This window comes from Chelonus insularis, unplaced genomic scaffold (assembly GCF_013357705.1).
Source record: "Chelonus insularis isolate UGA/USDA-ARS -01 unplaced genomic scaffold, ASM1335770v1 contig_6_pilon, whole genome shotgun sequence".
NCBI lineage: Eukaryota > Metazoa > Arthropoda > Insecta > Hymenoptera > Braconidae > Chelonus > Chelonus insularis.
The window spans coordinates 178858-323036 of record NW_023276709.1 but is presented as its reverse complement, the minus strand read 5'-3'; the positions used below and the strand labels follow the sequence as shown (position 1 = coordinate 323036).

The window sequence follows — 144179 nt, the reverse complement described above, 5'->3', positions numbered from 1 at the left end:
CTAAAGACTAAATTAGTAAAAATTGTCTTACGCAAATTATTAATACTTAATATATTGATTACATATTACGTACAAGTAATGAGTGTTTCTATCAACTATAATTCCTAAAAATGCCATATACCTCATTATGTTTAGTATATTATGAATACTATTAATTAAATTTTTTTTATTTATAAATAATTTTAATTCAATCAAATGTATATTAATAATTATTGATAAAAATCTTTATATTGATTAGACATTCATTCTTTTTGGAATATATACATATACTACATTGACCAGATTAAATGATACAGTTAAAAAGTCTGTAGCTTAAAATTAATAATAAATTTTGAGAAAATACCAACAATTTAACTTGCATATTATATAATTGATAATGAAGATATAGTATATTAAGACTATTTGTTATTAAACTTCATATGGATTATAATATCAAGGAACATGATCAATATAATGGACTTGTTATGAATAAACATTTATGACTATTAAAAATAGTTTTACTACTCTTTTTTGCAACAAAAAACATACTTTATTGCGTTATCTGGTAACGGTTACATAAATCAAATATGAACAATGGATTATTATACATAGTTGATATTAATGAAGGGGATGATTTACAGGATGATTAAGATAAAAGTATTGTTAATTAAATAAGTCGATAGATGCAAGAAAAATATCCGAGAGAAAAATTAATATGAAATTATAACCTCAAGTGCTTTAAAAAGATTCATATAGATGAGTAAAAGAATGACATAAATCCCTTTGAGATTTTTGGGAAGCTCTGACTTCTCACGCAAGCTTTACTGCTTTTATTTAAACATATGTTTTTATGTTAACAACTTAGAAAATGAGAAATTCAAGAGACTACACGAAGACAATTTTTTTTTTTACATTTTACTGAGCGGCCTAGTAAATTTTACTATGTGCACGAATATGGTCCCGCATTACTGGAGTGTCCTAGTGTAGTAAAATTTACTGGGCCGCTCAGTAAAAGGTAAAAAAAATTGTTCACAGTGTATTCAGTTAAAAATATGATATTTAAAAGATGTTAAAAAGAAAAAAGTAGTCAAGGACTAAATGATCATTAATCATCATTTGAAGCTTTAAAAATTAAATAGATATGTGATATGTGATTGCTATTTTGATGAAGAAAGTTTTGTCCTTAGTTTTCCCATTTAATTGGAGAAAGATAGAAAATGTTAATGTGTTTCATATGATTTAAAACATTATGATAATTTCATTACACAAATTTTGCTGCTTAATTTTTCAAATAAAGGGATATCTGCACGAATTCACTTTTTCATTTACAATAATTTGTCTCAAATACTTCATGGAGGTAGAAGATGTGTGTCATTGCGATTATATAGAGAAATATGCAAAGAGATAAAAAATGATGTCTGAAGGATATTAAGGACAGTCTTTGAAAATTCTCCAGAGGTTGAAAGAGTAAATTTTTATACATGACATAATGTATTATTGCCTGTTACTCTACGACGCGCTTGACACCTAAAAAAGAATAGATATTTAAATGTATCAAGCAAAAAAACTTTAGAAATAAGAATATTTATTACTTATATCTACAAAACGTATTTTTTTAATTTTTTTTTATGACTGTTGTTTTCATACGTAAAAGTACTTGTGATATTTAAACATAGTAAATGATGTAAGTACTTTGGATTAGTTTTGTCATTTCTAGAAAAACATGATTAAAAATTTATTCTATTTTTTTACAAAAACTGTACTATATCTGAAAAACCTTTTAAACTGATTTAAAAAAATTTACAATTATTACGCAACGTAGTACGTTCCAAAGATATTATAAGGATTATTTTTTTAGTAAGTTTTATTTTTTTAAATTTTAAATAAAAAAATAATTTATGCTACCATTATTATATAAAATATGTTGTGATTAACGCTCATTTAATTTCGAAACATTTAATAACTTGTATGATATATTGAGTTTCAAGCATTTTCGTACTCAGTGTATTGCATTTAATTGTGAGGATGCTCAACTAAATTTGTTTTAGTATAGATAAATTGCAATTAGTAGCAACAAGTACTTTTACCAAAAGAAACTATTGTGCTTTAATTAATTATTCAATACAAATATTTGTTTTTTTTCATAATAAAAAAATGCCAAAGTAGTAAACGCTTTATAAATCAATGATTAATTGATTGTTATCTTATAATTGCAAAATTTTATTAAATATCAGTGCTCTTAAATTGAACACAAGTTAATTAATCGCTATAATTGATGATAATATATACTTGGTTTCGAGAACATTTGATAAAAATTTTAAAAAATAAAAACACTAATTTTTATTGTATTAATAATAAGATAAAGTGTCATATATATATTCGCAAAAATTAAAAAATCATTTTCGAGCCAATTTCGTTATTTGTATAAATCTTTGTAACTATTATGGGTAGTATAGATGAATGTATTCATAAGTATAGTCATTGTAGTTAAGAGCAAAGTTGTTTACAACTACTATTGAAACAGTTATTAAGTCATTTAATCAATTATATCAAATTAATTTAAGGATTATAATTATACAAAAATAATTTGAATGCATAAGTAGACAGCAGGTATTGTTAAAAGTTTTAAACAAGGATTATCATATACTTATTATACTGGTGTGAATTTAATAGAAGACTTATTAAAGAGCACAAAAAATCATCTATTTGATTTTAATCGAATATTTTAATTATAAATGAATACTAATAATGTGAAGTAAAAAATAGTATTTAGAATATTGAGATTCTCTTTGAAGTTGCTTTTGAATAGACTATTTAAATAGAATAAGTTAACGTGGTATTTCTGAATAGAATAACAGCAACGTATTTAATATAAATCGTATGTGAATCTCTTTGAATAAATATTATCTTATTACATGAGTATACACCTATTTTAATAATAGTATAATAATAATGTCTATTTTCAACATTATGTAAATTGTTGATACTCTTTATGAAACTATGAACAAAAACAATATAGAATTAGTGTTAAATATTAAATTATAAATATTCAAGAAGAACAAATTTTTTTAGTCGAATTACAAATAAAACCTTACTTTCAGGGTCAAGAATAATCAATAAGATTATTTGTATAAGTTATTTTATAAATGATTATTCATTTCATTAAAAATTTAATTTACGTTCAATACACATAGGAAACATTATCAAATAATATTGATAATAAGTATAAATATACATAAATAAAAATTACAAATACATATGAAATTAAAGAAATAAGTAATTTGTATTGGTGACCATTCAACCATTAGTGTGCCTGGCGCCACAAGAATTGGAATTTACCAGTACAGGATAAACATGAGCTCGACACTTTATTTGGTCCCAAGCATCCTAACATTTTTATTCAAGTTAATTTGATATATCGTGAAAGTAAATGAGAAGAAAAAAAATAGGGTGGACAATATTGTTTTCTATTTTATAAAAAACTTTCATCTCATCATTAACGAAAATTTCTGTCAACGTTTTTTTTACTCTTTTTACATAAAGAGATTTCTGCTCATCTCAATATAGCATAAATCTCATTAAATTAAAAATTTTATTCAATATTATTTATTTTTATCTCAAAAAATGCAATAAAAATAAATAATAATAATGTAAAGGTAGTGGAGATGGTTATCTTAACGTAGTACTGTGGACTTGATTGCACTCGACAGTATTGTTCCATCTATGGGCATCATTATAAGCAATGTATCCTCCAATTGCCTTGTCCCACATATGTATGTAAGTATCAAATGTTGATACATACATTGGTATATCTACTTGAATCACTTTGATATACTGACTCAAGCTCGCATTACGAAACAATCTCTAATATTGAATATATTTAATGAAATTCGATGACTAATATAATATAATTGTAAAATATATGAGCATATTGCTAATTGTGTAACAATGAAAGTAGAAGATAAAACAAAAAAGACACAAAAATCTATACATAATAATACTGATTGAAAGCGGAGAATGCTATTTATTGCATCGAATTTCATTGTTTACTATTCAGTAATATTTTCGTTGAGGTTTTTAATAATCAGATAATATTTTTTTGTAAACAACTTTGATAAATGAAAATAATAAAAAATTACTACCATGTATCAACTTTATTCGTAACACAATAAATGAAGTATCATTAATCAAGATTTATTTGTCTCATTTATTTTAAAATCTTTTAAAATGTTCAAACGATTTATTCATAATATTTTAAATTAAATTCAAGTAGTATTTTATATTGAAATATTATTTTTACACATTTTCAAATATACTGATTAGTAGCTACATACAATTTTTTATTTATTTTTTCACTAATTTACTCCCGATTTTTATTGATAATATACTGTTTTTAAATAGTAGAAGATACATCATACATTAAAATCCAGCTATACTGCAAATAAAGTGAAAATCATTGTAAATCTAAATTTTAAATTAAACATACTTGATTACTAAAATCAATATACCTCACAGGGAATTAAGAATGTGAAATAATAACATGAGCGCTGAATCTGAACAATTTATTCATATCAAAGGTATTCCAAAGTAAATAATTGTCACAATGTGATTCAGTGATTTGCTGTGATGTCAAACAGTTGAGCATAAAAGTACTCAACTGAAAGATATTCTACTTATTGATTTAGAATGTAAATAAACTTTTCACAAAAATCTTGAGTAAAAAAAACAGAGTTGGATTGTCTAAATGACACTAGTTTTCTTGTTATCAGTCCATTAATTAATTTATCAATGATAAAATGTATGATTTACATACTCTTGTTTCGTTTCAGATTTTTATTAAGGTAGCATGATTCAATAATTCAAGATATTAACTTTGTCATTAATTGATCGATTTATTTTTTATTGATAAATCACTTTAAATGAGAATGAAATTCCAAATCAAGAGTTTTGCTAATAAACTCTTCTCTCCAATGTTAAATGTTATACCTAATTTTTGTAATTTAATTTTATCATATTGACATTGATTGAAATATACGTTATTTAGTTTAATGGATGTTTTCATTGTTTCAATAAACAGATTAATTATTAGAATAGTTTTATCTGACAATGAAATAAAATCCACAATAAAAATGTCAACAGCATTCGATGGATTGGCAAATATCTTTTAGGTAGTTTGATACCACATATTAGTAGTCGAAATAGTAATGATTTTTTTAAAATTCACACAGAGAGAATTTTTTCACTAAATGTAAGTGCAAAAATGACAAGTGCACGTTTCGAAATTTAGAAATAAAAATATTTCTGTTCAATAGTGAATTTTGGGTTGTCGTAAGTAAATTTGAAACTTAAAAGGTGTCTTAGTAAAAGAATTACTTAAGATGACTCAAAAATTACTTACTGTTGAACAACTTTTTACATAATATGTGTATACGATTTAGAATGCTAATTTATGAGAGTTGAATGCAACAGCTATTGATGAGAAATGAAAGAAAAATTATAATTAGTATAAATTGTTTTATTTAGAAAACAGTGTTGAAGAAACAAAGATAGATACCGAGTTATAATGTCAAAATATAAATTTCAAAAAAAAATTGTGGAGTAAATCATGTTGAAATTTGACTCAAATACATTTTATACACTATTTCTTATATTAAGATGCTTTTTACTGTGGGTAAACTATGTCGATTGTTAATACATCATTAATTTTCGGTAAAATTGAATAAAGATAACTTAGAAAAATACGATCTTTAAGATTAATTTAAAAAAAAAGGGTCGTCAACTGTGAGTCTATCAATGCCAAACTACTTTAATGGAATTTTTTCCAAAAGTTCTATTATAGGCTGACACTGATAAATAACTTGGCTGTAGTTAATTGATATTAAACGCTACCTAATGTTTCTTATAAATGGTAAAATTGAAAAACTTAATCCATTATGTTAAGATATTGTTTATAAAATAGTGATTACAATATATAAAGTAAACAATTAAGGGTTAAAAATAATAAAAATATGTAGTAGAAGGATGGTTGATAGTTTGAAAAAATTTTGATAATATTAGATACTATTTGTCATCAATTAGTTGTTTGACAAATTCAGTAGAAGTTAATCGTATAATCAGTGTAAATGCTATTAAATTGCATTAGTAAATTACTTTATAAGTTTAGCTTAATCCATATAGTATAGGTAAGTTACATAATTTACCTGAATAAATAGAATTATTATTATGACTAAAATAAAATTAGATAGAGAAAACGTAGAAGAATAATAAATTAAAGGAATGGAAATTATATTTATTTTTGGAAAAATTTATTATAATTTACTGAATTAATATAAGTCAAAAAGAATAGTAAATATGTACGCGTTTTTATTTGAACGAGGTCAGAAAAAATTAAGAAACAAATTTTAAGTTTACTTTAAAAAAATTTTATCTTAATTAAATGAATTAATTAGAAGTGAATGATTATAATATCTAAATATAAAAGATACATTTTACTATACATTATATTTAAGAAAAAACCACTTATTGGAATATATTTTAAGTGCTAATTAATGCTTATTATTATATGTTATCTTTTTATTTGTTTAATAAAAAGATAACATATATGAATATTTTATTGATATTAAATACTTGCAATTGTTATATTAACTTCATGAGTATTAGCAATAAGTAAAATAAATTTGAATAAATTAAACATGAATTTATAGCTGCAAATAATTTATGCATGCCGATAAATCGAAATCTCATACGATCATCAATAAATGTAAATTAAAAGTAATATAATTCTCTGTTTACTATGGTTAAATTTATTTGCCAATGATCAACAAATTTCTTTTAAGTAATTTTAAATGAATTTTATTCAAAATTATCGCAGATTGTTTTATCTATATTGTATCAATGTAGTAATGATTGTTAAGACACATCTATTTCTGTCTTCGAAAAAATAAAAACAAACTGATTATTCATTTCTTGACGATGAATAAAAATTATTGAAAACAGCAGATGTAGTATGAAATTTTCAAATTTATATTTTTACTTATTTTTCAAATGTTAATTTTATTTAAAAATTTCTAAAGATAACTCAAATTAATGAAATTCAAGAGCTGTCAAATTTATATATAACATTGCTCATAGAATTTGGATATGGGTACGAGCAAGACAACTTAATCCTGAGTAAATGTGTTGTAGACTTGGACAAAAATGAAACAGATTTTGTTTTAAAAATAATTCACTCAAATGCCAAATAGACAATCTAGTTGATTTAATTAAGTAAATTTTTTTTTCATTAGATTATTTAGAGATTAAAAGAATAAAATAAATTAGTCATAATAAAACTATAGATCGTGATGGTTAGATTAAGTATAAGAAAGGATGAAAAGAACAATTTAAAAGCAAAGGTTTGTTTGATATGACATGTTTTTATTGTAGCAAAAAAAAAGAATCTAAGAGGACTTTTGTCGTGGGTTTTGCGAGCTTGTCAAGATAATAGATGGGAATTAAAGAACCTTAAAAAAAACAAAAAGAGTCTAAATAAAAGGTAACCATACAAATTTTCTCTAAAATGTAAACCTTTTTTCTGGCATTTTTTAATGAACTAAAGTGGAAATTATTTATGGTAATTTATAGATTGATGAATTTGAAAAGGGAAAAATCAATTTAAATTTAAATTTCCAGATTTTATAAAATGAAAAAAACTAATAGTTATGTTAGCATAAGTAGTAAAGAAGTCATAAGATAGAAATGAAATATTCTCGAGGATTTTCAACTAAGTAATCAAATAAATCTTGCAATCCCTGGTTGTTTGGAATCCCTCAACATATACTACTATCTTGAGCTTATTCCACATCCCTTTTTAGTTCATAAAAATGATTAACTTTGAACTTCGCTCCCTATGTCGATTATACATTCAACACTTCAATTATCTCTAAAGCCCTTTACTGGTGGAATGAGCTTAAGATTGAGCTATTCTACATTAATCCGTACTGTTATTTATGACTGTTAAATAATTTATTCTATTTTATTTTTAACTGTATATAAAATTTTTAAGTTTCATAGAAAAAGATAATTGAATATATATTGAGTGTTTTAAATTTTAGTAATAAAATTATTTGATGATTTATGTCGTATAGCATTATTTGATTTAGACATACAATATTTTAACAAAAAAATTAACGTAAAATATTTAAATAATGTGGAAATATAGAATATAGTCATTCTCGTATCATGTTAATAAAAATAAGCCATATGAATTATTATGTAGAGATATATACAATACATAAAATTAACAATCGTATACCATATGCTAGAAAAAAATTACAGTAAAAGTGTATAAATCAATATATAAAGGAACTTTTCTTAAAAACGATATTTGACGATAAAATTGGTAATCATTTTTAAATAATTACAGAATGAAAAGTACTTTAAATGACTTATTTTTATTCCCTGAATTATTTGATGTTTTGACAATACTATTACTTTAAAGAAAAAAGTTAATGCATTACTTTTTCAAAATTATTTAAATTTGCCGAAAATTTTTAGTCATTAAAATGTTACAGATCATTTAAGTATGGTATTTTATATATCTCGAGTATTCATTTTTTTGTTCTCCTCCATTCATATGCATTGTAATTATTTTTAACCTATTTCTTAGTCAGTTTCACTCTGACACTTTATACTCGTGTAAATAGACCAGCATTACAAGTAAGATTCCTTTTATTAAAAAAAATAACTGTCAATAGAGTACAGATGTTCGATTTGTGGAAGTAAATGGTATTTAAAAATATACCTGTATACAGGAGCATTATATACCGGATGTAATTCCATACAAAATTCAATTAAATCACCAATTTCACTGAATAAATTCATAATTTTTATTAAAAAGTTTCATATTCGTTATTCTTCTGACATAAGATATAATAAATATGTATTCATAGTATCACAACTATAAAATTTTGTTACTATTGATTAGTTCACATAACAAAATTAGATATTAATTAATCGATATAATTGTTATATTTTATAGCTGATGAAGTAAAGAGAATTTTTTAATTTTTTCAAGGGAGTATTATAACTAAATTGATCTTTTAAAACTTATTCAATTTATTTCTCTAATACCTTTTGGCTTATTTTTCATTATTTAATTATATATTTTTCACGTCTGCAGCAGACTTAAAGTCTCATTGTTATAATGGAAATTCTGAGCATTAATTTAATTTCTGTTGAACAAATACTAGATGTCTAAAGGCACTACACAGTTAACAAAAGGAAAGTTTGGAAATTTTTCTTCTAAAAAAAATAAATAAACTTACATGAAAGATAAATTCCAATGATTAAGAAAAATTTCAACACGACCTTTCACTTAAATGTTTGAACAAATTTTCAATCTTCAATTATCCTCGCTAAAATTCACCAGACACTTAAAAAGTGGAAATTGATGTCACTGTCTCTGTAAAGCTGCTGAAGAAGCAATGTATAAATAACATCCACGGGTTGCCGTTAAATTAGACGTCGAGGTTTGCATCTACTGAAGTAAATTCCCTTGCTGTTGGTATTATGTTCGTTTCCGGAAAACTACAAAACTCCCAAACTCTCGTATAATATGTCTCGACTCTCTTAAGGTTCGATCTGAGCTTACAATATTTCTCCTTTAATCCAATGATTCTTCACGTAAATTAAATTGTAGGATTTCAAATGACGCCTTTTTAATTGTGAACATTTTGATCTACAAAAACCAAAGAACCGGTACTTTGGTTTAAATTAAAAGGGTTCTTTTAATTTAAAAACTTTAAAGATTTTCTTCCTCATAATTGCCACAATTTATTCATTTTCACTACACATTGTACATTTTTTTACACAAACATCACTTTTTATTTTATTTTTTTCACAAAATAATTAGTTTATATAATTTTGTTATTTTTATTAAAAGGATAAAAAATTTTTAAAATAACCACGACAACTAAAGAACAGTGAATTGAGTAGTAAAGAAATAGTTATGGTGTCATTACTCGATAAATTACAAAGAACAAAATGATGACACTTGACAGTGGAGATCAGTGTAACTTCAGGGACGATAGCTTGGCGCTCTTGAAGCGCACTGATGAGCTGCTATCCGAGTCATCACGAATAAACCCGACGGTCAGCGTGTCAGGAATGCTTCTGGCAATAATCGTCGCCTGCGCGCTCAGTTTGCTCTACTCCAAGGGAAGACTCTTTTTTTCCTTTTTCTTCATTTTCCTTCAATAAAAAAATACACTATTCTTATACTTGTTAAATTTTCGAGTCTGATGAAAAACTCTACGAAAATTTTATTGAAATCTTCCAGTTTTTAACGTTTTTTTTTGTTTTTTCAATACTTTTTTTGCTTATCGTTGTTTAGAAATAATGTTCCGAATCAAATAGTTTTCTCTCCGAATGTTGTCATTTGAATATAAAAGGTTTATTTTATTGAATTTTAAAAAATAATCACTAATTATTTATTTGAAATTCATTACATTTTTAATTGAATCACTTCAACTTAAATGCTTTGAATGAAAAAAACTTTAATAAAATAGAATCAAAAGCTTCACTATTTACAGAAAATATCAGTAATATATAGTGAAAAATACAGAGTAAATATTTCAATTAGTTTCATCACCATGGCAGTATAATTTTCGACTTTCTGGTATAGTTTAGAAAATGTGGTGTGTACATAATTTTATATTCACAAAAAAAAAAGATAAAATATCGTTAAGAATTTAATGGTCTCTATCACCACGTGAAAATCCCACGTCTTGGCATTGAAATGTTTTGTAGCACAATGGGTGTTTTTATTTTCAAATGATTACTTATACACATGGGTATTTTAGTGACGAAATAACTTGTTTTTCATGTTGACATTTATACACCAAAAGAAGATATTCAATTCTATCGAAAAAGAGTAGTGTAAGTGAATTATTTGTTTAACGCAAAGACTCACGATTTTATAATCGATGACAACTATGTATATTTATGTAAATTTAAATAATAAAATATATTACGAAAAAAATGAAAGATAAAAAACGATGAAACTTAATATTGATTCTTAAGAATATTCTCCTTTGTTTTTTTAATTGATTATTCAATAGTATTAAAAAAAAATGATATCCGCAAGAGTTTTAGTTAACAATTACATTATTATTATTATCTACTGATAAAATAGAATATTCGAATATTCATAATTGCTTCTCTTCTATTGTATAGTAGTACAAAGGGTGAATTGTATAAATATAAATAAGTAAATAGTTTTTGCACGGTATTTATCATTAAAGTTATTAAAAGCAATAATATAATGTTGAATTTTCAAAATAACTGCAAAAAATTTTTTACTGAAATTATGTATAAACAATAAATTTTCTTCAATATAGAACGTATACTTTTTATAAAGCAACCCAATTCCCGAAACCTATTGCCGTAGGATAGAATTTATCAAAAAGTGATATATACGTAAGTATTAATGATAAAAGGAAATAATTTGAATTCTATCGTAAGATTCACTTTCTGCTTCTTTATAGCAAATTCAATTGTTATAAATAAAAAGAGTAGGTTTCTATACATTTTACATGGTCTATAACTTTATTCTAGTAAAAGAAAAAATTACGCATTGGAAGCATTGAAATATGTTACGTAGATCCCTTTTTCAATTGTTTATAACAAATTCAATTGTTATAAAAAATTTATATCAACAAAAAGTATCCTACAACCTTCCCTACAATTTCCTTTACAATGTGCAAAATTTCGTTGCAATCCGATGAACTATTTCGGAGATTACCCCGAATAAACAGACAGACAGACACCAGAAATTTATATAGTGGTATAGATTAAAACAACACATACACTACGGTAATATTATTCTATTCTTCAAAAGTAATTTAAAATCTGTAAAAATTATTAATCTACTTTTGAATTTAACAAAATTGCCAATAATTTTTGAAAACAATATCGTTCACTGATAAAAGATTTTTCTTCGAACAAGTGATTAAATTAAGTTAAAATATAAATGTTTTAATAATTAAAACTCAGAGTTCAAGATAGTAAAATGTAAATCAATACATGCTCTATTGAATTTCCTACGACTGTAAAAAAAAATTCAAATATCGAGTTAGCATTCCTTGTTTTATCTTAAAAAGGAAACTTCTCTCGGTTGTTGAAGAATGTTAAAAAAAGGTAAGAATAATGTTCAACTTTAATACGTGAGTAAAAGAGTTTGAAAATTATCAAAGATTATGGTGTTTATCTTGATCAATAAATCGTGAAGTTATTCGATTTCCTAAATTTACGTAAACTACCAAAACCCTTCTAACTCACTAAGCAGGAAGTGTGGAAGAATGAAAATTTATGATGTACCAATGTGAACTTATCTAAAAAAACAAAAAAACCCATCTAGCATAAAATTTTTTCGATTTCAGTAGCATACCCAATTTGTTAACGGATATTCAAATGAACTCTTTCGCAAAAATAAGAGCATAAAATTGCATGAAAAAGTACAATAAACAGTGTTGTTACAAAAATGAATTCATTCTTATTAGTTATTATAGTTTGATAAGTAAACATTATCGATTTAAATAAAATAATTTCCAATTCCCAATAGTTTACAATTTTCGTAATCCATATTACACAGCAGGATATATGTCATTACATTTTGTTCGATTTTTTTATATTTATTAATTCACCTTGAATTTTTTTTGCCAACTTAAGTCTGAAAATTTTATATATTTTAGTTTTAGCAAGTTTTCTAGTAAGAGAGTTTCGGAATTTATATTTATGTTTTTTGGTAGCATTTGGTGATAATTGAACTATCCATTTTTTATTTACGAGCTGAATTCAATTCAGAATTTTAGCGAATAAAATTTTTTATCACTACTCTAGAACATATATGTCATTAGTAGTATATTACTGATAACTTTGTTGTTACACTACTATATTAATAATTGACACCTATATTACAATTTCTATTCATTCGTTCATCAATTTGACCATTAGCCAATTGGATTTTTTAAAAGTATATGATATTAGAGCAATACCGATTTAATTGGGTTCTTTTAACTTTCCAGAGCTCTCCAGGTAGATGTTTTTGCTCACTCACACTTACTATATCTATGGAACGACTCACAATTTATCAGATACTCTTGCGTACAAAGGACAATTAAGCATTGTCCATTTGTATCATTTGGAACGCAAATAAAAAGATTAACATAAATAAAAATTGCCCTACAATTAGAGGAATCCGGCCACACTGTACAGAAAGGGTCAAATTTAAAAATTTCCTATGCTCACTCTGTTAAAATCTTGCAATTAAATAGAGGTTAATTTCTTGGCTCTAACAGGATTCTTGAAATAACAAAGACCTTCCATTAGAGAGGTTATATTATAAAAATTTTGAAATGTGAATATGAAAAAAGGCAAAGTCAAATGGTTTATTTTAAATATTACGTGAATTACTATAAATTAAAATTTCTTAGTTATAAATAATACAATTTACACCTTGATGTTTTTTGAGATAAATACAATTTTTAAAAGGATCCTCTCACTTCAATTGTCCCTACACTTTACTATCAAGTTTTTGTCCAATAAATGTAAGTTACTGTAACATGTTAATGTATAAATGAGTGATATTTTAACTACCATTATATAGAAAAAATCATTAATATTTTTCTATTTCGATTGTCTCTCGAACTTATTATTAAAAATATTCTAACATACACATTTTTGAATTTTATTTTAATTATTGCAATATTGTTTTCCTATATAAATTTATTTTAACCATTTAAAGTTAATCGGACAGTAAGTAGTGAATATGTTGAACAGTTGATTTTGTGTCATTACATGGACAAAGATAGAAATAGCTACTGTAACTATTACAATTATCTGAACTGAAAAAAGAACTCTCATAACTAAATGTGTGACTTAAAAAAGTTTTAATCAATGTAGATTTGAAGATTTTAGTTGGATTTGATGAATTCATTTAATAACTACTAATTTGTTTCAGAAATGACAGAAATTATTTATTGAGTCAAATTTAATCTCGAGGTTCAGGTTAACTAGACAATAAGTGATGTAAATTGGTGCCTACTCCAAGTGTTATCAGTGACTTCCAACGAGTCTACACGCACGCTAGTCATTGAATTGGACATTTCAATTAGGACTTCTATCACTTGATATAATTAAATCATTCGATGGTCTTGAGCAGCCAATCTCTCGCATCTGCTACTCCCGATGAGTATTAAGTCAGAATTATGATTTATTTGATAATTTTATGTATCTTCTGAGATCGTTTATCAAACAAACCTTCCGAAAGTCCCTAGTTGACTTTTTATTTTTGGAAATACGGAGCGAATCGACCATCATCAGATTGAATTTCGTAAAGAAACGAGTCTATCGACTTCTAATCTACATATTTATGTTAGGGCAGTTTACCATTATTTTATATCGCTGTATTTTTTACTCCAAGCCTAAAGCAAACGTGTAGGGCGTCAGATTAATGTTGATATCAAGCTCAAAACATGATTCATGTCATGTGAAATTTATAAAAATGATAGCAAGTAAATTATATTTGAATTAAATGACGTAATAATATAAAACGAGTCATCTTGAACTCTTTTATATTCGCTCGCAAATCTCAATTGTCTGTGCAGACATTTGCTGTTATAATCTATTGTTTGGAATGTCCATAGCAAACATTTATTTGTACTCTGGAAATTCATGTTATCAGTAATTAAACAATAATTTTACCATATTCAAAATTTCATCTTTTATCTTTCTCATATAATTATATATCCTTTTTGATGTACTTATGCTTAATTCAAATGTAAAAACTAGAATTTACAATATTAAATTTACAGTATTAATTTCAATGAATATACCTTAATTCTTTATTTGACATTATAGTTTGAATAATTATAGTACTATAACAAATAAATTTTATATTCATTATTGCTCAAGTATTACAGTCATAAAATACATCACTAAATGTAAGTGCAAAAATGACAAGTGCACATTTCGAAATTTAGAAGTAAACATATCCTTGTTCAACAATAAATTTTGAGTTGTCGTAAGTAATTTTTTTATTAAGACACCTTTGAAGTCTCAAGTTTACTTACAAGAACTCAAAATTTACTGTCGAATAGAAATCGAATATATCGCATAAGAAGATAAAAAATCATCTGTGCGCATGCCCAGACGGGTGTTGTCTTTCTCTGCGAGAGAGAAAGCGTCATTTTTCCTACCCTAAAACAGACAACAAACTTTAATTTTGGACGATGGTATGATAAAAAATAGTATGTTGGCCACGGGAACAAAGTAAGATATCCTTACCTGGGTGTTTGCCACCCTCGCCTTAGGCTCAGGATGCAATTTTATACTCAGGTCAGAGTATCATACTTTGCCCCCTTGGTTAACAATGTACTATTTAACTGGAGATACAATATTTAAAATATATCAATTTTTTAATTATAAATCATTTTGATTACAGACAAAATATATCTAATTAATATTTACTCAATGTTAATATTATTAGTTCAATTTTTGGTTTTTATTCAATTATATTAGTTGCTATTGACGTAATAGTAAACACTTGTTTTATATAGAACCAGATATTTAACACATTGCTTGAACATTTGGTATTGAATTATTAACGATATCAAATGATATGTAGCATATTTATTCAATGGAAATTTTATATTTACTTGGTTTAGATATTAATACGGTCTCAAGAACAATCAGCGAAAGATATCACGATGATATTAGGCAACATGTTAAATTGATGATCCATTTTTCAAAATTTATTCGAAAATAACATCATTCAATTATTGTGATTCTTTGTAAGTTATAAGCTGTTTAAGTAAATGTGATTTTATTTCAGCTGTTTTTTCAATATTACTTAATTAATTATTTTTATCGGCAATTATTTTACACCACATTGGTTTTATGACTATGACCACCTATAATCCAATCTCTGTAGTGTGAATTAACTAAAAAAGAATACCTCGAAAATTGTTTCGAGAAATTTGGATAGAATGTACTAATTAATTATTAGAAAATTCGAGAATTAATATTGATTAAATTTTTTAAGTCAAAACAACAAATACTCCGATTGTTTATAGAAATGATTTTATCAAAATATCTTATAGAAATATATTTAATCTTTGTATTGAAAGTGACTTTCGTGTTTGATTAAAAATAATGACCATGATGAGTTTTAATAAACGCTCTCATCATAAATCTATAAATTGTGATCAGACAATTACTGTTAAGAAAGCATTATTCAATTATGTTATTATTTCACATATATCATTAAATGTTTTGTTTCTTCATTATCGATTATTAGAATATACCTTGAATCTATAATGACATGTAATTCTTGTTATAAACTTGCATGTAATAGAGTGCATTAAATTAATTACAAGTTGTGTTGTTTGATATTTATCTATATCACATTTTTATTTTGTTACTAACTAAAGCAAAAAAATAATTTTTATGGGCTAAAAGAAAAGTTATTATGTATGATTATTATCTTATAAATTTTTTACTGATTAAATATGTATATTGTTTAATGATAAAACTAATTAGAAATGAGTAAACATCCTGAAATTATTACAATTATAATTATACTTGAAAATAATTTATCGAAAATTAGATTTGTAATTAAGATGAGAAAAAAATGTCTACTACGATTTTCGTTAATAATTAAATAATATAAAATCGATTTATATATATAAAGAAAATTTATTGATTATAATCACTCAGTATAGTCGAAATCAACCAAACTGTTTTGATGGTATTATTTAACAAGGCTTTGTTATGTCTATAAAACTTTTTTATAAATCCTTTTTCATGGTAGATTTCATTAGAGTATTAGGGTAATTTGAAACTAATCAGATTGTTTCTATTTAAAAATATGTTTTCTTCAAGTCACTCAGAAACTGCTTAACAAATTTCATCTTCTAAAAATAATCAAAAAATTATTGAGGTCAGTCAAATTTTTGTGTTTGTACTTGATATAAGTTCGATAATTTTATCCTCAAAATTTGTAATGTGATGTAATATTCAGTAAACAAGAACCAATATAATTTGTAGATTTCTTATCTTCAAAATCACATTTAGTATAGTCTCAGGTTAAAAAAATTAAAACTTTTGATTGAGTAGTATTTATAAGTTTGTTTTTTTTAAAATTATAATTATATATATTTGGTTAAATTTTTGTTCTTTGCTCTAAACCTCTTCACTGTTATTGCCTTAAACAAACTATAGATTTTTTACATATTATGAAACGTGTAAAAAGTGTCTACAAATCATGGATAGTTTGTTTATATGTATACATTTTACATTGAACACACTTTATGCATGTTATTTTAACACGCTTGTGAAATGTTGAGATTTGCAGTATAGAATCCTTTTGAAGCTGCTTTGTTGATTACGTATTTATCTTTTATAAGTAGTTAAATTAAAATTATCATAGCATTAAAATCATTTTATCAATAATGATAATCACGTCATCAATTGACTTCTGTTACCATTTTGTTTTCAATAGTCCTGATTTTTTCTGGCCATTTATCTATAAAATTTTCTCTTGATTATTTTTAGAGGATCGGTGATTAAGTAGAGTAGATGAAAAAATTATTTATAAGAGTAGATAAGTGAATATATTTTTTTATGATTTTGAGAAGGGCGTTGAAATAATTTATCATGAAGGATACAACCACTTGAAATATCATTAACCACTTTCAATCATTCTATTCAAAACTTATTCCTGTAGAAAAAAATTGCTCATATAATGACGAGGTATATTAATCCTTCAATAAATGATTGAAAAATGATCATCAAAAAAGCAAGAATAAGCTCTTAAATCTATAATATAACTTTATTGAATTCGAATACAAAAATAGTATATTATTAACCATGGGAACAAAATAGAGCATTTTTAACCTAGGTGTATTATTGCTGCCCGAGCCGCAGACAAGCAAACACTCGGTAAAAATATTCTATTTTGTTAGCATGGCGAACATACTTATTAGCTTTCCAGTGGGATAATGTTGTAATGGATCCGGATTCCAAACTTTTATATATCTCCACGTTTTAACGTCTGTAGAGTCAAATACGATAGTTTTCCAGTGGACGTTTGTGGGTGTGTGTTCGAAATTATATTTTGTCTCGATTATTTCAAGTACCAAAAACGATATTAACGTGGGACCAATTGCATTTGATGCATAATTACGCACTTTAAAACTATAATTACAGTAATAATAAATATAATTATGATAATAAAATTCATTAATTTTGCAAACAAAAAAATCTTTTAATTTTTCACATATTGTCTTTCTCTACAAGGCAGAACGTCTCACTTTACTAACCTCTAAACTGAGAATAAAATCAACATTTTCGTGACAATATGACAAAAAGATGTATTTACACCATGGAAATAAACATATAGTCCTTATTTCCACGAAATTTCATCCCTCGCCTTTAGCTCGGGGCAAAATTTTTCTCGCGAAAGAAATACTATATTTTACTCCCTTGATACGAAATATGCTATTTTATCATATTGATGCCGAAAGTGAACTTTTTTTGTAATTTTCAGGTTAAAAAGCTGACAGCCTTTTTCTCTCAAACAAAGACAAAAAATATTGAATATTCTTTCATGAATGGAATCGATGGTCAAAGTGAAAGCCTTGTAAACTTTTTTAGAATAATTACTATTATATAATATTTTATTCGGAAAGACATTTAAAGTAAGAGATTGAAAAAGAAGTCTCTGATAATTCTCAACAAAAGTGTTAATAGACACATCCATGATTGAAGATTTGAACATTGTCGTTTTTATTGATTGTATTATTTTTTGTAGTGAATTTTTTGACGTATGCTATACGTTTGAGCCATAAGTTTTTTTAAGTTTTTTTCGATATTGAAAACGTAGTTGTACATCGAGTAAAGAATAAGTCACTTTTGTTTCCTACTAAAGAAACTATAGATAAGAACAATAAAAAATTGTTGATAAATACAGTAATGAAAAAGAACTGTCGAATAGGTAATCAGTCACATAAGTTGATACCTGAATAGAGTTATGCCTACAAGGGGACCTTGATTATATATTAGTAAATGTCTTGGCCATCATATATACAGTACATATGTATAGTACATGGAAACAAATGTTAGTTCAGCTGTAGTAAATGACTGAATAATAAAATCAATCCAACTTGCCCTACATAAATTTAAAATAATTTTATATTTGAAAAACTTATATGTAAAATTAGTGAAGAATTTGAGCACAAGCTATGATTTTAACTATATTATAGATAACTTCAATCATGTAAGCATTTACCACTATTTGTTCATCTTCTAAGTTTAGTGCATGTCATGAAATATTTTCCACCAGAAGTTTTAAAGGTTCATGTTGGAAGCATCTAATAAATGATCAAATTAATCGACTACTTAAAAGTTTTAATGAAAAAAAAAAATAAATAATTGAATTTGTCAATTAAGAGTAATATAAATGAACTTTAGGTAGAAATAGTTTTCCATTGATTATAATACATTTACTTTCTTTAGGCTCTTTTTTTATTTCATTTCAATAAAAAGTTGGCTAAAATAAGTCGAGTGGTTAGATTATATTATTTACAGTCGCATAGCATCAAAAGTTCAAGTCCTGATTCGCATAATTATGTGAAAATGAAAATTACATTAAATGTAGAAATTCAAATAACAGTAATCTATCAAATAAAAATACTTAGTTAATACATTATGATTACTAAATGCATCAGTTTTTCTTTTATTTGAAACTACTAAATATCAAAGCACGTAGTTTATATTATAAAGTGAATCATTCAAGTAACATGATAACAAAGGTGTCTTTTTAGAAAATTCATTTTTCATTTAATACTGCTTGTTAGTTAAAATTTCAACTGAATGTTTTTGTTCATTAACACCCAAAGAGATAAAATAAATTGAAAAAAAATAATGTTGGAGTAGTTGTTAAATTTATACTAAATAAAGTAATTAAAAACTAGAGAGATTATTGTTTAATAAAGATAACAGTTAGTTTTTATCGATTTCATCAGCATGATACATGTGGTAGTTTATTATTAAATATAACAGCATCTCAGCAACGTTTAAACCTTTATTAGCAACTACTCCTACTATAAGAAATTATTGGATGCTCATAAATGTGTGTCCTAGAAGAGACCTCACAAAACGATTCATTTATTTATGAAATGTGAAAATGATGATGATCATAAATTTTTAAATATAATATTATTGCCGACAGCTATTGGGGGATGAGGGAGGGGATAAACATTATAATCATTGCTCATATTTGTATTTATTCAATTCTATAATCAAATGTAATGTTCATTTTTTGAGCTTTCTGCCATAATTTTGATAAAAACTAAGTAGATTCTTTTATATAGATGGATAGCATAGGTTCGTATATAAATTTTAATCTCACTAGGGAATTTCCACATTTGGGAAAAGAATATCAAAGCAGGATAAGAAGAGGTGGCAAAGTTAGCAGGATAAAGAACTTACGATCAAATGTAGCAAAAAAAATTGCTGATAGATGGAAAAGTTTTTTTTATATTTTCCAGTATCTTTGAAATATTTTTCGAGCACTAAAATACATTGTCATCTTTTTTTATCTCCTAATCTTTTTTGTTTTTCTCACTAAAATATTTGATTAAAAACTTTTGATTTATTTGATTATTAATTTAGGGAGAAAATGTATCCTGAAAACTGTAATGAACTTAGATTATTTTATTTGTAGTCTACTTGTAAATTTTCAAAATTTATTAATACAGCTAAATCACAGATATTTAGGGATACTTTATAGACGAAAAATCTTCATTGATTAGTCTTTATAACTTATTTACTGTTCATGGTATAAGTAAATGAAGTTCTTAATTAATGTCATTGATAAAATTACGATATTAATGATGCACTTAACTACTCAATAATGTAAATATTCTCTCCAACGTTCGACTATTCTCATTTTAATTTGAGAATTACCATCAACTTGAAACGCTCCACGCCCCAGCAAAGCTGTTGTCGGTGATCTTCGACTGACGGGTAAGAAGTCAACTTAGTAACCTATGTGAGAGTCCCAAAACTCTGCATCAGCTACGTAATGGGTGCCAGGTAGTCCTCAATCTGCCGTTCACAAAAACAATGAGGAATCTTTGAAGTCAATAATAAACGATACTTGAATGTCCATCTCAAGGAATGGATTTGGTTCATCGATTAAGTTTTTCTTAGTTACTTAAGTCAACTCAATTTATTCATAATATTTAATTATTCCAAATATAATATTCATACGATTACCAACTAGTATTTCTTACACAATTTCTCTACTACATACATTCAATTACAATAAAATTCTTCAATACCGTACAATATAAAGGTCTACGCTTACTGCTTGATAATTACGATCTGTCTTTACGGTACTCCTGATTCTCCAAATTAAATTCTGGTACATCAATTCTTTTTCTTTTTCAATGCCGTATGGGCCTTCTTTACTCAAGATAACTCGTTATCTTGTTAGACGTCTTATTTTTTCTTCGAAGGTCCGGGCGGTACCACTGCCAGACTAATACTGATTTGACCGTTGTTCTGCTGGTCAATTAAAGGTGTTTGGGTATTCTAATTACGGAGTTAAATGTTTGGCATCGTTTAATTACTCATTATATTGTTACACGGAGAGAAATTTTTCACTGAGAGTTATTGTATAAAAAGAGTGAAATTGATTTCACAGTGGAGGTAAAATTTACTTTATAGTTTTAGAGTCAAATGAGCCGAGAAAAAATATTAGTGTGCTTGAAAAGTAAAATTCAAACTGGAATGATCAAATCATTCGGTGATCACCACTGAAGATGTGTATAAAAATTATTCATAAAAGGAATATTCTTTCTTTCGAAATGGCAGCTTTATTACAATACTAGCTAATTCCTGTGACGTTGTTCGCGTAATGTGCATAATAACGTTACATAACGAATAGATTAATCGAAAATTTCTGAATAGTAAGATCATAGTTTGAATGAGCCAATTATACATACGTATTGTTTTGTGATGATATTAAAAGATAAGTAATAAATTCGTAAGAATCGATAATCGACAGAAATAATTCAAATTTTATTGTGAACTTTGATTCATTGCGTAGTTCCGGTTCTCAAGTGTATATTAAACAAATTTAATTTTTTTAAACAAAAAAAAAATTCCCCATCGGAAGAACTTGAATAAATAGCATAAATCTCATTCTTAATTGTTTTTAACACATTCGATTGTTATTAACAAAAAAATTTGGTTACTACTCATTTTCAGTGGTTAATAACTCTTTTTCAGTAGGCGAAACAAATTCCCATTGGTAGAACTACAATTGATAAAATAGACCTCGCTTAGAATTTTTTACAACAAATTTAATTGTTAAAAATCAAAAAATTTCGGTTCTACTCTTGCAACATCGTTAGTAACTCTTTTTCAGTGAAAAACAAATTTTTTTTGTTGACAGAAATTGAATTGATAGCAGAAATTTCGTTTTTAATTGTTATAAACAGAAAGAGTGTATTTTTATTCATGTTACGTAGTTGGTAACACTTTTTTAATAAAAAAGAAAATTGTTTCATCAAAATCGGTTCACTCGCTTTCGAGATTACTCTGGACAGACAGACAAAAATTCTAAAAAGGGTTTATTTTATATTACATAAGCACGCGAATAACTCTCTGAGCTGCCTCCAAATCACAGGCAGGCGCTTTAATTTTATTTATATAGATAACATAATTTTTAGTTAAAAGTAATATTTGTGTATATCTATAACCTAGTGAATCAATTTTGAATCATAGAGATTTTTTATCTAAATACATTAAAAGTTAGCGAAACATTAAGTTGAAGCGGAAACTTGAAAATGAAATTTTTTAACAAGTTTTAGCATTAATATTATTCACAAGCTTCAGACTTTTTTTTTATAATTGAATAAAAGTAAAACTTTTTTAATAAAAAACCAAATTCTTCTTCTTAATAATTTTGCTTTTTCTATAGTCGTTTTATTATAATAATTTTTCTAAGAATTGTGGAGAGGAATATCAAAATAACTGATTGTGAGTACAAAAAATTATCCAAAGATTGGAGTATCAGAAAAAATGCGTTCAATTCTACTTTCAGTTAAAATTGATATTATTTATAGAAAAAATTTTAATTTTCAGTCTATTGTCTTACTTATTTTTTCAAGAATACTTTAATAAAATCATAATTTCTCAGAAAAACATTTCGGAGAAAGAACTCCAATTAATTGAAACATATTAATGCTTCAATAGTTTTTTTCTATTAAAAGTTTCTTCAAGTGGAGTTATTTAGCTTTGTTCTGACACTTCCCATTCAATGAAAGAATTGCTTTCTTGTCATGATGAAAATGTTTGAAAATGTAAGAATGATTGGATATTGATTAGAGATTTATCATAATCCCTATCTAAATACAAAAAGAAATCATCGTCGAAAAAGAAACGAATCAGATTTAATTAATTTCTGTTTCTTATTAACCAAAATTATCATTTTCACTTGACTACTAAACACTTTTCATTTAAAGTTGATTGAAACAATGAAAAATAGTATTGAAAGTAAATCTAACATTACGGAAATTCAAAAGTTTTTTTTGTCGGAAAATTCAATTCAATTACTAAACATTTATATCCAAACTATTTAAAGTTAAATTGTAAAATCGATTTAATTTTCATGATGCATACAAATGTACGGATTTTTTAACTTACCAGTGGGAAGTTATAGTAATGGGTCCGATTTTGTGAATCCTGAATTTTGACATATCTTCACGTTTCAAGACCCCCAGAGTTGAATAAAATAGTTTTTGAGTATATGTCTGTGTGAGTATGTACGTATGTGTGTGTGTGCATAATTATTTTTTGTCTTGATTATCTCGAGAACAAAAAATGATATCGACGTGCGACCAATTGCATTCGACACATAATTACGCAACTTAGAACCGATTAGGTTTTTAGCCAAATCAGTCAAGCCATTTTTTTTTTGAGAATCCAAAAACTGAAAAAAGATAAATCTTATCATTCTATTCACTGGGAAATTAGTCGTGTAGACCTCTCGGGTCGCACCCAGACCACTGGAGAGTACTGATATTTAGGATATATGTATAATCTTCTCAAACTATTTTTGAACATCTCTGATACCAGTATGAATGTTCGCAATTTAAAAATTTTTTGAGCACATGTCAACATTTAGTTTAAAAAATAATTAATGAATGATCATGTTGGAATTAGTAATAAACCATTGAACGATATTACAACGATAAAAAATAGTCTGTTGAGAGTTGTTATTGCTGTAAAAAATATCATCTTAATGTTTCAGAGGAAGAAAATGATGGAAGTTCGCATCAAAAGGAAGGGAAGAGGGCTAATGTATGATCTCACCATTAGTGATCCTTTGCCTTAAGCGTTATCGATTAGTGTATTATATCAACCTTTCTGCTTTAAGAGTTCTAGAAGATCTTCTAGAAGAAAAATGTCTGAAATAAAAATTTATTTCTCTAATTGAAACAGTAAGAGTTTGTATTTTATAAAAAAAATTTACCGCTTTTAAATACTTACTACAATCACTTTAGCATTAATATATATACTGGGCTCTGATACGTCATCTTCACATAGTTTTTCAACTTCGAAACTCTGTAGAAATATGTGTATTGCACGAAATATAATTGGATTTATTTACATTTCCCCGTCATTTAATATTTTTGTAGTTTCTTTTGTCGAAAATTCTAATCGATTCATTAATTAGAAAAGTGAAGTCAACATGTTAACATTATTCGAATTTCTAGAACTTGCAGGTAATTGTGATCAATGCAGAAGAGAGTTGCGAGTAGGGGCAGGGGAGGGGGGGGGGTTAGAAAGCTCGTCAAATAATCATTTGTCAGAGAACTCTTAAACACTCCCCCCCCCTCCCGCTACCCGCAACGTCCTTTTGTATCAGACATTCATACAGTATACAAATTTTTATAGGCATATTTTCAAATTAAAAAAACTATGTGAAGATGATGCTCCGCGCCCAACATATATATATATATATATTTTCTTGTTTAGCATAACAAACTGTACAACATACTAAAATTTTTAAAAAATCGGAGGTGAGAGCGTTAAACTGCATAATTACCAAATAAAATTTTATTCATGTTTCGTTAAATTATTATGTAATTTTTTACTTAAATTAAGGATAAACTCTTTCTAATAGGATGAAAAAGAGATCAAATTTGTCTTTAATTTTTAATAAAAATTTATTTAAACACAATAAACTTGGCGTGGCTGTCAATTATATGAAACATTAAATTAATTATCGTTTCATCTAAAGCTGTAATAGTCATGACAGCGTCATTCATACTTGGTGCGTATTTTTGTGAAGTCCGTTAGGGTTGTTTTTGGTATGATTTCACGATTTTTTGTACACTTCGCTTTATTAATGCCTTCCCTATACTATAAGAGCAATTACCATTTGTTGTATAGAACCATCTCCAAAATTTTATCACTTTTGCTCTATCTCTTTCTGTTCTCAAGATATGAGCAATTTTTTATACAAAAAAAATATTTACATTAATAATTTGGCGCCACAATAATTCTTTCGTTTTTCAAAGATTTTTTGAAAAATTTCAAAAATTTTTTAATAAAGTTTATATCATTATTGCAGAGAAATTAGAAATTTAAAGAAGCATAACCTAAAAAATACTAATTTGAACAGAATAGAGACACGGTAGTGCCTTCGTCACCGCTATTGGCGCTCAAGACACTACTAAAACAAACGTGTCTTGATAGGCCCAAAACATCGTCAATGCGGTACACATTTTTTACAATTTTTCTGGGGTCTAACAATTCTTTACAAAATTCCATGATTCTTTACAATCATTTTTTAAAACGGTACAGTTGAATTGGTTTTCCCGTAAAAATGCGACTTGTCATTTGATCTAATATTTTTTAGGGCTACTAACAAAGTTTTTTAAAGATCCTATTTTACTTTCAAACGGATATGCAGAATTTGCCCATAATGGTCCATTTTTCTCAACAATGTCTACAAGGTGTTACAATGAATACACATTGAAAGTCTTAAATTCTTTACCATAATACAATTGACAGTCACCGACAAATGTAATTACATTTATTTCATATTACATTATATCTTTATTATTAATATTTGTTGTTAGTAATTTATGAACGCTCTTAGATAATAAAGCAAATGACTTAAATGCTTCTGTTCCTAATATTCCTGTCAAGCATGGAATACCATAAACCAGTAGCCACGATCGTCATTCAGTTGCTTTCCATTTTCCGTTATCACTCGATAATCTTGGCACTCAATTAATTTCTTTTAGTGGCATAATAGATATCAATCTATTACTGTAATTTTACTATCCTTGTCTGTCCATTGGTTTCCATAGTTACCGTTTAACACCCAAAAAAAAACAGTATGCATGCAATCATGAGGGAATCCCTATACACAATCAAAATCGAGTAAACTTGTTAATACAGAACTTCCTTTGACACCACAAATAGTACATATATGTTACGTTTGGTCTTACTACTTCTTGTTGATTCCCTCGAAGTTCACATGCACATACATCATTCAAGTATGGGTTATGACTTCTATTATTTATTTGTTCATTCAAAGAACAAATAAAAAATAGAAGTCTGTGTGTGCGTGTGTATGTACGTATGTGCGTTCGGAACTATTTTTCACCTCAATTATCTCGAGAACGAAAAATGATATCGACGTGCAACCAATTGCATTCGACACATAATTATGTAACTTAGAACTGATTAGATTTTCAGCAAAATCGGTCCAGCTATTTTTTCTGCAGAATCAAAAAACTGAAAGAAATGGTAAACTAGCGAAATTTTATCATTCTTTCCACTGGGAAGTTAGTAGTGTGGACCTTTTGGGTCGCACCCAGACCGCTGGAGAGTACTGATATTTTGTCCATTTAATCTACAATTGTCTTTTAATTGGGCTGTTTCTTCCTCTCACAGTCGTCAGGAAAACCATACTCATGAACTTATGGAGAAGAATATTGAGTAAAGTGACACAAAGATTTTTTTGATCTGGATTTGAACTTGCGATACTTAAAATCCTATCCCAATACGTTGCCACTACGCCATGTAGACTTTGAGAATATTGGTGTCATATTTAAATCTTAAGTTACGCATTCGATATATATATATATATATATATATGATAAAAAAGAGAAAATGAGACCAAATTAATAAGCGGAGAAAAACAGACTAAGATGAGAACAAAATCAGATGAGCTAAAGTTTGCAGGAGAAAAACAGAAGTAGATCCACAACCAAGGAAAAAATCCGACTAATTTCGTAATAAAACAGACAAAATCCTCGATTTTAACTCTAAAAGAGATGAAATTTTTCGACTCGGGTATACATATCTGTAGAAAACATCTACACTGCATAGGAAATTTCCCATAAATTCAGATTCAAAATTTTTTAATCAGATTCAGTAGGAAATTTCCGATGCAAAAAACTAATTCACTCCTATTGAATTTTTTTCAATCAAATTATTTAATGTGGGGCTGAAACAACCTAGGAGTTAGTTAATAACGTTAACCCTCAACCTAAACATTGACTTTAACGGGCTCTAATGAATCCGTGAGAAATAATTGTCCTTCAACTTTCTGCACAAAACTATATTGTATATAACGATAATTATTCTAAATTTTACATTTTTTTATTATTCATTATGTTTTGATAACAAATGCGAGTTTGCAGTCCATGTGACGTCATATATTTTGGACAAGATTAGGCGCGTACGACGCTTAATATTTGGCTAATTATTGTTTACTTTAATCAAAAATATATTTTTTATGAAGCTTGGAAACTTCCATTATCGATAAATTTTAAATCATTCCATCTCAATATCAATTAAATGTATCCGAATTATATTGCAGTATATAAAACAATTATTATTATTCTTGAATATAAAACATTTATTAGCCCCCACTGAAATCTGAGCTAATTGTTGTTTGTAACGAGTACCCAATTGATCTTCCTTTTTTATTGAAAATAATAACAACTTCCTCAGCCCGGCATATTTTTCCGATTCCATCTAAAAATGAGGTTGTTCTTTTTGGTAGTTTGAATATTTCGTTACATTTTTTTTCCTTTAATGTTAATTCTGGACCGCAAACGTTTGGTGGATTCACCAACTTTCTTTTCATCAATCAGGCCCGGTATGGTTACAATTTATTACTTTAGGGGAAGTAAAATTTTTTGATGAGAAAAATATTATCGTTCACAAATTATCTGTTTCCCATTGAAATTAAAGAAAAATCATCTCCATCATATTTTTTCAATATCGTAATAATATTCATTATTTATAAATGCGTCACTTCAATCGAAAACAAAATTTTTTTTACAATTTTACTATTAGTGATTTTTTTTTAATTTTAGATTTTATGATGTAAACAATTTTTGTTTTATTCTGTCAAGCTGCACTTCTAAGCATTCTTCTCCTTCCCGTGAAAATCGGTTGTTTTCATAATTTTCTCATGTACATAAGAAACGATTTTGCTCAAAATCCAATCAAGTATTGGTTGGAAATCGATAAAAATACATTGTCATGAATTTTTATCTGTTCTCATTGATATTTAATATTAAATTGAATAATCTTTAAGTGTTCTAATTGTACATACAAATATTATGATTGATTGATTATGTTCACCCATGTTATTGCATTTGAAGGACTTAGATCTATATTCTTAAACAAACATGAGAATCCTCGGATTTGTGTAATTTAATTTAAAGCTCTATACCATATTTGCACGAGCTTTTGTGTGGTATTGATGCTTTCAAATGTCTTTCTTTACAGAATAATATAATAATCTTAAAAAATTAATTTTCTTTAAGCTTTAGCTTGTTTAAAATGATGATAAAGTTTTAATTTTTTCCTATTGAATATTCTATCACAAAAAAAGTGGTTCTCAGAAATGTTCACTTGTTGTTAATAATACAAATATGTTACTCACCATACAACTCTTCACCATATGCGTTAATTAAAAATTCTATATATTCAAATATTTTACAATATTTATGTACATATGAGGTAGCATCTAGAGATTCTGATCAGAAACATTAATTGAATCTATCGATAATTACTCGATCACATGCCGCATCATATTTGGGATTTTTCGGCAAAATTTTTTACAAAAAATAGAAATTTTAGGAATATTCTGATTGTTTGCAGGTTGGGAAATTTCGTAATTGGAATTCTTTGGCAGAAAATTATTTTAATCATTCTTTCTTAGTTTCATTAACCCTTAAATATAAAACGATTGTTTTATGACAGTAACATTTTCTTGAAGATTTGGCAGAAAATTTGGAACTTCCCAATAGGAAGTTATAGTGATGGGTCGGATTTTACGAATTAGTCCAGCAGTAGTGGTGCAATTAAAAATAAGGGTAGTAGCGAATCTAACCTCCCACTTTGAAATTTGTTGTAAATAATGAAAAAAAGGATCTATGAGGTATATTTAAATTCTTCTAACGCGTAATTTTTTCTATTACTGAAAAGAAGTAATTAACCATATCAAATGAATAAAAACAGACTCATTTCGTTTATAACAATTCCATTTGTTATAAAGAGTAGAAACGGGTTCTATTCGAATTGTTTTTTCATTTTTTCCATTGGGAAGTTGGTCGTGTGGACCTTTCGTGTCGCACCCACTGGAGAGCACTGATATTTTCTCAATTTTAATTCTTAAAATCTATATGAAAAATTTATCTATAAAATACAATAAATAAATGATGATGTTCAATTTTCATTACCTCAGAATTATAAATTAATGGCAGTTTAAAAGGCTGAATGTTATTCAGCAGGTGTATTCTAATTTATTTGATGAACCTAATAGTTTGTGAACGTACATTATGAAAATTCAATTTGGTCCTTTCTTTGACTTTGAGAATGAAAAATAAATGATTTCAGTTCATTCATTCGTAGCTTTTAATCGCGACGGAGGCTACTAGGTTTTCCCCATGCTCAACCCCACTTAACAAAATTTTTGTAACTTGATACGCTGTACTTGTAGGGTGATTTTTTCCTTAAACGATGCGGCCGCAGGCCACATCGGACAGCACACAATTTAAAGTTTATGTTGAAAAAGTAGATTCATTTCTTTTTAAAAATTGAAAAAATTTCACCCCAAGACTTGGAGGCCAATATGATAGGTATTATGGGCAAAACTATATATCATGTGACCAGTATAATATCAGAATGACGATAAATTAGACAAAATAGAAGAAAAGATAATTAAGTGAGATTTCAACCTCTATGGAATTTATTTTTTTTAATTATTAAGTATCTTAAATCTCTATTGACATTTATTCTAACTGAATACATAATTATTTTTTTCAAATATAATATTTAATTTAATAATAGTGATTCAAAGGCAGCTATGTAAGGCTTTGATGACTACAAAATTCTGCAAGATTGTAGTGATCAGATCTACACCGGTTGATAGTAGTGACGAGCTTCCTGCGTACAAACTAAGGTTTTGACTGCTCGTTGTGGTATTGCTTGGAGTAAACCTTTCCTTTGATCCTCTCTATGATCTTATTTCATCTGCATACATAACTATGGCCTGTTCCTTGTCGAGAACACTAACCAGAATGGTGTCAGGATTATAGGAGTTTATGATGTTTTTCTTGACACGGCTAATATTAAAGTCGTGAGTGAACTATTTCTTTAACTATGCGTTAAGTCATTTACATATTACATAACATGATACATATGTTTATTAGAAGTATGATATTTATGTGTATACATGGATTTTATTATGTATAAGGTTAATGTTTTAATTTTCAACATTTATTATTCCGGTAAAAAATATAAAAACGAATTATGATACATCATTGATCATTTAAAATATATATAATATCTGTATCGTTTCTCTTTTTGAAATTACTTACATATATACTTATCAATAACATGATTACTCGTCCTGTTATCAATATTATTAAATTCAATAAAAATATTTACATATGTAAACCTATATTCTTGTTTCGATACCAAGTACTAGGGTAGCGTAGGTTTAAATCGTACGTATGTGAGCGGTCGTAGGTTCGAATGTTCTTGTAGGAAAAAAATTTGTTTATAAAAAAAATTTGATAAAATTATACCTATCAGACAATATCGAATCCTTTTGTGGCATATTAAGACAAGAAAATAATTTCGAAGTCGTATTTTCCTTTTGAATCCGTTGATTTCCTGTTGGAATTGTTCTTATATTCTCTGTTTAATTAATATAAAATCCTATCGCAGGACATTCTCTCTTAAAATGAAACAGTGAATTGTCCACTGTTTTTTGCACTGATTTTGAAAATCACTGCTAAAATAGTGTAATGGGTTGAGTTCGCTGTTAGTAACCAGTGAAAGAGTTTGATCCTAGCGCTCTCCAATTAGTTTACGAGTTTTCATTGCAAATTAATAGTGTATGTTTTAAATGATGATTTCTCTAATTGTATGTTGTGATTTTCAAGGTAAGTAAAAAATTTTTAAGGTTATATTGTAGACATGAATACTTCTTTGAATAATAATTCATTACACCATGTAAAGGTATAGTTTTTGATAAAGGAAAGAGTCTCAGCAAAAAAATGGGAAGAAACGTGTGTTCCATTAAAATTTTCAAAGAATAAAGAAAGGTAGAAAAATTAATTATTTGTGAGAAAGAAAATTTATATCTCTCACAGAATTACCTCAATATATCTAAAAATGTACAAACATGTTCTTTACATATCTAAAAACATGAATGAAAATTTTTGAACCTTTGTGATGACCGGAAGTCATTCACTTAAAAACAAACAAACTTTAATAAAAACAAGAAAAAAAAATTGATGACTTCCGGTCATCACGAAGGTGCGAAAATTTGCATACATGTTCTCGAAGATGTCTAGAACATGTGTATATAATTTTTTTTTTGCTAAAAAATCGAAAAAAGGTACACAAAAAAGTATAGCTAGATCGATAGAGAATTAAATTTCCTATCGATCTATATAGATGATTATAGGACCTAAAATTGTGAAATTTTTTCTAACATTTGAAGCGCATAGAACTTGGAAAAATTTTTGCGATGACAAATTTCGAGCTCGGCAGTCGGAAATCCTTTTTCACTACCCAGCATGGGCCTAAAACATCCTCTCTTCACTCACCGTACAGTGTCATTGTCACTCTTACGGTTGGACTGTGCATTTCACTCGCACTCATGCTTTTCAATACTCGGCGCGTGCGCAGAAGTTTTGTGTGAGTGCGAGTGAAACAGAAAGATATATATTGCTCTCTGTCGCTCCCAACGGTGCCAAAAGAGAAAAAGCGCGCTCGGGTCCCCAAATATACAAAACCTGCCTAACTTTTGACAGGTGAAAGATAGAGCAGAATGTTGTAGAGGTAAATTGTTCAATTTTCGATTTTGCACATTTTGGACCAAAAACTGGGCTGATCGGTGCAATTTTATGGAAATTACAGCGATTTAAATAATTAATTATTAATAAAAATAATGAAAAAATTAATAAATTAAGAAAATTTAATTAATTAGAAAATTTTTTTTATAAGATTTTGTCTTAATTTTGGAGCTTTTATTGCCACCATATGATTAAAACCTTTATTAGGTTGCGAAAAACTACCATGAGCTATTTTTGTTACTTGTGTTGTAAACTCCCTTAAAAAAATTTTGTAATGCTATCTTTAAAGCAGAATCTGTCAGTGGTTTACCATTCGGTAAGCTTTTACAATGATAAGTTTCCGGGTTTTCTTTTGCTTGACATCATGTTCCACATTTTTCATGGTCTCCAAACACATGATCGACAATATTAAGAAGAGCGAGTGAAGTTGCCTCTTCTGATCAAGTGCATAATTAAAACACTTCTTTAGATATGGAATGAGATTTAGTTTTTTTTAAATTTTATGCACTTCAGCCATGTCATAAAATCGTCCAGTAAATTTGTTTTGAGTATGGTTAGAATCAGATAATTTAATAGTGACGTGAGAGGATTTTTGCTGCACAACAGCATATGTAGATGAATCATTATCATCGCCTACAAGTCTGCCACCGAGTACATGAGCTTCATGAAAATCAGGATTTCCTACCATTATCTAAACCGCCATGGTCGCTTCCATTGCTTTTGAGCTTCTACTCCAATTTTTGGTGCAGTTATGGTCTGAACAATCATGCCCACGTGCACACATAGCACATGCTATGCTAAAGATACCTGCAGCTAATAATTTTTTTGACAACACTCCACATAAGTCACTATGATGTAAGTAACTCCTGGTGTCGCATGAATTGGAATGTACGAATGTCCAGATGATCTCTAGAAATAAAAAATAAAATATATAAACATCTTGCTTTATAAGAACTAAAAAAGGTATATATGTATATAAAAAGTATTTAGAGCAAGATTTAATAAAAAAAATTGCTGTATTATTTATTCTATAATCGTGAAATTATTAAAAAAAACAAAAAAGTAGTTTATTGAAATGACTATAAATAGAACAAACACCAGATAAATGAAGTAGCTAAAAATAAAGCATACTTTTTAAATAAAATTAGAGCTATAACGGTAAGATCATGCTTATAATACATATAAATACATATGAGCAGAAAATAATTTTACATACGTATTTGTGAAAGTAAAGTTTAAATATGTATTAATAATTACATGTAAGCTGATAGAAAAATAATAACAGTTGTAGGATAAGAGAAATTATGAGTTAAAACAGTATAAAAATAAGTAATTAAGAGGCGGAGCTTCATTCAAAAGGATCATTCAACTCTTGCATATATACTTTAGGATTTTTTTTACCCTTAATGATAACCGCATCTCACAAATTACTATAGAAGAGATCTCTATAGATATACAGTAATTTTTGCAGATACACAATGCTCTCACTAGATATACATAAATTTACTTAGATCAAATTTTCTTTAGTTTTTTAGATATGAGTAGATCAAATTAGATCTAAAAAATGGCATAAATGTGGATCTGTGTAGATCAATTTTATTTTTTCCCGGATTGTTTATTAACCTCTCTTATGTCTAAGATGTTCACTCTTAGTCAGAAATATTTAAATAATATTATTGTATCATTTTTTATGAAAGAAAATTTAATTAAATATTAACTTTAGATGTATCAACAGATAAAAGCAATATTTCTTTGAGATAAAGACTAAAGTTTGACAGTTTATGAGCAAAGATTGTGATACTCTATACTGTATATCTAGTCGTAGATAAATTGCTATGTAAGAGGTCGTCGGAATAATTTATGGAATGTGTCACAACAGTGAATGGCGAATATCAAGATTGATCGATGAAAAAGACAACGATTACTTACTCTCACTTTTTATTTGGTACTTTTATTTTATAAAAAATTACCATCTGTTGTAATGAATAATATTCTACGCTCATGTTTTTTGGTGTATTATAAGAATTATGAGAATATACACGGAGAGAAAAAAATGGTAATAGTTTTGATGACGATATAGGAATGGTTACGGTATACCATAGTAACACAGTTCTCTTTGTCGGTTCTAAACTTCATTCTAGTCATGGTTACTATTTAATAAATAAAAAATTAATAATTGAAAAATGAGATTGAATGTCATAATTTTACTAAATCTTTGACAGCTTTATGAGATTAAGTACTAAAGCTATTTTTTTATCTATAACATATTTTATCGTAATCACTCTTATACGTGTTTTAATATGTTTATTACTATATTACTATAATACTGGTTACCATTTTTTTCTCTTCGTATAATATTTCATCGTTATGTACTTGTCAACTTTTAAATGTTCTTATAAAATTATTATTATAGTAATAGTAATGAAAATGAGTGTAATTTTTTCACATTTTTTATAAAAAAAAACATTGTTCCCAAAAAAGTTCACGTGAAAAATCAGTTTTAATATAAGTATTATTATCTCGAGAGATAACTTCTAAAACAATTTGAAAGCATCACACAGATTTCATTTACCATTGTCTGAAAAGTTTATTGAATTCTTTTTGTTTTGAGTGTGAGACATTAATTCTAGAAATCTGAATAGTTTTATTTGATTCAAATTTATTTCTATAATCTACAATTTTTTTAAAAGAATTAATTATTTCATTTTCAACCATATCCCAGTGAACACCGAAGCCTAATCGAAAGCCAACTATTGCTTTCCGTGCAAATTCTTAGTTTCAGCCCATGTTTATGTTATAATAAAAAAAAATTTTAATTTAAACATTATAACCTGCAAAAATCATCTTATAACTTGTATTTAGACACGATAGTGCCTCGTCGTGACATAAGGGCAAAATGGCGGCGATTTACGCTCGGCGCACGAGACACTATCGTGTCTCTCGATTTCTCATGTAATAATCATAAAAAAAAGAATTGTTGAAGTATTTTTTATTTTCAATAAGTAAATTTACTATAAGTATTTTACAGATGAATAAAAAAGGAGCAATGAAGTGGGGAGGAGGGTGTTTATAATTCGGAGCAGTATAAACGAAAAGAACAAAATACTCAACAAAATTTCTGTTTTATTTTCGATTGATTTTCGCACTTACGATCTAAATTATAAACACCTCTCTCCCCCGACTCCATCCATTTTATTGCTCCTTTTTTATTCATCTGTATAATATTTTTTCCATTGTACAGGTGTATTTCATAATAGTCTTGAAAGGGTGCAATTTAATTAGCAAATCTAACCTCCCTTTTTGAACCTGGGTTTTTTTTACGTAAAATTGCACGCAGATTCCGAAAATACCATTTGCAGGCGAAAAAATGTATGCGTCATTGTGTTTTTTTGTTATAAACAATTTTTGCCTGCTCGAGCCCACATATTTTAATCAAGAACTTTTTAAACATTCAAAAATCGACAACATTTTATAGGACATTTTTAATTCTTTACAGTGCAACGAAAAATTCTGTCACCTCACTTTTCTTAATTTTGACCTATTTTTTAAGATATTTTATCTCAAAAAAGAAAAAAGATCGTGCTAACTATTTTACAGTTACCATGCCAATTTGTTGGTATTACAGAATTCTTTCCTATCGATCTTAAAACGATTTCTTAATGTAAGATTGACAAAATCTGAAAAAAATTTCGAATAAAAGTCTTTAATTGACAACAAACCATGTAGTAAAGAGGAGAAAAAGAACAGCGATCGAATTTTTCGGAACTGCGGAAAAAGTTAACTAATGGCTACGATATGATAAAAATTAATATGTTGACTATGTGAACGAAACAGGGTATCTAGGTGAAAAATATTCTATCTTGTTCCCTTATCTAGCAATGTACTATTTTTTATTTCTAGAATATATTCTGGATATATAAAAATCAGCCAAAAGTACCGTATCCCGGATGTATTTCTTGCGGCTAAATATGCGTTGGATTCATTTTAGATACATTTTTCAATTACATTATGGATATAATGGATTTTCGTGAAAAAACAACAGATTTAAATACTAAGATAATTACAAAATTATTCTATAAGATTTAAACTAGATTTTTAAGAACCTCGAAAGAAGTTTAATGTTCATCTTTATTTAACGATTAATTCTACTGGAAATCAATCAAGTTTTTAAAATTATTTATTAATAAGTAGATACTTTTTTATCTACTTTCATTTTCCTCATATATTATTAACACTGATGATTCTTTCAATTTTTTTTCCCTTCTAATCAAATCTTCAAGACCCAGATTTGTGGGTGATATTAATCGCACTAGCACGTAGGTTCTTCTACGTCCAGAGAGCACATAATATTACCTAGAAATGGAATATAGGGAGGAAAGATAAGAGCAAAACGACCTCGACTTCAATAGACCAGCCGACTATCCTCAATCCATAATTTGTAAAAAAAACGGAATGTTTAGATTGTTAAAACAGTCATACTTTCAGAGAATTCAAAATCTTTATAAGTTTGAAAGTGAATTACATCCCGAGACTAAATTGGAAGTTCAATTTTATCTTTAAAATCTTCTATTTCTTTGTTGTTCCGATTGCCGCCTATAATTTAATTTCATTTTCGTAATCATCAACGTCATTGAGGAAAAATAAAATGTGCAACTAGAGTGAAAACTAGTCTCATGCCCATGATGACACTTGCTACGGAAGAAATGTCGGGCTTTCGAAGTTTACGTAGGGGTATGACAAAATAGCATCCTAAATTCTGTATCGAAATATAAATAAGATATCTAATCGAGAATCTATTTTTTTCATTTTGACAGTATTCGTTTTCATACATTTTGTAATTAAACTATTTTATTACCGATAATGATATTGGTATGATATATTGGTGATGATATTATATAGTTTTCTCGGAGGCATCTATAAGGAAATAAAAACCAATTGGTAAATATTTATCGAAAATTTCATGTTGTTACCTACTACATAAAATATATACATATATTAATAAAATGACTGGATTCATAAAAAAAAATTAATTCACTATCAATGAATTTCATTAACGAATACTTGAAGATTGCTAAATCCAGTCAGACTCCTCTAATTTCCTAACTTTTAATTTTCAATGGGGAAGCCTTACTCCCCACGTTTTTCCCCCCTTCTCGCACTACTTAGCATAGAGCGGTACTATGACCCTCAATTTCCAATTTCGAGAATCATGTCTCCCGAGTTGCGGAAATTAGAGGAGTCTGATTGTACATGTGTATTCATTAGAAATAATTATTAGATTTTTGCCTATAATGAAAATTATACAATAATATTCATAGACATATTCATAGTCAACATACGGCAGCCATGGGTCACAGGTTCAATTCCCAGACGCGGAAAAAATCATGAGTAGTATTTTTTAATCACTGATGTGCGGAAGATCTCGGCGTAAAGCCGGTTGTAACGACACAGATTTTTTGTGTCTTTTGTATGTGCAAATGCGATACAGGTCGTGAGAAAATGTAAGTCGGCTGCAACAACAACGCGACGGACTGTGTACGTAGTACTCTATCGGTAAAGTAGGAAATTAAAATGAATACATACCTGTTATAAACTTTCTGTTTATTACACTAAGTCTATTCGAGAAATTTGAAATAAATCATCCATTTTTCCTAATTGTGTGAAAACTGAATTATTAAGCATGTTAATCTAAAAAAATTTGCAAGTGAATTCAAGATCTGAGTTGCATACGTACACTCGGCGTCATTAATGCCAGGTCCATCAAAAACTTTGATACCATCCGAGCAATTATCGATGGAGTAGTTTTTTTTCAAATAGAGATTCCACATCTAAATTAATTTAGAAAGTTCATGATTAAATACTCTTTTAGATAGTCCCTACAACAATAGAATATCCCGACTGAAAAATTTTTAAACCTTAATTTAAATAATAACAAGAAAATTTAAGTAATGATAATTATAATTTAATTATAAACTTAAGTTTATAATTACTATAATTAAACTAACATTAATAGTCACAATTATTTCGTGATGATTGAAGAGGTAAGTTTAAATTATAATAATTATTATTATTACTTTACAATAATTTAGATGCAGAATCTCTGTTTGAAAAAAAACTACTCCATCGATAATTGCTCGGATGGTATCAAAGTTTTTGATAGACCAGGCATTAATGACGCCGAGTGTACGTCAGTATATAAAACTACCGATTTCTTTCTGCGAACTGTCCGAGTAAAAATAAATAGGCCCAAAAGAAACCTAAAACACGCCCAAAATGAAAAATAAGCCCAATACAGGCCCGATTGTAGCCGAATCTTGACTTAGAGAAATTTTCAGTGCCCAAAACAAGCCCATTGCAGGCCAAAATTTTGAAGGAGCCCAATTGAAGCCCAAAAATATTGTCCAGGCCCATAACGCGCCCAAATCAGGCCTAAAACACGCCTAATTAAAGCCCAAAAATATTTTCTAGGCCTAAAACGCGCCTAATTCAAGCCCATTTGCCAAGATCATATTCGACAATGATGACAATAAATCATTACAAATGTAAATTTGTAGCACGAAAGTTAATTTGATGATAAGTTTTTATGACAATTTTTCTTTCTAGATTTTTAAAATATTTTTGGGCTTCAATTGGGCGTGTTTTAGGCCTACAATATAGTTTTAGGCTTGATTTGGGTGCGTTGTGGGCCTGGAAAAGAATTGTGGACTTGAATTGGGCGCGTTGAGAGCCTGAAAAATCATTTGGGCTCGAATTGGGTGTCCTTTGGGCGCGCCCAAAAACTGATCATTTTTACTCGGGTGTACATCATATCTATCTAAGGTATTAGAGCAAAGCAATATTTTTATATTTCTTTATTTTTATAGCAGCATAATAAAATAATTGGAAAAAAAAATGGGATAAATAGGTCAAGCCGTATTACCTCTCTTAGGAATTCGTTGTAGTCAAAACTATTGTTTCTCTATGCAACGAATTGATTCGTTCCATTGTATTCACGATGTAGATGAAACATTAAAATGGTATGATTGTCGCTTTAGGAGATTATCAACACGCTCAACTACATAGAGTAGAACAAAGAGAATGCAACAATAGATTAACTCATTATGTGATGTTTTCTTTGTAAAAATAATGCTATTTTCTGCACGTATATGCTGATAGAAATATATACTTACAGTTAATTTCATAATCAAAATTGTAAACTCTACAAAAATAAATATAAAATATGATGAATAGAGTGTGAAATAAAATTTTTACAAGAAAAAATTTGTAATATATATAATGGCTTATTGCCATTTTTGTACCTGAAACGACAGACAACTATGTGAAGAAGTAAAATGTGCAATTCCTTTCTCTCTCTTTACTTATAACGGTACTAGACTAGGTAATCAAAATTATTAAAATTGCGAAGGGGTTGATAAAAATTAGTCAAAGATAAAAGAAACACATATGCTGTCAGTTTTTTAATACAAATAGTTGTCTACCTATCGAAAGTCATTTAATTATAAATTTTTAAACTTAAAAATTAACTAGTTTCAATATTATATACTAGAGAAACAACTTTTTGTCGGATTTTTCTCGTTTAAATAACTAGGTTTATCTTAGAGCAAATAAAGCAATAAAAAATATCGAAATAAATTGTTAGCTGTTGATTATGGATGTCAGTCATATTCTTTCATTGTTATTTTCTCAACACACGAGCCGCGGGGGAAAACATTTAATGAAATTTTAAATTTTTTGTAGATCTTGCCATTCTCTTAGCAGCATCACAATGATGACCTAATAAAAACCAAAAAATTTAACGATGTCAAGTATTTTATCACATATGTGATGACAAATGTTTCAATTTAATCTAATAGGGATATTGCTGATTGAAATATAAAAAAAATTTGTAAAAAATTTAATTTATCAACATCTGTCTGGCTAATATCATGATAAATAAAATATACTCTCTGAAGATAAAACAGTGAAAATAACGAAAAACACTGCAAAATTTTTGAATATTTCATTTTTATCACTGTTTTATTTTAGAGAGTAATAATTTTTCAAATAATTATTTTATTAAAAAAAAAGAATATCTTTGTTATTAGTTTTCTTCTATAGAAGATCGAATTTGTAAAAAATTCTTAAATTTTTAACTTTCAACTTAAAAATAGTAGAGTTTAGAAGTGAGCGTGAATAAAATTCTTATAGCGGTTAATTTTTAAATAAAAATGTTTGATGATAATTTACTCTTAATCACTAATTCATAAAAAATACCACAGAGCTAAAATATTGAAATTTGGATGATGTAATAAGAATAAGAACAATGAATTTGTATATGCATTAAATCAAAAAATTTATGATACTGGAAACACTGTAAAAAGTAAATTGAAAATTTAACGATTTTAACTTAAAACTGTGCATGGAATTTCCTGAACACTGTCAATAACTTTTTATTTCTGAACAATTGTAGGATAATTCTATGTTTTGTAGGGATATTCAATAATGTAAAGTAAAATTCGATATTTTAGTTGAATTTTAATAAATTGTATTGAAATTTACTCATAAAATTTTAAATTCATCTATATTGACTAAACATTACAACACATGTGTTAATAAGTATTTTTCAAAATGCACATTGAAACACGTTTAATGCCGGTGAGTTGATAACCTTAAAAGTTTTTCGTCGATATTTCTGCACAATCCTGAATAGAAATAAAAAGTTTATATTTTAACAACTAACACAATAATAGATGTGATTACATTCTTTGAATCCCAACAATGAATTCTGTTAATCACCAAAACATTTTCTAATATGTTCATTTGACATATGTATATGGTCATATATATTTAGTTAAAATAATTTTCTTACTGAGTCGATATCCGAGTGAATTAAGGCAACTTTCATTCCTTGCTTAGTGTAATTTTTGATAGATGTTGAGTGAATCTCAATGTGTGTATAGGTACAGAAGTAAGTTTCAATAATAAGTATATGAAATTTACTTCACAAATGTTTAGTAAAAATACTATAGAACTATATATGTAAAAAACTCAAAAATAAATACAAACTTAAAAGAATAAAGAATATCTGATCAAAATAAAAAAATAACTGAATATCTTTATTTTTTTAAGTTTGTATTTATTTTTGAGTTTTTTTACATATATTCAGTATTATACTATTGAAATTTAAAAATTTTCAAGACGTTCAGTACAAAATTATTATGAAAATTTTGCTACAGGTTAATTGCAAGTTCATAGATTTTAATACTTTACTGTCATTTTTCTCATCTAAAAGTTTTTCTCTTCGTTTCCTTCCAATATCATACCTTGAGATTGCTGTTTATTTGAATTTCAAATATAGTCCAGTCAAATGAGGGAAATGAGATAATTTTGGTTTGCTGCGGCCAAAGTGATGATTTATAGATGACTAATGTACATTTTTGACCTACACCATCGTGTTCCTCGCGAAATTTTCGATCTAGTCATCTATAAATCATCACTTTGGCCGCAGCAAACCAAAATTATCCCATTTCCCTCATTTGACTGGACTAATACGTAAAGTCAATTTGATCAGAAAAACTTACTGTCATAACATTGACAAAACATTTTAATTGGATACAGATAATAGGTTTGTATCATTTCAATCATATGAATTTATTATTAATTAAATTAATAACCGATATTAAATACTCGATAATTTTCATAGTTAATGATTAAAAATAGTTATTTTTTATCCGTTTGTTAATTAATTAAAATTTCATCAAGGCTACATAAAAATAAATATCTGTTCATAAATATATATTATACATGTTTTCCTTAAGGGTTAACTGTCAATTGAATCCACAAGTTGAATAACAAAGAATAAATGAGTTGTAACGTGTATTGTTTCAAATAACATAGATTAATCTGTAAAGAATTTCTGTAATAATTTTAATTGATATTGGAAGGAAACGAAGAGAAAAACTTTTAGATGAGAAAAATGACAGTAAAGTATTAAAATCTATTGACTTGAAATTAACCTGAAGGAAAATTTTCATAATAATGTTGTATTGAACGTCTGGAAAATTTTAAAATTTCAATTATTTAATTCTGAATATCTTTATTGTTTTGATTTTGTATTTATTTCACACTCAGTGTCTTCCAAATTTATGTTTGAAAATACTTTTTTTTGTATATTTTTGAATTAAATTTCTTTAATAGTAGGAACAACACAAAAGATTAGTAAATATTCTCTAATTTGTTGCAGAGACTGCTGGAAAGTTTGTAAAAAAATGTTAAAATCATAATATTGTATAAAAATCATAGATATTAAAAATTATATTATAACGAAATTGTTCCAACTTTATTCTCAAAGTGTTCTTAACATTTCTATTTCAAACATTTTCATTAAATTAATGTAACAAGTGTCTAATTTAAGTGTAATTTTGAAAAACTTTCTATTTAAGTTTGAAATTCCCAATTTATGCTATGCCGTACAATTCCTAATAGGGGTTCAATATTTTTCGACTCGATAAAAAATTCATTTTAATCAATCAATATATTCTAAAGTTGATGATAAATATTTAAAACAAAAATAAAAGAGTTATTACTATATTGTAATTTTACGTACACACCTATGGTGTTAATCAGTATGTTACAGTTTACTTTTTCTTTATAATGGCAATAACGGTGTGATTAATTCTCTCTACGTTTCTGTTGATAAATAGATATTTAAGGTACGTGCTTGGGGTAAATAGAATACGTCAACACATTGATTTGTTTACACTAATACAAGCATCTGACTCTCTGGTTAGATATTATATCAATTTAATAATCTATAATCGAGCTTTCATAACGGAACTAATCGCCGACAGTACATGAGTTAATTGAAATTAAGAAGACAAAAAGTGATTTATAATCTAAATATGATAATTATTTAATAATATCTGATGTTGATGTTGGTATTTTTCTTACATTGTGACACTTATAAGAGGAGAGTTAATAAAAGTTTTTTTATTAGTTTGATAATGAAAAATTTGATAGTTAAGTGTATCAAAACATATAAAAGACTAAGAGAGTTTTGATGAAAATTTTGTGTCTCAAGTTTTTTTATTGTTTTTTCTCTTTATCAAACTTGTATTATTATTTATATTTGCGCTCATTTATGAGAAAAGCTAATTGTTGACATTCCAAAGTCTTTCATGGACTTGAGAATATGATAGAAAAATAGATAAAAATGATATTGCCAATTGGTTCAAGAGATGCAACTGAGATCAAATAATGAGAAAAGTCGTTGATGATGGCTCTAGAAGTGACTCTACGTAAAAAAGTTCACTTATCCTCTTTTCATAATTTATTTTTTGACACTGCCAATGTGGTATCATTACCACTGATGTTCTTATTATTGCACTCTGTGCATCAATTTCCTTGTTATAATTTAAAAAAGTTTGTTATATTTATTCAAAATATATTCCTTAGATGTTTAAGAACGATTTAAGTAGATAAAAGTTCTTTTGATAAAGTTTTCTCAAATGAAAAATGATGAGGATTTAGGTGGAATAAGGAAGAGAACGTTGAGGACAGAATCGTTGTCGTGGTCCATTTGTGAAAGTCATTATCCTTGGTAATTTTTCAGCAACCACGTGGTAAAGATACTCTCAACAGTCAAGAAGTTAAGATACATTGCTCGTACAGAGTTGAAAAAAGTCTTGAGAAAAATGAGAGAAAAATAAACGAAAAAAAATCTCATGAATCAATCTACACGACGACTCTTGTCTTGTGACTTACATTGACAAATAGACTATTTTAATGTTCATTTAAAAAATATCTGCTAAATTATTTTGTATGTTAAAATTATACAGATTAATTACGCCATTGAATTTTATATTATTTTAATCAATTTATTCGGCATCATTACATAACACATTACAATGTTTCTTCATTACAAATTAAAAGTAGATAATTGTTACATAATTTTAAGATTATAAAAGTTCATGAAATACAGTATCACTACAGTTTACATTCTACAGATACATAAAAAAATTTTTTTTTTCATCGTTTAAAGTAAACATTTTTTAATTTTTTTTTATTTCTTTATCTCGACCATTTAATTATTCATTTTAAAAATATTATTAATCATATTCGAAATAGTTTAGTCAAAGTTAGCAGATTAATAAAAATTTTTTTAACAATTGAACAGTGTGCGATTACTAATTTTACGATGCTAAACAAGTAATAAGTTAAAAAAAATGCCAATTTTTTCAATCAAATATTCTAAATCGCACAACTGATAATTAATTATTCAATAAATTACATATTTTTATGAAATTTAATGCATTTAAAAGTCAAAAACTTAAAATAACTTATATCCATTACAATTTGTTTAAAAGTTTTTCACATAAAAATTAATGATAATAATTGTTGTGAATAAACATTACATGAGAAAATAATCTGAATACATATTTGATTCCATATTCATTAGCGATCATTCATAAGGATTTTTTTTATTTTCGTTGAAGTTAACATTTTTAAGAATTCATCAATTATAGTTTTGATAACTCATGTTATGCCGGATTCAATTGAACGGTTCAAAAAATGTAAACAACAAAAAAAAATTGGTTAAGTCTTACCGTACATAAATGCAAACAATCAAATTGTGAATAATAAAATTAATTATTCTAAACTTTGAATCAAAAAAATTCCATTTTTCCATTGCATAGTGATGTATATAATTCAAAGTTGTTTCAGTTAAAAAAAAGATAATATTAACAACAAATGTTTTTTTTCAAATTTTGAGGATAATAAATGAATTGATAATTTATAAAAAGTTATTTTTTTGCAAATAACTAACTCACTATCATAACTCGTTTATTCTTTTGCCAAAAATAATAATAGAAATAAACGGATTCACTTTGAATTTTTTCGAACAATATCAACGAAATTATTTATTTTTTGTTTTTTTTTCTAAATCAGTTAAAATCAACTTCAAATCCATGTACTTATTACCAAAGAATTATTTGAGTTATAAATATAACTATTTTCGAAACAAGCGCGACGAGGTGGAGTAGGAACAGAATTATCACAATCCAAACTTACATCATTTTTTATAATTTCTTTCTCAGTTTCTTCATTAAGCTGGTCTTCCTTTTCTTCAGTGATATGCATTGTATGGATGTCAGAACTTCTTAAAGGAATCCAATTGGATATATCATTCGATCGTCTCAATTTCCAATAGTTACCATTATTCTTCTTTGTTGGGCTTTTCATTGGACAGAAGACCTTTTCTTTATTCATTAAAGATTTTCTTCGATCTGAAATTTCGAGCAGTGTTTCTCTCATCGTTTTTTTCGGAACAAATGAGTCGTCAGGTGAAATGGATTCATCAAAACTGTCAAAACATCTCTGAATTTCAGAGTCAAGAGTATCATCTTCCGTTATTGTTGAATTATTATATTGATCTTCGATCATGTTAGCAGCCATATTTTCCAACATACATCTTAGCATCCTTTGACATGATTCTCTTCTTGCTGAATTACAGGGACCAGGATAGCTATGCCGTGAGGTATCATTCCGAGTAAATTCACCAGATTGTTCATCACTATTCCTGCTACCAACCGAATGATGGATTTCAGAGTCAGAACTGGAACGAACTAAGTCAGTTAAAGTGGTTGGTGATTCTTCGGCGCTACTACTATCATCATCTTGGGCTTGAGCTCCAGCGTCTGAATAATTGTGAGTTTTAATATTTTGATTTTCTGAATAAATAAGTAGTTTGTTGTCAAACTCTTTTAAATCTTGAGACTGCTTATAAAAAGTTTTCCTGCTATAAGCTGGCGATGAAGTGCTAAAGTTTCCAACACCAATTAATGAAGACATGGAAATATTGATAATTTGTTTAAACTCAGAAGCCTGAGAAGATTTTGAATCTTTATTAGACTGTCTAATACTCTTATATTTTCTCTCAGAGGAATTATTTTTACTAGGAGACAAAAATTCTTTCAAGAATTGCTTGATAGTTTTTTTCTCTTGAATTCTTATATTGTGTAATTCACTGTCAAAGTCATAAAGTGAATTTCTTGATTGACGACCGCTAAACACTTTAGATCGAGATTTTATTCCATATTTTGATGAAGATGTTGAAGATGATGGAAAAGTTTTATTACTATCTTGACTTACACGTCCTCTGCTTGGTGTCTTGATTTTTTTAATCCATTTGGTCATTTGATCCATGTTGATAGTTGATAATAATATTTATAAAAAAGCACTGTTATAATCTCAAAACAAAAATATGATAATTTGAATAACTTAGTTAGTGAAGAGAGGGCACAGTAGTAATTGACAAGTGTTGGCAAGCTTCTGTCTCCATGCAGAAATGTTGGTCAAATTTAGGGCTTGAAATTGTCTTGTAAAGAGAGGGGATCAACCAGTAGAAATTTTCGATGTGTCACTTGCCCTATAAGGAAATTCTAATTGGCTTTGATTTTTCTGCAGGTACTCTAAAGGTAGTTGAGGGTGGGAGAAGTGTCAGCTCAGAAAGAATAATTATCTTTCTTTAAACATAGACCACTAGCACTGTAAATCCCAGTTTTCCATTGTGACTACAATGTTAATCAAATGAGTGACGTCATATTTAACACACTTATCCGCATTAAAATAATGTATTTTTCATTAAAATAATTTCCATTACCATTAAAGCCATTAATACTATGTCAAAAAGATTCAATATGTTTATTTGATGTTATTGAATAACTTGTATTATAAATGAAAAATTTTAATGATGAAGTTTTATGATAACGTCAAAAATCATTTGTTTTTAATTATTTCAAATGCAAATCATCAAAATTATATATATATATATATATATATATAATTTATTTATATTAATTGTGTACTGAGGCAAGGATAATATATATTTAAAATTTACATCAGAACACAACTCAACTAACTAACTAATCCTTTTAATAACTCATTTATACAGTTACATTCCAGTAAGTAACAGTTTTATATATAAATATGATTACTTTATTTATTAAATTTTTTATTTTTTTCTGTAATCATTAGTCGTTGTACTCTACATGGCTCAATCATATAAATATCCTACATTTGCATTACTTATATTTAAGTTTTTTTTAAAATCATTTATTAACTAACTTATGTGTCACTCAAATATTTTTTTCATCTTATATTAAAACTAAAAATTTGAAAATTACATAAGACAAAAATTAAATTCTTAATAATATTAACTCATAATGCTATAAATGCTGTCTTCAGATGAAAATTTCTCTAAAATTAAGGAAGGCTTAAAAGGAAATCTTTAATTTTATTTGTTATAGAGAATACTAATGATGAATTTTCAATTTTAGTTGAGAATATCCACGTACTATGCCAGCTAAATTTTAAGGAGAAATTAAAAAAAATTAAAAGCAAATTTGTAAATGACTTTTTGCTATGAATATTCCTGAAAGTGTTTTTAACTAAGTGAAAAATGACTGGAAGATTAGAAAATTTAAATATTAGCCAATGGTCTAGCTAATAGTTTTAAATTTTCCCAAAGATCGAAACCAGGTAGTAAAAGTCAAAGGAACAATGACACTTTTAAAGGGTCAAGAAGCCTATATTGTTCAAATAAAAGGTTAAATCCTTGAAGACTACCACAAGTATTAATGTCATAAGAAAGTTGTCTGTTAGAATATACTTTGTCAGAAAATTTTACTTTATATTGAAAAAATTTTTTCTTATAACATAAATTTAAATTTAAAAATTACTAACAAATTTTAACGAATTAAATTATGTATATTGTAGATTTCGAAAAAAAACTATACATTTTAAAACTCAAAAATAATAAAAATAGAGATAACAAAAAATATGTGCAAAAACTGACATTGTAGCCTTAAAAAACTATTATAAAAATTCATAGAATATTTATGATTTCTGAAATGTTAATAACCGTTTTTGATTAAGATACGAATAAAAAGTAATTAATGTACTTATTTTATAAATACACGATGAAAACAAAATTTATTAATTTTATTCTAATATACAATAGTCGGTCTTTCAGTGTCACAAAATAATAATGAATGATGTTCAATTAAGACTTATCAAAAATTTTATAATGTACAAAAATTGCAATATTTATCATTTTTGTTGTAGAATTTACAATTTTGACTTATAATAAAATTTTCATAAGAAATGATTTTTTTCTCTTCATGTTTTAAAGAAATTAAATGAATAATAATAGGATATAAAAAAATATTTTGTGATCAATAAAATAAAAGTATGTAGATAAAAAAACGTTAATTGAATATAAAATTTTTGATTGAAACTAGTAATTTAATTGTAACAAACATTTTACATGAAAATGAACTGAATAAGTTTAAATTGCATTGAAAATTGTTACGTCATTTCAAGTCCTTGAGGGTGGAGTAAATCGATGGTGTGGCGTCGGAATGACTAGTTTCGTTCTTTAACGGCAGCGTCACTTGCTTCCAGTGACGTCATTTCTGATGTTCCGGTCATATTATTGGCTTCTATATTGCAGCTATAAATTGGCTTGTGCATCTAATATTCTACTTATGACTGAAACGTTGTCAATTAATCATGATGCTAATATCTTTAATTGGATTTGTTTAATTTAAGGTAATTAAATGGTCAAATTATTTTTTAAATTCATTCAATAATTAGTTATGGATATTTGATCAAATATTTCACTATTTTCGGTGATTTTTTTTTATTCAGTGGAGGCCAAAGCAAATGTACGTTTACTGTAACACGAACATTTATGAATTTTCATTTTATTTTTGCTACTACCTGTTACATTAGCATAACTAATGTAAGATGGTAATACTGTTTGGGAAAATACGTTGAAAACAATAAAATAATAGATGTTTGCTTCAAGGATTTAAGGTAATTTGCAATCGCTTCTATAAAGAGGACAATTATTACAATAGGGATAGAATACTAGGTAATTGAACTAAAACTCTAGGAATTTGTTACCTGTGTTAACAAGAATCGACTCCACAAACCTACGACTTATTTGGCTGAGAATTAACGTGACACACTTCAAAATTGGATACAAATTGCTATTTAGTTTCAACCGTAGTTAGAAAATTTTACTGTGCGATAAATGTGCAAAAGAACTTGAATATTTAAATTTATGATGACTGTCAACCATTCAGTTTCCATTTTCTCTATTCTATGTAACTATTATCCAGTACTATCCATACACTCGTGCTAGTTTACCATGATATTTACTAACAATTTTCCCACGCCGTTGAATTATAATAGTAATAACAAATCTAAATTAAATGTAATGAATTTGTGATATTATATAATAGTATATTTTATTTTCTGTGAAAAGTAGATGGGTATAATAAATTGAATGCTGAGTATTGACTCAACAGTTATTTACTCAAATCAATAACCCCATATTTTGTAGAAGTAATTACAACAAATAACTTATCTAGTGTTCAATAATAAAATAGATGAAAGTTTTTTATAAAAGATGAAAATTGTATGAGTTTTAATTTTAATTCCAATTATTCATGTATATGAAAATATTAGCGCGTATATTTTTAGTATTATATTTACCATAATTTTCAATCAATTCTTGATTTTTTCATAAGCTATATTCATAATAGAGAAGTAAAATATATTTATTTTAGGATAAATATTGATTAATATTCGTTACAATTTGTGTAGTATTAAAAATTTATATTCATATACACTATCTACTTGACAAATAAATCTCGCTGAGATATCAAAAAATTTTTTTTATGAAAATCTGAAAAACATGTGATTCAAGGTCTAAGCTTCAATTGAGGCTTTTGAACCTATTTTTGTTCAGTAAATTTTATTTGGTTTTAGAAAAGTACTTTTTCACAAAAATATTCATTACATATAATACTCTTTCTAGTTTTCATTTAATACACTTTGATATAATTTATTGTAATCACGTATTAACAGTAAAAAAAAAAAGAATATAATATGTTTTGTATGTAAGAGAAAAGTATCTGCATAAAGCAAAGACAGATAACCTCTGTCTTTTCGGAAGCTGAAAAAGAAAAACTTGTATGGGATTACAATAAGAACTTAAAGCCTTTCTCATTCATTCTTACAGAAACTATGAAAGGTCTTCTATTCCTATTGTACAAGCTAAGTTTGCTGCCTTTTGTAAAGTTTGCCAAATGAAAGTATATTCATTGTCGCCTGTAGGTTTATGAGCAGCAATTGAAACAGTGACCTTCCTTCGTGTTTAAGTGAACAGGCAGAAAATATGCCTTTATTGTACCTATTTATTTTCTCACAAATTATACAAGCCCAATAATTTAAACTAGAAACAACCACAAAAAAAAATATTTTAAAATTTATTTTAGGCATGGTAATGTATAAGTATCTTACAATAAACGAACGAACTACTTATTAAAAATATTCGTTTTAGAGAATAAAGAAATGATCAGACCGTTGAAAATAATTAAATTTACGTAAACATCAGTTTTATAATATACTGAAGTTGGAGAATAATTGTTAGATTGATTAAATTGATTGGAGAACACTAGCTAGATAAAAGACACATTTTTATTGCTGCAAAACACAAAAAATTATATTACATTTAAATGTAATTAATACTTTAAAACGCAATCTGATTAATTTGAAATAAAACATAACATTAAATTCTTTCAGTAAACTATTATTTTCTATTTAAAATGATTTTTTATTTATTCACATTTCATCTATAAATGTGTTTTTATGCTAATATATTATTCAAAAAGAAAATTATCAATACAGTAATATTTATTTTTAAGTAAAATATTTAATAATTTCATACATGTACACTCATATTGCACATGTATTATAATAAATTTTTAGGAACTAAAATTAACTGATACCATATGATATTTTGAAACATTTGCCAAGTATTATTGCTAATATTAATTGTTCATTACAAATTAAAATCTCATAAATAATTCAAAAATTTGTCATTCTTATAATTGAAGAGATTCTATGAAATAATTCTAACAAACTGAAACCTTGAACGTAGGAGAAAAGATAATGAGTTAATGTTGAATAAAAGTAATTTTTCTAGGTGTAAAAGTACCCTCAAAAGTAAAGCACTCGACAATAACATTAATTCAATATAGGGACTATAAATGGTAAACAAACATATATGATAATACATTATGCATTAATGATAAATAATTAACAACGCAAACTTGAAAGTTTTCACAACTCATACTCTAGTAATTTTTACAAAGTAGTTTTAGCTTAACAAATGCACCAAGCAAATAATGTCATCAGATATTTTGAAAGTTCTAAAGAGTTAAACTTGTTTAAAATTTAAACTCTCATTTTTTCATCTAAACTACAGATAAATATGTCTGGCTATTTTTATGCAAGCCATCAGATTACTATAATCATCATAATTTTCTATCTGAAAATTTTGCAATAGAGAGTATTTTCAACATATCATGTCTTTAGAAAGGCGGAGGTACTCAGCAATAATAATATTAAAACGAGCATATACTGCCGTCAGATGCAGGCGTTGACATGAATCACTTATAAATGCTAGAGTACGCTGAAGGGGAATTAGTTAATAGAAAAATGATGTAATTTATTATTGTATCAAATTATTATTTATTTAATATTAATTAACAATATTTCGACTATTCTACCATCATGATAGTATTCCTTCAAGTTTGACATAAATTGTAGTTTAAGTTTATATTCTTTGCTTTTCCATTCTTAAACGCAACTGTCTTTACCGAAATGAGGTGAGAACAATCGGGTTATAATTTTGGTGCCGTTCGAATTCTTTGAAATGACTTTATTAGGGTCAATTTAGGTCTACCTGTGTCCTCGCCAAACTGACGCGTCAACACCTTATTACTCATCCTAGGTACCTTCTTTTGTTACACGTGCTCTCCCCTCCCCATTTTATACCTGAGTACCACTTTTAAATTTTTGCCAATGCACAAGACAATTAGATGTAGGAGGATAACAATTGACCAATCTTTCTACAACTTGGGTGTTAACGAAGGATACAATTGGTCAAAAACAACCCCTCCAACATAAACTTACTCAAAAATTAACAGAGTTTTCAAGACGAAGAATTTGGGATCCCACTTGGAAAATCTATCTGGTCAGATCAAAGTGTACTACGTTACTACAAAGTTCGCTTAGAGAACCAGAGGTTGTGTGGAAATTAATTTTCTGGAAACTTAGTACTTTGTGGATTTCTCATGGTTTAATTAATAAAATTACGTCATCTAAAATGAGTAATATATTGAATATACTTTTGAGAAAACGTAAAGAAGTGAGTGTTCTAATTTTTACTGTTATCAATATTATTATTTGTTAAACTTCTGTTTTGTATATATATTTTAATTTGTTTTAAAACGATAATGAACGTATTTTGTGTCTCAAAGTATGCTTAAATAATTATTTTTATTATTTCATTTTTTAAGTGTTTTGTAATTTACTTACAAAAAATATATATTACTTTATTGATTATTTTAGTTATGCTCTAAGATAAGTGATAATTAATTATTATGAAGATGGAGGCGTTATAAAGTCATTATGTATTGGGAAAAAGGCTTGAAAATTTTCATAATAACAAAGTAATTAATTTAATAAACTTATTTAATTTTGTGATTTTTTTAGTACCGAATTGGTTCAAGACCAATAGATTCAGTTGTTGCATCAACTTCAAAGGCTCAAAATTTCGAGATAGAGAATGCACGGTATCCTCCAATGACGTCAATTACTGAAATGATGTATGGGTTACCAAAAGCAATTAATAAAATCGAACAAACACCTTCATCGTCTTCTAAAACAAATGAATCTCCAGCTAGAAATGGCAATTTCGTTAAAAGAATGGTTGCTGCTTTCGAGCGCAAATGTAAAAATAATGGACGCAGAAATAGTAGGGTAAATATTCAATAATTTTATCATATATCTTTAGAATAATATATTTATCATTAAATAATAAGTTAAATAATTAATAGAAGTTTTAAAACAAAAAGATTGATCGAATCATTTTCTGAGTACTAAATGAATTATATTAATTAAAATAATAATGTTTTCAATTTTTTTTTCTTGCAATTTTCTCTAGTAATCAAAATAATGATTATCTTTGATGTATTTATAGTAAATTATAATTAATAATAAATAAGAATTGAATTATTATTAATCTATAAAAATTTTATACATAATCATTAAGTTTATTTTAAAAAGTAATTATAGTAATTAAATTTATAATACATATTTTAATAAAATAAATGTGTATTCTAAAATAAAGCTTAAAATTTTCAGCGAACAACACCAAAATCAAAGAAAAGCTGTGTAGTTGCTAATGAAGAATTTTTCATAAAACAAACACCTATGAATAAAACATTTATAATTAAACCGCGATGCAGAAGTGTTGATAGACTACCACACGCATCAGAACAATCTCCATTTTTCCAAGATGAAGATCCTAGTGAAATCGTCGATTTAACGTTTGAGATAGATGAAGAGCAGCCTAGTGAAAGAAAGATCACATTTTCACGGAAAAATGATCAAGTTGATAAAGCAAGTGAAAAAAATTCCATCACATCATGTGGAAAATCAGATTTGAGGAAGAAAAGAGAAAAATCTCCAAAGATTGTTGGTGCCTTTTTGAAGAAACCAATCGAAGTTGAAGAAACCAAAATAGACTGGATTCCAATAACAAACCAACGGTTACCAAGAAACCATTCTTTTCAGAAAATTATGTCATTATTATTGGGAAAAAAGTATGCAAATAAAAGTAGCCAATTTTACTGTTCGGTAAATCCAACAAATGAAAAAGTCCGAAGACACCGAGATTCTGGTGATGATGAAAAGACCTCCTCTGGATCATCACCTGGATCTTCTAAAACTTGTCAAAATGGCACATCTGTTTGCCAAAATACGAAACCTACGAATCAACAGAAAAATATTCAAGTATCAACTTTCCAATCACAATCATCAACAAGTAAAAAGCCTGACAAATTTGAAGAAGATGATTATCCTACTCTACAAGATTTAGCAAAAAAACTTATGTTAAAAGAAGTTCCAAGATCAGAAGTTCGCCTTTCATTGGGTCCTCTTTTCCCTACTCAAGCAAGAGCTGATAAATTTGTATGCCAAGAAGCTACAGTGAATGAAAACGAAGAAGAAAATGTTTCATATGAAAGTGAGGAGATAAATCAAAGTCTCTTATTACTTCCTTTACCAAAACATCCGTTTATCACTCCATTACCGAAACACCCATTTGTATCTGAATCTTCAATAAATAGGGAGCCCTCCGATTCAATAATGTCCAGCGAACAGTTTCGTCAAATTGACATGAGACAAATGCTTTCTTTGAAATACCCATCGTCAGAAATTATTCATGATGTTCCAAGGAACCCTTGGTCTATATCGAGTCCTGATATTGGCCCTAAAGATAAACATAGCAACAATGATGATAGTTATGTTTTACCGCCACTTCGAATTCCAGTACGACGAAAATCATGTATTTTGGAAGATGCTATATCTCTAAAAAGAAGAAGTGTTGACTTGGAATCAGCTTTAGTTGTTAAATCAAACTTTTACGCATGCCCTGATGAAAACCAATTTGCTACAGTCAAACCAAGGAATAATAAGGTTTCACCCAGTCAAGAGTTGCTGCGATCAATGACAGATGATGATAATTATCAACTTCAATCTCCTTATTTCGTGAACCGCCGATCTGATTTTAATCGTGTTTTTTAAATTTAATTATATATTAATATATATAATAATTAGTTGAGTGTTTATGTCTTTAATTTAATATTTATTATCGACTTTTTGTTGTAGATAATTGATTTTTAATACTTATTCAAATGATTATTAACTTCCTTTTTTATATTTTAAATATTTTGTAAACGTCTAGAGAATCGGTAAAAACGTAGAGTATACTATAAGTTGTTATTGATAACTGTAAAGATAATTAATTAAGAATATCCCTATTATTACTCAAGTTTTTTTTATTTTTTCTATGATGTAGTAACGTTTTAAATGAATAATAAATAGAAATTATTAAATACATGGTCTCTTAATTTTCAGGGTTAAAAGATTGTATAAATATTGAAGTTTATTTATAAATTTAAACCCGTTAAAGTGTTTTAACAAATCTTTTTTATCAATTTACTTATTTCATTTTGAAAATATTTTTCTTTAAATATTATTTTATATTCATACTTGAAAATTTGTCTACTGATTCATTTTACTACTTAAAAAATTTTCCTCAACAATTATAAATGATAACAAAATTCAATTTTCTTCTCCAAAAATCATGAGCTATTAATTTATATTAATTTTTAATGATTTTTATCACATACTACCTAATTAATTGGTACCAGCAGCTTTAGTCAATGAAACTTCATTAATATAATTGTATTTCATTACTTATACAAGCACTTTATCATCTATCTTTCGTATACTGGATAGATTTCCTAAATCGTTTTGATATTTTTTTTTCTTTCAAATGTTAAGTTATTTCTTACTAAGACTTTAAAAATTTTTTATTAGCTATAGTCTGAGTATTATAATAGTCGTTATAAATCAGTGAAATAAAAAGCAGAAAAAATGGTAATATTATTTAGATATCAAAGCCTCAAGAAAAAAGTTAAAATTAAGTTAAAGTTAAAAAAAAGTTTTGTATGATTAATTAGTCGATATTATTTTTAGTTTAGTGGGTGATTATTTTTTTCATAAAAATTTATCAGCGAAATTGATAATTAATTTCAGAAAATCAATTGAAAGAATATTTTCGATATTATAATGAAATTAAGAAATTACAATCTTCTTGACTCTGTTTTTACTCATTTTGGGAGGCCTTTTCAAAGAGTCCATCAAATCCATACCTACGAGATAAAACTACTTCAAGTATCTAAATTTGTGAGTTGTCTATTACATATATGGCGTTTGATTCATTACCAATAAAGTCTTTCACTGTGAAACCATTACTTCTAATTAATCTTCATGCTAAAGCTCTCTGTGTTTTATAATTTTTTTTTTTCTATGGAGAAAACAGAAAATTTTCTCGCTGATGCTTTTTATGTAATTTATTGAAAGAGATAAAAACTTAATATTAATATTTAAAGTTTTTGTTCTTTAATTTAATGTAAATTATTTTCAACAATACAATATAATAGTCAGCAGTAAAAAGAAAAAACAATCTTACTAACATCAGAAGACGAATAAACACATAAACGTGACAAAAAATTACTATTCTGAGCACACTGATTTTAAAAGCAAGTAGGAATGATTCGTATGGATTTAAAGAGTAAGTATTAACACATTGTGACTAAGTCTATAAGTACAAGAGAGAAGTGAGGCAATTTTCCAGGGTGATGGTGTAGAAAATTGACGCACCATTGAACGTTGCCAATGTCCTGTTACATCCTTTCAACCTTGTACCGTATACAGTTCTTTTTTTTTCATTTAACGGGGCAATAATTTCATCTCATTTTCCTCTACAGGTGCCAGTTCTCACAACTGTCATGGCTAAGGAAACTCTAATACTTTGTTTAATATTCTGGTTACTATTTATGTCAGTATATTCTGCTTTACAAAACATACCACTATTATATTTATAAATCTACTTTAATAGCCAAATAAAAATCTTAAAACCCATAAAAAAATTATTAATTTTATGCTTATTAATATACGATCATATATTGAAATTTTATTAGAATTTTTTATAATTAATTTGAAAAAGTAGAAGACTGCATAGAAGATATAAAACTTTGTCATAAATCATATTTAAATGTTTTTTCTGCTCACACGAGCTATACCTGTCTCATTTCATTTTCTACAGGTTCTCTTCGAGGATAGTTGTTTTCTGCTATCTACATAAAATTCCATACTTTAATCAATTTGAAGAAGAATACACAAATATGTTGTCATCACAGACATAATCTAGAAGAGTAATAAAAAAAAAATATCATTTATAGTAGATGATTGTTTACAAACGAAAAATTTAAAAACAAGATATTGCAATTTTTGTTCAAATGTAAGCTAAACGTTTACCATTTCTCTTTCAGTGCTTAAATTCTCCATTTTTTTTTTCTTTTGCTATTCTAATAATATTTTCTATTTATTGTATAATTCAAAGCTCTATAAATTTGTAATTATATTAATTGAATATTTATTTATTTATTTATTTATAAAAAAATATTTGACTAAATTTAATTTTAATTATAGGAAAAAAGCCATTTACTGTGGTAAATAATTGGAGATCAACATAAAAAAATCCAGCAGCTGAAAACTGAAGCGGACGATTCGCTAGATGGAACAATGTCTCTACGTCCTTAAAAAATCGTAAATAAGTTATCATTAAATATTATATGCTGAAATTTATCAATAAGTTAATTAAAAAAGTTACTTGCATTACACTGTCAATACTGACCATTTTCCTATTATACGTATAAAACCACTTCCTTTTCTCTAACATCATTGCGCTCATTGAGTTTGCCTGGAACAAAATTACATAATGAAATATTTTTGAAAAAACCATTTTGAGCTCGATCAATCAGTATTATATACAATTTTCCAAGTAAAAAAAAAAATATTAAAAAAATTTTAAACGACCATTGCACAATTCTTTTATGCTATTCATGTTTTCAATCATTTAATGTCATATCTATCAATTCATATGCATTAAAAAATAAATCAGATAAGCAAATGGTAAAATCTGTCATTAAAAAAGAAGACATAGAAACTCGTGAATACTGAACCGTCTAAAAATGTGAATGACGTCAATGACTTCGATTTCTCTGATGTTGATTAATAAAGCATTAAACTAAAAAGTATGCTTAAGTATAATTCTATGTAAATCCAGTAAATAATATTTCATATTGTGAACTGGCATTTTTGATGACTAAAAAAATTCATATAATAGCTTTAGTTATTAAAGAAAAATATTTTGAATTATGTTATACAGAGCAAAGATTGTACATGACCTTCTGATATTTTATTAAATGGCGTTTCTTTAGGCTATTTTTTCCTCGTTTAATCTCCAAAAATAGCTAAGCCTCACATGAACATACATTTATATTTATATTATATTTAATCATAAGCCATATAAAAATTTGACTTGATAAATTTATCATAAGAGATAAACGTACTGATATATTCATAGTTGAACACATGTGAATATTTAAATTTACTGAGTTATATATATGTAAATAAAAATCTATTGTATTTGTATTGTATTAAATTTTCGTGATATGAATGTAAATCATATAAAAAACCATTCTGTGTATATGTGTAATCAATACTTTGACAATAGCTATTTTAATGTAAACAATTTGATCAATCGATAAATTTATGTATATAAAGTTTATATGATTTATTAGGCTTAATGATTTTAAACTAGAGTGTAAGAATAATGTTAAAAAAGGGTGAAACTCTTTCTGCTTACTCTATAAGGGCCATTATAATAATAAAAAATATTATTAATTACTCACCTCATATGAAGCATGATGACATGCATAGCACAGCATAAATATTTGAAAAGCGAAAGATGTGATCCAAGATGAGAGACAGTAGATTGGTGAAAAATAAACCGATGGAGTAAAACTTCCTTGATCTAATAACCAAGATAATGCATAAAAAGAACTACTGATACTATGAGTACTTAAATTCGTCAACCACAGCAAAACAGACCAAAAAAATATTGAATTTAAATTCTCGGTGATAACCATAAGGTCATCGTGCAAGTATCCAATAAGTTGATAGTTTATTGTTGAACCGATTGTTTTCCATCGTGGTGCAAATACAACAGTTGTTTGAACAATACTATTTAGTTGGCTAAATCGTTGGGCTAATAGCATTGTAATCCCTGCAAATTTAGTTACAGTTGCTGCTGATCCAATGTAAATAAGCATATAAGTCACATTTTTCAACCATGGCTCAGAAAATCCAATCATTCCAAAGACACTTATTAGAGTCCAAATACAAAGATTGAAAAATAATAATGCCAAAACCCATGCAAAAGTTTTTTTCTCATTTCTACCATATCCAAGATTTTGAATTACTTCATCATAGTTTTGAATTCTATTCCATATATTTGTCAATTTTTTACTTGTACATAATGCCATTATTATGTCTATTACAACAACTACATAATTCAAAATAAACTGAAATGATTTATTCGTATTGAGAATTTATAGAAATGAAAAAATTTTAAAAATAAAATAAATATCAAACCTTGCACAATTCAGTAATAGCTGTGGGCAAACGCATGTCGTCTCTATACATGTTCGCCATTTGTGATACTATCGCCCAAAAAAATGTGTATGTAAATACAATTAACCATAGAAATGAGAAGATCATATATTTATTTGATGGTACCAACTCTTCACCTTTGAACTCATACGGAGCTAATCCTAATATACGTATAACACAAATCAATGGCCAAGTAGATTTATAGAGTATTGATTCTGGACCACGACCTTTTCTACTATTTATTCTAAAATCATAGTGAAATCAAGATATTAGATAATTAAGATTTGTGATAATACAACGAATAATTGAATTTATGCAATTTTTAAAAATAAAAATTTTCTTACATTCTTTATAGAGCTAAGTTTATAAATATAAAACTTTATTGTTAGCAATATTTACTTTTAAAAACAAGAAAATAAAAAAATAAAAAATATTCCGAAATGTTAAAATGATAAGTGAAGCCGGTAATATTATAAGCTTATATTGAATCGCATTTTGAAAAATGCAAATTAAAATATATTTAACAAATTCAACTTGATTAAATTCGTTGAGAAATGGTTTGTTAGTATGTGAATATATGATTTTCCATATTTCATAATTTTTATAGATATTATAAACATGGAAAAATCTGAAAGAGAAGTTATATATTATAATTTTATCTCTTTTGACATAAGAGTCAATATGAAATAAAAGTTTGGTTTAAATTAATTTATAAAAAAAGTTTTTAAATTTACAGAATTTAATGTGAAAAACTTTTTGGGCAAATCATTTAATAAATCTTATAACTTTTATTTTTAAAGAACAAAATTTCAATTTTTTCAAAATTACAAACCCTCAATAATGTTTAGTTATCTTTACATATTTTTAGTAAATTTTTAATCAATTCATTTTTAATTTTTTTTAATAGTTTTAATGTAATGATTAAAGGCGTAAATAAAAAATTGAAAAATTACCTCATTTTTTTATCATTAAAAGAAAGATCTGTATGTTTCTTTTTTATGAAATTCATGTTCTAAGGATATTGTTTCCAACATCGAATAATATTAACTAGCAATTAATTCGAACTTTTATAATTTTCGGTCCAGAATTACCCTGAAACTGCTTCGTAAAGTGATGAAGCTTCACCTGAAGCGAACTACGCTTAGACTGAATCATTTATTATCTTAACATAAAATGTATGCAGATGACGTTTCATATTGATTTGAAAAAATAAAGAGTATTTACCTGGTATAAATTCATATCAGATGGTAAAAAGTGAATTGTCAACTTCGACGATTGATATAACACTGCTATATCTTTTGTTTATTTTATTGAATAATTTATAAACCCTATACGAACGATTCAATCCATGTTTATTTAATTAAGATTAAATTATATTGAACATCAATTTTTTTTATTCTTAACAAGATTTTTTTTCATTAGTCGAGTTGTATATATTTGTAGATTTTATACAACAATAAAAGTTATAGCTTTTCATTACATAAACAATAAAAACATGTTATGACTTTTTTCAGTGCTCTTCGAGGCGTGGATCTAGAAAGAATAATTGATGAAATTTTTCCAAGTATGAACATCATTTGTGTTGAATCATTTGTTATTTTAAAATGTAACATGTACAAAGGACATATTCTATCGATTCGAAAAATGTAGAGTAAATAAAGTGGTAAAAAACAAATAATCATGGTTACAAGTTTGACATTCAATTAAGTAAGAATTGCAATGACTTTTTTCTAATTATTTATCGATTTTTTGATGAATCTATTCATCCCAAAATATAAAGTGGATTTCATATAATTTCATCGTATGTAACAAATTCTATTAAAGTGAAAGAAAAGAACTAGTCAACTAAAAAGAGTATTGAACAAACTTCTTTTGACTCAATTTATCATATCAAATAATCGCTTTAGTTATTAGTTGCCTCAAATTGGAGAAATATTACATGAAATATTTTTTTTTAATTGAACTGTAAATTATTAAAATTCGGTTCACAAAATTTATTTTACGTTCCGTAATTTCTTATAAATAAAATTATTTTATTTTAATCTTACGTCCTCGAGGCAGAATAATTATCGGAGAATGTTGAAATTTTCTGTGTTAACACTTTTTTCTTACTACTGTTTTGACAAAATAAAATTGCAACAAGCACAACGGTTTGCGTGCCTTTTGCGGTAGCACGCGCACATGTGTCGTTAAATATTACTCTAGGTCGTGTTGATGAATTATTGAACAAAATGTTGAAGATAACCCACATGTGAGAAGAGAAATTCTTTTATTTATAAATTAATATAAACGACGAAAATTTATTCCGTTTAAATCTATATGAAGATGTCAGTATATAAATATCAGTGCTCTGCAGTGGTCTGGGTGCGACCCGAAAGGTCCATACGACCAACTTCCCAGTGGAAAAAATTAAAACGTGGAGATATGTCAAAATTCGGGGATTCGCAAAATCGGACCCATTATTATAACTTCCCACTGGCAAGTTAATAAACACTACAATTGTTCACAGATGGAAAAGAATTGTAAATTTTACTCCAAAAAATAGTAGTCTGTCGGTTCGGGTACAAAAATGGCAATAAGCAATTGTTTGATTAGTATACAACACAACTTTTTCTTGTAAAAATTTTATTATGAATCAAAATTTTAAATTATACAAAAATAAATATAAAATATTACAATTTGAATGTGTAATAAAATTTTTACAAGAAAAAGTTGTAATGTATACTAATTAAACAATTGCTTATTGCCAATTTTGTACCCGAACCGACAGACTACTATTTTTTGGAGTAAAATTTACAATTCCTTTCTATCCGTGTTCACGCAGCCAAAAAAAAATTTTTTTTCAAAAAAGACATTTACAATATTTAGAAAGCTAACAAAAAAGTTTACTTACACGTATTTTAATAATCTCAAAAATTTTATTTTTACACTGTAATGATTGGATGTGATAATAAATTTAAATTGGTATGGTTTTTAACAAGCACTTGTTCATAGTTAAACAAATGGCTTTTTGCAAATATAGACGAAGAAATATGTAGTGTTTAACAAAAGGTACTTTAATGTATGCAAATATCTTTCATTCTAGCACTCTAATTTTACATTCATGTACTAGTTTTTCATTATGGTAGTAGCAATATCGTATCCTCACTTACGGACAAGAAAAATGAACATGAAAAGACGATGAACGACCGGATGGACGTGCTCTGACAGCATTAATGGAAAATGAAATTTTGAGAAAACCACTTTTGTATTTTATGGATGAAAGTCCTTGAAGAAATACCATTTTTATATAACTATATAGTTATATATGGCTGTAGCTTTCATCTAGCATTTCATTATTTCAACAGTCATACAACACAATACGAAACGTTGGCTTTGAATATATTTTTACTTCTTATATGGCAAAAAAATAAACATATTTGAGTATTATTATGAACAGTATTCTAGTTTTCTATATTGAAAAAGTTTATGTTTGCTGTTTTGTTGAATTTTTGAATAAAAATATGAAATATTAATTTTATTAATGGCCTATAAATGTAGAAGAAAATATTTCTGATGTATTTCTTCCAAAAAAATTTTGTTTGTTAAAAAAAAATCTGTGGAAAATTAAACGGTATATAGGAAATGAAATGCAACAAATATATTAAAATTTTTATCGAAAAACCATTATACATTATGTTTAATTATCTGAAAAGCAGTAGAGTGATATAAAATTCAACAAATTAAAAACTAGTTGAAGAAAATCTCTTTTTACACTACATTCGTCTTTATTCTATATTCTTGGAAACGTTTTAATGTATTTTCATAAATACCTTTTTCGTCATACCCGCACGGAAAGTTCACTTTTCCATTGGAGAAGGGTTAAACTTTTCACGCAGGTATGACGAAAAATCATATTCAGCCCTAGAGAAGACAATTAGACTAGCTTAACCCACGTGTTTACTACCCTCGCCTTCGGCTCGGGTTGTAATTTTACACGTGGTTTGAGCTAGACTACTTTCCCTCCCTAGGTGTGAAATGTACTATTTCATAATGTTTTAAGGTAGTAAAAAAATTCGATATTCTATTCTACACATTTTTCTTGATTGTTATATCATAAACCCAAGGGATTTATTGATGTGAGTTAACTCAACTTGCTCACTGACAACCGACCAATTTCATCATGTGTAAATTGTAAATTTATTTCATCAGACTTTAGTTATTCCTGACAAATAAAAAGGATTTATGTCTTATGAAAAATATAACATGTAAAAAAGTAATACATCAGTAATAAGAATTTAACGTTATAATAAATGAATAACAATTACATAGTTGCATATAAATTGCAATATAACCTCATATACATTACCATTAATTAAATTAATTAAATGCTCTTCGTCATGAATCTCTATAGATACACCTTGATGGTTGAATTTTTAATTACGATTTGTAATTACAAAGCTTTAGGAGATAAGAAAAAGAAAAAATGGTAACTCGAGCTTAGTAGATCAACTCAGACGTAATGAAGACGTTGATTTTATCAGTATACTTATTGCTTTCATTTTATCTTTAGTAATATTTGAAGGAATTCATAATACTATATTATTATTTCAAAATATAATATTTTTATATACATATATGATAGATTGGATGTCATTTTTATTTAAATACTTTCATATAGCAAAACGGCTGATTGTATACGTTGTATAAATTTTATGATATTGAATTCACTTTGTTAACGTTTTATTTAATAAAAAAAATTTTAGCAAATAAAAAACAATTGTGATTTTTTATAAATATTTATCTATGTAACAAATTACTTTTATAATTTTATGTATAGTAATAATTTGTTATAATTTATAACTTCCATATTCGGAAAGATACGTCGTCATGTTATCCACAGAGTCTATTATATTATATATTTAGTAGTTTTGTTGACGTTCTTTTTTTTGTAGCAACAAGCGAACGTGCAGCGATGGCTTTCAATAGGCGTTACAACTAGCTTCAATCACGTTTAGTCGTTAAGTTTCTGTAAGTATAATAAAACGAAAATGTCGGAAAAAAGATCTCAGGCAAATGCTTCTAAAGCAATGAAAGAAGAATTACTTAAATGGATTTGTATGAGTCATGCAACAAATTCACCTTTAAACAGAAATTCACTTCGTACTAAAGCACTTGAATTAGTAGATTTTTTTGGATTGAAAGGTACGTTATTGAATTAATGTTATTATTATGATTATTTTGATATAAGAGAAAGAAAAAAAGTCTTACGATTAAACTTATATTTAATTAAAATTAAATTTAATAGAAATATTTTTACGAATTATTTTCAAGGTTTCAAATGTTCTGAAGCATGGATAACAGTATTCCTAAAACGATATGGGTTTTCTACCAATTTAAACGATTGCAGTGGACCCGTTTTTGAAGATTACCGTGTATGGATTGATTTAATACGACCTCTTTTCATGGAATATAATTATGAAAATCAATTTCATGTAGATGAATTAATGATGTATACTGACTTTTTACCTTCAGTAACTCGAAAACCAAAAGATAATCTCAAGATTGTTAATGATGATCATAAGGATCAAACATCATTTATTTCACCTGCGATGAATCGAGTATCTCTTTTACTAGCTTGTAATGTTTCTGGAACACAAAAATTACGTCCATTAATCTGTGGTCCATACAATTTAGAGGAACGTCAAGATCGTCTTTACTATCAAACAGAAAATTCTAAAATAAGTGATGAATTATTTGGTAGCTGGCTATTAACTTTAAATCGTGACATGGCATTAATTAATCGTAACATAGTACTTATGATGAGTAGAAAAAGAGTGAATGCTTTGAACAATTTAGAATTGACTCATATTATGCCTTTGTTTATTCCAAATGAATATCCAGCAAAACTTAAGCCATTTCGAACTGACGTATTTCACTATATTAAGATGTCGTATCGGAAAGAATACGTCGAACTTCTCTGTAAAGCTCCTTCAAAAGCTCTAGGGGATCCAGAAGAAATAATCGATACTTTAATTGAAAGCTGGAAGGAAGTCTCCAGAGAGCTCATAGTAACAAATTTCCAACGTACGAAATTTCGAGAAGATGATTCATTTCTAAATATTGAATGTGAATCTTGGAATAACCTGATGACTGGAGTGCCTTTTGAAAAATTTGTTACTTTCGATGATGGTTTAATAGATATCACAGATACTGGATTAAATAATTTAGAATTTCTGTCTTCAATTAAAGAAAATGACACTTTTAAAAGTTCACTTAGTTATAGCAGTAAAAACAATGATGAAGAGCAATCTGAAATATCAACAGGTGATTTAGACGAAAGTTTGAAAAGGCCTAGTGATGACTCATTATACATGTCTGATGATTTACAAGAACAAAGTTGTAAAAATGCAAAAGATATAAGTTCTTTAAGATTTCAGGAGCTCAATGATAATAATAATGATCAATGTTTTTCAATTCTTCATTCAATTAAAGGTTTACACCCAGAAAAATTATTAAACACGGGAAAAAGAATGCAAGATATTCCAGTAAGAATAATGGACACTTTGTGTAAAACACAAAGCTCACCTATACGAAGTACTTCAACCCCTATAAAAGATTATGAAAAAGAAATCAATCGAATTTATTTGTCATCTAAAAGAGCATCAGTTATACAAACGCATAGTGATTTCATTAATGATGGTTGTTTTGAAGAAGTAACAAAATGCTTGGAATCAAAAGTGGTTAATTTAGAAAAAAGTCCTTGTCATTTGCATGGTGATTCACCAAGAAACAACATAAGAAGTTTATTGAACAATTCTCCAATACCAAGTACTAGTAAGGAAGGTTTAGAAGAATCATACATTCTTCAACAGCTTCACGAAAGATTTAAAGAGGTTAATTTTTATGATAAAATGAATTTAAAAGAAGACAGGAAAAGCCCTGATAGCCTGATTTTAGAAAAAAGGAATCAAAAAAATGAAAATCGTCAAGAACAATATATGTCGTTCAAAAGAAAAAAAGGGGATAATAGTTTGGATGTAACTCATGATAATGATGAACCTGATGAAAAGAAAATTAAAATGGAATCAAATTGGGCTAAACAGTATGAAAATCATCGTGTTTTTGGTCCTAATATGTTAAATCAATCTGAAGAAAATTTAGCTATTAATGCAAATAATATATCTTTTGAAGCTCAAGACATAGAGAAAAAATGTATATTTTCATTTAGTCAAAATCCAGGATCACCAAAATCTTATTAAACGAATTTGAAAATATTTTTATAAGGAAAAATCATTTACGGTCATTTTTAGTTGAATCTAAAAATGATAGATTAGTACAAATAATATTTTCATTTATTTAGTGTTATATGTAATCCGAAATACTTTTAGTACAATTGTTTAGCTTTGTTTAAAAAATAAAAAATTCCGTTCAAAGTTTAACGATGGTGGTGATTAAAATAATACAATGATTTATTGAATTATATCATCAACTAACTGTTAATCACAGAAGAAAAATAAACATATCTTTACACTCAAATGAAAACATATCAATTTGATTCATTCTCATATAACTTTTTAATTGGAATTGTTTTAACTTTTTGGATAACTTTCAAGGATTCTTCTAATAATATTTTATGCACATCATCTATACTTTGGTTTCCTTCTATAATTTTCCATGTATCTTCTTTTAATTGCAAAAAATTTTCTGCAACCTTTTTTTGAAAATCTTGATTTTCAAATCGCTCTTTAGCCCACCCATCGCGTGCACTCAATATTTCATTATTTACTGAGAGAAAAGCAACTAAATCTGGTGCTGGAAGACCTTGATCTAATGATTTACCCCATACAAGATGCTTATTCGTTGATGCAGCTGAATAAGCAGCTCCAGATGCTGCATATCTAAAATTTGAAGTATTTTATTTTTATCATGTTGATGTGAAGTACTAAGAAGTTTTTTTATTCAGTGTACCTATCAACAACTAATGTAATGCCAGAGTTTAAAGTTTTAATTATATCATCTTTCTGTTCCCATCTGTTTGCAGCAAAAAGTAAATGTATAGTTTCACGTGGTAAATCTTTTTTATATTTTAAATACTCATCAATTACAGATCCAATGGTTGTTGTTCTATCTAAAAAAGATATGCATATTAACATAACAAAAATAAAAAATTAAGAACAAATAATATCCATATTTTATGAACTTTATTGTTTTAAACGATAAAAATCACCGACCTGGAAAACCACGTGCTTCAACTTTAAGGTCACGATCTTTCAAAGCCTGCACAAGTCGTTTTGTTTGAGTAGATTTTCCAACTCTGTCACATCCTTCAAGAACTAATAAAGCACCTCGTTCCATTATTATTTTTTAATTATAAAAATTTCAATTGTGTGAAATCTTTTATTGTTTTGTTTTTTTTTTTAATATCATAACCTTTAAGTTATCAATTTTATACTCTGTGGATGACTTAAATATTGTCAAATTTGAAACAAAAACATCAATATTATATATTATTTGTTATATAGTTTGAATATTAATGCATTTTAATGTATTTCTGATATTTACGTGAAATGTCTTGTTTTATAATTTATTTATTTTATTTTACGCATTAATATATTATGGAATAGAAGAAACTTTAGTTCTTTTTTATATTGGAAAACTAGAATTTCATTTCTAACCTTAAATTTATAAATCAATATTTTGTAACACCGTGACAATAAAGATTTTCAAAAATTTCCTACTGATAAAAATAAATTTGTGGGTATTGAAGTTATCACAGATTGGCAAACTTTGCAATTTATATTGATTTTTTGGTCATAGTCAATTTATTGAGTTTATTATATTTAGGTAAAAATATTCATCTATACAGCAACAATAAAACAAATTTTTCTTCATAAAATAAATAAAACCTAATAGCCATGATAAATTATTTATTGTAATACATTTTATTATATGTGATAATAGTTGTAACTATAATAATATACAATAGATAGTATCATCATTCTTCAATTTGATATTCCCATAATAACGTCAATTAACGCTTAATCATGAAATAGGACATAGATTATTTTACATCTTTCATAAGCCATAACACGTTGTTTACATAAATTACTCTAAGAATACAACATGTAGCTCGGTTAATACTCTATTTCAATTCTTAATATTATCTTTTGTCATTGCACAATATTATTATGATGATTATATTTATCCTGTTATGAATATTTCTTGTTCAAGAGATAGATAAATGTTAAAACAAGTGAAAAAATATTGTCCAAAAAAACAACACAGTGAAACATAGTCGAATAATATTACAAAATATAATTTAAATACTAAACTCAAGATATGTACAAATAATTTAATGTCGAATTAAAGAAAGTCAGTTGTTAATGAAAAAAATGCAAACCATACAAATGTTTATTTACACAACTATCCGTAATAAGCACAATGATGGAATGTAAATTCAACTATTGTAAACAAATAAAAATTTATTCACAAAACACTTATCTATCTCTTATTTTCGAAAATTTTTAAAAAGTTTTTCCTGACAAAATTATTCAACTTTTTTTTTTATTTTTTACGTTTACAGAAATATTTTTAATTTCTCAAATTCTCTATCTGTATTTTTACAAAAAAATTTTAATACTTTCGCCTACTTCAATGAATAGCCAACTTTTTATCTAATATTTTACTAAGTTCGATGAGAGTAATTCTTTTTTAAAGATATTCGTATAATGTATTTAAGTTTTGACTCCAATTTATAACAATAAATTACGATAATTCTCACTAATTTATAAATCATCTGTTTTCTATACTAATTATATCATGTACTGAAGATTAATATCCAAATTTTATTTAGATGTATGCATTTATAATTTTACCGATGATTCTTGTAAATAGAAAATTGGATTATTTATAATAACGTTGTAAAAAAACTGCTATTGAAGCTTTGCAATTATTGTTGGCAAAAAATTGATTCAAAACAAAGGTAAGATGAATTTCATTGGAATTCTTAAAAATTTTTTAATTGATTCTTCTTACTTATTAAAAATTATTATTATCATTCAAATTTTATCTATTTCATACTGATACTTTAAAAATCTTTCATAGTTGTATACATTTTTCCTTTATTTATTATTTTATCGCGGTGGATATCTGCTTTTTGTTACGTTTTTCATGGGATTTTCTTTCACTTCTGCTGGATTGTACATCATTGGTCCCTAGACAAATAATAAATTATGAAATTAATAAAATAAACAAGTAATCTAATATTAATAATAATAATAATAATAATAATAATAATCATCATCATCGTCATCATCATCATCATCAAAGTGAAAATAAATATGAAATGATAAGAATAAGAACAAAGCTTAGAAAATGATTAAAAGCAAGAAAAGAACCAAGTTTCCCGACATTAAAGTGTAAAAATTAATTACCATGTCATTTTAACTGATACTCTGAAACGGACTTTAGAACACTATTTTTATTAATTTGTTGCTTATGAAGAGTAAAGTTTATAATTAAGCATTTATTGATCATTTATTTAATGATGTAATTTTAGTAAATACTATTTATAAATACATTAATATTTATGAAAAATTATTTACATATTTGACTTTTATCGATTAATTATTGTTAACTCTCTGGAAAAGATTTAGAAAAAATACTTTAGATTACCTTGATCCGTTGATGAAGACGCGGATCCCTCATGGTGTAGCTCTGTACCTCGCGTGATAGTGAACTAGCTGAGCTCCACCGAGAGAGCTGTACCCATATACAAAATAATAATGCCGTCTCAAAGACTGATAGCACGTTTTTCAAACTCATATTAGATTTTACTGTGCATTTTACTCGCAAAAACTATTTCATTTCTGTCCTTATAATTTATATTCGACTTGTATGTATATTAAGAGACATTTATTAATAAAATGTGTGTTAGCTAGCGTGTAGGAAAAAAAGCGTGAAATAACACCATGCAAGATGAATAGAACATTTGTGAAAGTAATAGTTGATAGGAAATTTGAAATTAAGTAAAAAAAAACTATTCACAATATAAAATCAGCATTCATGTGCAACATATACCAAAATTGATCAAAAAATTCTTACTATTGATAATAATTGTTATTTGGCTACATCATTCTGGTTCCCCGACTGCTTGTAGAGTAATAACAAAGAAAATTTATTTCATTGAAGGAAGATAAATATAATTAAAACAATTATATCAAATAATATAAAATTAATGAGCAGAAATTTAAAAAAGTATTAATAATATCAGTGCAAATACTCTTCATAAAACAGTAGACATTGGTACTTGATAAATTACCTGAAGGATTTTAATTGAAGTGAACAAGACAAAAAATTATAGATCATGATAATATTCACTATCAAAAAATAATAAATACAAAAATAAAGTAAATAAATGAATAAAAAATAATCTAATTAGACGTAAACAATCATTCAGTAGAGAATAAATAAAGGAAATATATCAAGTTGATAGGAAATAAACTCTATACAGCGCATTACAGCCAAGTAGCTTGGAACATATATAAATATATTCAAGTAATTTTATGTATTTTCCTTAAAATAAAATGTTCTATTATTATATGATTGTTTTCGTCATGTATTAGTGTATTAATATGCTAATAAGTAAAATTTTTACTCACTCCTTGAGACGTCGTCGTATCACCTGAAGGTCTTGTTGTTTGTAAAGTAGTTAAAAAATCTACTGGAGCATTAGGATCGTTTACTAAAAAAAAATACTTTATCAACTTAACGACTTTTTAAAAATTAGGTTTACAAAATTTTTTGTTAAAAAATGAAATTCGTTTCTAATTATTTTGGCTTGAACAAAGAAAAACTCTTTTATATATAAAGTCCTATAGTTATATTGAACTTATGAAATTGATCCATGAATAAATTTCAATGACATTCAATTTTTTCATTCTTAATAAATATTTTTTAAATGATAATGTTATTAATATTAATATTTTTCATTAAAAATATTAACTCAACAGTAAATTATGAGACAAGATTGAAAAATATAAAAAATAATTAAATCTTAAAAATGGTACCTGGTGCAGGAACAAATAATTGTGGTGAAGATGCAGCCATGGGTTGCATTAATGGCGACGCTGCAGGTGTCGGAATAGCTGACGGAGGTCCATTACTTTTTACTCCACCAGGATTCATGACATCAATGTAATTAGCTCTCATATTTCTTCCTTTTTGTAATTTAAACATATTGCTGCTACCGGCAATCATTTTTGAAGAATTAGGAGTTTTTGAATCTGTACTGGGAGGTCGTACTGTCGATTCTTGTGTTGACAGATTTTGTTCAGTTGTTATCGAAGTTTTCAAATTAAGCTCTGACATTTTTGGTGGTGGTGCTAAACGTAATGATGCACTATCTCCATCATCATCTTTATTTACCCATTTTTTTGCTATCGGATCCCAAATAATCTGTGATAATAAATAATAATATTGTTTTTATCATTAAATTCCAATTTAAGCAACATTGTTAACCAAGATATTTGCAGTATTAATTGTAAACCTTTTTTTTTACTTTCTTAAATAACTCTTTCACTTTGAATAGTGCAATTAATTGCTGTTCAGAATTGTTTTTGAAAAAATTAATCAAAAAATATTGAATAAAACATCAGTAATTCAGGATTGAAACGAATGATTAGTAGGATTAAAACATAAGTAAAATCCTAATATACTGGCCTTTATAATAATATATCCTGGATTTAAGAAATAGTTGGTCATGATAATTTTACCACGAGAATCCTCGTGAAGCCTTAAGTGACATAAAACATAAAACCATCTACGTGACCTTTCTACACACCAAGATGTCACTTAATTGTTTATAGATAATAAACTTACTGTAGGATTATCATCATCTGGCAAAATCATCTGATTCCTCGGTTTTGGTGTTAATTTGCTAAAAAGTCCGCCAAACCATGATCCTCCTGAATTCGACGCTTTCTTTTCTGGTTGTTTGTCTTGAGGTTTTTTTGTTTCAATAGTAGATTTAGATACTTCAGACGGTGACTCCAAAGCATCTAATTCTTCTAAAGGGTCGTACTGTTTGCCCGTAGATGATCCCATAGAAATTTGTGGCTTTGGCTGAAATGAAAAATACAAATCATAATCGTAAATTGGCCTTAGCAAAGTTTGTCTATGCATACTGTTAAGGCCTTATTAACGTTATTAAATAAAGAAAGAAAGAAAGACAAAAGATGATATTTTAATTTATTCGAGTAACGTTGAGCATCGTAACAGCAAACAATGACAAACCTTGCACACCGATTTATTTTATTCTCTATCATAAGTAATTTGTTTCTTATTTCTGTAAGTGAAAAAGCTGATTATAACATTAATGACTTTATTTGAATATTTTGTTTTACACCATAACTAGATAAGAAATAAATCTTTATTACAGAATTATAATAATTAAAATATTTAATTACCACAATTCAACGACACATCTATTTCAAAATAACATACTTTCAACTCAGTTTATAGTAATAAAAGTTTAACTAAAGTTTACACTCAAACATCAACATTACATTTTCAGTCTATCCATAATATTTTTTTATAATTAACTGTAATAAAGCAGATAATATCTTCTTCTTTTTATAGATATATGACTTCAGTTTACTGGAGCATCTATATCAAATGTTTTAGAAATATGTTTACCCGGAAGCATAGGAATTCTATCATTTACTAAAAATTTACTAACATCTTCACAAGGAGCATCTATATTGAATGTACCACCAAAAATAATTGGTTTATACTTAAAAGCTTCAGAATGTTCTTGTTCATCTGTTGACCAAGCATCTACAGTGTCACAAATTAAATCTTTTCGTCTTATATGTGGTGCAACTCTTACAATTTTTCTTTCTTCAAAATTACAGTACTGTTGAAGAGATTGACATTTTGTGTTGTATAACATAGAACCTTTATCTATCTCAAATGATGAAGAACTAGATGCTGTTAAAGATTCAAATTTCATACGACTGAATTGAATATCTAAATCAGTAGGCGGTTTTGTATAAATATTTGGACTTTTTTCTATTTCATTATCTTCATCATCTTCTTTGGTTTCTTCATCAGTTTCTTCACTGCATGCTGGTTTTAGTTTCGGTTTACATTTGAGAAATATTGGAGGCTGTGATAACGGAGGTTTAGTGTATCGTAGATCTATTTTTTTCGATTTAGGTGTAGATTTTAGATCATTGAGTTTTGGAAATGGTGTGGTCACCTTAGGATACTTCATGAGCTTTTTTGGTTTTTCAATTTTTGTTACAGCAAACGAATTAACTGAGAAAAATGGTAAATAGTTAGGTTGAGAATCATCTTCAGTGCTTGATCGAAATTCATTATCATTTAACATATTTTTCACTCTAGTTTTACGACGTCGTACGGTATTTATAGTAGATACTTCCGCTGAACATTTATTATTGTGATTAGAAATCGTTGCAGTGTATACAGTACTTACTTCAGGTGTTACTAGCTTTTCTTCCTTTTCCGACTGATGCAAGCATGAATAAGAAAATTTGAAAAAATTGTTGTTATGTTAATAAATTATTTTGCGATTATTCAAAGTTGCAAATAGCATAAAGTTTTCAAAAAGCCAAATTAATTTTAATACTGATTTGATGTTTGTTTACATATCGAAGTTCTAATTAAAATAAAATTTGTATTTTTGAAAGTATTTTCGAATTTTTTGAGCATGTTTTAAATAACTTTATATTTTGGTATTTTATGCATTTTTTAATTATTTGTTGTTTGAAACCAAATATAATTTTTATTAGTTTTTAAATTCAGTTTTAAGATGAAATTTCAAAATTTTGTAAAATTTATTTTACTGTTTATGCCCAAAACAACATCTAATCTATAAAAATTTAACAATAGCTTACCTCGTAGTTCCATCCTCCTGATTGTTGAGCAGAGTCGACATCATTTTGTTCTTGAGGATAAACTTGATTTGATTGTTGTTGTTGCCAATCACTAGTAGAATAATCTTTAGCATAATCTTGTTGATTATACACTTGTTGACCCCAATAATCTTGTGGTTGTTGTTGATGATATTGATTAACATTAATATTCTGTGTATATTGAGTATTTTGATCATTACTGTATGTATCTTGGATTGTCGTTTGAAGTGACATTGGTTGCCATTGATCCTGAGATGGATCTATTGTTGGAATTTCCATCATAGAACTTGGTGCATTCCCATAGTCTTGGGTTGCTGTATAATTCCATTGCTGTTGCTGTGGTTGTTGTTGCTGTTGAATTTGCGATGGTGGCTGAATTTCACGTTGAGATGTGTCTGGTAAATTATTTTGTGAATTTACGCATGTATTATTAACATTTTGAATAATATCACCTGCTTGACATCGGTGAACAATCTCTTTTAAATTGTACAACCAAGCTAAAGTTGTTTCATCCTCTATACAATCTTTGAAAACAGGATCGTGAAATTTAATTCGTTCACTCAAGGTATAGACATCATTAACAAACGACTGTTTGTACTTTGGTGGTTCCTTTACAATATTTACAGCAATTTGTTCAAGATACAATAGTGCTTTCTCAATCAGTCCATAATCTACCATTCGTTGAGCAGTTTCTAGTTTGAAAATTTGTAATCCTACTAATGTAAATTCTGATTCACTAAGATTTCTAGCATATTCATAAATTTCTGTTAACATAATTGCTTCAAAAGTTGCGAAATCTCTATAAAGCTTATGATGATTAGCACCAATCAAGACAAGTTTAACTCCTGAAGATCCATAAGTTCCAAATTCAATTTGAGCAAGAATGTAACAGAAGTGAGCTGCATAAATATCGCCCCGAGCAACCAATGTATCTCCAAGGGTCGTGATTGCTCGACGATTAATTTCAGGATTTGCTGAGGTGTTAGAAATAATCATTGCTAAATGTGGACGCCAATCATCCCATTTGGGATCCGATACACAAGTTACACTTGCCGGTACGCGACCCGAATGAAGTTGATACAAAGTTTGAAGAGGATCTTGAGCAGGTAAACTGTTGGCGAATCGTGTCATAACTGATGCATGCGTTCTTTTATCTAATTTACTAGCAAGGAATAATGCATGACCCCAAAGACCTTCATTCATTGCATATTCAAGCGCCTCTTGAACTAAACCATAAATTAAAGTGTTTCTAAATTCATTTGTCATTTGTTCAATTGTTTTTTGTTGTTTTGTATTTTCAATCTCCTGAGGAGCATCTTCATGAACTGAACCTTCTTTTCCCCCAGATCTTTGAGATATTGTTGATTCACGTCTCATAGATTCATTTTTATTTCCATTGACTTCATGAGGATAAGCTTCCTTATTTTGAAGTAATAGAGTAGCAATATCTACTCCTACAACATTCTGTAAAAAAAATAATCATCATTTTTTTGCACAAATTATATCATAAATATTAAAGATAACTTTTTAATATGTAAATAATACTCAAAATTAATAGTACGCGTATATCATAACAAAATTCCTATTATCTTTTTCGTTATTATGATGTCAACAAAGCAAATCTATTTTCACATTAAAAATCTCCAGAATTATCAAACAAATGTCAACACTTGAAGTTAAGAATTCAGAAAGTTACTTATTCAATTTGAACTCATTAGTCCTATTTAAGGATATTTGAGAGTTTCTATGATTGAAACTAAGTTTATCAATAAAAATGTGAAAAAATATTCATTAGAACGATTGAAAATAGTGGCGTAATTTTGAAAATATTTTACCGCACAGTTTTTTAGTTATTAAGAATTGAAATAAATCCTTTTATGGAGATCACGTGACTTCTTTATTGAAACTATATCTTCTGGTATAATAACGTAGTTTTAATAAGAGATCACGTGATTTCTATAAATCTCCATAACTCACAGTAATTTAACAAACTTACTCCATTCTGTTGAATAAGCATGATCATTAACTGATACAATAGAATATACGATGCACGATCAATGAGGTCATCGTTTGTTGAAGCTTTTTTAATTTTCGCTTCACAATATTCAATAATCGTTTTCTTATGTGTTACACCCCTAAAAAATTTAATTAATTAATTATATAATTTTTATTTCATCAATTACATGAACTTTTTTGACTTACTTGATTAATGGTCCTGGATACGCCCGCAATTCTCTTGCAATAGGATCATGCATAAGAAGACTATCCAGTCGCACAATATCTACTCTAGCTCGTTCACCTTCTGCAGGATAACTGGGATGAACGTGTACTAATGAACCAATTGAAAAAGATCCTAACAAATACAAATTATTAATAAAATTATTATTTCAGTTGAAAGATTGTTGAAAAAAAGTTGACTGTTTTTCTTTAACATCACGTAAAAAAAACATCAATTACCCTGAACATGAGATGTAGAAAATTTTGTTGGAGTTAATCGGGAGACTGCTTTTGCGTCTTCTAAAAGAGATATGTCTCCTATTGTTTGTTTTCCACTTGTTGTCCTATGAACAATAAAAATTTTGAATTTATTAAATGAATTGGAATGATTTTTTTGTGTTCACTTTTTGAAGCAAAAAAATTTTTTTTTTCGAACACTGTAAATCCGTTAAAACTCCTATGCGCAGTTCAGCTGCTAACAAAATCTAGCAAGTACTTGTTGAGTCTACAATTAATTTTAACCGGAGATTCTGTATCTCCGTCTCACCTATTCAAATTATGACAAAGATTTGAACGTTTTCTTCGTGCAGGACTGCAAACCCGATTTATACATCCAAAAAAAGGCGCATAGAGAGCTTTGTTTGAAATGTGGAAACCAATAGTTGGTGTTCTTGCTAATCTATTATTTATCGTGGAAGTGTTTAGCAATTGTTTTTTAAATATAATGAGACTATAATAAATACAAATTTATTTACCTGTCTTCGCAGGAGCTTCGTCCAGAATGAACGCTAGCCCGATCTTCAGGATAAGTCGAAACTCCCCGTACTACAGGATGTTGTTGTTGAGCAGCGTAATATTTATTATACCATTCCATGTAAGCAGTAGGATTAGTTCGCCGCAAATTCTCTAAATACGCATAGTAATTAGCCCCATAATCATAAGAACCATAAACATCTGGATTATATCCATAATAAGGATCTCTAACTCTCATGTAATAATCTCTATCTCGATCGTTGTAAGATGATCTGCTTGAAGGTCTTGAACCTTTGGTGTAAGGATCATCAAAATAATCACGACGAAGATCTCGAGGATCGTATTCATCATACCAACGTCGCCTGCCGTCTCGTCTACGATCACGATCTAAATGTTCTCTGTCTCGAACATCTCTTGAAAATCTAGCATCATAATCTCTATGTTCACGAGATCTAGAATCATTCCAATGTCCTCTTCGATCTTCTCTCCTTCTTCCATCCCTTTCATCATCATCTTTTATTCTTCTTCGATCATCTAAATCATCCCTATTAGGCAATCTTCTATCTCCATCTCTAAATGATGTTTCACGTCGGTCCAAATCCTCTCTTGAAGTGTATGATCGATCATAATCATGACCCCGTCGTCGTTCGTAATAATAATCATCATCGTATTTACGATCACGATCATAATAGTTTCTATCTCCTTTTCTATCGTAATCAAATCGACGTCTATCAGTAGGGCTTTGATCCCTACGTCTATCTCGATTATCATCACGACTATTCCCAGATTCTTCGTCATCTCCATCTTCATAAGAGTCTCTACGTTTAGGAGAACTTGACACTAAAGTTACATCTTCTCTTATTGGAGCACCGACAGCTTCTTCTCGTTTATTTCTTGTTTCATTTGATATATCTTGTTTTGCAGAAACTAATGTTTCCTGAGATCCAGGTACTACTCTTGCATTATTGTCTGAAACAGTTAGTGGTTCAAGTGTTGAAATTCCACCAGTTATTTGTCGTATTTCATCAACAGTAGAAGTTAGTTCAGTAGAATCAACTCTACTTCCAGGGATTTCTCTTATTTCTGTTGGTTCTAAAATAATTTGAGAATCATTAATAGCTCTTTCTTCCCCGGAAGGGTCATTTCTTGATTGTGAAGGTGGAAGAGATTGTTCTCTACCAGAGGGATCATTTCTACGTTCTAAAGATTCAGTATCTTGAGGAGATAGTCCACTGCCTTGTCTTTCTTGACCTGATGGAACATCTCGACGTTCAGAACGTTCTAAAGGCAATTTTCTGATATTAAATCCTTGAATTTGAGTAGAAAGGTCGTTTCTTCGTGGATCTACTAAACGAGAATTAGATTGTAATTGTAAATATTCTTCTTGACCAGTCGGATTTCTTCGAGGATCTATTGAACTAGATTGTCCAGGCACTTCTCGTATGAACGGAATATCGCTTGGAACTTCATCATTTTCATCATCCTGAAATATAATAGACTCTTGATCATGATGAGAGTCTGTTAACTCTCCAGTTTCAAGAAATGTATTTCTATCATTAGAAGCGAACTCATAATTTTCAGAATGTATGTCAGATTGGAGAGATTGTTGCAGTGGTTCATAAATTTCTTTAGATGGTGTAGGAACTTTAGTATCTTCTATAGATGATTCAGTAACAGGAATCTGATCATGAGAATTGGATGATGATGTATCAACATTAATAAAATCAGCAGTATGCGTAGTTGTTTTATTGTACCAAGTATCATAACTCGTTGAAGAAATAACCTCAGTTGCTTGTGAGTTAGAAATTTCTATGGAGTTCGATGATGACATAGACTCTTCATTAGATTTTGATTCAAGAGATGCATGAAAATTTTCAGCTGAAGTTTTGGGATTTGGTTGTAAGGAAACAGTTTCTATAGATTCAAAATGCGATGAATGTGACTGTTGGACATTCGGATGTACTATGGAACTAGAAATGTGAGTAGAAAACTCATGAGAATGAAGAGAAGATGGTACCAGAGGACAATTATAAATATTAGAATATTCTTGTTGACGAAGATGTGGTTGAACACCAATCTGAGTTAAACTTGTATGCTCTTGTGAAAGATTAATTTTAGATTCTTGAGCAGCAGAAAATGGTGTGGTTGTTATATGTTCTTGTGAATTTATTGTAGATTGAGCAACACATTGATTTGAAACAGTCAATTTTTCTTGAGGTTTATGAATAATTGGATGAGATATAGTAGATTGAGAAGGCCACGGATCTATTATTTGAGAAGACGATTGTGGTGGAAATGATGATTTTAAATCATCAAATAGGTTGTGAGGTTTTCTAGCTAAATTCAATTGATTTACGCCTGTAGTTAAATCACTCAATGAATTCGTATCTTTTTCTGCATTCCAGCTAGAATTAGTATTTTCTTTAACGTTAAAAAGTTCAATGTCGCTTGATCTATTTTCTGAACGCTGCAATTCCATAAGATTACTTTTAATCTCAGGTATGAGTGTAGATTTATCAGAGTGATTTTCCGATTCAGAAAATACCGAAATCTGCTCTTCAAGTAGTGAGTCTTCTAACTTTTTGTCTGCAGTTACTATTTCCCCAGTTGAAGAAGCCAAATTGATTGATGAAGATCCAATCGATTGCCAATCTTTTTGAAGATGTTTATTTTCTTCAGAAAAACTGTCTAAACTGACGTCTTTCAATTTATTGTTTAACTCAGAATTTTTTTCTTGCCACGTATGAGTTGGATAAAGGGATGCATGTTGCCGTAATTGATTCGAACTAATATTAGAATTCTCTAACTGAGAATAATTATTTTGTTGACTTCGCTGATCAACAATTTCATTTCCATGATTGCCTTCATATCGTTTATTTGATAAAACGATTTCTTGACTTGGCTCTTTTAATTGATTAGTTTCAAGATTTCCATGGCAGTTTTGTGGTACATTTGAAATCTGTGATGATTTTATATGTAGTTGATGCAACTGCGGTGGAGGAGATATTCGTTTTAATTGCTGCTGATGCGATGGCTGTTTTACTGATGATTGCTGCTGTTGTGGATGTTGGTTTAATAGTTGGTGTTGTAATAATTCAGTTAACTGAGGCGGTGACTGGTGATTTAATTGTTGCTGTTTATAGAATTGGGATGGTTGATGTTGTACTTGTGCCCATTGAGTATCAATCATAGAAACATTTTCCTTTTTAGAATTAGGATCTGTCCAATAAGTCGAAGTATTCGGTGTTGGAATTTGCCAATTTTGTGCTGGAATATTTGACTGGTTGGCACTATTTGAATTGTTATTATTTAAAGAAAATTTTTGGGTACTAACAGTTTGATTAGTTAAATCAAATGGCGATGAAACTGGGGGGAAATAACAATTTATGTGTTGAAGATTTTGATTTTCATTTGTAATCGAACAACTTTTGACAGAATCAGTTCTTGGTGGTTGTTGATTTAAATTATAATTCGAATACTGATTGAATGAATCAGGTTGGCTTGGAGTTGATTCCTTACTTGGACCAGTTCGTGGTGTATTTCTACCTGATAATTGATTTGGAGTTAGAGGAATAGTTTGGTTATTGCCATTAATATTAGTATAAAAATTATCATGAGTTGAATTCTGTTGATTTGGCCTCAAATTCGGATAAGTAGAAATCAATTGTTGTTGTTGTGGTTGTTGCTGAAGTAGTTGAGATTGTGTCTCAGCTGACTGATCAATACTCCAATTCCAAGCGTCGTTACCATTGTCAATATTTTCAGAACCCCAATCCCAGGGATCGCCAGCATTATTTGTTTGATTTACGGCTGATTGAGATGGATATGGATTGATTGGTTGCATATTGGGGGGCATAGCAGGCCAAGAGTTTTGATTTTGTAAACCATATTTTGACACTCCAACCGAAGCAGTATGATCTGCTCGCAGTTTACCTGATCTGGCACGATATGGATTCTAAAAAACAATTTTTTTGATATCTCAATTAACTTTTTTTATCGATTTTAAATATGTAATTTATTCAATTAAATACTCACATTCATGATATCACTTTAGAAGTATTTTAACTTTCAATATTTAATTGTAACCTGGAAAATCGAAACTAATTTGTTATAAGTCAATAGGAAATTCGTTATAAAAACTACTATTAATATATGAAGACCAACACAGAAAAAAAAACTGTATAAAAAATCATGTTTATTAAAATTATATAACAAAAACAGTGAGAAAGCATAAGAATAAATATTGATATGCAGTAAAAATATGGAAACTCATAAATAGTGAAACTTGGTGCATAGTATAAAACAAAAAAATGTAACCAGCTGGAAAAGTTTATTATACAAAGCATCAAGTAACATTCTGACTATTCAGTTGTGAATTTTTTCTTTTTTACTTACTTAGTAATCGTGCTCCGTGTCTACATAACTATGTCTTCCAACACGTTATTGTATTGTACCAGAAGCAAATCTAATAAAACTCAATTAATTTTCAAATCACAAAAACACGAATCAAGGGTGTTTTTATTTCTAGGCCAATCACTCCCGTATAAATATTTAAAAAACGTTTATATGAAAGAGGACATATTTAGAGGAGGGGTGGAGCGAGATGTGGGCTATGTGCACGTCACAATTTTCCTTTCACTACATTTCATTTGGCTAAAATTGTAAGCCTGAGAGAGATAGATAAATAAGACCGTCCACGCGGACATTTCGTTATACCACTTTTCGATACCAGATGGAAGTTTCGTACATTTTTGAGGTATTTAAATTACCAACAGTCAATCAACTGTATAATATTAGCGCCAAGTTTAAATTGAAGAAAAAATTATACTTATATTTATCGAAAAGCTGTACAATTTCATAAATTTATGTTTTTTTTTTGAATAAAAATACAATGAAAGCGATGTTTATAAAAGTACATGCTAGATCAATCTGATAGAACATTTATCTTTATTGTTGAATATATATTTTAAATTGTAATTTGTTATGGTGTGGGAAGTTCTCAAAGCGCATGAGAAAAATGTGTACAGTACCGGACATAAATGCTGTTTAATTTTTTAAAGGTTATACATGTAATTTCCCTATACCGTCTTATAGAAAATCACACATTGTATATGTATGATGAGTTGGAAGGTTGGATAAACGGTGGACTTGAATCGACTGACGTGGTTGGCAGCGAGTGGTGATCGCGCGAATTAATTACAGTTGTTGAGTTCTCATTCCAAGTATAAATGAAGTTTTAAAATAAAGTGTAAAATAAGAAAATAATACGTCTTTCAATGTCCTTAAGTTTTTAACAAACAAGGGAATAAATATTAACAAATATGGTATTATTTACAATGATTGCTAGGATAGCAGATGGTTTGCCACTTGCTGCGACAATGCAAGAAGATGAACAGGTTATTTTTCACAAACAAACGTCATTTTGTCTGTCATTGGCACTTTGATTTACAAATTAGTGATGATTATTACTCAATGAATTAAATTTTTCTTTAAGTAATATGTAATTCATTTTTCCAGAGTGGCAAAAGTATTTTGGAATATCAAAATCAAGCAAAAATGTTATTCAAAAAACTTGGATCACAATCTCCAACAAGATGTACTATTGAAACTGGCCCATATTTATTTCAGTAAGTACAATATAATTACATTAATCAATAAAAAAGTTGGCTAATAATGCATTTTGTATTTTTGCTACAGCTATTTGATCGAAAATGAGGTTTGTTACTTAGTACTATGTGAAAGAAATTGGAGTAAACGATTAGCTTACAGTTATTTGGAAGATATTGCACAAGAATTTCATGTGCAATACGGAAGGCGTGTTAATACTGTTACAAGACCTTATTCATTTATAGAATTTGATACCTATATTCAAAAAGCGAAAAAATCATATTCAGATGGTAGATCAAGAAGAAATATGAATACTCTCAATAGCCAACTTCAAGATGTTCAAAGAATTATGGTTCAGAATATTGATGATGTTTTACAAAGAGGAACTATTTTATCAGGTACACAAGCAATGAAATTCTTTCGTTATTGATGATTGACCTTTTTTTCAATTCAATTAATTTCAAAAAGAATAACAATTTGTTTACTCATTGATTTTTAAGTAAAGTTAATTATTTTTATTCCATTCTTTGTAGAATTGGACACTAAAACTCAAAATCTTTCAATGCTGTCACAAAAATATAAGAAAAATGCAACTCAATTAAACAGCAAATCTATGTATGTGAAAGCTGTCGCCGGTCTTGTTGCATTCCTTGTCTTCATACTATACTTTTTCATTCTCTAGTTGATCAGAAAAAGTATGTTAAGTAGATACCAAACAAATCCAAATCATTATCATTATCGGAATGAGCATGAGAAATTTTTAATCTGATTATGAAGTGTTTGTTAATAAACATATTTAAATTTTGAGGTGTTGGAAATAGATAATAAAAATGATTATTGGATTATGATTGACATTCAATTCACTTGGATAGAAAAAATAACAAGTGTTTACAAAATAATACATTTTACGAGAAATACATTTATATTGATTATCAATCATAAAAAGATTTTTTAAATTTTTATTGAAAATAAATATAAATAAATTATATAAAATTTGTATTATACATTGCTTTGTATTGTCTTAAAAATTTAGTTGTAAATTTTAATTGTACTTATAGTATTTATAGTATATATATATATATATATATATATATTAATATATAGTATATATATATATATTAATTTTATAAGTTAATATTCAATTTTTATTAATTTGTCATATTCAGGTATATTAATTTTTGTAAATTTATCATCCTCTGTTTCTTCTTCCTCTTCTGATGTATTTTCGTTAAAAAAATAGTTTACGGGATTTTTTACTTTTTTCTTCTTTGAGCACGGTTGATTATTTTGTTTTCTTTTATATCTATTAGAGTTTTTCGATATTTCTTCATCTTCTTCTTCATCTTCTTTCAAAAGTAATATTAATGATGTTTTAGTAAATGTATAATACAACATATAATCATGTAACTTACCTGTTTGAATAATATTATAAGCATCTGAATGATCTTTAAGAATAACATAAAATGTTGGAAATTCTATTATTGTTTTGTTGGCTAAATTCTCCCGTATACTTAGTGATAAGTCTAGTTCATAAAACTTTAATTCTGCATTTTTCACTTTTTCAGCTTTTAAAAGAATTTTTATTCCTGATGAGCCAGCAGACCGATAATAAATAATTTTGTCTTGAAAATATCTTTTATTTTGATTATCTTCAATATCATGATTTTCTATTGCTTTGAAATCTTGTGGGTCTAGAATATTATCTAATAATTCTGACAGTCTTCTTGAGTCTAGAACTCTAATATATTAACATTTTAATATAAGTAAAGTATATTTATATGATTATTTGACATTAATATTTGTAAGAATTTATTACAAAAAATAAACCTTTCTGTGGTCCATCGAGTATTTTCAGCTTGTTGAAAAATCCATTCTATTCTCCAAAACAATTCTTTAGTTTTCCAGTTATAGAAAGTAGTATTTATCTTATTTCTACTAAAATTATGTGGCATAAATTCTAGTTTAACATTATTCATAAGAGCAGCTTGCTTCAATTTATACAATCCCTAGAAATGTTATATTATTCGCATTATAAAATTAAAATAAACTATATTAATGGTAAAAAGTCATACCGGGGGTAAATTTTTGGATCGGGTATATTTTTTAAGTTGATCCCGATTAAGTTTATCTACTGATCTATTAATTTCTTCCAATAGGCGATAATCTAAAAACCATTATTACAATCAATATAGTAAACTATACCTAATTAATCCGAAGGGTTTGTTTTGTACTTACCATTCAATAAATCTAAATCACTAAATTCATGAGCCGGAATAAATTTTGTTTTATCGCGAATTCCATCACATTCGAGTTCTTTTTTATGAATGTTTACGCACGATAGACAACATGTTCTAACCTCACATTTTGGACAAGTGTATTTAGCTTTATTTGCAGCGCATACTTCACAGTTTTCCAATCTAGAATGAAACATTTTTAAAAGTAGTTTTAACAAAAAATCTATCACATATAATTTATTACTCTCGATAAACATTCGAGCTATTAATCAAAAAACAATACTGACTTTTTATTGGATGCTGCCATATTGAATTTACAATACAAATGAATATATAGTCGAACTGAAAAGAGTTCCTCAGTTGCTTTAATGCTTTTGGGTTCTCCACCAGTGTTTTTTTATCCCTTCTACGACGTTTACTGCGCAAGCGTATATGCTATTTCCCTATACCGTCCTATAGGAAATCACACTACAGTATCGGACATAAATGCTGTGTGATTTTCTATAGGACGGTATAGGGAAATCGACTGTATGACTCTTAAAAAATTGAACAGCATTTATGTCCGGTACTGTACAATAATGTCCGATGCTGTAGATGGTGTGATCCCACAATGGCAATAAGTTTCATTGAAATGTGAATCGATTTATCCAATTTCAATAATTTTTTCTGCAAAAACTATCAATTTTTGAATATAAGTTCCCGTATCAAATCGTTTTTATTATTATTTTTTTTTTTACGTATTATATCCGGCTTCGCTATAAGTAACCGAACACTCTGTATCGGGTGCCAAATTTAGTACAACTATAAAGAACACCAAAAAACAATTAAATTATTATAAAATAAAATTTATTCAAATATATATCACATTTCGGAGGTTATACATTACACATACTATCTATTTATATTTGACTCTTTGCACATGTTAATGTCAGAGAAGAACATCTGATAGACAGAGATAGATATATTTGTAATGAGAGTGGGGTTAAAAAGCATTGGAGGAGAATGGTGACTACATTGAAAGTGACAAGATTTTTTGGGTTGACTACATCGAACTTTGACTGTAAATTAATTTAGAAAGTTCATGATTAAATACTCTTTTAGATAGTCCCTACAACAATAGAGTATCCCCACTAAAACATTTTTGAATCTTAATGACGCCGAGTGTATATATAAGTTTGTTATTTTCATCTCTGCCGATATAGCATACGAAGTACCTCAAAAGAAAATACTTGAATAAAATAATATTCATTAAACGATTTTCAATATATCGTTATTCTATTATTTATTATTACTCAATAAGTGCACGCAAGCGATATATACAAGGTGAATGCATTGTGGAAATTATAAATACAATAAATATCACGTCTACACATCAAAACACAGATAATTTTGCTTTGTCTTTTCTGTGACTTTGTTCAGTTATTATATTTTTTTGTTTAGACCGTAAATGTAGTAATTCATTCTGTTTTTCGTTATACTGTATTATGATATTATTATAAGGAAGGCTTCCTTTACTGTATTTTCCTAAGGAATTCATTAATTTCAAAGATTCTCTCTCCAATCTTAATATATCTTCACCGACACGAAAGTTTGCTACATTTAAGTCTCGGGTTGATTCTCCTTTTAAATTTGTTTTCATTTTTGAACTACCAGGTTTTAAATTCTCTATCCCTAAATAAGAATATAATTATAGATTATCAATACAGAATGAGATTTTAATATTCTTTCGAGAAATTAAAGTTATAAGTTAATACAAACCTTGATTTTTATTACCTAAAGTATCGTTAATAAAATTAAAAACTGTGCTGTTTCGATTCTTTTCTCTCTCATATTGTTTTTGTTGTTTTTTTTCTAATTTTAATCTTTCTTTTTTCATCCTCTTCTCAACTGAATATAAATCTTCATCTCCTCCAGCATTCAAACGAAGTTCCATGCAATGATCCAAAGACTTGCCAGCGGGTAATACAGTTGCTTCAATTGGAATAACTCTTCCATCTGAACGTTTTCCTAATCCTGTACCTACTACGTACCCCATTCGAGCCATCAATTTACTTCCCATTCCACGCGTATGGCGCTCCCAATTCCCTAAAGGCTCAGAAGAATTCATATGAAGGAGTGATTTTTGGATAACATCTCTCTTTTTTGTTTCGTCAATCATATTATTAGTATCTGATTTATTACTGTCATCAGATGAGTCTGACATTTCTAACTCATTGTCTTGTAGTGGTACAATGTCATAAAGATATACTTCCATGATTTTACCACTAGCTTCGAATTTTACTCGGTAAAATTCTTCATTACTATCAGGAACTTGTAAAATCACTGATCTATGCCATATTTTATTTGTATCCTTAGCTAATACTCTACTACCCATTTTAATTGTAGAATAGTCAGGTTCTCTGAAAAATGGTTGAATAATTAAACGATATTTATAACTTATTTTATAGTTGTATATTGAATAAAATTAATAATTTAGTAATTATGTGAATAAATTCACGCATCTCCGATGACTTTGAAATTAAAAAATTTTAATTTTCTGTCAAGTTATTGTTGACAAAATGACTCACTTGTATTCTTCTAGAGCAGAAAACGGAACTATTTCTCCATGTGAATAATGACATTTGTCATCAGAAAATTTACATACTCCATCTAAGAAGTATGAACAAGGTAACATTTCTTTATGAGTTGGATTAATAAAGAATACTCTAATCTGAAAAAGAAACTTATAAAAATATGTTTCATATTATTAAAATGATGAGAAAAATTTTTTTTTTATTACCATAATATCATTAATACTAGAAATATTCTTGTCATTATTGGTAAGGACAGATGAGACCATAGCATTGTGAAAACTAGTGCCACCCCAGCTGCTACCATGAGGAGCTCGACATTTCATTCCTTCAAGTGTTTTGAGCTCATCCTACAATATTAACTTGTACGATATAAATTGATTCTTCGCTCTCTAAGCATTACCAGATATTTTCTTACTAACTTCTATATTATTACTATTTGCAGCCTCTTGTTTATCGTTCTCGTCATTATCCTGAGATTCATCATCTTCTAATTCTGCCTAGTAGTAAAAAATTTTCGGTAATTATACAGTATTACTTTGTCACTTTTGATTTCTTTGAAAATTTAGTATTTAATATTTTTGATGATGCTGATCAAAAATATATACATATACAGAGTGCAGAAACCAAAAATAAATAGAGTTGTTAAATATTAAACATAAACAATTCAATTTATTATTTCAAAAATCATCAATTTTGATGGGATACATTTAATAAAGACAGTGGTTAGTAGGGCAAAGGGCGGGAATGTTTATAATTTATACCATTGATGAAAAAATTAATCTAAAATAAAAGCAAACAAACTTTTAATAGAATTCATTTTTGGTTTCTGCGCCTAACATGTTTATATATTCTTAATCCGCATCATTAAAAGTAACGGAGTAATACTATATAATTATCAAATTTTCTATAAATACTGTAAACTTTTATTAATCACATGATTAAAATTCTATATTTTTCACGTAATCATGTTACGAATAAAAAGTTCTCAGTAAGCTAACTTTTTGCATTTCTTGCGCTTGATAATAAAAAAAAGATATTAAATAATCAATTCAAATAAATGAATCTTATCATCATTTATGAACTTCAACTAAGAAATATTTTATTTATTTAAATAATGTGTAGAAATATAAATATCCCAATTACCTTAAACATAGCACATTGTTTAGTTAAAGGATCATCATCGTCTTCAATTTGACCATCGTCAGAAAGACCATCATCTTCATTGTCACTAGATTCTTTTCCTTCCTCAGCACTTTTTAAACTTTCTTTAGTCAATGCAATAAGCTCTTGGATATCCGATTGGAGGCTCAATAAATTATCCCTGTTGTGTCCTTCAACAGCTGAAGATAATGCTAATTGGACTTGAGAAAGCTATAAAACATTAGATTTTTTATTGATATGTAAAATAAAACAATTAGAACTCCACAATTTTAACCTTCAAAATTTTTCCAAAGAAAAATTTTTCTTTACACTTTTCGTAAAGACTTTTCATTCACTTTATAAATAAATTAGTATTATTCATACCTGTGTTTCATATTGTTCAATAGCTTCTTGCAACTTTTTTACATCTGTCATTATTTTTGCAATAAACGAAACTTGAAATAAATAAAACTTTATCTATTTTTAACTCTGAAAGAACACCATCTGGTGTTGTTGTAGAGAAACTCATGCCAATATTTTTCTTTTGATGGCAAGTAAATCAATAACAACTATATTTCTAAGTGACCTTTAATTATTACTATTCTCGTAATCGATTTATTTAGGAAACTTATTTCCTTAAAAAAAATATTGTACTAATGATAGGCTGTTCAATAACAAACTATCATTTATGTACTTTTTTAAGAAAGCATTGTATAGAGCCTCAGTAGCGCAGATGGCAGCGCGTAAGTCTCATAATCTTAAGGTCGTGAGTTCGATCCTCACCTGGGGCAATTTTTTGTATTTTTCACTGATTAAGACGCCTCAAGCGGAAAAATATAAATATATTAAAGTATATGAACTTTTGCACACTAATTTTAGGCAAATAAATAAATTAAATAAGAAAATATCGACAGTAAAATATTCGCGCAACAACAATCTATGGAATGAAGCGAGATCAAAAAAAATACCCTGTTGTCAAATATAAACTGGAAAATAATCTCAATAGCAATTTAAGAGCTTAAGGAATTTTCCGTTTAAGCGATGTTGACAGGGTGAGAGAGATCTATTGTCGTTTATGAATAACTAGCTGCTGATTCCCGTGACTTCGTTCGCGTAAAATGCATCATTACATTACATAACAATAGATTAATCGAAAATTTTTGAATTGTAAGATCATAGTTTGAATTAGCTTAATCTAGATACGTATTTCTTTGTTATGGTATTAAAAGGATAGTAATAAATTCGAATTTATTATCATTTATTTACAATCGTAAGTACCCTGCTTACATATTCTTATTAAAAAAGAATAAATCCTATAGCCCTTTTCAGGATTTGAATAGGAAAAAGTGAGAAATTTCTGCCACTCGCAGAAAGACCAATAGAATTATGCAAATCTGAATAAGTATAAAAATGGTGATTGTCAAATCTTTTAGGATTCATAACTTTCCAATTCACATAACTGAATAGAATTATGATGATTCTAAAAGGTACCCAGTAAACACTGAATATAACAGCAATATAACACAAAGGTAACAATATGTAACAAGTTATATAACGAAAAGTTACATATATGTTATGTAACTGTAATATATTGTTAAAGTAACAAGTTCACATTGCAGATGTCACACCCATGTGATGTTATAGCTGTATAATGTAGTTATCTAATGGCAATATAATTAGCGTTACATGCATGTTGTATCCATGTTATATAACACTGTAGTATATATCTTTGTTATTTAATGTTATGCTTCTATGATATAACACTGTAATCTCTATGTTACATTACATTTATTATGCAACTATTATTTAAATGTTACATAACATATTTTTACTAATTTTAGGTAACATTTGTTGCATACGCGCAATGTTTTTGCAATGTAACATCGCCACATCGATGTTACATACGTTCTTTGTATTGACGGCATATTCTACAGATGTAACATTACAAAATTCTGGTTATAGTTGCTTTTCTTTTCAATGTGTAGGTAAACTGAGATTGATAGCAGATCAGGGTAATTGTTTCTAAGCTATAAGGATATTTTACAGTTCAAGAACTATTTGTGTACTTTAATTGTCAGAGAATTTCTCGTTCACTTTATTATTGGCTATGTGTACTTAATACTCAGAAAATGAGGATTTTTTTATTAATTTGTTTAATCTAAGACATTTACAAAATGTTTTGTAATCTCAAAAATGACTAAATCTCAATTAAAAATAAAAAGAAGACATTATATAGAATAATTATTACAAAATAACTAAAATGAACTATAATTCACATAATTATTCTCATTTTTCTATATATTTATACTGTAACGAAGTTACGCCCCTGAAGGTAGATAAAATAGGGAAATATCTTAGCAATCGGGTCGATAAACTATCGAACTAGTTTATCGATTAAATTAAAGATCGTTATCTTCCGAGTAGGTTCACCTTTAGGAACATAAGATAAATAAAGACCGAGATAGGAATGTATAAATAATAGAAAGAGAAGGTATTTGTGATAATTTTAGTCTCCATGGCAACTCCCCCACGTGACCAGCTAAATGGGTGGAGCCAAACAGTATAAAAGAGCTGGATTTTGCGGAGATCGTCACTTCACTTGTCTCCGAGGTGCTAGACTGATGAGACCAACGAGAGTTGTAGCTCACGTTGTAAAATACAGAGTTGTAGCTCTGGCTAAAAGGTTGTAGCCTTTCGGTTTCCCCGGAGAGTTACACTTAAAAGGTAATAGAATAGTAAACAAAAGCAATGAAATCCAATAAAAATACATTGCTGACAATTTTTTTTCAATTTAAACAATATCAATGTTGATAAAAATGTTAAGTAACCATAATATTACTGTAATATAACGAAGTTATAAAAAAATGTTATATAATTAAGGCGGAAATAGTAACATCTATGTTACTTCTATGGTACATAACTGTAATGAAATATGTAACAAAAACTGTGTCAAGGATATTGTATAACTACAATATAACAGTGTTTACTAGGTAGTTAGCAAGTCAATAGGCAATGAAAAGTTTCTATAGGAAATGATAGAAGATATTTGAACAGGAAACTAAGTAATTAAATAAGATAATTCGACTTAGAAATTATTTGAATTATCAATTAAACCTCAATAGGATCCTATTGGATGTTGGAGAAGTTAAACCTATTATAGAATAAAACTTTCTAAGTTGTATTTTAATCATTAATTAAACCTCCATAGGATTTTGCATTATTCATTGTGTTCGAGCTCCTTTAACATTCAGTAATCTATAACCTTTCTCTTGTTCTCAGCATTGTATCAATCGGATACTGAAATTCTAATGGGAATTCTTAAGAGCTTGGATAGTTTACAAAGCAATTTTTATTTACAAGAAGCTCCAAAGAGTGATGAATCAAACTATAAAAGTAATACTACTAATAATTGTTTAAGTACTGAAAATATTAATGTACCAGAAGCCAATGTGTTCAATAAAATGAGTATAAATAGTATACCAAATTTCAAAAACTCAGATGGTGATACTAAAATTAATAATAATAATAAAAAACTATTTGCAGAGTGAGCTCAAGTTAACTTTAATCAACTTTACTTAAAAAACAGAATCGATTAAAACTAACTTGCAAATAGTTCTTTATTATTATTTTTATTTTACCCCCAGTTACCCCATGTATCGATAAAAAAAATCGAAAAATGAATATCATTAATCGACTCAGCATTAAAAACTTTATCGATTGATGCTATTTAATTTTGCAATTTTTTTTATGTCACTTAGGGTGATTACTCTATACAATGCTGGTGATCACTTAGTTTTCTTTAAAGTCTTACAAATGCTGACCTTGTGACGTCAGCTATCCTTTCCTATATTTTGAATACATAAACATAAACCTCCTTGTCTATCCTATGGGTTTTGTTTACGTTGTGTTTCGTTTAGGCACGTTTATTATAATATTATAATATTATTATAATTTTTTATATAATAAAATACTCGCAATAAGTGTGACAAGCGCTGACATATCACTTTGTTTCTTCCACAGCAGTATCGTGCCCAAAGGGTGTTCAATATTTTCATTGTTTTGAATTTTTCCAACTTTTAGAGGTCAATAACTTTTTACCTGTTATAGGTGAGGTTGCGAAGATGCGGACTTTTTTATGTAAAATTCTAGCCGCTACAACTTTTGTTCGAAATATTTTTTCATATCTGTTTTAGTTCTCGAAAAAAATGAGAACAAACATGAAGAAATTTATAAAAAAGCGTTTAAAGGGTGATTTCAACCCTTGCCCGGTATCGGAGCTCACTTTTTTTTAGGGGAAACTAATTCTACATCCCCTACAAATATTCTATTAAAATTTCATCTATCTCAAGATTTCCCGATTTAAAATCTAATATGACTGGACTATTATAAATGTTATAAAATTATATTTGAATAACTTCAAATCGTTTCTCAGTATGTTTATCATTACTGTGATCATAAAACTAAAAAATTGAATTATTAAATTATCATTAATCATATTATTATTAATTTAAAAAATTGTTCTTTTAATAAAAATCGATATAAGTATTTATTCCATAGTAAAACTTGAAATTATAAAAAGTGTGTCATTTAGTTACCATGTATTTTCATAGTACCATAAATTGGAACATTACCTATGGAAAATTGGTACATCGTTGAAAAAGTGTTTCATTGATCAAGTACATTCAGATCACTGCTTTTTTCGGTTCATTATCAATATAATTTAGGTAGATTTTTTTTGAAAAAATTTTTTTCCAGTAAAAAAATATCTAAACTTTAGTTTGGCAACAAAAAAAGTCATTTTGATACTTTATAATAATTCCGGAAACGTATTGTTACACTTGTATAGTACAGAAGTGTTTCCTAATTGGGCCTTTTACCTTACTCATTTAACATCAATTAATATAATACTTGAAATAACTTAAAAGGGTTTATGGCCCTGTTTAAATGTCTTCTTACTCAGCGTCCATTAATTAAAAGAATTATTGAAGAAAAACTTAAATTCTTATAAAGAATCAATTTTGGCTTATCAAAATTATAATTACATTTAATTTCACTGAAAAAAAAAAAGAAAAAAAATCGGCCGAGACCAGGATTAAACCCTGCTCGGTAATACAAAAGTCTGGTGGTTAGACCATGACGCCAGCACACCTTTAATTGAATGTTCATGTTTATTCATCTTAAACTACATGCTTCGGTCCATAGACTTGGAATTGAGCTTGCTTGTTGACATTTATACCTAATAAACATGATAATAATAGATGAATATATGTATTGTAAAATATTTGTATGTCACCATCTAATGACTATTAGACTAACGACAGTTTGTTAGTTAACGACGATTGCTTGACGATTAGATTATTTATAGCAACGAGGGGAGAGTTTGTTCATCCCCAGTTTTTGACTGAGATTTGAGTTGATCGCACGGATTCTTTGATTTTAATTAATTGCTGTCAATCTTTAATAAACATTTTTCTTTATTTATTAATTTTCCGAAGTTGTTATTTGGTCTTATTTTACATTGGTGTCAGAAAGTGGTTCGTTTCGCGAGCCGTGAATATTTTTGTTAGTGAATTTTGAAGAATATTTTAAAAAATCATGCCAAAGAGTCCAAGTCGTAGGCAAACTCGAGCCGGAAGAAGGACTCAATTTGCCGTTTGTATCAAAGAAGGTACCAATGAAGAATTTCTAGCATTAGAGATAAGAAACTCAATTACTACTATTAATAATAATAACAATGATAATAATAATTTAGAAATTCATAATTTAGAAAATAATGCTGATAATTTGGTTGAATCCGTCTCAACTTCTTCTGTTAATAATAGTTCTTTAGCTTTTGCAAAACCGGGAAAATGTGATGGTTCTCAGACGTGGGAATTTTATTCCCATCAATTTGAGACAATCGCTCGTCTGCATAAGTGGACAAATGAAGTTAAAGCATCGATTTTAGTGTCCTGTTTGAAGGACAAAGCTCAAGTCATTTTAGAAAATTTGAGTTTAGAAGATTTAGGGAATTTTGAAAAATTGAAGAAAATTTTAGAAGATCGTTTTGGTGAAGCTCAATTTTCTCGAGCTTATTTTAGTCGTTTTCAGGCTAGGAAACAGTCTGAAAATGAAAATTTAACAGACTTTTTAAATGATTTGGATAGGCTTGTCAAATTTGCGTATTCTTCGGTCTCTTCTGAAGAGAGAGATAGAATTGTTGGTTTGCAATTCATTTCTGGATCAAAAAAATTAAAGTTACAATTTTCTCTTCGTTCGGAGAAAATTGAATCTCTTCAATTAGCAACTCAGAGAGCTCGAGTCGATTGAAGATTTGACCTTCGGAGGTCAGAATAAAAACAATTTTAACAATAATTTTAAAAGAGATAAAATTTATAATGATAATAATAATTATTCTGATTCTGCTGAAGGAAATTTAAAATCTTTTAATAATCAAAATTCTTTTCATGGATTTATATGTTGGATTTGTGGAATAGAAGGTCATTCTAAGAATAATTGTAAGATTCTTCAGGCTGTTAAATCAAGTTTAGCAGAAAATAGTTAGATATGGTTTGAAATTCTTTTAGATTAAATTCAGATATTTAATTTAATTTTTCTTTAAAGTGAAGGAAATCGCTTAAAGTTTTAATTATTTTTGAAAAGTCTTCATGCATCTGAAATCTACTTGAAGATGTTGTGTTTCGAATTTCAGAAAATCTTGAATGGTCGTTTTTAAGTGATTGAATGATTAGACTCGCTCCGTATGATGATAATGAATCATTGTTGACTCTTTCTGGATTTCTAATTTCTGTTGAATTCAGGGTTTTTGTAACTTCCAGTCTGAGAATGGTGGCTTTCATTGATCATTTGATTGTTGATTCAAATTCACAATGTCTGTCCTGGAGCGTTCTCGTGGAGTTACTGTAGGATATACGGCGTTGGAGTCATTATACCGGAATCCTTTTCTTCATTTATTGGCCAAAGTAAAGCAAAGTGAGATACTAGATGTCCATGGTATCCTATTATTTTTGTTCGGATAGTATGCGTAACTGTGAGCCCAATTTTTAATAATTTAGTTTGCACAGTGAGCAGAAGCTATTGAACTTATTTTTGAAAATTCCTTGCGCAAGGTGGAATTGAATTGATTGTTTTAATGATATTGAATCATTTATTTGAGAGTCGGATTTTTATTTAAAAAAAGGATGCGAAGTCGGAATCTATTCAGAGAATTGACTCTATGAAATATGACCATTCAACCTAATTATTAATTGAACATGGAATCTATGATTAAATAATGAATCTTTTTTAAAGAACTTTGATTCTGTGAGGAACTTTCATTTTGTTTAGTTCCATGACCTTCCAGTTCTTGGCATTTCCTACTCTTTGGGTTCATTTGGTTCTTCCCAGTGGTTCCTCCTGATGAAAAAGAAGGATGAAAAGGGAATTGAAGATGAAAATTAAGATTTTTAAGTTTTAATTTGACCAACGGACGATTAGTTTTTAAGAAATCTTTTATTGTATAGAATCACGTTATTGGTTTAATTTAGATCATTTTGGTCTGTTTAGAGGTTTTTACCCGCCGCAGGATTTTTCCTTCCTAATTATTTGTTTTATTTATTTTAAAGCAGTCAGAGTTGGGAAGCGACAATATTGCTATTTAGGCTGAATAATAACTTGATTCATCTTTATAATTTTGAATGATTATTAATTTCATTCTCAGAATTTCGAATTAGAAATTAAATTTTAGATTTTGCATGTTTATTTATTTCAGCCTAATCCAATATTTTTACCCAACTAATAGGAATTGCCAGGTGGCAATTTTTAGAAGATCGGGAGAAGTGTAAAATATTTGTATGTCACCATCTAATGACTATTAGACTAACGACAGTTTGTTAGTTAACGACGATTGCTTGACGATTAGATTATTTATAGCAACGAGGGGAGAGTTTGTTCATCCCCAGTTTTTGACTGAGATTTGAGTTGATCGCACGGATTCTTTGATTTTAATTAATTGCTGTCAATCTTTAATAAACATTTTTCTTTATTTATTAATTTTCCGAAGTTGTTATTTGGTCTTATTTTACAATATTGATAATAGCCTGTGTTTAACAACTTATTAATATTGAAAAGTTGTTTAAACAATCCGTGGCGAGTTCTGGCACTTCGCTGGCAAACTCTACCCCCACTTTCCGTGCCCAAGCCTGCAGCTTATAATATACAAGCATCAATCATGTTATTGTAACCATAATAGCTCGGTGGTTAGGGCATCGATATTTTATTCTGCTGGGCAGGGTTCAATTCCAGTCATAGTAAAGTTTTTTTTTTTTTTTATTTGTTAGGTTTGCATGTAATTATGATATTAACATGCCAAAATGAACTCTTCTGAACGATTTGATTTTTTTTTCAATTATTTATGTAATTTATTAACGCTGAGTCGGAAAACATATAGACAGGATTATAAACACTTTTTTTAGTACAGCTATTTAAATGTTGCCCTATCTGGCATCTTAGCTATGGAATAGGTGACAAACATTTTTGTCCTCAATACTATAATTAAAACAGCTCTAAGCAGAAAGGGAGTAAGCTTTGTGGACTTTTGGAGGGCATTCGATTTAGTGGTTCACTCAGTCTTGTGGCTCAAAATGTACCCTTATTAAACAATCCTATTAATTCCGATAGAAAAAAGTGTAATTCCTATTGAATAAAACAATTCCCGAATAGGATTTAATCGGGCAGAATTGGTCCTCCTATGAGAAATAGAGTCGATTGAATCGGATATACGATTGTAATAATATTGAATCAGATAAAACCAATTTGGAGTAGTCGAAATTGATAGGAATGAATGGGAAAATAATATTAGAATTTCGGAATTATTTCTTCAATGAAAATATACGAGGAATTTCCTATTGAATCTATTGAAATCGAATCAGATTGAATGGGAAACTAATCATCAATTTTAAAAACTGAATTTTATGAGATTATATTAGAAATTTCTTATTCAAGCTCAATAGGATTGAATGGGAAAATGATCGTTCACTTATAAAACATAGGAATTGTATGATTAAATTTGTCCACCTTTATAATTCTTGTATTCATTAATAATATTTATTAACTGATGAAAATATACATCCTATTTACATTATCCTTGTACTCATTTTTTTTTCAAATCGATAATTTCTATTTGATTTTCACATTAAAAAATAAATGACACCCTACTGTATTTCAATAGTATTTGGTTGTATACAAAGATATGTAATGTCTTCTTCTGAATTTTCATTTACAATATTCACTACGACTAGTTTGCTCAGAATACTAGTAATCGGCTCAGTTCTTGATTCTTCTCGTATTATTCCGATTTGAAACATGTGAGTTATTATCGAATTTATTGCTAATTTTAAAATGTAAAACATCTGTAGCTCGACAAAAGTATGATCATTTATAACTTCAAAATGTAATATCCGACCAATTGAACCATCTTTTAATAAAACATACGTATTATCAGTTTTTTTTGTTTATGTGTAATAAATACTTTGATAAACAACTCCATTATATATACATTTATGTATATTTTTGATAAATTTTTTGCGACAAACTATCTCCTTACATAAAATCCATGTCTATGATTCTCCATTGTCATTTAAATTCAAAATATATTCACCCTTAGGACTTGTAATGAAAGTTTTTAATTGAAAGATATTGCTTTCGAATGGATAAGCTGAGTTCCCCCACAATGGTCCATTTTTTCGTGTGCTACTTACTAAATGAAGTAATGAGTGAACATTAAAAGTCATGAATTCATCACCATATAATATTTGGCAATCTCCCACAAATCTTAATAAATCTATTTCCCACTGAACCAGATCATCGTCAGTAATATGCATAGAAAGTAATTTATAGACTGATTTGGCTAACAAACAAAAAGACTGTAGAGCTTCATCATCTAATATGCCTAATAAGCACGGAATACTATAATACAAAAGCCAAGACCTCCACTCTGTAGCTTTCGATTATCGATAGTATTACAGTCTGCAGAATTAAGAAAACCTGTACTTGTCCATCTATCCCTGAGTTGCCGTACAACACCTAATAAAATTCCATGCATGTATTCGCATGGAAATCCCCAAACACAGTCGAACCCTCGTAAATCACTCAATATTGATAAACCTTTTACACCATGAACAATAATTTTTTTTGATTTATTATTTGTTGCGTTAAACGTAATTCTATTTCCTTCACATTTTTTAAATAACTTTTATGAGTACGGTCTTCAGTAGTTTCAGAGGTTACTAAATATCTCATGCTGCCAATAAAAGCACCGTGTGCATAGCACTAACTACATCCATCATATCCATTAAATTGGATTCTATTTTGCATGATTGGCCTAGCGACAGGATCAACTGGCATACTTAATACCATGATATAGATAATTTCTTTCTCTTCATTAGCATTCACAATTTCTACTCCACGCTTCATCAGTTTCTTTATTTAACAACATATAAATCGATGATAAATGAAAAAAAACCTAGTGTTTTTGTGAGGGATGCCGCAAAAGTATTATTTGGAGAAGAAATATTACGAATTAGTACGGTTACAGGGAAACCAAGTAATAGAAGTAGAAAGTCACAAAAGCCAAAGATGGAGCCAAAGAAATTAGATCCACGTTTATTAAATATCCTTGAAGGTATATTTTTAATTGTAATAGAGAGTATTGAAATATTTATGATTACAAAATGATTAATTTTTGTTGATTCCACTCAACACTATGAAGATGATACTGCTGATTCCGATAAAGAGGATACTGTTAATTCAAATGATCATTTCAATCCCAAAAACAATGGAGATTATAATGAAAGTGACTACGATTAGTCCTTTCCACATAGATAGAAACATAAATATGATAAATATATTAATATATATTTAATAATAAAAGTAATAATAATAATAAAGTTATGAAAATTCATAAATAAATTTATGTACTGATTTAAAACATGGCATTTGAATTAGTTTTTTCTCATAGAAATCAATTGGAGAATTCTAAAATTTTCCGATTCAAAATCAAGCTTGAATAAAATTTTTCCTATTATCTCCTTTTCCAATTTAGAATTCAATCGAAATTTCATGTTTGAATGAAATATTTCTGATACAACGTTCTCAATCATTCTGATTCAATTTGTTTTAAATCAGAATGAATGAACCGATTGAAATTTGATTATTTTCCTATTCATTTCTATTCAAACAATAAAGTGTCAATGGAATTTTTTCTAGAAGAACCGATTGAAATTTCAAAACGGAATTAATTTGATTATTTTCTCATTTATTCCTATTCAAAAAAGAGAGTTTCAATATGGGTTTCCTTATACATACCGATTGGAATTTCGATATTAAATTAATATTTATTATTTTCCTATTGAAATGTAGTCTGTTTGTGGGATACTTCCTATTGATTCCCATTGAAATTGTAAATTTAATCTGAATTGCGCCGTTCAATCGGATATTTCTGATGCAAATTCCTCATTCATTTTGACTTTCTCAATCGGAAAAAAAATCCAATGGGAATGAATAAGATTGTTTAATAAGGGTATCAAACTAGTATAAGCGAGCAAATAATTAGGGTTCTCAAGAACTTAAAGGCAACCGTGAAGATGAAGCTAGATGTAGTAAACCATACAGAAGAAATTAACGTTTCAGAGGGTGTCCTGCAAAGGGACCCCCTAAGCTCCTTACTGTTCATAATAGACCGATTACCACGAGTAAGGTTTAACGGACCGTTTAACCGATAGTTAAACGCGTAGTTTAAACCAGCCTCAAACGGAGAAACACTGCCGCCATCTTATCATTTTTGGAGTAATGAAATAATATTTTCGAATATAGGCAAAGTAAGAGTCGTAGTGCCGGCTGAGACAAGACCCATTTATAATATAGTCTTTTCTCTGACCACGATGAGCGGGAGGCCTCTCAGAGGGCAGTCAAGGGCGTAAGCTATCGTGCTGATGACTGAATAGTACAAAAAGTGCTATTGACGCCACGATGCCCTTGGGAAACCAGGCGACACCCCATTGTAGTACAGCCTTGCTGATGCTGAGTCTGAAACCAGGACCCTTGAGGTAACCGGTAGAATCTCCGAGGGTAGGACGATTTCTTGTGGAACTGGGACGACCTCTTAGGTTGACACCAGGCCTATAGATCTTGCTTACCTAAGGCTGAAGAAACCGGGGGACCCATGGGGCTTAGCGGAATCTCCAAAGGCAGAAATAACGTTCTTTCATACCACCATAATATATATATTGGAAATCGACAGGGACTGTTTCGGGGCTCAGAAGGGAACCAAGGCAACTTGGGAACCTAGGGAACCTGCAGGCCTAAGACATAAGACGACCGCCTTTACTGTGCAAAACAGACCCTGTACAAAGGCCCTGTGGCTAAGTGCAGGGGAAGGCGGGACATTCTAAGACATCTTCCAAATTTAAAAGTAGTGTAGAACCACTTATTTTTTTCAGTAAAAATATTATCATAAATTAATTGTTTGTGAGTGATTATTATTAAAATTTAAAAAAGAGTTTTCTTTTATGTTTATTATTAAAAATAAAGCATGAGTGGGAAAAGATGTAAAAATTTTGAGCCTAAAGAAAAAGAAGAACTGATCAATCTTGTTTACCCGTACTTGTACATTGTTAAAAATAGCGATTTCAGTGCTGATTGTTTTTAATATTCTCTAAGTGGAAAAGTGAATAATTATTTTTACGTGAAGCTCTGATTTAAAATTCTGAACTGCTTGTTTTTTATAGCTGGTAAATATTAATATCTTTAAGCACTTGCATTAATAGAATTCTGATCCCTTAAAATTAATACTCTTTTATAATTATGTTTTTGCAATTAGTAGACCACAATGAATAATTCAACGGACTGATCAAGTTATCATGATGACAGTGACAGTGACCAAGATCCAATTGCTCGAGGTCCTGAACAGCGCTGGATTGGATTCTTCCACACATCAATTATTTTAATGTTTTGTCTAACGAACTTTTTTTTAAACGATTTAAGTTGAGTAAATTGAATGTTCAAGTGATATTGAATAAAATTGAACATTTGTTGGAACCTCAAACTCAAAGGTAAGCATGCATAATGATAATGGTGATGAATTTGACACATAGATTTTAAAAAAAAAAAAATTTAAGAGTTTGAAATGTCTATTGTAAGAGTAACATATTTTCTTCCTGTTTGTAGGAATGCAGTTATTTCCTCAATGATCCAATTGTTATTAGCATTAAGATTTTATGCAACTCGATCGTTTTCAATTACAATGGGTGATTTTGTAGGAGTTAGTCCGATGTCTGCTTTTCGCATTGTTCATCGAGCATCAGAAGCAATTGCCAGCCTTCATTCGGAATTTATAAAGCTACCAACAACTCCTCAAGAAATCCATCAAATTGAGGCTGAATTTTTTAATGTCTCTGGCTTCACTTGTGTCCTAGGCTGTGTAGATTGCAAGCAAGTCAGAGTACAGTCTTACGGTGAGAAAAAATTTACTCTACTGTGGCCTTCTTTTTTTGTATAAATTGTACAACTATAATTGCACTATTCACACTAACTGGTATATTGAGTACTACTGAATATACTATTACTGAGTTCTTTATATTTCTGTTTTACAACGAAGAAAAAAAAGTAGTAGTAATAATTGCTATAATAATGATTACTACACCATTTTTTTCATTATTGTAGGTGGAGATGATGCTGAAGTGTATCGGAACAGAGAATCATTCTTTTCAATATAGAATTTATTGATATTGTTGCTCGCTGGCCTGGTTCAGCTCACGATGTAACAATATTCAATAATTCCAGGATTAAATATTTCCTAGATAATGGTGCATTTGGAAATGTATTCATATTGGGTGATAGTGCATATCCTAAAAGATCATATTTGATGACATCTTTTACAGCGCCAGTAACGCCTGCACAACACTTGTGTAATGAAGTGCTTATTAGAACGCGCAATATTGTAGAGCGTACATTTGGAGTCTAATCGCGAAAATTTGCTGTTTTACATATAGGCTCACGATTTCACAAAGTTGAAAGAACTTTACATACGATAATAGCAACGACAGTGCTTCACAATATAGCACGAAAGGTGCAGCCAGCTCCTCAGATCAATCCAAATATTTACAATGCCATTCCACAAGTCTAAAACTCTCGACCTCCTGTTAATGTAAAATGATCATAAATTATGTCAATTGATAATGAACAAATAAATGTTTTTAAAAGTTATTGAATTATTTTGTAAAATAAATTACCTGTAGCATAGGCTCCTTGACGCCTTTGAGGATTGTACTGTCTAGAAAATTTTTTCAAATTATCCCCCTGAGTTTTAAGATAATCAACAGGACGTTGATATTCTAGTTTAGCATTGTACGTTTCACATATTGTTCGCCATGTAGCATCTTTTAATTGATTATTAACTGTTAACACTCATGCTTTATTTTTAATCATAAACATAACAGAAAAATCGGTTTCCAACGGCGCCAGAAGGGGAAAAGCACGCTCGGGGGCCCAAATATTAATACCTGTATAACTTTTAACAGGTGAAAAATAGAGCAGAATTTCGCATAGATGAATTGTTTAATTTTTAATTCTGCACATTTTGAGCTCAAAGCGGGGTGATTGGTGCATTTTAACCAAAATGAGAACGATTTAAATAATTCATTGTTAATAAAAAAAATGAAAAAATTAATAAAAAAAAAATTTTTCTCTGAAAATGTACTTTAATATCTCATTTTTCGAATTAAATTGCTACAAAGTGATATTTGTAGCGTTAAGTATTTTTTATTAATTTTCTCAGACGCGACTGGAACTTTCGTCAATAGTGAAGCTTTAGTCGCGAATAACTTTTTATCTATCATAGATATGAAAAAAAGTGTTCAGTACTTTTTTTATTAAAATTAAATTCTGAACAACTTTTATTCAAAAAATTATTTCATATCTATGATAGAAATCGAGAAATTCGCGATGGGAGGTGGTTATTCGCGATTTACTCCCCCCTATGCGTGCCAAACATTTTTGACCTACTCCATCGTGTTCCTCGCGAAATTTTAGATCAAGTCATCTATAAATCATCACTTTGGCCGCAGCAAACCAAAATTATCCCATTTCCCTCATTTGACTGGACTCAATCTGGTCACACCTTGCTCAACTCCAGTTTATATCTTTTTACAATCGTTAAGTCTTCTAATTGTGAATGGGAGAGGGAGCAGTGAGAAGGGAAATGATGAACATATTTGTTAACGGTGTCTCTTATATGAGAACCAAAGAAAATTTTTGGTTAAGAACTTGATAAAAATGAAGGTTTTTCCTTCTTGTAGCATCAAACCATTTTTTAAACTATGTCAATTGTTATTGTTTGGATTTATGTTGATTTATTATGAGTATACCTTGTTTTATTTAACTTTAAATTTGATTTTTGTACCATAATTATAATAAAGTGTATACGTACGTACCTGATAGATCATACGCACTCTAGACCTAGTAATTATATAGACTTGTTACCTTTGTAACCTGTAAATTCAAGATCTTATTGTTCTGTAAGATGATCTTAGGGGTAATAAGTATAAGAGACTTCACAATTGTTTAGAGTCTAAGGTAAGGTGTTACAAGAAAATTCAATATTTTTGTAAAACCAATTTTGTAGTGTAGAGGGCAAAGTGGACTCAGTCCGAATCCATATTTTTCTCTAATAAAAAAAAAACACAATATTCGTTAGATATTTTAGTGAAGAAAGCAGAAGTTGATACTGTTAAAAAACAATGTCGAAAAAGTATTTCCATCAAATTCTACAAAGGGGGCACAAGTATTATTTAAAATCTATTTTTAAGGTCGTAAATGACATCAGTACTATTCACACTACTAGGGAAGGAAGAATACAACCATTACATGGTAAGTTTAAGTTCTTGTTTTTGATTTTTTAAAAGATTATTTTTGACAACTTTTTAAACATTATTTACAGAATATTGTACAGATTCAACATAATTATAATTTTTTTTACAGCTCAATGTCATCGAAGCATCGAACGTAAATCGAAATGGAAATAGCAATGATTCAGAAGTGGTAGTTCATTATGGAGAGCCAGCAAAACATAGCAGCAATGGGTATGACGCCAAAAATGAAGAACATAATTGCGAAAATGGCGATAGAAATGATGCAGAAGTTTTTAGACTGACTGTGAATCAAAATAGAAATAACAATTTTTATGAATATAACTGTCCACTTTATACAGATGTACCTTTAACGATAGCCGGGAAAAAAAAATAGATCTACATTGATCTACTGAGATCTATTTTTCGGCACAATTAGATCTACTTTGTTCTGTGTACATCTGTTTCGATCACTTTAGATCCTCTGTGATATTTGTAGATGTATTAAATTTTTTTTATCATCGAGATCAATAGAGATTTCCATAAACACACAGTTGTTTGTGTAGATACACAGTGATCTCACTGGATATACTTAGATTCACTAAGATCACATTTTTTTTAGTTTTTTAAATATGCGTAAATCAAATTAGATATAAAGAATGGTGAAAATGTGGATCTGTGTAGATCTATTTTATTTTATTCCGGGTATCGCAAAGCATGACAATAATTTTGGCTCTTTTCACGAAACATAATTTCACACAGTCAGGCTCAGAAGATATCATGATTGCTATCAATTTACATTTTTCAAATAACAATCTCTACGAACAAAGCTTACATCAATTTAAAAAATACTTTTCCATATCTAACAAAGCTTTAAAAGAGTACAAGAAACATTTTTATTCATCTTGTTATAAAACGCTCAATTCTCAACAAGAAACTTGTATGCAATGTGTGTCATTTAAAACGGCGTATTTTATGATAATGTCTTCATTGTAGCAATTAAAACAATCATATAAGAGACAAAATTTTTTACAAGAAACTCCAACATCGCTTCCCACAAGATTAGAATAATGTTAATTTAATTCCAAACAGCCGAAATAATATTGATACAATAAACAATATATACAGTGGTCAGTTATACGAAGACATGATCATTTGTGGATTCCTCAAAAATAACAACAATATTTCTTTAACCTGGTACACCGATAGAGTCCCAGTATTTAAGTCATCGCAAATCAGCACATGGCCTTTATATTTAACTTAGTTATTTGGTAATATACTTATTCAAAATACGTTGCTGTTTGGAACATGTGGCCTGTCATTTGGATGTCAATTTTTGAATTTTACTTGTCATGTATATCCTTACATAGAAAATCTAGGACCATTATGGGCTTATTCATATGAGGCCTTAAACGGGCAATTTGTGAATATTATCCATGGTACAAGATATATTCATTGTGAAATCATTACCGCTCACTAACAAAAATTTAAGATGCAGAAGTTCCTGGATAATTTGCTCGAAGGAAAGATAAAAAATTTTTGTTCTGGACAGAAATATTTAGTTGGAATAATAGAAAAATAGATGAAAGTGGCTATAGTGCAGGATCATATCAAACTATTGACCAATTACCAAATTTTATGTCAGAATTAGTACAGCACTTGAATCCAATAAAACAAATCCAAATATATCATAGGTTATTAAAACAGAAAAAAGTGTATCTCAAAAAAATACACTAGAACCTCACAAACAATATCTTCATATGTTTCATACGAAAGTAATAATGCACGACATTTTAGTAATCAAGAGATACGGTAGTGTCTCGTGCGCCAAGCATAAATCTGCCGCCATCTTGCCCTTGCGTCACGACGAGGCACTGCCGTGTCTCTATACAAGTTATAAGATGATTTTTGCAGGTTACATTTTTTAAAATTAAAATTTTTTTCTTATTATAACATAAACATGGGCTGAAACTAAGAATTTGCACGGAAAGCAATTGTTGGCTTTCGATTAAGCATACTATAAAGTATCATCATTGCATCATTCATAATATACGGAATTGAAAAAATTTCATTGCGCAAAAATTGAGTAAAATGAGAGTTTATTCATCGAGCGATCATACGTTTTTTTTTATCAAGTTGGTGATCCGAGTTTTTGATTGCCATGACGTTCCTTACTTACGTATTATAAAATTGGTAATAAGTTAACCTTGCTCGAGCGCGAATATACAAATAAAGTATTTTCTAAATAAATTCTTCAACATAACTCATTACATACTATCATTACTACTCAGTATTATCTTACTATTATAATATATAGAAGTATATACTGGATTATGGTGATAGAAGTGATAGAAGATTATGTGTATTATGTAAATTCAAAAACATTCTTCCATTGTATTTCTTAATTTTCTTTTTATTAATACGTACTAATAATAAAAAAATACTTATATTTAAATGAAATTTGTTTTCATAATTGATTGATTCATTTCAATTAAATTCTTGAATTTTTTTTCTAATCCTACGTCATTATCCAAATTATCATTCATTAAAACTATTAATAGCAGAAACTTCTTAATTGTCTGAACATTTGTATGGTTTAAAAGTTCATTTTGTAATAAGAAGGCAACAACAAAAGAATATTAATGAAAAAGCTTTTTATTTATTAAATTCATTTATTACGTATCACTTTAAAATTTTTTTTAATTTTTATTGTATATATTAAACATACATTCTATGAACTGTGCACTTTAATTAATTCATTTTTTTTTATTCGGTCTTATATAATTACTGCAAAAAAATACACATTAAATAAAAATAACAAAACAAGGATTGATGAAGATAATATTTTAGTTGAACACAAAAAAGCATTCCTAGCATTTACCAATCGTTCTTTGGATATTCCCAATTGTGAATGTCTTTCTTGTCAGAGACTTACTTTTAGATCAAAAGTTAGTGTGGTACATAAATTAAAAAAACTTATAGATACTGACGTATGGAAACATTTTAATTTGTACATAGAGGATAAAGATTATCTTAAAAGTGATTTTATATGTTCATATTGCTTAGTTCAATTGCGTTCCAACAAATTACCATCATCGTGTGTTATGAATAATTTCGATGTTGGATTAATGCCCGAGGAAATGAAAGAATTGAACGATTATGAAAAAATACTTATCCAACGAGCAAAGACATTTCAAGTGGTTCAAAGACTTGGAACTATTAGTGGAAAAAAATTACCCAACACAATGAGAATTCAACAACTCAAAGGTCAATCGTTTCATTTGCCATTACCATTGGAACAAACTATTGATAAAATATGTTCTACTACTGATCCAATAAATAAAGATCATGAATTATATATACTGGTTCGAGGAATTCCTAATAAATCAAATATCGTTTGGGAAAATATTGTGGATCTAGAAAGAGTTTTAAATTGTTTAATATGGTTAAAAAAACACAACCCAATTTATAAAAATATTCTGATACCTGATTCTGCAAAAAATTTAGTACAATGGTTAAATTCGGATAGAATTACTTTTAATTGTGATTTGAATAAAAATACTGTAAATACAAAGAATAAAAAAGTTGCTATCGATCACGATTATTGTATAAAATCAGAAGAAAAAAACACTAATTGATCATAATTATAGTCAAGTAAGTTGTGAAAGCATTAAATCAAATTTTACTCGTAATTCTTCTTTTACTCAAGTAGATAATACGTATTTTATAAGAAAAAACAAGAATAATGTTTTATTAAATAATGGATCCGTAAAACCTAAGAACCAATTATCAATAGAAAATGAAGGTATTATTAATAATTACACGAAAAAATCTCAACAAATTATTGATGAAAATATGAGTGATTTTTTCGCTGGTTCACAAAAATCATGTAATTATAGCCAAGATCTAGAAACACTGTCTCCAAACCTGAAAAAAATTACAACTACTGATCATAATTATTGCGAACTTTCAGCTCAACTAGATGATAACAGAGCAGCATTACTAACTCAAGTTTTAGATACTAATCATCAATATGATCAATTTACAATATATCCACTCCATGATAAAAGAATAAATGAAAATTCGACAAATCTATATCAAATGTTAAAAGTTCATGAAAAACCTTTAGATAACAGAATGGAAATATTAGATTTATTATGTTTTCCATATTTATATCCCTTTGGTGAGAACGGACAGCATGAAGAAAGAATTACTACAATTCAACACTCCTATTACATCAAAACACGTTTAACATCTGCTGATCCGCGATTTTGTTTAAATATACAATATCTATTCTACCTATTTAATGATGCGAATATTCGACAACTTAAAGAAGGTATTTTTTATATGATGAACATAAAAAATTATCAAGAGAAAATGACCGTATCTGACTACCTCAATAAATTAGTTACTGGAGATTTAGAAGCGGATTTGTCAACTATTTCTTCTCGATTACGAAATTCCGAACAATACTGGTCTAAACCGAGAAATGATATCCGTTGTATGATACGTAATTATGGACCGGCTACATGGTTTTTAACTATTAGTCCCGCCGAATGGTTATGGGAAGATTTATCTGAGTATCTTAAAGCTATAAACACTCCGTTGTTTGATAAACTATCTGTTAGTGAAATGATTGTTGCAGATCCAGTATCGGTATCAAGATTTGTTAATAATAAATTTAATGCATTTTTAGATTTTATACAATCGGATAGTCATCCTATCGGTAAAGTTGTTCATTACTTTTGGCGACGAGAATATCAAGGTAGAGGTGTACAGCATTTTCATATATTAATTTGGATCGAAGACGCACCTATTATTGGTAAAAATACACAGGCTGAAATCGAAGAGTTTATTCTCAAATATGTTACATGTCACATACCTGATAGAAGAATATCTCCAACGGTTCATCGGCGTGTTAATATGCATCAAAATCATTATCATAATTCTTATTGTTTAAGATCAGATAAAGATAAAAGGAAAGTCTGTAGGTTCGGTTTTCCACGGCCTATAACTGACCATTTTGTACTATGTGATCCTATTATTTCTGTTGTTAGACGGCGAAAATTAAGAAATAAAAATAGACTGTATGATTTACCTCGTAAACAAAGTGAATCTAATATCAATGACTATAACCCGGCTATTTTTTTAGTTTGGGAAGGTAATATGGATATCCAATATGTTGCAGAAGAATCTACCCTTCTAACTCATTATTGTACAAAATATGCAATGAAAAGTGAAAAAGCCAAGCATACAGATGTTATTGATGATATTAATTCAAATATGTCTTTGATAAAACGGCTCTGGAAAATAGCTTTTCGCAGTTTGAATCATAGAGAAGTAGGTTCTCTTGAAGCTGCAGATACTTTATTAGGACATTCTCTTTACGGTACTAACGCACAAACGGTAATTAAATGGATTGATGTAAGAATGGTTAGAAAAAGAAAACTTCAATCTTATGAAAAAATTAAACAACTGAATGAAAAAGATCCTAATTCAAATGATGTATATTATCCTTCTCTCATAGATGATTATTATCCTAATCGTCCTGAATCATTTGAATCTATGTGCTTGTATGATTTTGTCAAGTGGTATATCATAGAAAAAAGAAAACCACAAAAAATGTCTGGTATTAAATCATTTGTATTTAAAGGGAAAACTTTATATCTTAAAAAACATTCTTTTGGTTATTTAATCAATCACTACAAATATAATATATATACTCAACCGGAAAATTATTACTATGCGTTATTATTACTGTTTCAGCCATGAAGAGATACGAATGAACTAAAAAACGGATTTGAAACTTACACAGAGTCTTTTGAATCTCAAGAAAATATTTTTATAGATGCGTACAAATATCATCAATAATACGAAGAATTTCAAAAAGGATTAGATAATACAAACAAGTTGATTGAACAGCAAATGGTCGATAATAGTAATAAAAATGTAAATGATGTAAATAATGTAAATGACAAATCAGAATTAAATATTATCATGAAAGAGTTGGAAGATGTAAATGACATTGCTAAACAAAATTTAGATTTAGTCCAAATGATGCAACAGATGAATAAAGATCAACAACGGATATTTGAAAAAATAAGTAATAAACTAAAATCGAATGACAGTAACCCTTTAAGATTGTACATTAGTGGTGAAGGTGGAACAGGAAAGAGTTTTCTAATTAAATTGATTCGAGTATGGATTACACAAGAATTGAAAAGTCGAATCATCGTTGCAGCTCCTACCGGGATGGCTGCTTTTAATATTGACGGCTTAACATTACATAGAATTTTTCAGTTACCTGTAGAACATGGGTACATGTCATCATATCGACAATTATCAGATGATATGTTAAAAATATTACGTGAAACCTTTAAAGATGTAGTCGTGATTATTATTGATGAAATATCAATGGTATCTAATGTAATGCTCATGTATATACATCTTAGATTAGTTGAAATTTTCAATACTACTGATAATGATCCTCATGATGGATGGTTTGGGGGAAAACATATTATTGTATTTGGTGATTTATTCCAACTTCCTCCAATAAATCTTTCCCCAGCCTATGTAAATTTAACATCGTCAGAAGTAGAAAAATATATAAACGGGTTAAGCTGTATTAATGTATGGACTCATTATTTTGAATACTATGAATTACAGATTAATATGCGTCAGAAAGAAGACAATTCATACGCTGAACTATTATCTCGTTCACGAGTAGGAACAATGACTTCTGATGACATAAAATTATTACGAACTGGAATAATTACCATCGACTTCGAATCAGTGCCACTTAACGAAAGAACATCCAAATTATGTGATTACATAAATAGTTTACCGAATGATATAGTTTGTTTATTTCCTACTTGCAAACAATGCGACCATATTAATTCTGTGATGATCGAAAAAATACCTTCTAAAGAAATAGTTTTAATTGCTCAAGACGATTTCGACTGCCCAAAAAATCTTCATAAGAAAGCTACAAAACTACTAGATAAACTTGAAGAAAAGACTAATGATACAGCTGGGCTTGCAAAAATTATAAAAATAAAGATAGGGGCTAAAATCATGTTAAGACGCAACATTGATGTTACTCTTGGACTTGTTAATGGTACAATCGGTGTTGTTAAATCGGTTTTTTATGGAGGAAATGAACTTGATGTGCAATCTATCTGTGTAAGTTTTGCTGAAGATAAGGAATATGCAATAGAGAGAATGAATGTAAAGTTTCAAATCATGGATCGAGCATTTATTATACGAAAGCAGTTTCCAATACGTCTTAGTTATGCTATAACTATTCATAAAAGCCAAGGTTTAAGCTTAAATAATATAATCGTAGATGCAGGAAACACTATTTTTACACCTGGTCAAAGTTATGTTGCATTATCGCGAGTTAAAACATTAGATGGACTACATTTAATAAATTTAGATCCATACACAGCTAATGCAAATATATTAGCAATTAAAGAGTATAATCGACTAAGAAAGATATACAGACCTGATCTATCAGTTATAGAGACACCTGATAAACGTTATCAAAAAGTTTCTGATCGCATATGGTTTATTGATTCTTTCAATATACAAGATGAGAATAATCATATGGAAAAAATAAATCGTTTACAAGAAAAACTTGAAATACGTAAAATTAAAAACTCTGATGATATGTCAAGTTACATAAATGCAACATTATAATGCATTTTCCATATTTATCCGAATAATATAACTGAAGGTATAATTTATGATATGATAAAAATTTATCGGAATAATGCGATAATTATAAGTTCTCAAATTATTAAAGAAATGATAAATGAACCTACTTACTTTACTGAAAATAAACATAAACCATATGATTTCTTTAAATATCTGTGTAAAAAAGATGGAAATTTGAGAAACTTAGTAGAATATCAAATAAATTATACATATTTGGAAATGCAAAGTATGTAAGTATATTAATAATCGAATTGAAAATAAATGTATATTATCATTGGAGGTATCTAACTCCAAAAAAGTATGTAATTTAGAGGATATTATTAGTAAATCTTTTTCGCATTGGAAACTTATCGATAAATATCAATGCATTAGTTGTAAAAATACTGTTGAAGCAATATTCAAACAGGAAATACAAAGTGCTCCCAAACATTTAATTTTAAAATTATCATCTGTCAATATTAATGATAAACAGTCTGTGAAGATTAAATCAGTTCCTACATCTCGAGTATGTTTGTGCAGCACCACGTACAAAGTAATAAATGCAATATTTTTTGATATTAATACGAACAGTTACACTAGTATTATTTCCGATAGAAAATCAAATTGGGTATATATTGATGATTCGAAAATTGTCGAAACGCGCTGGCCAACTCTGGCAAAGAATGCCCATATGTTCTTCTTACAGTGCATGAAAAATAAATAAGACTACCGTTATTGATACGGTTCTGAAAGTAATACGTTGAACAAATTTTTACAAACGAGATTTTTCGATCGTTTTATTACAGAGTACAGATAGTAGATATGTCCTTAATTACGGTACAAAAATTCCGAAAATCACATCCGAAAACATCCATAGGGCTGTACAAAAATGTGCGCCAAGCATAAATCAAGTGGAATTCTGATATTATACACTATATTCAACAGTTCCAAAATATTTTGACGTTTAAAAACTAAAAAAATTACTCAAATCATTATTCGCCAAGCTTAAAAAATTGATGTTAATATTTTTCTATAGAAAATATAATTATATGTATGCCTAGCGTATAGTTTGAGACACTCTAATTTAACAGCGGAAATAAGTGCAGAAAACAACAACAACATCAATGCAACCCCAAAAAAATGATTTAGACGTGAAAAGACATCAAGAGAAGGACTTCTACGGAGCAACGTGAATTTTAAGGACATTCAAAAGAAATGATTAATTTAAGGACATGTCCCGAAAAACCTTGATACATTACATGTCCTCGAAGTAGACGCTAGAACAGCACTCTGATCAGAGACATAAAGTAAACATTGGAGACATCTGAGAAAACAATCGAAAACATAGTAGTAAATGTTCTTATAAAAGAAATACAATAATCATATTGTCGTTAGATAAAAAATTACAGTTTGATATGCTCGCGATCGAAAAAGTCGAGAAGTTCAAAAAAATCCGTGAGCCATCTCTCATGTTGCTCAAAGACAATAACGATAAAAAACTCGTTATCGTCATACCTGGGCAGAAAGTTCACCTTTCTATTAGAGAGAAGTTAAACTTTCCACTCAGGTATAACGAAAAATTATATTCAGCCCTAAGAAGGACAATTGGATTAGCTTAGCCATGTGTTTAACACGTGGTTCAAGATAGACTACTTTCCCACCCTAGGCGTAAAATGTAAAATTAATCTGACAATACGATTATCGATATTTTATCACCTTGTATAAAATCTTTATGAAAGTGTATTATGGAGTTTAAATAAGTATTCTTACCGTTTACGGACTTACATCCACCCCAACGTGTGTTTTGTCATATTGTATGTATTTATAGTGAATCGTGCGTATAGTTTAGGGACATCTCATGATAGTTTGACGATGATTACTGAATTTTTATCCATCTTGTACTGAGTTCTCTGGAGGTATGCATGCTATTGCTACCCATCCAAAAAATAGAAATCAGCACCATACAGACTTCCGTAACTGACTAAAAGTATTTCTAATATTTCATACGTAGTGGAATGCCAATGCCATGCTTCCCCCCGTCCGAAGGACGGTAATGAGTACCTCGCCCCTTTGGGCATAACTCTGGGACATTATAATACACTACTATCTTAGCGATGGCATTTTCCGGGACGCATATACCTGCACCTAGAACAGGCACAGGGATACACGTAACAAGCCCGAGGCCTTACGACATACCACTACGAGTCCGACCTCAATTGGCCAGTTGTACCTGGGCCTACATGTCATATTTTGACTTTGCAGCCCCAGGCACAGGGCTTGGAATTTGGCCTCCCGTAGTACCAACTTTCTCCGCTTTGGTCGGCGGTCGCTAACGCGCTCGGCGTGTTCGACGTACCCCCATTCAGACTGCCATATAGGGCAGTACGAAAGTGGGGTACGACGGATTATAGTCTAATCTGCCCCCGTTGTTGCGCGACATATCTTAAGAGCAGAGACATCTATGCAACCCCGGGGGCCCAATACGTAGTGGAATATCAGTTAAAAGTATATCATGAGGACAGCAAGCTAAAAACGATATTGTCATCTTCCACACTGATAATTAAAATTTTGTTATGTTGCTGTTTAGAGTCTGTATGAGAGTGAATTATTGTATGTACTTACGGCAAATTGTGCGTATAGTTTGAGGACACTCCACGAGAATCTTGTAATTAGAATTTTAATCACATGAACCTTCTACCACATTTCTTTAATATAGTGTATCCTTCCCATTGATCCTAATCATAGAAATTAGTATTCTTCGACCTGATGTTAATGGAGATGAACAGGTTTTATATCATTTATCCCAAAATATATTAATGTAAAGTGTAGAATGAGGACACTGAAGATGAAAAAATTATTTAATTTTTCAATAGAACTGTTGGTATTTTGCTATCTTGTATGGAATTTAGAACTAAATAATTGAGGTGTCTCCAGTCAGGATTAGAATTAGTCGCGACTGTACGTCTGCATCAACGATTATCGTGTTTAATTGTATTTATTTATAACAAATTGTGATCATAGTTTGAGGACATCTTATAAAAATTGCTTGATAACAACTGTGTTTAAATTCATTTTCTCCTGAATTCTCTGAAGGTATTTACTCTAGTTTTACCAATTTAGATCATAGAAATCAGTGCTGTACAAACTATTGAAATTAGTCATTAATTTTCTGAGCATGATTGACTTCCTGAGTAATCATATCTAAGTTTAGTATGAGGACACTGAGCTACAAATGATTTCTCATTCTAAAACTACGACTGCTGAGATTTTGTCATCCTGTATAGAATTCGCAACTCAATAATTTAGGTTTATTCAGTTGGTATTCTAATTATTTACGAATGCACGTCTGCTTTAACGGGTATTATGACGAATTCTTGTAATTTATAAGTAATCTTTTGCATAGTTTGAGAACATCTTGTGAAAATTGCATGATGAACACTATATTAATTTTTAGATGAGATGACATCTTATGAAAATAGCCTAATGAAAACTCTATTTATATTTGTTTCTTACTGCATTTTTTTGTGTGAGTTTTTCTGTAAAATATCTTCTTTTGACATAAAACCGATAATTCGTAATTATACAATTAACATTAAAGAACTCTTGATTATAGATAATTGTCTTTATTATAAACTTCCAAAATACATATTTAACATATAAAAATAGAAATGTATCATTTTATGCATTCATATAAAAAATTCAATTAACTTGTACATTTTCCATGTAACGCTTATAAATTTGTAGTTTTTACAGTAGAGTAAATTTTACTTTCTCATATAAATTATAGATTACTGAACAGAATTGCTTAAAATTTATAGACTTATAATTGTGAATACTTTTTTTGAAAATAAAACTGTTTTTGTTAATCGAAAACAATCAAACATTTTGAACCTCAAAGTCAACATTGTTATATTTGCGAATACAAAAAATCGTATTGCTTCTTCTCATTCAAAGAATATTATAAGATGTAAAAAATAAAAAGTATTATTTCGTATAAGTACTCTTTTTTTTGGACGATGCATATTCCGCTTTGCGTTTCTGAGCACGTCTTTGATTATCAATCCAGGTTTTCAATGATTCAGCTGTTCTGTGTTTTAATATTGCTATATTTTCATTAATGCAGTCTCTGCATTCCTTCAAACTTGGTAAATCTGTCAATTTATAGACATTTTCCAAAATAGTTTTCAACCACTTTCTTTTCTTTTTCTGACCATTTATGATATTTTGTTGTACTGCATGACGCCGCTGAAAGAAAAATTATTCATTATTCGTCAAATTTTAAATTTAGTTCTTGTCGCATTAGGATTTTCTTCAATTACAGAAAAACATTATAAATCGTTTAATAAAATCTTGAAAATAATGAATCTTTCAAGAAGTGAAATTTTCTATCACATGTAGATGTTTTTATACTGATCATTTAGATTCTGTTATTAAATAAAATTCATAGATTTAACTTTAATAATAATCCTAATATGCGTATTCGAAAGAATTCCATTACACTTTTGCAAATAAAAATGAATGAATTTCAATTAGTACCTTTTCAATTTTAATACTTACTTATCGTTTTATTAGATGAAATTTTACGTCGTTTGACTTCTGGTGAATTCAAACTATCTTTTGAATTTCTACTGGTACAGGGAAATACTTCAATATTCTGTTGATTTTCTTCATCACTACTATCACTATTTTCTTCATCACTCACCCCATCATCTTGTTCATACTCATCATCATCTCCAATTGCAGCTATGAGTAATTTCGAAACATCTGTAATCTCTGCTACTGGAATAGGAACTCGATATACACTCTTATGAATGTCTTTATGGTGACCCATGAAATTTGCTAGATTATCGACTCGGTTTTCTTCTACATTCAACATCGCCGTATATGTTACTATGTGCTTTCTTAAAGTTGTACCTCTCAAAGAACTTGGCACAGCTGCACCACATTCATTAGCGAAACGTTTTAATAACGGACACGCTCTTATATATGGTTTACCGAGTTTTGATATGTATAACTTGGTAAAAATATATTGATTTTCTGATTTAATACCAGCTTGCACCCGGTGTTTCAATAAAAGTTCAATACATTTGACGAGAATTGGGCTTAGCAACACCGAAACTGTTCGTCCTAGTTTTCCCCTTAAAGAAATACGAATAAACTGAGACGCATATGCTTTTGTTGAATGAGATAACTTTTTATAGATTTCCGGATCAACACTTTCATTGAGGGCTTCTTGGTTTTGATAATCACTTAAAGTGAGCCTTTCGATCTCACCTGCACGTCTTCTATTGAATATTTGCAGAAGTATTAATGAGTATTGGCTTAACGAAACCCATGCATTTCTATCAAAGCCGTCATTCAATAACTCTATGCAAGTCATACATTCATCTCTCAAATAATCATACAATAGTTTAATATCTGATTTAGATGATAAAATTACTTTCTTCATACGCTTCTGAGTAATTTGGTCTTCTATAGCTTTCTTGTTAACAAGTGTTGGAACTTCTTCATTCCACAGTAGAAGAAAATTTTCAACTTCATTTTTTTTCTCGGTGTCATTAACTTTTATGTACTCTACTCGAAGTGTATTAGCACATTTTTTCACGAGCATAGTCAAATTTTGTACCACACTTGGATGGTCATACCACATTATTTCAGTATTCCATGATGCAACTTTTTTAATACACTCTATCATATTTTCAAACTGTTGTGGTTTAAATGCCTGTTTTAACTCTTCAAGAGTTTTATCGACTAACATTAATTCAATTTTTAATCGGCCCAATAGACGAAGCTGTGCTCTGATGAGATCATGTTGATGTGTTAAGGTGTATTTATTACATAATTTATTTCCAAAATTAATTGCAAGCTCATCATATTTAATGCATCGAACAACTGCATCATCAGTTAAAACTGGAAAAACTTTTTTTCGTAATATGTCAGAAGCAGAAGAATGAATATAGGTGCATAATCTTCTACCATTTGAGAGAACATCTCGAACTCCTTTTTTTCGATTTGAATCACAATGTTGAACATGAAATCGAATTGATGATTTTGATAAAAATAGTTTACATTTTGAACATGGAATGTAATCATCAGCAGAATTATTTGATTTTTTCTGTTGTTGACGTGGTAGTAACAAAACGCCTGAATTCAGTTCCAGTTGAGTGTTATGTAAATAATCACCCTCCTTTCGTATCGAAGCAATCATTTCTCTTCGCTTTCTACTTTTTTTTCCAAATACATAAATTCCTGGACTTCTTTTTTGTCTTTACGTTTTAATACAAGATGTCGACCGAACTTTGTTTGTAAGGTTTTACAAAACTTACAAAAATGTGATTTGGATATTTTCACACCTTTCTCCCTCTTCTTCTTTCCTTTTTTGGAATTATCACAAGATTTTGGTACAGTGATTTTTCGAGAATCAATTGGACAGCCACTTTCGAAAGAAGAAGACTTGTTATTTAATGATCACTTTTCAGTGGATTTTGTATCATCTTTTGAACTGTTAGACGGATTATATGTGATATCATCTTTTTCATTATCACTGGCTACTCCATTGAATGATGATTTTTCAGTAGATTTTGTATTATCTATTGATATGTTAGATTGATTAGATGTGACATAATTTTCTTTATTATCACTGGCTACTTCAACCATATCGTTTCCTTTTCCGATGTTTTTTTCAGTGGTGACAGGGACATTATCACAGAACTCTTGCATATCAACATTATCAGTTTCCATGCCCTCGAAGCTATTGTTAACATAACTATTAGTAACATTAATATTTTTATTTTTTATGATCTCAGAAATATCAAAAGGTAAAGTAAGCATTGGATAATTTTTTGCAAATGAAAAAGGTGATATATTGGGCACAGATATTTTAGAGATATTACAGTCAGAAATTCTCATCGAGCTGTTAATAGGAGTTGAAGAACCACATATATTTATTGACGACAACATAACATCTATTATCAACGGTTTAGATTTTCTCATCGAGTTAGAAATATCAACATCATGGATGTGTTCAGCATTTTGTGAGATTACAGACTCATCAATAATCAATGGTGGAGTATCATCGAGATCTGTAAACAAATAATAAAACAAAATATGATAGTCATTAAGAAAAAAATTAATATGAAAAGAATCGTTTACAGACTACTAAGTGGTAGAAACAATAATAATTAACAAAGGATTAGAAATGTCAAGATATACACAATCGAATTAAATGTGAATGGAATTAAATTAATATTCAAATGAAATAATAGATTCTTTGAACAACAAATAAAAACAACGGAGAAAGCAGTGTATTCTGATATAAACTAATATCATTGTCTAAGTAGTTTCTGAAAAAACAATATAGAAATTGCAATAATAATTGAAATGAAATAATTGTAACTTGTTACGTTGATCAATAGTATTCCATAGTGTAACAAATACATTATTTATCCGCGATATGCAAAATAAAATACAAAATATCGTAAGTTTTATTCATGTTAATTGTTTGAGATGAAAAATTGTAAAAAATAATTATCAATAATGCTAAAAAAAGTGTTGACTTAATTCGAAACATGCATGCATTTTTTCCAATATCATAATATTAAAAATTGTGCAATGAAACAATAGCTGAAGTCAATAAAAGGCGTCAAAAAAAATTTTGCCGCTGAAAAAAAATTTTAAGACTTACCGAAATTAATAGCATCGACATTTTTACTACCACCATCACTTCCACTTATATGAGTAGATGTTTCATATATTTCAGCAGTATCCACTGATGTCTTTGTATATTTGTTATCACTACCTTCGTGGTCAGATTTAGATTTATCTGTCAAAATAGTTAATGTCATGAAAAATTCAAAGAGTAGGAAAAAATCTAAGTAAGATAATAATAAGCTAGTAGTGCTTATTGAACTGCTATTACTGATTTCTATTTTAAAATTTAATTGTGGTTCAAGGCAAGATATTATACTATTATAGTATTCTTATCAAATTTCTACAAGCAAGGTTTGACATAAAAATCTCTATTGATGTTATGAAAATTATCAATCATACACAATGTGCAAAGATTTCAATGCTATATAATTAACCACTTCATTAGAATCGTTGATACATGCATTTTCCATAATATACTGAACTTAAATATCTTTTATCGATAATTTAATAAATTAATGAGTAACCTTTTCTAATGAATGATGAGATTCTGTATCAACACTTACAATATTGTTATAAATATATTTTATTTGACATTGATAGATATTAAAATAATATATGATTACGAAATATTCGAATAAATTTACTATATAAATCGTAGACACTTGCACATTGATGCAGATTTATTTAAAAATTTATTTTTTTAGATAAAAAATCTGTTTCATCAATAATAAAATCGAGCAATCTTACCATTAGAAATTACATTTCCATTCACATCTTTATCATGGTACACTTGTTCATCCAATACTGATTTATCAGGCACTATACAATTATTCACTGCTGTATTTGTACATTGCTCATCATCACTCTCTAGGTTTGGTTCAGACTTGTCTGTCAAAATAGTTTAAATCAGTTAAAAAGTCATAAATAACTATCTATATTAATTCAACAATAAGCAAGTTAAATATAGTTGAATAATTAAGTTTTGAAAAGAAAAGTTATACCTTTTTCTAAAATTTCTCTTTTACTTCTTATTTCTTGAGGACTAAAGTAATGAGAATTTGATAAACGCATAAGATTTATTTTAATATCACAAGCAATATCTTCTTTCAATTTAATCAAATCATCTTTTGAATCTACACACAGAATTAGTTTATCAATATATTTAAACCATGATAATTAAAAAAGAAATATCAACGTACCTGACGACTTAATTATTATAGCATGATAGTATGCACCATTACTGCTTTTTACAATACACCTGTTTCCTTGGATATTTTTCACTCTTTTAGAGAGTAAAATAGAATATTCACCGTTGTCATAACGAATTAAAGAAAACATGACTACAAGAATAAATTCTATAATAAACTTTTTAAACAATTGCACTAAAATTGGTTGACGAACTGACTAGAAAAAGAAATACACACTGACTAGCGACTAGACAGTCATTTGCCACGCTTTTTGGAGTCAAACGTATAACGAACGCTGCGCCAATAGCCATTTGACATTTTGATTGGGTAATGATTTACAGAGTTGAACTGCTGCCCTCTATTCAATTAAGCAATACATGAAACAGCAGATTTGAAATTGAAGTATTTCTGGAATAATGAGGATAATTAAGAATTGATAATAACTGTTCACCCAAAGAAAATTAATCAGGAATACATTAAAGATTATTTATGTATATTAATCCAGAATTATAATTTATAACTATAGTAACTGAGAACTTAAATAAACTTGAGCGAATTTGTTCAGCTTAGGCCCATTGAATTAGAGTTAAGAATCTCAATCAACGTTTTCAGTAATAAATAAACTGATGAAATTGTAAATCCTATACAGAGAAAAGCGTAGAAAAGAATAAAAAAAGGGAATATAAAATAACTATAATAATATAAAATGACAATATTCATGATGAAGTATTCGGGTAACAATTTCAAACAGAAAGAAATTAGCAATCAAAATGTGTTATAAACCTAGACCTAAAATCGTAGGAAAAGGTGATATATTATTGGAAGCAACATACAAAATCTGTGTAGTTTTTGGAGATTTCTTTTGCTTTTATATAATGTTGTACTGAAATATATTAGTTCGAGAAATATAAGTTCGATCAATTATGGAAAGAAAAAAATTGGAAGGCAAAATGTATCTTGAACATTGACCTAAAATCGTAGGAATAGGTAATAGATAATTGAAAGCAATATAGCAAATCTGCACAGTTTTTTGGGATTTCTTATGCTTGTATATAAGGTTTTACTGAACTCAATTAGATCAAACAAAAAAAGTTGAATCAATTTGAAAGCAAATAAAATTATCAGCAAAAATATGTTTTAAACTTTAACATAAAATCTCACAGATGGGTAGCAGATTGTCAGACGCAACATAGTTGATCTTTGTAGCTTCCGAAAGTTTCTTATGCTTCAATACTTTATGTTGTTGAATTTGATTACTTCGAAAAGTAAAGTTTTATTTCTACTCCAATTCTATGAAAAGCATTTTTCGTTCATTTTGGAGCAGCGATTCTAACGTGAGGTGTTGTATGGGGACATCGTCTACATGATTGACTAATATAATTGACTTTCTCAATGTATTTATTACCTATGTAGTACAATTTCTTGCAGTAAAATGTATAAAAATTGCGGACGACGTTTTACTAAATTATGTTTGTTTAAGCAAAAAGAGTACTATGAAGTGTAGACAGAAAAAACTTAGCAGGAAAAATGTGTTGTAAACTTTGACCACATATCTTACAAATTAGTAATGGATCTTGCACCACAACATAGAGAATCCTTGTGGATTTTCAATATGTCTGATGGTTTTATATGATGTTTTTCTGCATTTTATAAGTTAGGGAAGTAATAGTTTCATTAGGTATGAACAGAAAAAAATTAGCAGGAAAAATGTGTTGTTAACTTTGACCTAAAATCATACAAATTGGTGATAGATCTTGCACCACAACATAGAGAATCCTTGTGAATTTTCGAAATTTATGACGGTTTTATGTAATGTTTTTTTGATCAACATGACAAACTCTCCCCTTGAATGTTCGAATGCTGGCATTAGATGTATTGTAAAATTTTTAACGTATCCTTCCGTTTGAGATCATTGATCGGGAGATGATATGAAATACTTTAAACAAACGTTTTCGATATACCAGAATTTTCTATGGTTTTTGTAGTATAGATGTTGTACAGGACAACAATATTTATTCAAATTTTCTAGGTTATTTGAACCAGAAAGTTTTTTTTTACGACTCTTTGACTGGATGATTAGATCAAGAACAGCAAGAGTTTCCAGTTGTAAATGTCGATGGACAAATGAGTTATTTGTATGTTATCTGTATCATATTCAAAGCCGTCCGCGTAGCTAAAATACATTTGTATTTTAACAATCTTCTCTGGGTTTCATTTATGTAAAAATCTGATTTTAACCCCTGTAGCAGTGGTTGTATGGTAATGTGTTGTTTGGGGACATTATTTACATGGTCGATTTAGTTCATCATTATATGTATTTCTAACAGCACTGAGTCTTTTGAGGGGTACAGTTATGTGACTACAATAGAAAAATTTCATAATATCAAGTGAATTAATAGCACTTGACTTTATATCACATATTTCTTAATGGAAGTAAAACTTATCTGGAACGATTTTCTGCAGTAAAACGATTACAATTTTCGGACAACGTTCAGAGAACTTATAGAAAATTGTTGATTACAAATGCAGTTGTAATTGTTTATGCAATGCAATAGTCGTGAACTTATAACCAACATAACAAATGCTTTTGTTAAAAATGTGTACGCTAACATTACATGTTTTATAAGATTTACAACTTTTCGAAAAGTTTGAGGACATGGATTAAAAGACGATATATAATATTGTTGACAAACATATCTGATAGACTGGATAATTTGATACCTTTCGTAGTAAGTAAGCTAAACAATATTGGCAATATTTATAATTCATCATCAAATGCAACACAGAGAGGCGTCGTAGATTTTGGAGATTATTTGTCTTTCGATACTACATTTGACTGATTCAAATTAGTTTAGAAAGATGTATCGTAATATTTTTTATAGCACTGCGTGCCCTAAGTTCATACCATAAGCCACGGCGTTCCGTGCGTTAAACGCCGTATTATGGTATGAACATAGGACACGCAGTTACTATAAAATATTGAACGATACGTTTGTCCTAAATGAGCAATCTGAATGGCGTGAAGTTGGCGCACCCGCTTCGCTCGTGCGAACTCACGCCGTTCCCTAATCGCTCATTTAGGACACTTGTATCGTTATATACTATAACTTATCGTATAGTTTGAGGACATGAATTGAAGGATTATATATAACACTGTCAACGAACGTTTTTGCTAGACTGAATGTTTTTATAGTTTTTGTTGTAAGTAAGCTAGACACGATGACAATATTAATCAAAATTGCCTCGGTTGTTCGAGCTGAAAAGAGTTTCTTAACGAACCCCTAACTGATCGATTGGATTAAGGATAGTGTGGCTTTTCAGTTATGTGTCGATTAAAAACTCAATTGTTTGCATGTAATCTGTGTTTTAATTTAAGACTCCGTGCAGCTAAAATACATAAGTATTTTAACAATCGTGTCTCTCTCTCTCTCTCTCTCAATTTAGACATGCGATAGTTTGAATCAGAGTTTCCTCAGTTTTCCTGGTTTGTCACTCTGATTCTATACATGCCTTATCGTCTTCTTTGTCTTATGGTTTTTATTCTATTAAATATGACTCTGGTTTTGACTAATCGTATCCCTTGTTATTTTAATTTTTCTTCATCTAAGTTAAGATACTTTTTCGTTTTTTTCTAATGAAATATACTGCTATGTCTTATTATCGTATTTTTCCGAAATCTGTTTCAGTAACGAAAGGTCACATTATTTTTCAAATGAGTGATTTTTTATGTTGCCTGAAAAATAATCAGTCAATTTCATATTGATCGGCATTTCCGTACTGCTTGTTTTTTTATGTTTTCGTTCAATTGAGAAATAAGAAGTGTACAATGGAACAGTTCATTCAGCCTATACATAAACAAATACAATATCCAAAATACAGATTTTTCTCATTACTACAATACTCTCTACTGTTTGCTTTTATGCTTTCGGAGATTTAAAACATATATTTTTTTATTTTCTCTAAGATTATTCTATCTAGGAAACGTACTGCGCCTCCATTGACGTATTTACTCATTGACATTTTGACAACAAATACTCTCTGTACTGTTTGTAACATTTTACACCTACACCACCATCTGCTGTCAGTTTATTGCAATTTTTTATATGATTTCTCTTTTGTCCCCAAACTATACGTTGAAAATACGGATAGTTTGAGGACTGTCCCCAAAGTCTACAGATGTCCTCGAAATCTACACTCAGCTGGGCATCTGTCCTCATTTAATCCTTTGAGCATACATATATGTTTATAGTGTAATCATATAATTCTTTGAAAAAAATGTGCATTAGTTAGCATGTAGTGGACTATATTTATAGAGGAAAAAATTCATCAACTGTGAACAAAAAAATTTATTAACGTGTAAGAAAAAACGTTAACAAAAAAATATGTTTTGTAAGCAATTTTGGTTATTTTAACAGATATGTTAAAATATACCAAAAACTTGGCGCGGTCTTTTCAAATAGATAACGAAAACAGACACTAAGACCTGTATTTGTACGTGGGGTACAGAGAAATGATCTACTTCATTGATGATAGATGTCATAACGTGTGAGACTTTTTGTCGGATGTCTTCAGCGAAGCATTAACACTCTCCGAATACATACGAACAGCGGAAAATTTAAGATTGCTGTTTGTAAAACACTTGATTAAAGTATATATTTAAGCTGAATCGATGTTCGTTCTTTACATTAGGAATGTTAAATTCACAGGATACAAGAATTTCCATAGTACTTAATGTTTAAAAAATTATAGATCCAAGGAACTTCGATGATAATAAGCTAATTGCTATATTATTAATCTATAATTTAGTAAGTTTAGCGCTCTGACCGCAGAGCTATCGTGTTTATAATCTAGGCATTTATGATTGTAAATTATAAGCTGCAGGCTTGGGCACAGAGAGTGGAGGTAAAGCTTGCCCGCAAAGTGCCTGAACTCGCTGCGGATTGTTTAAACTATTTTTTATTGTTAATAAGTTGTTAAAAGGCTATTATCAATGTATTTGTACAAAAAAGGTTAATGGCTCTGTTGAAATATTTTCTCATTTGTCATCGATTAATTGAAAAATAATTTTACATAAAAATTGAGATTTAAAACTCATCTTTGGCTTGATAAAATTGTAATTACATGCAATTTAGATGAAAAAAAAATTTTGCCGCAATTTCAATCAAACATCGTTCGGTAAAATCACTGTCGAACCTTCTGACTACAGAGCCAGCATATTTCCATTTGCTTTGTTTACGTTTAGATAACATAAGCTTCAGGCTTGGTAAGAGAGGGTGGGGGATGTGCTTGCTCGTCAACTGTTAAAATTATTACCATCACTTTAATCACATTGTTGATTTACAACCATTTTACCAACTAATTTACAGACTATTGAGCCAGATATACTTTCCCACTATAGTTTCTTACGATAGTACATTCTCATATTACCTGAGTGATATAACAAAAAATACATAAGATTATTATTTGTACATGTAAATCGATTTATTATTATACACTTCGACATGATCAATTCAATAAATTTCGCAGATTTTTATCTTATTATATATACATATTATTAGCTCATCATAATAGTCCAATGAGTAGACATATATAATTTGTATAAGCTATGGACAATTCATACCAACATACAAGGCGAAAACTTCAACTTTCACCCATGGATGAAATATTTTTCCTAAAAATTCGAACTTTTGGTTGTTATGGACTCATATCTTTATTGTTAGGTAATGAAAAATCATTATTCATATTGCAAATAATAGCTCACACATGGTTTATATGGCGTATCCAAGGATTATTTGCCTCTATGTGCCACAGTTTTTATGTTAATTAAGAAAAACACTTCATTGAAATTCGTGTTTAATGAACTCAGCCATTTTTTGTAGTGAATCTCTATTCTAAGGATGTTCAGATGGCGCTTGTATGTTGTTCTCGCACATTTTCATAGTAAACTTACCCAAAGCATACATATGCACACAAAAATCATTCCAGTGGTCGGTAATTTCTCATTGATCACAAACTAGGCATCAATGAAAACGAGTGTACCATCTGTATGGCACGAAAAAAAAGTTATGAGCCATTTGCTATCTTCGAAAAAATTAAATAGATAATTTACGAATGTGGATAATTAATAACAATTAAACATCATAGATTTAACAAATACTCTACATATTTATCATCGTCATGAATATTAAGAGCTCGATAATGAATATACATAGACTATGTATGATAATCTGCAGTTCATAGAAAATAATTACTGATACTGCAAATAAAAGCTCATATATGAATTATATGGCGAATGTATGCATAATTTGCCCATAGATTATATAATTATTGGGTACATAAAAAACATAGAATTGCGGGGTGAGGTAAAGGAAGAAATTTTGTGCATAAAAGTGTCTGCCGTCAAGCGCATCATGACAGAGAGAGAGAGTGACAAAAAGAGGGAGAGGGCAAAAAGTGGAGACGTGACATGGCGCGAGTGACGAGCAGTCACTCTTGATTATATGAAATTTGTTAATACGTTAATGATCCTTCCGCAGGTTCACCTACAGAAACCTTGTTAAGACTTTTACTTCTTCTACATGATCAAGTTTGGTCATCTTTCCAACAACATCGGCAATGCCGAAACATTGCCGTGTATCAGTCCGAAGACCTCACTAAATCATTCAATCGGTAGTAGCGACGGGCGGTGTATACAAAGGGCAGGGACGTAATTAACGCGAGCTCATGACTCGCGCTTACTAGGAATTCCTCGTTCATAGGGAATAATTGCAAGCCCCAATCTCTAGCACGAAGGAGGTTCAGTGGGTTACCCGGGCCTTTCGGCCAGGGAAGACACGTTGATTCCTTCAGTGTAGCGCGCGTGCGGCCCAGAACATCCAAGGGCATCACAGACCTGTGATTGTTCAATCTCGTGCGACTAGAAGCCGCCTGTCCCTCTAAGAAGAGTTTTAGTACGTCGGTAGTAAAAATCTATAATCTGAAAATTTTAGATCTTCAAGATACCAAAAATACGTCTATTTAGCAGGCTGGAGTCTCGTTCGTTATCGGAATTAACCAGACAAATCGCTCCACCAACTAAAAACGGCCATGCACCACCACCCACTGAATCAAGAAAGAGCTATCAATCTGTCAATCCTTCCGGTGTCCGGGCCTGGTGAGGTTTCCCGTGTTGAGTCAAATTAAGCCGCAGGATCCATTCCTAGTGAAGTGCCCTTCCGTCAATTCCTTTAAGTTTCAGTTTTGCAACCATACTTCCCCTGGAACCCAAAAGCTTTGGTTTTCCGGAAGCTGCCCGCCGAGTCTTCGAAGGAACTTCGGCGGATCGCTAGCTGGCATCGTTTATGTTTAGAACTAGGGCGATATCTGATCGCCTTCAAACCTCTAACTTTCGTTCTTGATTGGGCCCCCGGGGTTGCATAGATGTGTCTGCTCTTAAGATATGTCGCGCAACAACGGGGGCAGATTAGACTATAATCCGTCGTACCCCACTTTCGTACTGCCCTATATGGCAGTCTGAATGGGGGCACGTCGAACACGCCGAGCGCGAGACGCATAAGCGACCGCCGACCAAAGCGGAGAAAGTTAGTACTACGGGAAGCCAAATTCCAAGCCCTGTGCCTGGGGCGGCAAAGTCAAAATATGACGTGTAGGCCTAGGTACAACTGGCCAATTGAGGTCGGACTCGTAGTGGTATGTCGTAAGGCCTCGGGCTTGTCACGTGTATCCCTGTGCCTGTTCTAGGTGCAGGTATATGCGTCCCGGGAAATGCCATCGCTGAGATAGTAGTGTGTCATAATTTTCCAGACTCGACTACTTTCATGTTAGTAACGTACAACGTAAGAGAGCTGATCGCAGCACGACGACCGACTACTCCTCCCCACTCCGCACTCGAGAAAGCGTCACTGTATCAACTACGCAGCAATATAGTTAAAGGAAAACCTTACTACTACGGTATATTCATAATATATATACTTATCTTTATGGCAACTTTGTTAAACAAACTATGAATGATAATGCAGGACAAAAAAAATTCAGGCAGTCGTGGGACTGCCGATAGAAGTAAAAACGGAACTATTTAGTTAAGACTAATTGAAGTTATATGCAAAAATTATATGAAATTTTTAATGTTTTATTTATTAGTTACATATGATGGATTAAACAAATCATGGACAAAATATAAATACAAACTGGTTGAAATAATAATTAAGGTACAATTATCTTAATTATACATAGTATTTATATTTACACGAATTTCAATGAATTCAAGTTTGAACATTATTTTCATTATTTACATCATTGTCATCATTAATTCCGACAATACTTAAATTATCTGTTTGTTCAATCATTTCATTGTATTCTGAAAAAGATACAATAGGTTCATGGTAACTAAAATAAGAAATAAAAATGTTGATGGGCCTGCAATTTGTGAGTTATGAAAATTTAGGTCGTTATACCTATCCAAAAAATGTCCAACGCGCACATAATACAGTCAGAAATAGTCGATGTATTAGTGTATGCGTGTACACAGGCTACTGCGCGTGCGCTAGTCTGGCTTTCCATAGCTATAGATATACTATTATCATTAGCATGTCGGTGACGCGAACCGAGGATTTTACCCTCTACCAAAACGCTCAACGCACCTAAAGAAGTTTTCACTTCAAAAACATTTATCTACTCGGACTAGCAAATTTCCGCGACTTCGTCCAAGTATTTAAATCTAAATATTAACAATATTTTAAATGAATTTTTTTTCTTCGGTTGTTATTTTGAAAATAAATTTATTACGGTAAGTGACACAATAAACATAACAACCAAAAACTTGGCGTGACTGTTGAGATTCTATAGAAGCATGAGATTTTAAAAATATTTAGGCCGATTAATAAGTAACGAAAGTAAGTTTTTATTCATGTTACACAGTTTGTAACTTTATCTTAGTGAAAAAAAAAATTACGCGTTGGAAGAACTCGAATATATTGCTTAGGACCCGTTTTCAATTGTTCATAACAATTTAATTTGTTATAAACAATTCACATTAACAAACGTAGGCTATAATCTTTCCTTTAATGTTCTTATCAATACTATTTAAACAATATTCACGATATTTTGATTCAAATATAAATTATAATTTCAAGACTTTCTTACGATCAAGCCAAAATTAAACATTGTAGCGTGAAGCCTAGAAAGAGTTAGGTACAAAAAAAAAAATGAACGCAACTACCGGAATATAAGAAGGGATGAGGATTTGTCTCAAAGAAAAATGAAGCCCATCAATTTTAAAATAAATTTATTTATTTATTCATTATCTTAAACACTTATCTGAGGAGTTACATTACTCCTCAATGTAGATAATTTACTCTCCATTGATGCTGCTTTAAGCAGATGGCTCTTGGCGATAGAGAATGCAGACTCAGATTCTCCAAGAGAAGATTCGGACTCGTTTAACTTGGAAGAAGAAGAAGACTCAATGCTGGTAACTGTAAAAAATAGAGGCTTATAAATAGAGGACATTGAAATAGGATGAGATGGAGATGCTTGCTTTTTTTTTATGAGGGCGATCTCTCGTACCTGTGTTGGATGGAGGACTCTATAGATCATTAACTATCCTAACGTCTTTTTCTATACAATTTTCGAATTATGAGAGCAATTCAAGTTTATCAAATGATTGAAAGACTTCAAATGAATCAAGTTATCTGCTCGAGCAATGTATGTATGTTTCTCAGGAAAAATAATAATAACTGTAAGGTTCCCCCGTGAATAAATGGATTAATAATTACAATAAAACAAAGTTTAATTTATTAAAATATGACTTTCTTGAAATATAATTGATTGACTCTCAAATGACAATAAATTAAACATTAACTTGACTTTTTATATAATAAATGTCTCAATATAAAATTCAATAATGATCGTATTACATTTATCTGATCAAAGACTTGTATTTTTCATAAAAATGAAGCATTTATATCTTCTATAATATTCATTAATATGCATCGACTACAACGATGACTTTTATAATAATTATTCGACGTACTAAACGTACTAAATTTTTTTTCAAAAGAAAAACCGAAGAAAATAATTCATTTAATAAATATTGTTGATTCGTAGATTCAAATAATTGGCGTTTAATGATTTTAGGACTTTTTGTAATTCCATCATTGTCGTTATTTCTGTTTAGCGCACATTTTTGTACAGGCCAGAAGGAGGGGGCTGTTTTTGATGATAATGCATGCGATCATATGAAAAACGATCTCGGATTTCTCAGGACTCGCTTAGTAGTCTGTGAGAGTCACTGCCCTGATGATAATGTAGATGGTTCACTCGGTTTAGCTGCGGTTCAGGTCTTACTCTCAGATGGAAACTCCTCATGTGTTCTCTATTGATAGAAGATTTCTGGATATAATACTTAAAAATTAAGTCACGTGTTATAACATTTTTTTTAACTAGCTACTTTTCAGATTGAGTAAAAATTGATTGCAAAAAGAATTTATCATAAATTTTCATCTACAAAATAACTTTTTCAATTATTTCAAGAAAATTCGAAAAAGTATTTTCTTACACAATTCATCGAAAGCAACAAAAAAAAGACTCAATTTTATAGATGACATAGCACTCCATTTGATTTCAAACTTTTTTGGTGTTTCAAAATTTTTAACTTCCCAGTGGGAAGTTATAGTAATGGGTCCGATTTTGCGAATCGCTAATTTGGACATATCTCCACGTTTTAAGGTCCCCAGAGTTGAATACGATAGTTTTTACGTAGACGTCTGTGTGTCTGTATGTACGTAACGGCGTATGTGCATATGTGCGTACGTGCGTTCGGAATTATTTTTCGCCTCGATTATCTCGAGAACAAAAAATGATATCGACGTGGGACCAACTGCGTTCGACGCGTAATTACGTAACTTAGAACTGAAAAAGTTTTCAGGAAAATCGGTAAAGCCATTTTTTTGGGAGAATCGAAAAACTGAAAAAAAAGAAATTACTTGAATTTCGCAATTTATAAATTATACCATTTTTTATACAAAATTTCAAAATCATTGCAGAAATATGAATATTAAATGATTGGAATACTTGTATGGATATATGATGACAATATTTCATCGAAAAAAAAAAATTTAAAAAACAATATCAGCAATGAAAGAATTTTAAACTCGTGTTAGGATTGAGAAAACAGCATTAAAGACGCTATAATAGTCAATAATAATTGTCAATAATATGGAATTTTGTTCATAACAATTGAACATTGTTACTAACAAGTGATTATTGATCATAGTAATATTTAAATAATAAGTTTTAAATTGTTATAAACAATAAAAAATAGGGACCCTTTCTATATATATGAGTACTTTTAACGCATAATTTTTTCGTTTACTAAAAAAATGTTACCAACCGTATGACATAAATGAAAACATACTTTTTTCGTGTATAACAATGAAATTCGTTGTAAATAATGAAAAAAAGGATCTATGAGGTACATTCGAATTCTTCTAACGCATAATTTCTTCTTTTACTGAAATAAAGTAACTAACCATATCAAATGAATAAAAACAGACTCATTTCGTTTATAACAATTCCATTTGTTATAAAAAATGGAAACGGGTTCTATTCAAATTGTTTTTTTTTTTTTCCACTGGGAAGTTGGTCGTGTGGACCTTTCGGGTCGCACCCAGACCACTGCAGAGCACTGATATTTTTAAATAGTTATTCAAAAATGAGAATTGAGTTATTTGCAGAGTCATTTTGGACGTGTACATGGCGCAAAGTTTTACTTTCATCCGATGATGGCAGTTTTAGAAGGATACTTCAAACATTTAAAGAAAAATTCTGAATAAGATTTAGCCTATCAAATATTCATTAATATTTTGATCAAATATTTGATCTACAATTTCTTACGAATACTTATGGGATTTTTTTATTAAACCATTGATAAAAACAATTTTATGGTTTTGCGATTATGGCAAGTCAAACTTGGCGCAATTTTATAATTTCAAACATTTTTTTACATTTTTTTACATGTAGAACAATTTGAAAATATCGGATTTCCAAACAACAGTGAAGTGGCGCCGTTTTTTTTTTACAGATATCGAACGATATCTGTTTTTGGCAGATCAATCACACAGACACAAGCGAGTTGTTCGTGTGTGGATCTTGTGTGTGTGTCTGTCCATGAGGCCGTGAGGCGTCGAAGCCGACATCGTTGGCGCTTTTTGTAAGAAGATGCTGATGAAGACCAACGTAAGCTTACTTATAATGTCTGATAAGAGTTAAGCTGATTGGTGAGTTTAAAGTCATCACTGTAGATGACTACCTATTAAGATATTCCATGTCTGAGGAATATTCTGAGGAGTTGTTTGGGTTTTCACTAGAGAGTTCGACTGCGTGAGTTCTCTGCGTGTACACACGTACCGAGTTGACTGTTACACCGAGTTGTCTACCGGTTGGCATCGTTCGAGTACGAACTCCGTACGAATGCTGGCAGTAACCAACGAATACTGACTAATATAGACCGTTTTTCTCGAAAAGTCTGCGTCCTAGAAGCTTTTAGGTCCTTGTGTAGGGATATCAACGCCTAGAAGTTAATTGGCGTAGATAAGTTAGCAGGGGAGACCTTGAGTTGTCTACCTAGGCGGTGGGGAGAAAAATGTCAGGCTGTCCATAGAATACCTCTGACCAAGTCAGAACAATTGTTAATAATGATTAAATATCGTTAATAACAATTGAATATTGTCAGTAACAATCGAATATTTTTATTAACGACAAATAAAGCTGAAAGAATTCAGAAATTTTCATGAACAATCAAATATGTGATCAACAATGACTTATGGCTGATCTCTCTTAATCATTTCCATTTAAGTCAATAATTATTCTCTCTGGTACAGTCAATTAGTTGTCGGATATGATTTTATAATGCAATGACTGTTTTTTTTTTTCTTCTTTTTTGGAAGGTGTCTTAGAATGTCCCACCTTCCCCTACACTTAGCCACGGGACCATTGTACAGGCTCTGTTTGCACAGTAAAGGCGGTCGTCTATTTCTTAGGCCTGCAGGTTCCCAAGTTGCCTTGGTACCCTTTTGAGCCCTGAAACAGTCCCTGTCGATTTCCAATATAATATTGTACATGGTGTATGAAAGAACGTTATTTCTGCCTTTGGAGATTCCGCTGAGCCCCATGGGTTCCCCGGTTTTCCTCAGCCTTAGGTAGGCAAGATCTATAGGCCTGGTGCAACTCCCTGAGGTCGCCCCAATTGCCACAAGAAATCGTCCTCCCCTCGGAGATTCTACCGGTTACCTCAAAGGTCCTGGTTTCAGACTTAGCATCAGCAAGGCTGTACTACAATGGGGTGTCGCCTGGTTTCCCAAGGGCATCGTGGCGGCAATAGCACTTTTGTACTATTCAGTCATCAGCACGATAGCTTACGCCTTTGACTGCTCTCTGAGAGGCCTCCCGCTCATCGTGGTCAGAGAAAAGACTATATTATAAAATGGGTCTTGTCTCGGCCGGGAATCGAACTCGCTACCCATAGTGCGGCAGGCTGGCACGTTACCACTTAGACCACGATGTCGGTATGCAATGACTGTTACTTGTATTATGCAATGCATTCGTTCACACACTACCCGTGGGGTAGAATGCTCAGCTCGTTTTTTTTCATGGTTTTCCCTATAGGCCTATTCCACACTTTACTATAATTTCCAAAGTACGATTGCTACTTTTATATATGTATGTGTACTTGAAATATTTAATTCTTTCGGTCACTTGTTAAAGATGACTGAGTTTTCCTGAAAACATGATATTCTTTAACTACAGCTGACATCTTCCTCCTGATACGATTACTTGTGTCACCTATTAAAGATAACAAAGATTTTCTGAAAAAAAAATTTTTTTTATTAAATTTTATAACCTACTTTTGGTAGGATCATTCGTGTCACCTGTGTGAGATGACAGTAAGGCTTTCTGAAAGCACATTCCTTATCATCCGAGCTGAATGACAGAAATTACCTGTGATAGACTTATTACGTGTTTTTCTGTTTTTTTTTTCACGTATTAAACTGTAAAAATATTTTCTTTACCGTTGGATATGCATTTAATAATTGCAAATCGCGCCATTGATCTGCAAAAAACTATTGATATTGCGCCTCTTCGCTATTGGTTCCAAGAATTGGACCGGCGTTTGAGTTATCTTCAGAAGAGAAATTGAAAAAGCTGTCCTCTTCTTTATTTATATTGCTTTTATCATTCGTTTTTTGCATGTTTTTGAGTGTTTTTTTTATAGCCATAATGACATGATTTTGCGCGGCTTGCGTTTAACAACTTATCCACCTTAATTTAAATGTTGGATGCGTAGCTGCTGCAACTGCGCCGATCCGTCCTTCGGCTTCGACATCGAAAGATTTTTTGAATCGATTGTCCAGCCCATCAAGCATTGCTTCTATTTATGGTCTACACCATCGAATAGTATCGAATAGTATCCTTTTGCTGATTGTTTAATTTTTTTTTTCTATGGATATTATTGTAGGAAGTAAATATCCATAATGACATTTTCCTTCTTCCTGCAACAGGTGAATTTCACCTGCTATAAGCTGGTTACACGTCAAGTTTTCATAAATAAATTGGAGTCGATTTCTCTTAATTTATCTCCGTCATCTATATTCAATATTTCCGTTGTTAGCTGAAAAATTTGTTTCAATAAATCAAAAATTGAATTCCAGCGTGTTATGACTGGCTTTTTTAATGCTTCTCCAAAAATTTTCATCATACTTTCATGTTTTTTCGGTCAATTAGTAATTTTCCAGAAAACATTGCATCGACTTATTACTTCATCATGCATTTTTGCCAATGTTGAACATGATTTGATGCCTCTTAGTGAATCTGTTGTGGCGATGAGATTTAAAGTGTGACTAGTACATCTGAAATGCAATAGAAGAATTGGACTTATTTCTTCATTGGCATTACACGTATCGAATACGGCAAACACGAACTCCTCATCGTCCTCTACAATCGTGTCCTGCGGTGATTCTATGTTATCTGTTTGAAATAATGAATCAACCGACTTCACTTCATATTCTTTGAAAGCTCTGACAAAATTAGATCCATTATCCGTTATTGTCACTATGACTTTCTCATTTGTAATTTTAAATTATTTGTAGATACTATCTATCTTTAGTGCGATTTTGTCAAATGTATGATCGCCCTTGAATTGTCGATACGCCAATGCATATGATTTACGATTAAAACTTAAGTCATCAATCTGTGGAAAAATCAAAAAGACTCGATGTTAATAAATTGGAAGACAAAATTATCCTCGCTACATATTATAACGCATAAGGCATGCCGAAACAACTTACTCTATGAGCTGTCATTTCTAAAAATCTACAATTTAGGCTCGACCATGTATCAGCTGTTGTGAAGATATACGAGACCTTAGCTCGTTCACTTTTATGGTCGACATGCACTCTAGATGAGAATTTCCTATTCGTCGACGAAGTGTCCGTGATCAAAGGTGTTGTAGTACTTTAGCACCTTTTTTATTTTCGTGTCTGTCGAATAAAGAAGTAGGAAATATAACAAATTGTTTTGTGATTTTCTTTAAAATTAAAGTTATGAGAAATCGTCTAAATGCACTTACCATCAAAAATTTCTCTAAATGCTGGCGAATCTATGGTGTTAAAGGGCGCCAATAACTCTAACACATAGTTGATAACATTTTCTTCAAATTGCGCTTGTAGAAAAGTGCAATAAGTTTTATGATTATCACCAGCAAGTTTTCTTTTTGTAAGTTTATCAGCGGCATATTGATGGTATTCCTCTATCTTTCGCTTGTCAGCTTTCTGTACACAAAAATGATTTCACGATAATCCAACTTGTGAGTTCTAAAGACTTCAAATGTATTGCGTTCTCTAATATCAAACTATTAAAGTCTTTTACCTTAATGTGTGAGACAAAATTCGATGTATAATTTGTAGAGCCGTTAACAAGATAAGACGTGTTTCTAGAATTTCATTTTTATATTGTAGATATTATTTATTTATTTGTAACAAGATGCCATTGAAAGGAGTTTATGTCAATAATAATAGTGAATTCATTTACAACGAACATGGACAAGTTTTATCACAAATAATCGATAATAATGGTAAGTATTAATCCGTTTATCCATACATAGTACTAGAGTATTACAATATTCTATTTTCGGTTTATGGAAATATATTTTTCAATAAATAATGATTCCAACCCTGGTTAAACATTCCGATAAAAACTTACAAAAAAAAAACTTATAAGAATGAATCGGAAAATTGCATTAGAAATAGTGCACATTTTATAAGAATCAATAAGACATTTTCTTATAAATTCTTATAAAAATCGTCATATTTCTCATGCAATTTTCCGATTTATTCTTATACATTTATAAGAATCTATAAGAACTACTTCATCGTTTTCTATAAGAATTTATTAGCAAATACTGACGACTTTATAATAAGGTTTAATAATAATCTATAAGAAGTACTTTATCGTTTTGTATAGGAATTTATTAGCAAATATTGAGGACATTGGGATCATGTTTTCTGGGTATCCCCAGAAAAGTAAGTATTTCTATTTTTTATTGTGAAAATAAATCAGTGAGGTTTTTATTTTTTCAGCACTTTTCAACACATTTTCAACATTGTGAATTTGTTTAATTCGTTTTTTAATATTCGCTCTCGTTTTTTTAAATCATATGTTTTCATTTCTCTTCTTTTCTTATTTCTCTTCCTTTGTGTCGGTACTTTGAACGTCCACGTACTGTTCTTATTTGGGTGTCTTTTATTCACATAATACTCTAACGTATCTGTAATAAAATGACATAGATTATTAAAGTATTCACATTTGTTTATCTTCCCAGAAAAATTTTACTTAAATCATCTATAATTCTAGGTTTAATTTAATATTCCTTATAACTTAAGTCTTTTCTAGAATAACTACTCACCTCTTATTGCGTTCACTTTCGAGCCCGAAAGCTGATTCACGTTCTCTTGTTCTTTTTGTTTTTTATTCTTATTTGTAGGTTTACCGGTTACTGTGCTATTAAACAATTCATGTTCAGAAAATAATGTTCGACACAAATCTCTAATGACTACGCCAAAAGACTTATTAGCTATCACCAATTCAAACGCTTCAGAGTCGATCCATATATCGTTTCCGACATGAGTTTTTCCTTCTGCAACATTGGTAAAGTCGATTGGTGGTAGATGCTGAGTTAAAGTAGACGGAGCATTAGGGTTATAAGCATGAGAGTTTTCGCGAAATGCATCTGCCAAAAAAAATAATTAATAATACTTAACTCTCTAAGTTAAATTTCTATCACAATGAACATATTACAATCTTACTTAAAATCAGTGCAATGTCATCAGCTATCTTATTTTGCAGATTATATTCTGAAACTATTTTGTTGATTGATTTTTGAAGAGACTCATTTTTGCATTTTTCAGCTTGTAATCTTAATTTTAAAGTTTCGACTTCATTTCTAGCATTTTTTAAATCAAATTTTATTTTATTATGTTCTGTCGCTGATACGGGATGGCTGAGATTTGTTTCCTCCCAAAATTGGGAAAAATAAAAATCTATTATTAATTGTATTCAATAGCTAATAGTTAACATATTAATTTTATTTGACACAACCAATGAAGAATGGAAAAGAAGAGTGATGCATGAGAATATGTATGAATATACGTTTATATAAGTAACTATTAAGTATATTTAATTTAAAAAAAAAATTTCTACAAAAATTAATCAAAAATTAATAATTATATTCCCGAGAAAAATTTTCTTATATAATTGTATATAACCTTATGTGGATCGTATGTGGAAGATATATGATCTTATATGTTTCATATACGGTCATGTAAGAAAAATTTTCCCCGAGGTTTTTATAATCTAACTTATCATGAGTCTATAAAAATACATTATGTGAATTTTTAGAAGACTTTACTAGAAAATAATATTTTCCTCGAGGAAAATCGTATTTTAGAATTTTGGAATTAAAATTCTGTCTCCATTATTAGTCAACAAAGCGACGTATTCTATCCTGAATTGAATAACGAGAAATCTGTTTATAAGCGCAGACATATGCTGTCTTTCTTAGCAAAACAGAAAACATCATAATTGTAACCTTAAAAAGGAAACAAAGTTTTAACTTTTTATGATGAAATGAATAAAAATAATATTTGGACTACTGGAGCGAAGTAAACCATCCTTATAAGGTAGATCTGGGTGTTCGCCGCCGTGACAGTTCTACACCTACGTCAGAATATTATACATTGTTCACTCGGTGAACAATATAGGGGAGAGTGGGGTAAACACGGACATCCATGTTTAGCTATGTTAGAAGGGGTGGAAACATATTCCCAGTGATGCAATCGGAAATCAATCCCGAATGCAAAGCCTGACAAACCGTAGTAAAGTGATAACACGCTCGATGTACAAAATATGTTCACTTCATTATTTTTCAACAATTTTACGTAATTTTTGAGTAAAATGGAATAGGTATCTAACATTGTGACGAAAAGCATGAAGATCCTCTCAATGACGATTGGATAAAATGTAACGAATGTAATCTCTAGGGCTTACGAAAACTTTACGATAAGTGAAAGTTCATCAAAAGGATTTATCTGTGATTTAAATAATGATAGAATTCACACTATCCGTAATTACCCCACGTGCTGTGGGGTAATCCTGGAAACCAATGTTTTGTTTATTTATAAATATTTGATTTTTTATTAAAGATTCATCCACGTCGACTGTGAGATCTTAAGCTTTATTGATTCAAGTAAACTTTCAATAATAAATAACATTCATAACTTTAACTACTTTTGTTTTATTTCAGTTCTTCCTTAGGTGTTCGCAATTACCCCACTCTCCCCTATTAGTTAGTCTCTGTAATTCAATTTTATAAGAATGCATGGGGATATACAATGCAAATGTTTTCTTAAATACCCCAGTAATATAATTAAAAATAGATATACTTCAGTCTACTTTTAGATGATATTTTGCAATTTGATATTTGATGTATTCAAAATAGTATATTGATAGCCAAAGGCACAAAATAAGGCATTTTTACCCAAGTGTAATATTACCGAGGATAGTAAACACCTATAGTCAGTGTTTTGACGTGGAAATCGGGTGATTAAAGTTTGTGACCACATAGAAAGTTATTTAATGATTCGATAACAACGTATCGGAGATCGATATATAATGGGTATAATTTTGAGGAAATTTAAAGAGGAATAAAGACTAGTCCGGGCTATATGCAATGAAGATTTGTAATTAATTTTTTATCAAAGCAAGCTATAATTGGAAGCCATGTTCCTTAAAAAAAATAGTTGCAGCTTTCCAACAAATCAATTGTTTTTTATTTTTTTTCCAACTGACAGCTACACTATTCATTGATAAGTAAAAGCATTAGCATTCCTGAAAAATAATAATTTATTGAAAAAAAAATTCTTACAAAAAAATTCAATTTCTTATGATTACTCATTAATAAAACTGACTTTTCATGTTTTTTGAAACATAGAAAATTTTTTTTCATTAAATTATTATTTTTAAAAGATATCTTATTGTGTTCGCGTGGTATACTTACAATTTTTTTTTTTCAATATTTCCTCCAAAAGTTCACATTTTTCTCCTGTTTTTACGTTAAAAAGATGGCGGACTTTTTCGAAAATAGGAGAACAAAGGTTAACTTTGGTGGGAATATAAGAGAAAGGTATCTTTAAGTTTTCTTTAAAGTATTCAGAAAGATACCGTTTTTTTAAATTTTTTTACTTGAGTACTTGAGTATGTGTCATTTCGTGAGTATAAAATTGTATCATAATGAAAACTCATCAAATATAATTGAAGTATATGACACACTTTAATTTATATCTAAAATTTTTTTATACGTGATATTTTTCTAATATAAACCATCCAGCATTAATGGTTATTCGACTTCATTAAAATTATGACGGGTATGACGAAAAATAGCTTCTCATTCTTAATGAAATCTTATAGAAACTTATAAAATAAATTTTCATATACGTCTATTAAGGATATTATTTAAAAATATAATATCTGATTAGTTTTTTTATTAGAGTTTTAAGTAAAATGTTTATAGAGGGATTATTATGATGCATTGAAAATGAGAATGTAAAATAATACAGTTTTAATAATCAAACAAAATATGTCAATAAAAAAAGAAAAGATTAATCAAACAACTAACTATCGAAAGCCACAGAATAATAAGTATCTGTTATTGATGCAGTGGAAAGCTGTAAATAATTTAATCAATATATACTTACGTACTTTCGTTGTTTTTAAATGTTCAGTATCAGAAGTAATTTTTTGCATTTACATATCTAAAAAAAATCCTCAGATAAACCTGAAAACATGGAGCATATACTTGAAAATATTTTTTCCAGACCTTATGTATACTCCTCAAAATAATACTAATGAATTTGATAATGATTCCCAATAGTATATTTGGCTGACAAACAAACAACTTGAAATAAATGTTCCTCGTTAAACATTTTAATTGAAATCAATAAAATCCAATTAAATTTAATAGGAAATAATTTGAATGTATTGGAGTGAGTTTGAAACATGTTTCTACCGAGTTCTACAGGTAATTTTTTTTTTTGATTTAAATGGAAAATTTTCAATTGAAAAAGTAAACTTAAAAAAAAGACAACTCAAATTTTATGTTTTAATTGAATTCCATCAGAATCTCGATTAGCTTCCATTAGAAATGAACTGCTTTCTGTTAAAATAAGAACGTAGTCAGGAAAATCAATTTTTTACAATAAATTATTATTTACTAATTATTTTAATATTTTTCTTAAATGTTGGGAGTCTTTAATATGTTTAGAGATTGATAACTCTAATTTATAGTTAAAAAATATCTCGAATAGTATAGGAATGGATACATTTTTTCAATTGGATCCTGTTAGAATCTCTTTTGATTTCTATAGGAAATCTGATTAAAACTCAATCGGATCATCCTATAAGATCTAATTAAAATATTTTTCAGACATTATTTCTATCTAAGTTTTTATTCGATTGAATATTATTTATTTTTAATTCGAAATGAAATGAAAATTATCTAAAAAATCCTGTAGAGACATGTTTTCAATTTATTTCAATATATTCCAATTCTTTCCAAATTGGGCAGATTTTTGTTCGATCCGATTAAATCCAATTCTAGGTCTATTAGATTCAATTGGATTCCACTGGTTTCAATCGAAATATTTAACCAGGAATGTTATCAGATCATACAAGAAGTTATTAGCAAACTTCTATAATTCTCTTATCTAATATTATCAAGATATATGTACAAATTTTCTTATAATAAATTATGCATAAAAAATTAATAAGGATAAAATCCAAAGAAATTTTTTATGCGTACACTTTGAATTTACTTTCATTACTATTTATTAATTGCTTACAATAAAAAAGTTTCTCATTCCTTGATTTCACTTTAAGCTCAGCTATATAATTATTGTAAGAACATATTGAATTGAATTATAAGAACTTACTGAAATATTATTAACCAATCAGTTCTCACATATTCCAATAGAATATATTCTTATGTAATCTGATAAAACTGGTCAGTAAAACTAAAAAAATGACTAGCTTGTACCCGCGATTTCGTTCGCAATTATACTTTTTTACTGTGGAAAAGAATACTTAACCGTGAAAACAAATTCGATCATTATAAAAATAAAAGACCGTTCAATCTAATACAAGGTTCTACTGCAGATTATATTCTTATCACTACTTTTACGATTTTATTTTTCGATTACTTAAAAGACACTAATTTCTTATAGTCCTGTAAATTGAGATAAAAACATTAAGCTCATTGTAGTAAAAATGAATTTTACTTTCTAGCCGGTTTTTAGTAAGGAAAAGAGCTTACTTTTATTTGTAAACAAAAACGCAAGTAGGCATTTTTGTTTATAAAAAAGGAGCTTTTTTCATGAATTCTTAATTAAATATCTCGAGGCATGATGCATAAGATTTGTAGAGATTTTTTTGAGGTTAAAGCAGAGATCTATCTCAATTATTTTATTAAAGAAGTAGCTGTTACGTATAAACAAACGAATTTTTTAAAGTCTTTTGTTTAGTATTTCCTATTTTTGATCCCAAAAATAGGAAAAAATTATTAAATTAAATACATTTGCAAAATGTAGAATTAAATGTGCGAATTGCACAGTTTATCAAGAAATCATTATAAATAAATTAATTATAATGTTTTCATCAATGTTCTCTCTCAGATGCACAGGTTTTAGCGATTGTTCTTGTTCCTCTACCATAACAGCCCATTGAACTGCAGTTGATATTTTTAATATCATTAATCAATAAATATCAGTGCTCTGCAGTGGTCTGGGTGCGACCCGAAAGGTCCACACGACCAACTTCCCAGTGGAAAAAAAAAAAAACAATTTGAATAGAACCCGTTTCCATTTTTTATAACAAATGGAATTGTTATAAACGAAATGAGTCTGTTTTTATTCATTTGATATGGTTAGTTACTTTATTTCAGTAAAAGAAGAAATTATGCGTTAGAAGAATTCGAATGTACCTCATAGATCCTTTTTTTCATTATTTACAACGAATTTCATTGTTATACACGAAAAAAGTATGTTTTCATTTATGTCATACGGTTGGTAACATTTTTTTAGTAA

General features: G+C 28.9%; 10 protein-coding genes, 1 non-coding gene and 2 pseudogenes across 20 annotated transcripts in view; 5 read left to right on the top strand and 8 right to left on the bottom strand.

Moving 5' to 3' along the window:
* LOC118070850 (FMRFamide receptor) overlaps positions 1 to 10054 on the bottom strand; it is a 23973-nt gene extending 13919 nt beyond the window's left edge. Inside the window, exon 1 of the mRNA XM_035089687.1 lies at positions 9285 to 10054. The gene's annotated coding sequence lies outside the window, so the exon portion shown is untranslated. The remainder of the gene's footprint in view (positions 1 to 9284) is intronic.
* Positions 10055 to 52386: 42332 nt separating this feature from the next.
* On the top strand, positions 52387 to 55264 carry LOC118070849 (uncharacterized). Its single transcript, XM_035089685.1, has 3 exons — positions 52387 to 52698; positions 53046 to 53312; positions 53697 to 55264. Exons 1-3 carry the CDS (start codon positions 52657 to 52659, stop codon positions 55137 to 55139), a joined length of 1752 nt encoding a protein of 583 aa, XP_034945576.1. The 5' UTR covers positions 52387 to 52656; the 3' UTR covers positions 55140 to 55264.
* A 1921-nt stretch (positions 55265 to 57185) lies between these two features.
* On the bottom strand, positions 57186 to 60752 carry LOC118070854 (gustatory receptor 68a-like). Its single transcript, XM_035089693.1, has 6 exons — positions 60593 to 60752; positions 59622 to 59883; positions 58880 to 59551; positions 57820 to 57885; positions 57631 to 57720; positions 57186 to 57329 (listed from the first exon to the last, which is right to left on the bottom strand). The coding sequence occupies exons 1-6, from the start codon at positions 60646 to 60648 to the stop codon at positions 57279 to 57281; spliced, it is 1197 nt and encodes a 398-aa protein (XP_034945584.1). The 5' UTR covers positions 60649 to 60752; the 3' UTR covers positions 57186 to 57278.
* A 3778-nt stretch (positions 60753 to 64530) lies between these two features.
* Positions 64531 to 67088, top strand: LOC118070855 (tigger transposable element-derived protein 4-like). Its single transcript, XM_035089694.1, has 2 exons — positions 64531 to 64823; positions 64953 to 67088. Exons 1-2 carry the CDS (start codon positions 64670 to 64672, stop codon positions 66878 to 66880), a joined length of 2082 nt encoding a protein of 693 aa, XP_034945585.1. The 5' UTR covers positions 64531 to 64669; the 3' UTR covers positions 66881 to 67088.
* Positions 66977 to 68148, bottom strand: LOC118070856 (thymidylate kinase). The gene is made up of 3 exons (XM_035089696.1): positions 67853 to 68148; positions 67590 to 67749; positions 66977 to 67519 (listed from the first exon to the last, which is right to left on the bottom strand). The coding sequence occupies exons 1-3, from the start codon at positions 67974 to 67976 to the stop codon at positions 67168 to 67170; spliced, it is 636 nt and encodes a 211-aa protein (XP_034945587.1). The 5' UTR covers positions 67977 to 68148; the 3' UTR covers positions 66977 to 67167.
* A 383-nt stretch (positions 68149 to 68531) lies between these two features.
* Sec16 (Secretory 16) lies at positions 68532 to 82202 on the bottom strand. Of its 9 annotated transcripts, none has more exons than XR_004690813.1 (14): positions 81923 to 82201; positions 81563 to 81613; positions 77530 to 81482; positions 77015 to 77118; positions 76760 to 76910; positions 76554 to 76692; positions 74540 to 76021; positions 74119 to 74151; positions 72501 to 72743; positions 71690 to 72077; positions 71282 to 71364; positions 70725 to 70772; positions 70296 to 70382; positions 69784 to 69835 (listed from the first exon to the last, which is right to left on the bottom strand). XR_004690813.1 is itself a non-coding variant. In XM_035089703.1 (13 exons), the coding sequence occupies exons 2-13, from the start codon at positions 81566 to 81568 to the stop codon at positions 69755 to 69757; spliced, it is 6750 nt and encodes a 2249-aa protein (XP_034945594.1). In that variant the 5' UTR covers positions 81569 to 81627; positions 81923 to 82201; the 3' UTR covers positions 68532 to 69754. The 9 variants fall into 9 exon arrangements, 7 of the variants coding, with proteins under 7 accessions (XP_034945594.1, XP_034945597.1, XP_034945598.1 ...); XR_004690814.1 differs by having other exon boundaries at positions 70725 to 70769; XM_035089703.1 differs by lacking the exon at positions 70725 to 70772 and having other exon boundaries at positions 68532 to 69835; positions 81563 to 81627.
* Positions 82203 to 82659: 457 nt separating this feature from the next.
* Sec22 (vesicle-trafficking protein SEC22) lies at positions 82660 to 84872 on the top strand. The gene is made up of 5 exons (XM_035089691.1): positions 82660 to 82923; positions 83045 to 83154; positions 83225 to 83532; positions 83668 to 83829; positions 84700 to 84872. The coding sequence occupies exons 1-4, from the start codon at positions 82849 to 82851 to the stop codon at positions 83814 to 83816; spliced, it is 642 nt and encodes a 213-aa protein (XP_034945582.1). The 5' UTR covers positions 82660 to 82848; the 3' UTR covers positions 83817 to 83829; positions 84700 to 84872.
* On the bottom strand, positions 84287 to 86077 carry LOC118070862 (box C/D snoRNA protein 1; the record flags this gene model as incomplete). Its single annotated transcript, XM_035089701.1, has 6 exons — positions 85656 to 86077; positions 85370 to 85551; positions 85207 to 85298; positions 84962 to 85140; positions 84547 to 84872; positions 84287 to 84477 (listed from the first exon to the last, which is right to left on the bottom strand). Coding segments are annotated over exons 1-6 (990 nt in total), but the record flags the coding sequence as incomplete, so codon positions are not given.
* A 556-nt stretch (positions 86078 to 86633) lies between these two features.
* LOC118070851 (zinc finger CCCH-type with G patch domain-containing protein) lies at positions 86634 to 89639 on the bottom strand. 2 transcript variants are annotated; one of them, XM_035089690.1, is made up of 7 exons: positions 89466 to 89639; positions 89085 to 89312; positions 88361 to 88438; positions 88148 to 88288; positions 87936 to 88078; positions 87142 to 87767; positions 86634 to 87039 (listed from the first exon to the last, which is right to left on the bottom strand). In XM_035089690.1, exons 1-7 carry the CDS (start codon positions 89514 to 89516, stop codon positions 86741 to 86743), a joined length of 1566 nt encoding a protein of 521 aa, XP_034945581.1. In that variant the 5' UTR covers positions 89517 to 89639; the 3' UTR covers positions 86634 to 86740. The 2 variants fall into 2 exon arrangements, with proteins under 2 accessions (XP_034945581.1, XP_034945580.1); XM_035089689.1 differs by having other exon boundaries at positions 87127 to 87767; positions 89466 to 89634.
* A 160-nt stretch (positions 89640 to 89799) lies between these two features.
* Positions 89800 to 89872, top strand: TRNAM-CAU (transfer RNA methionine (anticodon CAU)). The gene has a single exon. It is a non-coding gene; the product is annotated as a tRNA-Met (tRNA).
* An 8805-nt stretch (positions 89873 to 98677) lies between these two features.
* LOC118070861 (uncharacterized) lies at positions 98678 to 99476 on the bottom strand (annotated as a pseudogene).
* An 87-nt stretch (positions 99477 to 99563) lies between these two features.
* LOC118070860 (putative nuclease HARBI1) lies at positions 99564 to 103242 on the top strand (annotated as a pseudogene).
* A 13399-nt stretch (positions 103243 to 116641) lies between these two features.
* LOC118070859 (uncharacterized) lies at positions 116642 to 118865 on the bottom strand. Its single transcript, XM_035089699.1, has 2 exons — positions 117303 to 118865; positions 116642 to 116902 (listed from the first exon to the last, which is right to left on the bottom strand). The coding sequence occupies exons 1-2, from the start codon at positions 118863 to 118865 to the stop codon at positions 116642 to 116644; spliced, it is 1824 nt and encodes a 607-aa protein (XP_034945590.1).
* Between the last annotated feature and the right edge of the window lie 25314 nt (positions 118866 to 144179).

Coding starts and splice junctions, on each gene's coding strand:
- Sec16 (XM_035089703.1), bottom strand. Junction 76,022..76,553: donor TGCTTATTCAACAGAATGGA/GTAAGTTTGTTA, acceptor TTTTTTTTACAG/AATGTTGTAGGAGTAGATAT. Junction 72,078..72,500: donor CAGATGATGATAATCCTACA/GTAAGTTTATTA, acceptor TTATTATCACAG/ATTATTTGGGATCCGATAGC.
- LOC118070854 (XM_035089693.1), bottom strand. CDS start 60,648: ATGAATTTCATAAAAAAGAAACATACAGATCTTTCTTTTAATGATAAA. Junction 59,552..59,621: donor CTATTACTGAATTGTGCAAG/GTTTGATATTTA, acceptor AAATCATTTCAG/TTTATTTTGAATTATGTAGT. Junction 57,330..57,630: donor ATCTCCAATTATTTACCACA/GTAAATGGCTTT, acceptor TTACTCTTCTAG/ATTATGTCTGTGATGACAAC.
- Sec22 (XM_035089691.1), top strand. CDS start 82,849: ATGGTATTATTTACAATGATTGCTAGGATAGCAGATGGTTTGCCACTT. Junction 82,924..83,044: donor CAATGCAAGAAGATGAACAG/GTTATTTTTCAC, acceptor TCATTTTTCCAG/AGTGGCAAAAGTATTTTGGA. Junction 83,533..83,667: donor AAGAGGAACTATTTTATCAG/GTACACAAGCAA, acceptor CATTCTTTGTAG/AATTGGACACTAAAACTCAA.
- LOC118070851 (XM_035089689.1), bottom strand. CDS start 89,516: ATGACAGATGTAAAAAAGTTGCAAGAAGCTATTGAACAATATGAAACA. Junction 89,313..89,465: donor TTGAACAATATGAAACACAG/GTATGAATAATA, acceptor AATGTTTTATAG/CTTTCTCAAGTCCAATTAGC. Junction 88,079..88,147: donor CTAGTATTAATGATATTATG/GTAATAAAAAAA, acceptor TTTCTTTTTCAG/ATTAGAGTATTCTTTATTAA.
- LOC118070849 (XM_035089685.1), top strand. CDS start 52,657: ATGAGTAATATATTGAATATACTTTTGAGAAAACGTAAAGAA. Junction 52,699..53,045: donor TTTTGAGAAAACGTAAAGAA/GTGAGTGTTCTA, acceptor TGATTTTTTTAG/TACCGAATTGGTTCAAGACC. Junction 53,313..53,696: donor ATGGACGCAGAAATAGTAGG/GTAAATATTCAA, acceptor TAAAATTTTCAG/CGAACAACACCAAAATCAAA.
- LOC118070855 (XM_035089694.1), top strand. CDS start 64,670: ATGTCGGAAAAAAGATCTCAGGCAAATGCTTCTAAAGCAATGAAAGAA. Junction 64,824..64,952: donor AGATTTTTTTGGATTGAAAG/GTACGTTATTGA, acceptor ATTATTTTCAAG/GTTTCAAATGTTCTGAAGCA.
- LOC118070859 (XM_035089699.1), bottom strand. CDS start 118,865: ATGATTGCTTCGATACGAAAGGAGGGTGATTATTTACATAACACTCAA. Junction 116,903..117,302: donor AAAATCAACAGAATATTGAA/GTATTTCCCTGT, acceptor TTTTTCTTTCAG/CGGCGTCATGCAGTACAACA.
- LOC118070856 (XM_035089696.1), bottom strand. CDS start 67,976: ATGGAACGAGGTGCTTTATTAGTTCTTGAAGGATGTGACAGAGTTGGA. Junction 67,750..67,852: donor TGAAGCACGTGGTTTTCCAG/GTCGGTGATTTT, acceptor TATCTTTTTTAG/ATAGAACAACAACCATTGGA. Junction 67,520..67,589: donor ATTACATTAGTTGTTGATAG/GTACACTGAATA, acceptor TTCAAATTTTAG/ATATGCAGCATCTGGAGCTG.